General features: G+C 39.2%; 1 protein-coding gene and 2 pseudogenes across 5 annotated transcripts; 2 read left to right on the plus strand and 1 right to left on the minus strand.

Moving 5' to 3' along the window:
- The first annotated feature begins 634 nt into the window (after nt 1–634).
- ZNF280D (zinc finger protein 280D) lies at nt 635–110,722 on the plus strand. Of its 5 annotated transcripts, none has more exons than XM_056130764.1 (21): nt 635–659; nt 30,549–30,594; nt 33,911–34,057; nt 38,574–38,639; nt 38,733–38,872; nt 43,209–43,326; nt 47,577–47,747; nt 47,873–47,982; nt 58,923–59,146; nt 61,034–61,191; nt 61,829–61,929; nt 63,612–63,758; nt 71,694–71,828; nt 74,162–74,469; nt 74,942–75,082; nt 83,534–83,596; nt 85,734–85,852; nt 86,008–86,044; nt 100,978–101,023; nt 106,408–106,463; nt 108,886–110,722. In XM_056130764.1, exons 3-21 carry the CDS (start codon nt 33,922–33,924, stop codon nt 109,454–109,456), a joined length of 2,847 nt encoding a protein of 948 aa, XP_055986739.1. In that variant the 5' UTR covers nt 635–659; nt 30,549–30,594; nt 33,911–33,921; the 3' UTR covers nt 109,457–110,722. The 5 variants fall into 5 exon arrangements, with proteins under 5 accessions (XP_055986739.1, XP_055986737.1, XP_055986740.1 ...); XM_056130762.1 differs by lacking the exon at nt 635–659 and adding an exon at nt 30,708–30,776; XM_056130763.1 differs by lacking the exon at nt 635–659 and adding an exon at nt 30,715–30,776 and having other exon boundaries at nt 30,555–30,594.
- On the minus strand, nt 25,340–29,740 carry LOC130038898 (sorting nexin-7-like; annotated as a pseudogene).
- On the plus strand, nt 98,432–98,586 carry LOC130039005 (uncharacterized; annotated as a pseudogene).
- Nucleotides 110,723–144,179: the final 33,457 nt, after the last annotated feature.

Genomic DNA, 144,179 nt, shown 5'->3' on the forward strand with positions numbered 1-144,179 from the left:
GAGCAAAATCTGGCTGTGGGCGACCCCGAGCCTGGGGGGGGATCGCGGTCACCCGCAGCCCCGGGGGTCTCGGGAGCGGGTTGAAGCGGCCCGTGGGGCGAAGCCGAGCTGGGCCCTACAACCCCCTAGGCCCAAGCAAGAAGCGCCCGCGGGGCGCCGGGCGCGCGGGGACGGAGCGGCCCGCCGAGGGCCGCGGCTCGGACCCGCCGCCCCGCCCTCCCGCGGCCTGTCCGCGGCGGCCACGGCCCCTCCGTGGGTGCCCCTCGGGCCAGCGCGGCCGGCAGCGGCGGCGGCCCTCGTGCCTCGCGCGGGCGCTCTCGCGGCGCGCCCCCCTCGAGGCCTCTCCAGGCGGAGACGCCCGCGGGGCCGAGGGGGGCTTCGGGAGCCCACGGCCAGGCCGCACGCGGCGGACCCGGAAGACGGCGGCGGCGGCGGCGGCGCGGCGCTACCCATGAGGCCGCGCGCGGCCGCGGGCCCGCGCCCCGCCCGCCGAGAGCCGCCGCCGCCGCCGCTGCGCCGCGCCGCGCCGCGCCGCGCTCCTCCTTCTCCTCCTCCTCCTCCTCCTCCTCACCTCTCCTCCTCCTCCTCCACCTCCTCCTCCTCTCCGCCTCCGCCTCCTCCTCCTCGGGGCCCCAGTCAGGCCGCGCCGCTCCTTCACGGTAAGCGCCCCCGCCCCCGCGCGCGCCGCCGCAGGCCGAGGCCCTCCAGCGCGGCCGCGCCGCCTCGCCCCGGGGCGTCGGGCTGGGGGTGTCAGGGGGCGCGGGTCGCAGGGAGCGCCGGGCGCGGGGTGGGGGCGCGCGGCGGGGCGGCCGCCATGTTGCCGCCCGGCAGCCGGGCTCGGGCCGGCTCGGGCGGTGGGTCCGGCGGCCGCGCCCTTCGCGCCCGGGGCGGTTCGGGCTGGTCGGGCCCGAGTCTCCGCAGTCGTGGGCGCCGAGGTCCGGGGGGTTCGGGAGCCGGGGGTTCGGGAGCTAGGGGTTCGGGCCCGGCTGGGGAGCGCCGCGTCGGAGCCTGCTGCGGGCCGGCCCGACCGAAGGCGGCCCCGCTCCCAGCCTCCCTCAAGTTTGGTTTTTTTTTGGGGGGGGGGAGGGGGTTCTTTTTCTTCCTTTTAAAAAACAAAAACAAGCAAACAAACCGCTTTGCGGGGTGAATGTGCCTGGGCCGAAAGGCCCCCGTGAGCCGGCCTTTGTCCGTAGACCGTCGCCCCGCGCGGTCTGCTCACTTGGTGTTTTGTGCTCGGCTGGTTTGGACGGTTTTAAGGATTCGAAGTCATGCCACGCGAGCTTGAGTCCCCGGAGGATAGTGCCAGCACCGAAGCCTTCCGTGCGCGGGGCAGGTCCCCAATCCCCCTCTCCTCCGTCCCCATCCCATCCCCGGCTGGCTGCCCCCTAAGCACAGACCTGCTGCACATGCTGCAAGTACTGGTCAGCTTGTGACGGGCAAATGCTGTCCGGTTCCAGTTCCGTCCGAGGCCGTCAGGTTATTTTGCTGAGGACCCTCTCCTTAATCAGCCTTCGGCCACTGCTGATTCCGCCCTCGAAGGTGAGGAGGGAGCAGCCATGAGTGCACTTACTCTGCAGTGCTCTGCCTATCGGGTCTCATCACAATACCAGATTTCTTGTTTATCCCAACTCAGTCCATCAGATCGTGGTACGTCAGGTCTCAATTGCTCAAATCTAGGTTCACTTCTCAGTTCATCACGTCTCAAGATAGTCTGGTCTCAGTTCATCACATCTCTGATTCATCAAATCTTAGTCCATTAAACCTCAGTTCATGTAGTCTCATTCATCTGATCTCTCGTCACCTCTTGCTACCTTTTTTTGTGAGAACAAGATGAAAGTACACGCCTACAAATTTTAAGGAATACTTGAAAGGGTTAGTGATCCCTTTTACAAGTTAATTCTAGAAATTTTTTTTTAATTTTTTTTTTATTAGTGAAACACCATGAGGTACAGTTGTAGATTTATAATTTTTTTGTGCTTGGGTTTGATTATATAATGATCAGATACCCATCCTTCCACCAGTGCCCATTTTCCACCACCATGGATAATATGCCCCCCACCCCCATCCCCCCATCCCCCCTTGCCTCTGTGGCAGGGCAATCCCCTGTGTTCTCTCTCTCCTTTTGGGTGTTGTGGTCTGCAAAAGAGGCATTGAGTGGCAAACATATTCAGTCCATAGTCCACTTTCGTCATGCATCTCCCCTCCTGGGAGGGTCCTCCAAACACCCTTTATTTGGTGCTCCCTTCTCTATCTGAACTGCCCTTTCCTCAATTCTAGAAATTTATTTCTTTTTTTTAGGTTGGGTTTTTTAACGTGTTTGTCATTTACAGCAACTAGCTCCTCCTCCCATCTCCCCCCAGTATAAAGAAAAGTTGGGTAGTTCCTTTGAACACTAGTTTTAATAATGGTTTCCATTTTCTCTAATCTACATATCTTCCCAGCAAATTGCAACTAGCAAGACAGCTCACACCTGACTATTCTGTCAGTATCTGTCAGAAGATGAAGACCAATAGTCTATAAAGCCACAATACTGTAATCATAATAATGATCCCTACAATCTAATACCTAATATCTAGTATCTCATTTTCCCATTGCTCTCAGAATTCTCCCCTAATAGGATTCTTTTCCATTTGAAATAGGATCCAGCCATGTGTTCATTTGTAGTCCCCTCCATGTTTTCTTCCTGGCATTGAGTTTTTGAAGAGGCCAGGCCAGTAGACTTGTAAGACATATTTTATGGACATTTCCTTCCTCCAGGAGTTTATATTGTAGTCCCTATACCTTGTCAAAGTTTGAGTGGATCAGGTGCATACGTATGTGCACGTGTGTGTGTATAAATTTTAATTTTATTTTGTTTTCATTTGGTTTGTTTTTGGGTCATACCCAGTGATGCTCAGTGGTTAATCTACACTAAGGACTGGCAGTCTCAGGGGACCAGATGGGATGGCAGGGATTGAACCTGGGTTGGCCTATGCAAGGCAATCACCCTACTGCTCTGGCCCCTGGGTTAATATTTTCAACAAAAAAAAAAGTTGGTCATGTGGTGTTCCGCATACAGCATCAGATGGCGAGTAAAATAGGTTATTCTAATCAGTAGGGCTGGCCTAGCCTGGTTCGATTCCTCCGCCCCCTTGGAGAGCCCGACAAGTTACCAAGAGTATCTCGCCAGCACGGCAAAGCCTGGCAAGCTACCCGTGGAGTATTCAATTTGCCAAACACAGTAACAACAAATCTCACAATGGAGACATTACTGGGCCTGCTCAAGCAAATCGATGAACAATGGGAGGACAGTGCTACAGTGCTATTTAGTCTCCCTTAACTTGATCTCTTGGCTATGGAGTAACCATCTTTGCCTTATAACTATTTCCCTCTGTAATTCGCAAGTAATTTGTAGGTTAAGAGATTTTGGCCTGAGTATATGGTATGAGTATGATAACTGTGGGGTTTAAACAGTTGTCTAAAAATGGGTGCTTGGATTTTAAAAATTGAACCAGTGATCTGGCACACATGCCTTGCATATGTTGATTTTCAGGATCATAAAATTGAAAAGCGTTTTGTACTTGTATACTTTTAGATGTCTGGTTGGTTATTTAGGAGTTTGTATCTGTTCAATATAATGGGTTACATAGGATGTAGCTCAGTGGTAGAACCTTGGTTTCAATCCCATGCAAAATGTGTATACCGACACCAAATACCAACCAAATTTGATCCCTCTCAGCAACCAACAGGATTCCCCCCCCCCCAAACACACCTTTACACACACCTATACCCATCAGAAACTAACTGCAACTAAGTTCTATCCTGGCAAGACAACACAAACCTAATGTCTACTATGTACAAATCTCCTTGGGCAAGAAGGAAGAAACATTTTTTGGAGGATAAAATGGATCCAATTTAGGGAACTTGGAATTTTGAATACCAGTTGGTGTCAGAACCTAGAATAGCTGTTAAGGTTTGCTTTAGGGTTCAGTAGTGGAGGGGAACATACACAGAAAAGTGCTTGAGGTAGTTTTATGTTGGAGAGCTGCAGTCTTAGCCAGCATACTTCAACCCATTCTTTTCAGTTTAGGCTGTCTAGACCAGCCCAGTATTTACTTAAGTAGCATTGCTTCCCCCACTCCCCCAAGAGAAAGGGAGGGCAGAGAAAAGGAGTAATAGGGATCGTCCTCTCTCACTCTTGTTTATTTTTTCATTCAAAAGAACATTTAGAATCATATTAGGATTTTTTCTTCTAAATTGGATAGGGAATAACAATTTGTCTAAATCGAATGTAAACAGGTTAATAGAAAATGAGTTTACTGATGATGTAATGTCTAAAGTAATTTTTGGAAGATGAGAATTACTGACCACATTTACTAATTCTGTCACTGTCACTGTCACTATCCTCCCGTACATCGATTTGCTCAAGCGGGCAGCAGTAACGTCTCCATTGTGAGACTTGTTACTGTTTTTGGCATAGCAAATACGCCATGGGGAGCGTGCCAGGCTCTTCATTGGGGGCAGGATACTCTCGGTAGATTGCTGGACTCTGAAAGGGATGGAGGAATCAAACCTGGGTCAGCTACATGCAAGGCAAATGGCCACCTGCTGTGCTATCACTCCAGCCCTCACTAATTCTATAAACTTATATAGTATTCCTGCTTCAGAGACTATAAAAAATACTTGATTTTTCAAAAATACTTGATTTTTCTCTTAGGTTGTTTTAAAGGCTATACATAATGACTTGATAAGCTTGGTAGTTTATATCAAAATGGATTTTTAAATTTGTTGCTGCAAAGCAGTTTTAGTTCTTGAAGGGTTCTGGGGATTTGGGCCACAACTGGCTGTCCAAAGGGTGTATTCCTGGCTCTGCTCAGGGATCACTTGTGGTGGTGCTTAAGGGACCATATTTGATGTCAAGGATCAAACCCGGCTGGGTCAGTCATATGAAGGTAACCTTATCTGCTATACTGTCTTTGGCCCAAACGCATTTTTCAAATTTTAAATATTTTGCTGACTCAGTATATTCAGGAACAATAGTTATTGCTGCTTATCATCTAGATCATTTAAGTTTTAACTTCTCATAATTTTTTGTAATCATAAATTACATGATTTACAAAGAATTAAGGGGTAATGTAATGGAGATGGTGGGATTAATTTTCCATCTTTTACATATGAAGAAATTGAGTCTCAGAAAAAGTTTGTTTTGCTTTTTGGGTCATACCTGGCGGTGCTCAGGGATTACTACTGGCTCTGCACTCAGGGATTATTTCTGTCGGTGCCAGGGGGAACATATGGGATGTTGGGGCTCAAACCCGGGTTGGCTGTGTGCAACCAGCAAATGCCCTCCCCACTGTACTATCACTCCGGCCCCCAGAGAAAGTTTATTTCATTTTTTGTCATACTTTCTTGGTGCTGAAATTCATTTTCAAAGAAGTGGAGTCTTTGGTCTTAGTTTAGATCTATCTGTCTGAGGATTACCTGTCTTTTGCACCGAACAGAGTTTGAAACTAATCTCTCCACCTGGTAACACTAATCATGTATGGACTTGCTGGCTTATAGAACATTGAGTCTATTCTGTACTTGATTATAATCTTCAGTAGCACTAGCATACTTGAACTCTGACGTTCAGTGATTTGGTGAAGAGTCACTAAAAAGTTTGAAAGTGATCAGTGAAACTATTATTCTAGTAAATTGTTAATTTGGTTGTTCTGTATTGAATGGTAAAGGAGATACCTGGATTAAGAGACATAAGTGTAAAGTGAATCTTATAAAACAGATCTGTTACTAAGTAAAGTTGTGAGTTCCTGAGAACTTGAATGGAGAGAATGGAGAGACCAGGATAGTTGTGGGAACTATTTTAGCCATTGAGCAGCGGTACCTAATCCCTGAGTATTTTTATTTCTTCCAGAGGAAATTTACCCATTAATAAGCAGCCTTTTGCAACTTCCCCCCACCCCCTTCCTTGACAATCACTAGTTTACTTTCTGTTCCTCTGAATTGGCCTTGTTTTGAACATTTAGTATAAATAGAACCATGTAATATGTGACCGTTTTACTTAACATAGTATTTTCATATTTCATACTGTATTATGCTCTTTATTTTTAAATTAATTTTCTAAGGCTGCATCTACATTTTCTTTTCCTCTTTCATCAGTTGAATCTTCAGAACATTTCTAATTTTTGACTAGTAATAATGTTCTAGAATAATTTTTTATGGGACATTATTGCTGGATTTTGGCAGCATTGAATTTGAAGTGAGTTTGAATATTCAGACAGCTGTTTTCAGCAGTTAAAAAATTATGGACTGGGCTGGAGAGATATAGCACAGCGGGTAGGGCATTTGCCTTGCACGCGGCCGACACAGGTTCGATTCCCAGCATCCCATATGGTCCCCTGAGCATCGCCAGGAGTAACTCCTGAGTGTAGAGCCAGGAGTAACCCCTGTGCATCGCCAGGTGTGACCCAAAAAGAAAAAAAAGAAAAGAAAAAAAGATTATGGATTGCTAGTTGGTTGTGAAGTCAGGGTTGAAAGCAAATAATTGATGACTTAATAAGCTGCTTTGAAGGGAACAGTTTGCGGCTGAAGTATAAGCTTTATGAGAAATCTGATTATGCGTTTTAAGGAGATAGAGAATATGAAGAATCTGTGAGTTAAAAAAGATCGAGTTGTGTAGATAACTAGACTTTCAGTGTGCAGAAAATTACCCAGGAGAGGAGGTTTTGAGAAACTGGGTTAAAATAGACGCAAAATAAAATAAAAATGAAAGAAAGGCAGTTTGATCTGGTTACGGAAGGGTTTGGGGATCTCCAGATGGATATCCACAGCAGGATATAAATATAGTCATTGCCCTGCTGCAGTCAGCCCAAGTGCGCCCTAAGAAGTGGGTGGTGCTAAATAGAGCAAAAGGTCTACATCCTGGATCAGGATCAGCAGGGTGCTTTGCTTGGATTAAAAGGACGGCTGTGTGAAGAGAATCCCCATGTGCTCTTGTGAAAATTTCCTTTTCCATAGAAGCTTTTAATGACTTGCTGATTGAAATTGATTTGATTGAAGCAGTCAGCTGATTTATCTGCTTTCTGCTAAGTAGTAGTATATTAAAAATTGTGTTAACAAATGCTAAAATTCTAGAATGAATTTGACCTGGTAATTGGGATATTAGAGATGTTTGCTCTAAGTCATTATGAAGTAGATCTCTTGCTATGTGGAGTTCTGAGTTACTCTTCAAGTAGTTGTATTAGAATGTAGTCTATATTAACACAATCAGCTATTACTATCTTTTTTCAGGAATTTGCTTGCTTTTAAAAAACTCATGAATGTTAACCCAACACTTCCATTGCATTGTACTTGAAAGTTTCTAAAAAACAATTTGGGTATGATAGGTTGATGACTGGATGGTTTTATTCATAAATCTAAAACATTTGTTGGCCACGTAGGCGCAAATAACATATGGGCGCAGGCAGCATATGTGTGTGCTTCCTTTGTTCAGGGTGGCTTTTTTTTCTTTTTTATTGAATCATTGTGAGATAGACTCTTACAAAGCTGTTCATGATTAGATTTTAGTCATACAGTATTCCAATACCCATTCCTCCACCAGTGTATATTTCCCAGCACCAGTATCCTCAGGTATCCTCCCATTAGCCTCCACTCTCAGACACTTCTCTCTGTCTCTCTCTGTCTCTCCCTCTCTTTCCCTCTCTTTCCCCCTCCTCCCTTCCCCCTTTTGGGCATTGTGGTTTGCAATACTGATACTGAAAGGGTATCAAGAATATCTATTCTTCACCTACTTTTAACACTCAGTTCTTGTCCAGTGTAATTATTCCCTGCTATTATTGTCATGATCGCGCACTAACCGATTGCACTACTGGAGCTCTCATGGGCTGGAGTGATAGCACAATGGTAGGGCGTTTGCCTTGCACATTGGCTGGCCTGGCCGACCTGGGTTTGATTCCTCTGCCCCTCTCGGAGAGCCCGGCAAGCTACCGAAAGTATCTCGCCCACATGGCAGAGCCTGGCAAGCTACTCATGATGTAGTCGATATGCCAAACACAGTAACAAGTCTCACAATGGAGACGTTACTGGACCCACTCGAGCAAATTGATGAACAAAGGGAGGACAGTGCTACAGTGCTATTATTGGCATATCGGTCTCTTCTCAATCTTATCTACCCTCCACCCCCCCTCCCCCCCACACACACACTTGTGTTTAGTTTCAACCACTGACCAGTCCTCCTAGTCCCTGTTTTCCCTGGCCATGGATATTAGTCTTCTACTATATATTATTTTTATATACGACAAATGAATGCAGTCATTCTATATCTATCTCTCTTCCTTTTGACTCATTGCAGTCAGCATGATACTCTCCATGTCCATCCATTTATAGGAAAATTTCATGACTTCATTTTTCCTGGCAGCTGCATAGTATTCTGTTGTGTAGATGTGCTATAGATTTTTTTATCTAGTAGTCTGTTCTTGGGCACTCAGGTTGTTTCCAGATTCTGGCTATGGTGAATAATGCTGCAGTGAATATAGGAGTGCAGATGGTGTTTCTGCTCTGTGTTTTTGAGCCTTCAGGGTATATTCCCAGGAGTGGTATTGCTGGGGCAAATGAGATCTCAATTTCTAGGTTTTTGAGAAATGTCTTTCCCTCTGACATCAGAAACAAGACAACGATGCCCACGCTTGCCACTTCTATTCAATATAGTACTGGAAGTACTTACCATACCAGTTCGGGAAGAAAAAGATACGAAGGGCATCCAGATAGGAAAGGAAGAAATCAAGCTCTCACTATTTGCAGATGGCATGATACTGTACTTAGAGAACCCTAAAGCCTCTGCCAAGAATCTCCTAAAAACAATAGACTTGTATAGCAAAGTCACAGGCTGTGAAATCAATACCCAAAAGTCCATGACAAATAATGAGGGAGAAGAAAGTGATATGAAAAAAACAATCCTGTTCACAGTCATGCCTCAGAAAATCAGGTACCTTGGAATCAGCTTGACTAAGAAGGTAAAGGACCTGTACAAAGAAAATTACAAAATGCTACTTTAAGAAATAAAAGAGGACACAGGGTGGTGCTTTTATAGAGTCTTTCCCAAGCCACTCCCCAAGGGACTTCTAGAGTCTTGTTGCTAGTTGGTTGCCAAGGGGGATAGAGTTGGGATGGTCTTCTTTTAAGTTTATTTTCTTGACCTCTGTTCCTGATGGGACTTCTCTATCCTTCTCTGTTCTGGCTAGCTCCAGGTAAAGGTCTTGTCAGGTTTTAGTTGCTATAGCCACAGGTGGGTCCTGACAGTCTTAGGACTAGGTGGTTTTACTACTCCCCAGGAATTCTATTGCTAAGGAGCCCCTTCCCTGTCTACCTGCCTACATCATTATAATTTTATGACTGCCAGTAACTTGTATTTATATATATATATATATATATATATATATATCTGTCCCACAGGCTTATTTTTCTAGATTAAATATCTTTAGTCCTTTGACCTAGACAAAACTTTCTTCCTAAATTCCAAAAACATCATTTTTTTTGCTGTCCAGCATTTGTTCACTCTTGGTAATAAGTCTTCATTTTCCTTTGAATCTTTTCCTTCCTTAGTCTAACTCTTGTCTAGTAACTTGATTCTGGTTTCAACTGCATACAATCTAGGACTAAATCTTCCACATGGTGATGGACTCAAGAAAGTGCTTCTGATTTTTGCCAAGGCAGTCAGAGCTGTTCCTTTGTTGTCATGACTTAAATCTTTATTTATTTGGTTTTGGGCCACCCCAGGGAGTACTTAGAGGTGATTCTTGACTGCACAAGGCTTACTCCGGCAGGGATCAGGGGACCCTGTATCTGGAGTGCTGTGATTGAATCTGGTCCACTGCATGTAAGCTCTACTGGCTGTACTGTTGTTCTGGCCCCTAGAGTTAAATCCTTTAAAATATTAAGTTGGAGCCACAGTTCTTAATGGGAGACTTTCTGAGGATAAAATCAATAGAGAAATATTGAAATCCTGGCGAAAAATGGTCAACTTGAATTGTGTCTATTATGAGCCAATAAATCCCCTTTACCAACAAGTCATTTAGAATTGGGTTACCTGTTGCTTATGGTTGAAAAGTCAACCAATCTAAGTATTAAGTAGGGACTTAATAGGATTAAGTAGAATCAGGTCACAATCTTTGATTTTTAGATTCAAATTTGATTGTTTTGACATTATTACAAATCTAATCATGTTAATTCCTTCACATAGAATCTCGCTGGTGACTTTACATTACTCAGAATAAGCACAGCAGTCTCCAAGTTGCTGCATGGTTTGACTACTTTGTTACTTCTTACTATGGATCTACTTTAAGCCTTTATAATTTTTTTTTCAGTTTGTTACTTTTCTGTGCCAAAGATCTTTACATTCTTATATCTGGTACATAGTACATGATTAGGTAAGGTAAAGGTAAAGGCCCTCCCGTTGATCATCGATTTGCTCGAGCGGGCCCAGTAACGTCTCCATTGGAGACTTTGTTGTTACTGTGTCTGGCATATCGAATACTCTCGGTAGCTTGCCGGGCTCTCCGAGAGGGGCGGAGGAATCGAACTCGGGTCGGCCATGTTGGCTGCATGCAAGGCAGACGCCCTACCCACTGTGCTATCGTTAGTACATGATTAATATATGTTTTAAATAAACGACTTTTCTCAGAATTACTAAAATTGATAAGTAGTACATCTTCAAATTAGAGTTTTGCAATTCTTGGCAAGTGCAAAACTCTTGTGCTATATTTTGCTATTTTTTTCTAGCTTGGGGACTTTTATTTTTTATCTTAATGTAGGAGTATTGCTATTTATTCAGCCATTGATTAGGCTGATTGAATTGGTCATGAACTCCACCTTACTTTTTTTTCCTTTTTTAAAAATTTATTTATTGAATCAACATGAGAGCAGTTACAAAGCTTTCAGGTTTAAGTCTCAGTCATACAATGATGAAACACCTGTCCCTTCACCAGTGCCCATTTTCCACCACCAAAACCTCCAGTACACCCTCCATCCCACACCCTCCCCCTACCTGTGGGCCAGCTGATTTCCACATTACTCTCTCTACATCAATATGTAATATTGATTACATTCAATATTTTGACACCAGACCCACAATTATTATTTGGGATTTTACCCCAACAATCAGATCTGCCAAAAAGGCAACTGTAGAAAATTTGTTTTCTTTTTTTTTCTTTAAATTTTTTTTTTATTAGTGAAACACCATGAGGTACAGTTGTAGATTTACAATTTTTTGTGCTTGGGTTTGATTATACAATGATCAGATACCCATCCCTCCACCAGTGCCCATTTTCCACCACCATGGATAATATCCCCCCCACCCCCATACCCCCATTCCCCCCTGCCTCTGTGGCAGGGCAATCCCCTGTGTTCTCTCTTTCCTTTTGGGTGTTGTGGTCTGCAAAAGAGGCATTGAGTGGCAAACATGTTCAGTCCATAGTCCACTTTCGACATGCATCTCCCCTCCTGGGAGGATCCTCCAAACACCCTTTATTTGGTGTTCCCTTCTCTATCTGAGCTGCCCTTTCCTCTAGAATGCCCGACTGGCCACTAAGCTATGGAGTAATCCTCCTGGTGCTGATCTCAGCTATTCTTGGGTATTAATTTCATATTTTGTTACTTTATATCCCCTAGATGAATGCAATCTTTCTATGTCTATCCCTCTCTTTCTGACTCATTTCGCTTAGCATGATACTTTCCATGTTGTACCACTTGTATGTAAATTTCATGACTTCATCTTTTCTAAGAGCTACATAGTACTCCATTGAGTAGATGTACCAAAGTTTCTTTAACCAGTCATCTGTTCTTGGGCATTCAGGTTTCTTCCAGTTTCTGGCTATTGTAAAGAGTGCTGCAATGAACAAACAAGTGCAGATGTCACTTCTACTATACATTTTTGCCTCTCTGGGATATATTCCCAGGAGTGGTATTGCTGGGTCAAATAGGAGCTCAATTTCTAATTTTTTGAGACTCGTCCATACTGTTTTCCAGAAGGGCTGAACCAGTCGACATTCCCACCAACAGTGAAGGAGTGTCCCTTTCTCGCCACATCCGCGCCAGCATCGGTTGCTTTTGTTCTTTTGAATGTGGGCCAGTCTCTGAGGTGTGAGATGGTATCTCATTGTGGTTTTGATCTGCATCTCCCTGATGATTAATGATGTAGAGCATTTTCTCATGTGCTTTTTTGCCATTTGGATTTCTTCTTTGAGAAAGTTTCTGTTCATTTCATTGCCCCATTTTTGGATGGGATTGGATGTTTTCTTCTTGTGGAGTTTAACCAGTATTTTGTATATCCTGGATATCAACCCCTTGTCAGATGTGTATTCGGCGAATATCCTTTCCCATTCTGTAGACTGTCTTTGTATTTTGGTCATTGTTTCTTTGGAGGTGCAGAAGCTTCTTAGTTTAAGATAGTCCCATTTATCTATCTCTGTTTTCACTTGCTCAGACAGTGGCGTGGCATCTTTGAAGATACCATTAGCTTCAATGTCATGGAGGGAAAATTTGTTTTCTATTGCTGGTCATGGATATTATATGATGTCATTCGGCTGCAGTAGTGGCCACGCGATTTTGGATTTCCGAAATTTTAACAATTAAATCTGAAGGATTTCTGCCAAAACCTGCTGGGTTCCGAGATTTTTTTCATGAGTCTCTTGGATCATGGCAGCTTAATCAGGAGTCGGAGAGGCTGTTAGTGGGCAGCGACCTGGGGTCTCATTGGGGCAGGGAGGAAAGGGCCGCCTCCACCCCCATCCCGTGAGACCCCATGTGTCTCATCACTGTGGGCCCAAACCTGACTGTCCAATGGGCTCTGGAGGATGATGGCCACTGAGCCGCCCGGGGGAACAGGCCACAGCACGGGACCTATTCCCACTTGGGGTGGCCCAGCACCAGTAACCTACTGTGGGGACCGGACGCATTTCTGCCAGTAGCCTCTGGGTTCCAAGATTTGTTTCTGAGTCTCTGGGATCCTGGCCCTTAAGCGGCTTAATCAGGAGCTGGAGAGGCTATTCGTGGGCAGCGACCCGGGGTTCTGTTGGGGCAGGGAGGAAAGGGCCGGTTCCATCCCCATCCCATGAGGCCCCGCGTGTCTTGTCACTGCAGGCCCAAACCTGACTCTCCAGTGGCCCCTGTCCCCTGAGCAGGTTGAGGGAAAGCACCCTTTACTCCCTGGGGTGGCCGGCACCAGTAACCTACTGTGGGGACCGGACGCATTTCTGCCAGAAGCCGCTGGGTTTCGAGATTTGTTTATGAGTCTCTGGCATTAAGCAGTTTGATCTGGAGCCAGAGAGGTCTTGCCTCCAATAATATAGCTGGGCCGGAGGTGGTTTGTGGGTGTTTCTCCAACATACCTAACTTTTAGCCATTTACTTTCTTGGTAAACTTGACCCCAAGTTGTTGAGGTCTGGCCAAAGGCACAGCAGCAATTTTGGGGTATCTAGAAGCCTGAGGGCACCATCAGGCTGCTGATGCACTCGCCTCACAGGTACAGATTGACCTGCTGGCGGCACCATACCCCAGCTTGCGGATGTTTTTGAGGAAATCCCATTTGTTAACATGCATCCTACTTGTTAACTCATGTACAGATGTAATCTACCATAATAAGATCTTTAAACCATAGTTACAAATCTTGCCCTTTTAAAAGATGCTTATGTTACTGAAATGTCCTTTCCCTGAACTGAACTTTTTTTCCTATGGTTTTTGTCTATTATATTCCATGCAAAACTTTGGCTACCAGAATTGGGTGGGGGTATAGCAGGGAAGGATAAGAACTCTTTATGTTTTTTACTCCAGACTGTTGTACATTAGGATACTTTTCAGTGACGTGATTTGTTAAAAATATCAGTGTTGAAAACATTGTAAAGACCAGTGTATATGTTTCTTTTCTAGTGGAGCATTTTTTGTGTTTTGTTTTGTTTTTGAGCCACACCTAGTGATGCTCAGGAGTTACTTCTGCTCAGGAATTACTCCTGGGAATACTCAGGGGACCATATGGAATGCGGAGGTTGCACTCACGTTGGCCACACAGAAGGCAAGTGCCTTACCTGCGTAATACTCCTGCAGCCCCTGTGGTGGAGCATTTCTTAATCTTTCAGTAAAATGTGAGATTTTTTTTCCCATCTTCTGTTCTATAGATTCTTAGTCACTTTTAGTTTATGGCCCTTTAAAAATTAATTATTTTTAAAATTTAGGGGGATTTTCGGCCAAATTTGATGGTGGTCAGAACTTACTCCTGACTCTATATTTAAGGATTACTGTTAGCAGTGTTAGGGGTTCCATATGAGTCAGAATTGAACTGGGACCAGCTGCTTGCAAGGCAATGTCTTACTCCTTTACTATCTGGCTTTAGTTTTTGACCCTTAAGACAATTTGATGTCCCTAAATAATGTATGCTGTGCACAAAATTATGCAAATCATTTGTGTTTCTACCATACATTATTAAGAACCTCTGCTATAGCACTTTGACTTATAGCACAGCGGGTAGGGCGCTTGCCTTACACACAGCCAACCCAGGCCAACCCAGGTTTGATTCCTCTGTCCCTCTCAGAGAGCTTGGCAAGCTACCGAGAGTATCGCATCTGCATTGTCGAAGCCTGGCAAGCTAACTGTGATGTATTCGATATGCCAAAAACAGTAACAAGTCTCACAATGGAGTCATTACTGGTGCCTGCTTGAGCAAATTGATGAACAATGGGAGGACAGTGCTACAGTGCTTTTTCCATGGCAGAAGAGGTGGGAAAGTCAAGAAACTTGACAAATTGATAAGCCGGGGAATGAGGTGTTAAGAGGATTCCTGTGTTGAGTGTCAGTACAATTTGAAACAGGCTCAGTGTCAGAAATAAAATGAGCAAAAAGATAACCAAGTGAAGAGCTTTCTGCCTACCAGTCCCTGACACAGCCTTTCCCAGTTTCCTTGTATAAGTATATCTGCCATTACTTATTTCATCTACTCTACAGGGCTACCAATCAAGCCCAGATGTCATGTGTAGCAGGATGTACTTTATAGTTGAGACTCATCTCCAGAGGTCCTATCATCTTAGAAATATACAAATGAAATGAAAAAAAAAAGAAACATCTAGCAGTGAGATAGAGATCGTTTATGATTACAAATAAGCCTTACTATTTTTAATCTATTTCCTTAAAAAAGTCACTGGAATTTAATTGTGTATATTGCTTTTGGTGGCTGGAGCAATAGCACAGCAGGTAAAACATTTGCCTTGCACGTGGCTGACCTGGGTTTGATTCCTCTGTCCTTGGAGAGCCCGGCAAACTACCAAGAGTATTTCGCCCACATGGCAAAGCCTAGCAAGCTACCCGTGACGTATTCGATATGCCAAAAACAGTAACAAGTCTCACAATGGAGACATTTCTGGTGCCCGCTTGAGCAAATTGATGAACAACGGAAGGACAGTTCTGCAGTGCTATATTGCTTTTGGTAGAATTTTGACTATATTCTCCCTATTCATGTGTTTGGAATGCCTTCCCATCTGTGTAGATCCATTTTGTAATTTTCATTATACAGATCTTTTACCTCCAATTCATGATTTTTTTCTACTGCAATTATAAATAGGGTTGTATATAAAATATAATAGATTTTCATTTGTGGGGTTTGTAACCAGCCAGTTCAGTATGTTCATTTTGTATCTAATCGTGCTTTCTTAAAATTATTCCTTTTGCACATTTAGCTGCACTTCCTGCCTTGGCTCTCACATCAGACTGTGGTGCTTGCACACTTGTCCGTGGTACTCACTAAAATTTGCACTTCCTTGGTTGCAGGGCTTGCCTATGTTCCTAAGTATCACACTTTGTAGTTGAGACATGCAGGGGGTGGTGCTGATGGTGCTTGCTGGGGATTGCTGTGGTGCTCGCACAGGTTTTCTGTTACGGAGTTCAGTGAGGGTTTGTGGTACTCATGCGCATTTGACTATGTTGGAGCTTGGAAATAGTTTGTGGCACTGGGGATATCAGACATTACAGCTGCCAGGCTCAGACAGCGGAGCTGCCAGGATCGAACTTGGCAATTATGGTGACACTGGAAATTTAAACTCATGATCATATGCTTGCAAGGCAGGTGTTATAAGCCATTGTGGTATGCCTCCAGGCCCTGTAATAGCTTTTTAATGGAGTCTTTAGGGATTTTTCTATGTATTATCATATGTCTGCTGTTAATGCTAGTTTCATTTCTTCTTTTTCCTATCTGGAATCCTTTTCTTTCTTATTTTTTAAATTTTTATTAGTGAAACACCATGAGGTACAGTTGTAGACTCACAAATTTTTGTGCTTGGCTTTCAGTTATACAATGATCGAGTACCCATCCCTCCTAGTGCCCATTCTTCACCCCCACTGATCCCAATATCCCTTCCGCCCCCCTCCACCCCAACATCCCACCCCGCCTCTGTGGCAGGTCATTCCCTTTTGTTCTCTCCTTTTGGGTGCTGTGGTTTGCAAAAGAGGCATTGAATGACAGTCATGTTCTGTCTATAGTCTACTTTCAGCATGCATCTCCCATCTTGGGAGGATCCTCCCAACACCCTGTACTTGGTGCTCCCTTCTCTCTCTGAGCTGCCTTTTCCCCTAGCATGTTCTGCTGGCCTCCAAGCCATGGAGTAAACCTGGTACTTTTCTCGGCTATTCTTGGATGTTAGTCTCCTATTTTGTTACTTTATGTTCCCCAGATGAATGCAATCTTTCTATGTCTGTCCCTCTCGTTCTGACTCATTTCATTTAGCATGATACTTTCCATGCAGTACCACTTGTATGTAAATTTCATGACTTCATCTTTTCTAACAGCTACATAGTACTCCATTGTGTAGGTGTACCAAAGTTTCTTTAACCAGTTAGCTGTTCTCAGGGCACACAGGTGTTTTCCAGATTCTGGCTATTGTAAAGAGTGCTGGAATAACAAACAAGTGCAGATGTCACTTCGACTATACTTTTTTGCCTCTCTGGGATATATTCCCAGGAGTGGTATTGCTGGGTCAAATGGGAGCTCAATTTCTAATTTTTTGAGAATCGTCCATACTGTTTTCCAAAAGGGCTGAACCAGTCGGCATTCCAACCAGCAGTGAAGGAGTGTCCCTTTCTCACGACATCTGCGCCAACACCAGTTGCTTTTGTTATTTTGGATGTGGGCCAGTCTCTGTGGTGTGAGATGATATCTCATTGTTGTTTTGATCTGCATCTCCCTGATGATTAATGATGTAGAGCATTTTCTCATGTGCCTTTTTGCCATTCGGATTCTTCTTTGAGAGTTTTTGTTCATTTTGTTGCCCCATTTTTTGATGGGGTTGGATGTTTTCTTCTTGTGGAGTTCAACCTGTACTTTGTATATCCTTGATATCAACCCCTTGTTGGAAGAGTATTGGGAGAATATCCTTTCCCATTCTGTAGACTGTCTTTGCATTTTGGTCACTGTTTTGCAGAAACTTGTTAGTTTAACATAGTTCCAATTGTCTATCTCTGTTTTCACTTGCTTGGCCAGTGGCATGACATCTTTGAGGATACCGTTCACTTCAATGTCATGGAGGGTTTTGCCAACCTTGTCTTCAATGTGCCTTATGGATTCCAGTCTGATGTTGAGGTCTTTAATCCATTTTGATCTTACTTTTGTACATGGTGTTAGGCAGAGATCTGAGCCCATGTTTTTTGCATGTAGCTGTCTAGTTTTGCCAGCACAATTTGTTAAAGAAGCTTTTCTTGCTCCACTTCACATTTCTTGCTCCCTTATCGAAGATTAATCATATGTTTGGGGGGAGATGTCAGTATATTCAACCCTGTTCCATTGGTCTGTAGCTCTGCCTTTGTTCCAGTACCATGCTGTTTTAATTATTACTGCTTTGTAGTACAGTTTGAAGTTAGGGAGGTTGATTCCTCCCATTTTCTTTTTTCCAAGAATTTCTTTAGCTTTTCTTCGGGGCTTATTGTTCCATATGAATTTCAGGAGTGTTTGCTTCATTTCTTTGAAGAATGTCATGGGTATCCTTATAGGGATTGCATTGAGTTTGTACAATGCCTTGGGAAGTATTGCCTTTTTTACAATGTTAATTCTCCCAATCCTTGAGTAGGGGATATCTTTCCATTTTCCCATGTCCTCTTTTATTTCCTAAAGTAGCGTTTTGTAGTTTTCTTTGTAGGGGTCTCTTCCTTAGTTAAGCTGATTCCTAGGTACTTGATTTTCTGGGGCACAATTGTGAACGGGATTGTTTTTTTTCATGTCATTTTCTTCTCTCACTATTTGCATATAGGAAAGCTATGGACTTTCGGGTATTGATTTTATAGCCTGCAACTTTACTATATAAGTCTCTTGTTTCTAGGAGTTTCTTGGTAGAGTTTTTAGGGTTCTATAAATATAGTATCATCCTCTGCGAATAGTGAGAGCTTGAATTCTTCCTTTCCTACCTGAATGCTCTTAATATCTTTTTCTTGCCTGACCGCTATTGCAAATACTTCCTATACTATATTGAACAGCAGTGAAGAGAGTGGGCATCCTTGTCTCGTCCCTGATCTTACAGGGAAGGCTCTCAGTTTTTCCCCATTGAGGATGATGCTTGCAACAGGCTTGTGGTAGATAGCATTAACCATTCATTTAAGAGTGCGTATACATTTAAGAGTGTGATTTCTTCCTGTTGTACGTATCCCTTGATGAATAGGAAAGCAAAGTCCCTCTATCCCAATTTTGGCGAGGGTTTTCATCATAAATGGGTGCTGGATCTTGTCAAATGCTTTCTCTGCATCTATTGATATGATCATATGGTTTTTTATCTTTTCTTTTGTTGATATGATGGATTATATTGATTGATTTCTGAATGTTAAACCATCCTTGAATCCCTGGGATAAATCCCACTTGGTCATGGTGTATGATCTTTTTGATGAGTTGTTGAATTCTATTTGCTAGTATTTTGTTGAGAATCTTCGCATCTGTTTTTATCAGGGATATCGGCCTATAGTTATTTTTTCTTGTGGTGTCTTTGTTTCCTTTTGGAAAACAAATTTTAAATTACATAAATTTTCCCCTTAACATGGCTTAGCTGCATCCTATAGGTCTGGTAGCTCGTGTCTTCCTTCTCATTTGTTTCCAGGTATCTTTTGATTTCGTCCTTGACTTCCTTCCTGACCCACGAATTGTTCAACATTGAGTTGTTTAATTTCCAGGTGTTTGATTTGGTTCTTCGTGTCTGTGTGTGATTCACTTCTATCTTCAGTGCATCATGGTTCGAAAAGATTGTTTAAACTATTTCTATCTTCCTGATTCTATTGAGGTATGTTTTGTGGCCTAGCACATGGTCTATTTTGGAAAATGTTCTCTGTGCACTGGAGAAGAATCTGTATTCTTTCTTTTTGGGGTGTAAAGCCCTGTATAGGTCTATATGCCCTCTCCTATTTCTTCCTTCAAAGCCAATGTTTCCTTGCTGAGTTTTGTTCTTGTTGATCTATCCAGAGGTGATAAGGTGATGTTGAAGTCTCCTGCTACTATTGTGTTGCTAGCAATGTCCTCCTTAAAATCAGTTAGCAGTTGTTTTAAATATTTAGCTGTTTCCTCATTAGGTGCGTATACATTTAAGAGTGTGATTTCTTCCTGTTGTACATATCCCTTGATGAATAGAAAATGGCCTTCGCTGTTCCTTCTAATCTTTTTAACCTGAAATTTATGTTATCGGATACTAGTATCACCACCGCAGCATTTTTGAGGGAGCTGTTTGCTTGCAGGATTGTTTTTCATCCTTTAACTATGAGTCTCTGTTTGCTCTGACTGTTCAGATGAATTTCTTGTAGGCAGCAGAACGTTGGGTTCTGTCTCTGAATCCATTTTGCCACTCTGTGTCTCTTAATTGGTGAATTTAGGCCGTTGACGTTGAGAGAGATTATTTTTCTGGGGTTTTGTGTCATCTTTCTGTAGGGGTCTGTTGTGCTTGTAGGGTTTGTCTTGTCTTATTGTAGCCCCTTTAGCCCTTCTTTTAGGTTTGGTTTTGAGTCTATGAAGTTCCTGAGCTGCTGTTTATCCAGAAAATAGTGTACTGTTCTTTTGAGTTTGAGTGAGAGTTTAGCCGGATAGAGTATTCTTGGTGAAGCGTTCATTTCAGATAGTTTTTTCACTATATCCCACCATTTCCTTGGGGCTTGAAGGGTTTCCTCTGATAGGTCTGCTGTGAATCTAAGGGGTGCTCCTTTGTATGTAATTTCCTTCTTTGACCTTGCTGTTTGCAGTATTGTGTCTCTATCCGTGGCATCTATCATTCTAACTATGATGTGTCTTGGAGTGTTTTTGTTAGGGTCTCTTTTAGCTGGTACCCTTCAGGCTCCTTGAATCTGAATGGCTGCATTGTCTAGTTCTGGGAATTTTTCAGCAATGATTTGTTTAGCTGTGGCTTTTTCTTTGGGATTGTTTTCCTGACCTTCTGGTATCCAGTTATTCTAGTGTTGTTCCTCTTGGAATCATCTCCTAGGACTCTGATTCACTCTAGAGCTATTTTGAGGTCTCTTGCCATTGTTTGTTTTTGCCTGTTGGCTTGGTGCAGCTGATCTTCCAGCTCACTGATTCTGTCTTCAGCTGTGGCCATTCTACTGTTGAGGGCACAGACTGAGTTTTTTATTTCATCTACCGAATCTTTTATTTGTGACATTTCTGTGCGTAGCTTTCCAATTTCTGCTCTCATTTCTTCCTGGATTTTCTCAATTGTCCGAGCCATTGTTTCTTTCATGTCCTTCTTCAATTTACTGGATATCTATCTCACTGTTTCATTGAGTTCATTGAACATCTTCATTATGTCATATCTGAATTCTTTCTCAGAGAGGTCCCTTAGGTGAGTAGCACCTACTGAGGCTTCTGGACACTCTTCATCGTCATCCCTACGTGGTGGGGATTTGTGTTGTTTCTTCATGTTGGTGTGGAGGTATGGGGACGGAGATGTTACTTGAGATTCATGGGTATGTGTAGATCGCCTGCTGGCCCAAAATTGGGCCACGCCCACTTCTACAGAAGCCTCGCCCACTTCAGAAGAGGTCTAGCCCCCTATGGGTACCTGGTGTGTGTGTGGGGAGGGGGTACAACTTGGGGGAGGAAGTGGAGGAACAAGACCGACACAGTGTTGGGGATGAACAGGAAACGGCTCAGCAATGATGAGCATCTCAGGGTCCTAGAGGATGACTGGGCCGCGTATTTGGAGAAAGCCAAGTCCCAGGTTCAAATACCGATGGACAAACTGACCTGGGGGAGAAAGAAGATCGGCACAGTGTTGGAAGAGGCTCCAGGAATCCTTTTATTTCTTGTCTAATTACTGTGGCAAAGATAGCAAATACTGGATTAATTAGAAGTGGTGATCCTGAATAAGGTGATCCTGAATAGCCATGCCTTTTTTTTTTTTTTTAGAGCAAGCTTTTAGTTTTAGTTTTGGATGTATTAGCTGTAGTGTTATGGTAGTTAACCTTTATTATGCTGAGTTGTGTTTCTTCTCTCTCATTTTCACAGTTACGGTCCGGGTCCTCCCGTTGTTCATTGATTTGCTCGAGCTGACCCAGTGATGTCTCCATCGTGAGACTTGTTACTGTGTTTGGCATATTGAATACATCACGGGTATCTTGCCAGGCTCTGCCATGGGGGTGGGATACTCTCCATAGCTTGCCGGGCTCTCCCAGAGGGGCGGAGGAATTGAACCCGGATCGCCCGCGTCAGCTATGTGCAAGGCAGACACCCTACCCTCTGTGCTATCACTCCAGCCCCTATAAGACAATACCGTCTATATTATTTCTGATGCCTGTAGTTTGTGCGTGTGTGTGTGTGTGTGTGTGTGTGTGTTTTATTCATGTCAGCCTTATAAAATGTATTTGAAAGTATCCTTTCTGTGATAATGTTAGAAGAGTTAGTTTGAGTGTAAGTTCTTTAAAGATTAAGTAAAATTATTGGTAATGCATGGCAGAGTCAGATTTTTTGTTTCTTTTTGTTTTACTCTTGTCAGATTGTATTTATTTAAAATTTATAGCACAGCATGTAGGGTGTTTGCTTTGCATGCGACCGACTTGGGTTCATCCAGGTTCAATTCCTCCATCCCTCTCAGAGAGCCCAGCAAACTACTGAGAGTACCTCGCCTGCAAGGCAAGGCCTGGCAAGCTACTCGTGACATATTTGATAGGTCAAAAACAGTAACAGAAAGTCTCACAATGGAGACATTACTGGTGCCTGCTAGAGCAAATCGATGAATAACGGGAGGACAGTGCTACAGTGCTACTTCTATTTTTTTACTGATTATATTTACTTACAGATGTTCCTCTTATCATTTATATTGCTATGATATCTGTTGTAATTTCTCACCTTTTATTTCTGATCTGTTTCTTATAATACTCCTAGCTAAAGGTTTTTCAAATTTAAATTTTTGAAAACCAGCTTAGTTTCATTGTTCTTGTTACTGCTTTTTTGGTTTCACTTATTTCTGCTATGAATTTCATTATTTCCTTTCTTTGACCACAATACTTTTTTAATTGTTCTTTTTTATTTACTTTATTTGTCAAGTAAAATTAGTTGTGATTTTTCTTTTTTCTTTATAAAGGTCTATATCCCTTTTAAGTTACCTTTTAGTATTAAACTTCCGCTGCATCCTGTGGATTCTGATAACTGTTTTGGTTTCCGTTTTTGTTGAGGTGTCAGTTTTTGCTTTTATTTCCTTATTGACCCAGTGGTTTTTGATACATGTGTTGTTTAGTTTCTACATACTTGAGGTTTTTTTCACTTTCCGTGATTTAATTTGAATTTCAGTCAGATTATGATGAGAAAGGTTATCTGGTGAGTTTCACTTTTTTTTTTTTTTTTTTGCATTTTGAGTCAGACCCAGGGATGCTCAGGGGTTACTCCTGGCTCTGCATTCAGGATTCACTCCTGGCAGTGCTTGGGGAACCATATGGGATGCTGGGGATTGATCCCTGATCGCCCACGTGCAAGGCAGACGCCCTACCAGTTGTGCTATTGCTCTGGCCCCTGAGTTTCACTTTTTATTAACTTTATTGGTTTTTTTCTCCCTTAAAAAAATTCTGTGTGCTTCTGGAAAAAAATGTAAGTTATATTATTTGGGATCAAATAGTCTATAGATGCCTGTTAAACCTTTGTGTTCATCATTCAAGGTTATTATTTTTTATTTTTCATCTGTTTTGTTGGTACATCCATAGTTACAAGCTGGGTGTTAAAATTTCCTACCATTAGTTATTACTATTGATACTGCTCTCTCTGTTAATGTTTACCTACTGTAATTGGGTGTTGCTTTATTTGCATGTATTTATGTTGTTGTCGTTGTCCTCCCGTTGTTCATCGATTTGCTCGAGCAGGCTCAGTAACGTCTCCATTTTGAGATTTCTTGTTACTGTGTTTGGCATATTGAATACTCTCGGTAGCTTGCCAGGCTATCCGAGAGGGGTGGAGGAATCGAACCTGGCTCGGCCAGGCTGGCTGCACGCAAGGCAAACGCCCTACCACTGTGCTATCACTCCAGCCAAAATCTTGCATTAAGTCCTTTTATGTAATAAATGTTCTTTCTCCCATCTTTGTTAGCTAGAAATGATATTATCTAGTATATATGTAGGAGTGCCTGTCATTTAAAAAATGAAAGGTAATATATGCTTGTAGGGTTCCTTGTAAAGTGCTCAGAGATCACTCTTCACAGGATTTGGGATACCTTATGTGGTATCGGGGATTGAACCTGGATTGACCACATGCAAAGCTAGTGCCATCCCTCGGTACTGTTTTGCAGACTCCTCTTGTCAACTTAAAATTCTGTGTTTTATTTGTAGCTTGGCTCTTGTATCATAAAAGTTTCCTATTTTTGTTTGAAGCTTAAAAAATTTCTGTTCTGTATATCTCAATTTTTGTTATTAACTTTTTTTTTGCACTTCATATGAAGTTATAACTGTTTAATCTCTTTTTCAAGGAGACTGCTCTGTTCCATCACATTTGAACTTTATTTATTTGGTTTTTAGACCCTATCTGGCGGTACTTGGAGCTTATTCCTGCCTCTGCACTTAGAGATCACTCCTGGTGGTACTCGAGACCCTATGGGGTGCTGTGGATCAAACTCAGGTCAGCTTTGTGCAAGACACACACCCTACCTCCTGTACTCTGGCCCCACATTGAACTTTGGTCTGTTTTATTTGTTTGTTTTTGCTTTGTCCTTTGTGGTAGAATCCTATTGCTATTTTTAATATTGTATATTAACTGCTGTGTGTGGAGTTGAGCAACTATGTAGGCATTATTTCAGATTTGTAGGCTGAAGAATGTATTGTGTGGATCCCATCCCTTGGCGTCTGTTTGAGATCCTGGCACTCGGGCACCTGTTGAGATGAGTGACTGGAGGTCTGCTGCCAGTACAGGGCGGGTGCTGAGGCAAGGAGAGCAGAACAGTAGCTGCTGTGGGAGGGTGCCAGGGGCCAGGCCTCTGACAGGTTACTAGTGCCCAACTGAGGGGGTGGAATCTGCAGCCTCCATCTCTCTCTTCTAGCCCCTTCTTCCGTCTTTACGATACCAGCCACTCTTCTTTTCTTCAGTCATCATTTGTTAACTAGTTTTCCCATCTGCCATGTAGTCTGGACCTGTAGGTTCTGCTGCCTAACTTTCCCAGGGAGATTGAGAAAGAAGAAGCAGGTTTGACTTTGGTTGCACTGTGGTCTCAGTGGATGTTGCAGACAGAAGCAGTGAGGACGGGTCTCAGAGATCTCTCTGGTACTGAGGGACTCTGTGACCCCCCTCCCCCCCCCCACTACCGACCCTTATGGGGACACTGCTCCTCCAGCCATTTGCTGCTTTTTTAGGCCCTGTGTGTGTGTGTGACACCTGTCTGTGCTTTCTCCTAACTCTGTGCTCAGTGATCACTCCTCACAGTCTTCGGGTTCATATGGGGTGTTAGGGATCAAACCAAGATATGCATGCAAGACAAGGACTTACCTGCTGTATTATCACTCCGACTGCTGTGTCTGTTTTAATGATTTTATGGGCTTTTCATCATCTCTGTTAGGTAGTTTTTTGAGATAGCGACTCTCCACACCACCCCCCCATCGTATGCTGTGTTGATTATTCTGTGTATATGATAGAAAATGATTATGTACTCATAAGGCATCTGAATTGTTTATATCATGAAATACTTTATTTTAATTTTTTAATTTTTTTGCATATTAAACTTAGTAAAACTGAGTCTTTACAATATATTCAACATGACATGTTCTACAGACATTTGAAAATCTTCTATATGAAATTATTGGTACAAAACTTTAAGAACACAATTAAAACTAAAATAGATTTAGTTTATATATCTATCTCCATATATATATATATATATAGGTATATGGCAATAATCTGAAATATCTGAGTTTCAAGATGTTGGTTTTCCAGATAGTTGCAAAACATTTTATCTACATAATCAAGGACACAGTTCATTCAAAAAAGAATAACTTTGGTTACTAGATGCTTTTCTGCAAAGATCACATACAAGTCCTTAATAGGATTAAGGTTTATCTTCAGAGGCTTCTTCTATATGGAGGTTGATCTGCGATGAAAGAAAGGATTCCCACGTAGCAAGGCACTGTTCATAATAGTGGATATTATCCTCCGCCATGTCTGTAAATGCTGACTTGATATCATTTTGCATATTTTGTTTCCATTGTTCCCAATCTGCCTTCAGAGCATTATTAGCACATTCCACTTTATCTTCAAGTTTTCCAATCTCTTCTGTAAGCAGATCAATATCTGCCTTTTTATAGGCCAAATCTTCAACTTTGGAATCCAGTTCTGCTTGTATTTGGTCTCTTCTTTTCATAACAGCCATTAACATCTCACTGTGGAGCACGTACTCATGGATGACAGGAAGCAGGGCCTCCCGAGAGTTCACGCATTTGCTTTTTGCTGGCCTTACAGCATTTATCAAGAGAGCTGGCAACACCTTTGAGAGTATCAACCAGATCTTCTTCTGATGCTGACCACAGAATATGAATGGGGCCATACTCTTTCATTTCATCAAAATGTTTTCATTCTTCCTTGTAAATTCTCTGGGATATTTTATCAAGCAAATTGATTTTCTGGCTAAAGAGTTCAATAAAATGGTTCATTTCCATGAACTCCTCTGGGCGGCTCTTAACTCCTTTCATTGATGATGCAATAGCTCTGACAGTCGGCCCCATTCTGCTCAGGAACCCAGGCCCTTGCCTTCCCCCTACCTGTGGGGTAGATGATTTCCACAGTACTCTCTCTACCTTGATCACATTCAATATTTTGACACCAGACCCACCATTATTATTTGGGATTTTACCCCAACATTCAGATCTGCTGAAAAGGCAGCAGTAGACTATTTGTTTTCTATTGCTGGTTAAGAATAACATGATGTTGTGTGACTGCAGTAGTGGCTGCACGATTTTGAAATTCTGAAATTTTAACACTTAAATCTGGAGGGATTTCTGCCAAAACCTGCTGAGTTCCGAGGTTTGTTCCTCAATCTCTAGGATCGTGGCTATTAAGCAGCTTGATCAGGAGCCAGAAAGGCCGTTCGTGGGTGACGACTTGGGTCTCGTTGGGGTGGGGAGGAAAGAACCGTCTCCACCCCCATACCATGAGGCTCAGTGTGTCTTGTCACTGTGGGCCCAAACCTGAATGTCTAATGACCTCTGGTGGATGGCGGCCACCAAGCCGCCAGGGGGGAGCAGGCAGAGGGACAGCACCCTTTCCCCCCTGGGGTAGGCCAGCGACAGTAACATACTGCGGGGTCTGGACGCATTTCTGCCAAGAGCTGTTGGGTTTCGAGATTTCTTTCTGAGTCTCTGGGATCATGGCCGTTAAGCAGCTTGATCAGGAGCCAGAGAGGCCATTTGTGGGTGACGACTTGGGGTCTCTTTGGGGTGGGGAGGAAAGGGCCGGCTCCACCCCCATCCCGTGAGGCCCTGCCTGTCTTGTCACTGCGATCCCAAACCTGACTGTCCAGTGGCCTCTGGAGGATGGCGGCCACTGGGCTGCCAGGGCGAACAGGCCAAGGCATGAAACCTATTCCCATCTGGGTTGGCTCAGCGCTGGTAACCTACTGATGGGACCGGATGCATTTCTGCCATAAGCCACTGGTTTTGAGATTCGTTTCTGAGTCTCTGGGATCATGGCTGTTAAGCAGTTCAATCAGGAAGCAGAGAGGCCATGCTTCCAATTACATAGCTGAGCCCGAGGTGGTTTGTGGGTGTGTCTCCCATATACCTAACTTTTGGCCGTTTACTTTCTTGGTAAACTTGGCCCCAAGTTTTTGTGGTCTGGCCAAAGGCACAGCAGCAATTTTGGGGTATCTGGAAGTCTGAAGGCGCCATCAGGCTGCTGATGCACGCTCCTCATAGGTACAGATTGACCTGCTGGTGGCACCATACCCCCAAGGCCCTTGCTTCTTATGAGAAGAGAGCTTTCAAGCCTGTGTAGCAAGAAAAACTTTGAAGTTTCCATTAAGTGTTAAAGCTGGATATTCAGCAATTCCATTCAAAAATTTATGCAATGTCATCATTAAAACGTTCAACCATTCCTTTCACTATAAACTTCTCCGGTAATGGTGGAATAATCAGAGTAGGGTATGCTTCTTCAAGTTTTCCTTTCAACCAAATATAATCTTGATAGTGTCTCCTAACATCAAATTCTCTGGAGTCAAATTCTCCATGAGATGCCTTAGTTATGATCCTATAAGTAATGGAAGTTTGAATTGTAGTAATGTGGCTTTCAGGCTCATCAGCTGTAATGAGGAGACCTTTCAAATCTGGCTCATCTACAACTTTGACTTGGTTGATAATTGATAAAGGAGGGCTTAATAGAGAAAAATATACAAGACTGAAAAATGTAAATTGATACAGGAAATTATATTATCATTTAAGAAAGGGCAGTAAATTTATGGTTAAATGTCAAGACCCAGAGAAAGGGATTTGGGCTGTAACTATTCACTATATTCCTCCTCCTTAGCATACTTAACACCCGCTTATTTTCAACAGATTTTTTTGGGCAGGGTTGGGGGCTTTCAGTGCTCAGGAAACCCAGGGCCACTGCTGCTGTTATTTAAACAGTCGACTGGTGGTTCAGAGCCAGGGTCTGAGGATGGTGAGGTGCTACTTGGGTCCTTGGGCACCCTTTGGCCAACCTGACAGTGCTCAGGGGCCTCCAGGGCTACACACCTGCTGATGCCTGCGGGCCCTGGAGTGCTGGGCTTTCAGACTAGGTTGGACACTTGCATGAACCCTAACCCTTGTACTCTCTGCCCAGCTACTAAAAGCAATTTTTTAAAAAGGAAATTAACATAGAAATACATGTAGACAAATAATTTTTTTTTCTTAAAATGGTATGACACTATCCAAATCTTAATTTTCATGTCGGTATTTTTGAACTAGATACTTGTTTCTTGCGTATAATCTTGTGCTAGGAGCACAGATTTAAGCAGTGTTGACAAGCTGTATTCTGCATGTATATTATGTTTATCGGAGTTCAAGATAGTGTGTGTGTGTGTGTGTGTGTGTGTGTGTGTGTGTGTGTTTTAAAGTAACCCTGCGAAAAACATTTTACACACACAGCAGACAGTACATGGAAGTCTACGAACTACCCTCAGATCATACACCTAACAAGGTATTAAGTCAGAATTTGATCCTGATACTCATTGCCAAGTTAAAACATTTATGGCTAATACGTATTTTAAGTGTTTTTCTTTTTTGTTTTTTGTTTTTGCTTTTTTTTTTTACAGTATACAGTATAGTATAGAGCGAGTAAACCTTTTTGTTCAGTGGAACTAGGAAACCAGTCGTCTAGTAAGATGGATTGACTGAAAGGTCCAAGTTTCTGTCTTGTGTTTTCTAGCCCAGGGTTCTTTTTTTTTCTTAATGTGCCAGTTCTACAGTTGTGGTTTTGGAATCATTTGATCTTTTCCTTATCAGAGATTACATAGGACTGTATCTAGCACACGGCACACCTGTGCCCATGATGTGTGTTAGGAATTAGATCAAACTCAGTACACTTGCTATCTTAAATAACGACATTGTCCAGGTGATAGCTGTCATTGGATAAGAATGGGTTTTTCAAACAGTTAAAAATTCGGAACCACATTTCCATTAGCTCAAAAAAGTTCCAAAAAACTCCTTTTAGGTAGTTTATTTTTTTGGTATATAAAGACAAAAATGGTAAAATGGGAATTGCAATTTATGCGAAAGTGTATAAATTATATTCTAAAAGGCTTTTTTGTCAGTCGTTGAAGTTTATTTTTCCTTCAAGTTCATTTTTTTCCCCATAGAAACAAGTGATTAGATTTGAGCATGAATTCCTCTTTGTCATTTTCTGAAAGAGTGTTATCTTCTCCTCTTCTTCCACCTCCTCCACTCCTCCCCCCACCATCCTCTGTTTTTTTGTCTCCCCCCCCCATTTGTTTGTTTGTTTGTTTTATTGGGCTACACTGAGCAGTGCTTGGGCTTACTCCTGGTTCTGCACTCAGAGATCACTCCTGGCAGGACTCAGGAGACCGTATATGGTGCCTGGGATCAAATCCAGGTCAGCAAGACAAGCACCCTACACTGTATTATCTTGTCAAAGGCCCTTTGCATCAATTCTTAACCTTTTGTTTTGGTGGGGAGTGAATTGGAAGGGGAGTCTCACACAAGCAGTGCTTATGGTGCCTGGGGACCACTGCCAGTGATACTCAAGTAGTTCGGAGTGAAAATCTGAGGCTCTGATGATTCTTCTTGTGTCCCCTGTGCTAGGAACCATCAGGGCCATCCTGGTTGGTTCCTGGGGGCATGTTTTATCAGGGTTCATACACCTGTGACTACTATGTCCACACTAAAAATCCAATGTATTTAATAAAATAAATGCTGAGTGTCCCAAGAAACTATGCCTGTGTGTGTCCAGAAAACAAATTATTGCTTTGAGGATAGTAATTAAAATTTATTTTGATCATGTTCTAAAATCATTTTTTAGGCCCAAAGAATTGTAGACATATAAACAGTAAACTTCATAAGGTCTGTGACTCATTTATTTTTAACTTAGAACTTGTTGCATTATCTTACATACAGAAAACAATGAGTAATTATTTTGAATGAATTAATCTATTGTGAAATTGAAATGCTTTTTCGTTTTATTGGAAAATCTAGATACAAACTGAAATTTATTTTAGTTTCTTTAAAAAGTAAACAGTAAAAAAAAATTGTTTCCTCTCAAGATAATTGCATTTACTTCTGAAATGTGGAGAATAGGGAATAGTCTAAAAATATGTCACTTAATATCTGAAAATTCAGACTTAACTACAATAATACATTAAGAGGTGATTATTCATTTTTATGAAGTGATGACTTAAAATTGTTCATAATTTAATAATTCAGCCTTCTTCAGGTAATAAATGCTTAATACATATGCAGTTTTACTTAAAAGATAGGTTTATTTGCAAATGAGCCAGTTATATAAAGTATATTGAAATTTATGTATGATTCAAATATCAGACTTAAAAATGGGATTTTTTTTGTAGAAAAATTTAAGTGTGGGCGTAAATTGAAACCCATTCTAATAAGTAGGTGTCTCTGTTTTGCAGGAAGGAAACCTGAGATAAAACTTGCTGCTTTCTCTGGTGTCACCTGGTGAGTATGGAAAACAAAATTGGATTCAGGAATTTTTGAATCCCAAGTTCAATATTTCAGTGTTTGCCATTACTCATAGTGATTCAAAAATTTGACTGATAATCATATGTCAGTACTTAGGTGACAATTTAAAGAAAGTCAACTCTGCAGCTTGATGGGCGACAACTCTTTTCAGCCAAAAAGTAAGTGTTGCTGACACAGCTAATAGTATTGTGGCTTTTGTACTGATAACATTGTTCAGGAAAAAGGGAGAGGTTGGCATCAGATTTTATTCAAGGTGAAGCATGTCATATTGCTAAAGAAACAAATGATCATCTAAGAACAAGTAATGAAGATTGAAAAATGAGTAAGGTAGAAATAAGAGGTTCTGTGTATGCACAGTGATACCTATTATTAGTGGGTGTACATAATTCTATACTGTGTATAGACAAAACATCATTTCTTAAACATGAATATGTCTTCCAAATTCAATTTTTATGTGTATTTCTATTTTTTTACCCCTCAACAATATGTCCTGGATATACCAGCTTTGGTGATATGCTTTGGTATAAGACGACTAGGGGTCAGGGCGATGGCGCAGGTGATACCACCTATGCCTGGCCTGTGAGGGAGCCAGAGTTCTGTCCTGAGCCACACACAGGCAGGCACCCCACACCTGAGCATTACACTGGTGAGCCTGCACACTGACAAGTACTGTTACCAGAAACAAGGAGTAAGAATTTTATCTTCTCTGTCATGACTGGGACTGCCCAGTAGAAAATGGCTCATGTTGGATTCCTTATACAAAACTCTTCTCATGGTTATGGAGGATGGAAGTCCCAGGTGAAGGTGTTGGGAGGGCTGGTTCCTTTGAAGACCAAGAGGGAAGGACCTAATCCAGACCTCTTTCCTGGCATTCTGGATGACCATATGACCCCAGAGTCTTCAGGTGGCCTTCCCACTACATATGTCTGTATCATCCTTATATTAAGGACAGCAGTCAAATTGCATTAGGGTCCATCATTGTAAACGCATTTGTAGTCACCTTCTGAGGTACTGGCAATATGGATTTGAGCACTTAAAATTTGGGGAAACACAGTTCAGCCCAGACTCTGTATCAGCTGGAAAAAGTGAGATTTTCATTATCAATACATAATCAGTGAGCCTCCACAATTTCTAAAAATTAGGCATTATCTGGTTTTCATAGTTTTCTAGTCCATAGATTATTACGTGTATAGTTTCCTAGTCTATAGATTGTTGTGTCCCTTTTATGTATTTAGAGGGTAGAGGAAAATACACTTTAGAAGCCCAGTTTGTCCTTGGACATAAGATATTTGCCCTTTGTTTACTAAACGTTCTTAAACTCTGAAGTTAATTTTTCAATAGCCTCTCAATTCAGTTTTCTACACAGTAGAACTTATCAGTGAAAGATTACATTTTAGTTATCTTGGTTTCTTACAACTCATCCTGGTGTGTTAGGATTCTGGTTGAACTGATTGTTCTCTATGCCAGCTATTTCTTTTGCCATGGGAATTTGTATTACATTGAGTACCCTGATTTCTGAATCTTATTTCTTCTGTTTCTTGATTATCAGAAATGAGTAGATTCTATAGTAGCATTCTGAGAAAAGTGCATGAAGGTAAATTAGTGTGCTGCTGTTGCTCTTAGTTATACTTGATGAAACGCTTGTTATGGAATAATGAAAAAACCTCTATTCTGCTGTGTTCTAACATTTGCTTAATCTTCCATATCAGACCTGTTTCGAGCATCCCCATCCTGATCTGAAGATATTCTTGGGAGTTTCATATTGATATATCTTGGCTTAACTTCTTTCTTGATTATTGTTCTGAGTAGTTAGGCTTTTTAACCAAGATTTACATCCTCCGGTCTAGAAAATTTTCTTGTTTTATTTCTTTGCTAACCTTCCCACTGCCTTTTCTCTGTTTATATGATATAGATGTATTTTTTCGTTTTGTGTATTTTTCCTTTGTTCTACTTATGGAGCTATTTCAGTTTGTGAAAACAAAAATATTTGCCTTTTATATGTTTTTGTTTTGTCTTTGACTTGCTTTTTAAATAACATTCTTATATAGCTAAAGTTGCTATAGATATCTGTGGTAATATTTCACTTGCCCTCTTCATTGATGGCTTTGTTTGTTTTGGAGCCACCGAGTGGTATTCAGTGGCTCCTCTATGCTTGGTGCTCAGGGTTGCTGCTGTGGATGCTCTGAGGAGCACATGCAGTGCCAGGTCCACCGTGGGCCTCCCACACACAGAGCATGCAGTCAGTCCATTGCGCTCTCTCTCTCTCTCTCTCTCTCTGACCTCTTTATTTTCTAAGAATTAATCGTTACCTATTTTGTTGATTTTGGTTGGATGTATTTATTTGCTTAAAATTTTGATTATCCATCTACTTTTGTTCGTTTTGGTGATGCTCAGGGATTGCTCCTAGTTCTCCAACTCAGGAATAACTCCTGGCTGTGCTGGGGGGCCATATGGGATGCCAGGGATCAAACCTGGGTAGGCTGCATGCAAGACAAAATATCCTCCCTACTATACAATCGCTCGGCCCCCTCCCTCCTCCCCCTTTTTTAATAGTCACTAAATGTTTCTCAGAGCTCTGTACTTGGTCACAACTTCTAGATGGTGATATTTGCATATTCATATTACTTATGTGTTTTGGTTTAGTATCTCATCCCTGATTTGTTTTGTGCTAGGCATTTCTGAATCTAATATAGTTGCTCTGGAATATCTCCCTGTTATTTTCATGACCTTTATTCCTAGTTTATTTTATTTACCTATAGAAACATATGCACAAGAAATCTATCTATCTCTCTATCTATCTATCTACATATATATATTTCAGATAATGGTTAGGAGCAGTCCTTTTTGTGGATATAATCATGCTAAGATTATGGTTAAAATTTACTTTGACTGTTTCAAATTGTTGCTGTCTGTAGAGAGCTATTACTGACTATCAGTAAAAGATTACATTTTAGTCATCCTGTTTTCTTAAAACTCATCCTGTTAGGATTCTGGTTCAACTGATTGTGTTAGGATTCTGGTTCAACTGATTGTTCTCTATGCCGGCTATTTCTTTTGTCATGGGAATTTATATTACATTGAGTACCCTGATTTCTGAATCTTGTTTAGAAATAATTTATCTACATTGTAGATTATATCTTAGAACCCTGACTTTCTCACAGTTGCTACCATATACTCAGTACAAATATCAATTCAGAAATTATTTCTCAACTTATTAAATTGTAAACATATACTACAAAAATGTGTTTCTCTTTTTGAAAATCTGGTTTGCATCTCTCCTTTTGAAAATTAGGTAATTCAAAAATGGCAGAACTCTTTATGGAATGTGAAGAAGAAGAGCTAGAACCATGGCAAAAGAAAGTAAAAGAGGTTGAAGATGATGATGATGATGAGCCAATTTTTGTTGGAGAGATAACAAGTTCAAAACCAGCAATTTCAAGTAAGCATTTACTTTTGGTCAACCAAGTATATTAGATTTTTTTTTTCAGTATAGGATCACTGCTATTTATTCAGCCATTGATTAAGCTGATTGAATTGGACATCAACTCCACATTACTTTTTTAAAAATTTTGTTTAAAATTAGAGATCCATGAGATAGACGATTACAAACTGTTCATAATTGGGTTTCAGTCATACAATGATCCAACACCCATCCCTCCACCAGTGTACATTTCTTACTACCAATGTCCCCTATTTCTCTACCACCATCCCCCAACCCCCCAACCCCCATCCTTCTTGCTCTCGCTCCTTTTCCTTTTGTGCATTATGATTTGCAATACAGGTGCCAAGAGAGCATGATGTTTGTTGAGGGCATTTTCTATTTTTATCAGGACAGTAAGGCTGGAATAGCTTTTCAATTGGATGGCAGCTTTGGGCTGTGGATGTGACTGCTGAGGCTTCTGGAAGTATAAGAAGGTGGGGGGAGGTAGCCCATCCTGACCCCCTCCCCTCCCCAAAAAGCCTGGAGATTTCAGTCACAAAATCTGCATACCAGAATTTTAAGCAGATTATGTCTTAGTAAGATCTGTCCTGAGACCGTAGAGTCAGGCCAGGGGTATGGTGGTGATTTTGGATTATGGGAGCAAGCAGCTGCTGGGGGCTCTGATCTCTTTTGAAATTTATTAATGGGTCTGTGAAGCAAGGCCGGTAGTAGAGCTTACATGGTGGTTCTGGAGTTGGTTCATGGGCGTGACTGCCAGTGCTTCCAGGAGTACTGGGAAATGCGGGGGAGGGAGCTCATCCCAACTCGGAGAAAGCCCTGAGATTTTAGTCACAAAACCTGCATACCTGAATTTTCAGCAGATTATATGTTGGTGAGGTCTGTCCTGAGACGAGGGGGGCAGGTATGGTGGCGATTTTGGATTGTGGAAGCAAGCTGCTGCTGAGGGGGTCCGCTTTGGGCACAGGCCAACCCACCCCTCTCCAATTTACCCTGATCTGTTCAGACATGGTAGGTCCAAAATTAGCTGCAGCTTTTGATCTCTTTTGAGATTATCTTGGGGTCTCTGAAATAAGGCCAATAAATGAGCTTGTATAGCTGAGCTGAAGGTGGTTTGTGGTCATGGCTCCCACATACCTAACTTTTGGCCATTTAATTTCTTGGTAAACTTGGTCCCAAGTTGTTGGGGTCTGGCCAAAGGCACAGCGGCAATTTTGGGTTATCAGGAAGCCTAAAGGCACCATCAGGCTGCTGCTGATGCACTAGGCCTACAGGTACAGGTTGACCTCCTTGTGTCACCATACCCCCTAGATATTATTTCTAGTGGGAAAACTTAAAAAATGTTTTATAGGTACTTAATCTCCTTATTCCTCTGTTAAGAAAGTGGAAACGAGAGAATCAGTGGGAGATTAGTAAGAACTGAAAATAAGACAGGGGATGTAATTAGCAACTTGAAGAAATGGGTAAGAGATTGAAATATCCTGTTAAGAAAAGGAGTTAGACAAGATCTGCTGATGGTACTGAAGTCTTTTGATGTTAGAAATTATGATTTTTAGTGAATCCAAGTAGCAAATTTGTTTTTCTTTCCCTCCACTGTATCTGAAAGTAAGAAAAAAGAAGAACTTAGCACACTTGCTTAAAACTATAGAATATACAAAATAACATTTTAAAGCTCAGATTGGACCTTTAAAATATTTAAAATAATATCTTAAAGCTCATATTCAGGCTATTACTGCCTCATTGTAGCATTATTCATACATGTCTACAGGATGTATTGGCAATATATTACAAATTCCTACTTATGTACCAACTGGGGGGGGGATGCATGAAAAAAGGGCACTGGCTACAGCCTCTGTGCTTGAATGATACAGTAACACTGAATTCCTAACAGAACATCTTGTTACCTCTGTAGATTATTATTAGATTTCAATTAGAGTTATTGAATATGCCTTTGTTATATTTAAAAAATAGTTATGAAATACTTCTCATATGTGTATACGTGCGCTATAGAGCCCAGAGGAACACCGCATTCTTGGGCCTTTGCACTGCGCTACTGGACCCAGTTAGCTAAATATTGCCTGGATTGGTCCTGGCGCTCCCTAAGCACTCACTTGGGAGGACCTCCCCTCTACCTGTGGTAAAAAGACTCTGTATTACTTGTCAATGGCTAGTATTAAACTAGAACTAATGGTATTTTGAAATGATTCTCTCAGGATGTACTCAGCTCTGGAGCTACCACGTTCTAGCGCAGGGTATGATTTCTCTTTACTTTATGGGACTCTTTCTAGGTAGAGGGCTTGCCTTGCACATAATGGGCCTGGGTTTGATCCTGGCTCCACGTGGTCCCCTGGGTCCCACAAGGAATGACCCCATATGTGCAGACCTAGGAGTGAGCCCTGAGCATATCCAAATGTAGCTTAAAAATAAAAGAGACTGGCACTCTTCGAATTGTACAAGAACAACTAATGCTGGTACGATATGGGGAGAAAGGAAACATCATTCATTGCTGGTAGGAACACTGACTGGTCCAGCTTTTTTGGGAAAACAATATGGGTATAAAATAATATTCCTCAAAAGTGAGCTTCCCATGGTTCAGCAATACCATTTTGGGAATATACCCTGGGGGCCCAGAAGCACACAGCAGAAATACCACCTTCCTATGTTCATTGCAGCATTATTTACAAATAGCCAGAATCTGGAAACCTGAGTGCCCAAGAACAGATGAATGGATAAAGAAACTATGGTACATTTACACAATGGTATATTACACAGTTGTTAGGGAAAATGAGGTAATGAAATTTGTGTATGAACAAATGGACCTGGAGAGTATCATGCTGAGTGTAATGAGTCAGAAAGAGAGGGACAGATATAGAATGACTGCATTAATTTGTGGTATATAAAAATATATAGTAGAAGACTAATATTCAAGGCCAGGAGAATTGGTCAATGGTTGTAATCTACTACAACTATTTATGGAGCAGTAGGTAAGATAGAGGAGAGACCAGTATAACAACAATAGTTGGAAATGATCATGCTGGATAAGAACTGAGTGTTAAAAGTAGGTAAAGGGATATAACAACAGCCTGTCAGCATCTGTATTGCAAACCATAATGCTGAAAATGAGAGAGAGAGAGAAAGAGAGAGGAGGAAGGTGCCTGCCATAAAGGCAGGTGGAGATAGTGTGGTTCTGGGGGTGTAGAAGGGAAACTAGGGACATTGGTGCTGGGAAATTGCACTGGTGGAGAGATGGGTGTTGGAACATTGTATGACTGAAACCCAATCATGAACAACTTTGTAATGCCCTATGTCACGGTAATTCAATAAAATAAAATAGAAACACACACACACACACACACACACACACACACACACACACACTCAACCCCTAAACAACAAATTTATTATTAAAAGTTAAAAAATAAAAATTCTATCAAATTGGAGTGATCCAAGTAGAATTCTTTTCTGAATTAAGATATGTAATTCTATTATTCTTTTATGTATAAGTTATAAAATATTTTAAGGACTGTGAGTTAAATATATAGAACTCCCAGAAAAAAGGATGAAATTTGTATTTTGCGGATTACTACTACCAGAAATTAATCTAGCAATAGTTTCTTTGACGATACTGAATAATACTTAATCTTATGTTTTCAAGTGAAAATAGTGTATTTAAGCAAACTTTCCGTAAGACTTCAGTTGTTCTTTGGTATAAAGCATTACATTACCACTATCAGAAAACAACTCTACTTTTTGGTGATCCTTTAAAAAAGTTATATTATGAATTGTGGTTATTTACTGTCCCCAGGGAAAATGTGAAAAAAATTTGAGAGCTCCGGGTTCGATTCCTCTGCCCCTCTCGGAGAGCCCGGCAAGCTACTGAGAGTATCTCGTCCACGCGGCAAAGCCTGGCAAGCTACCTGTGATGTATTCAATATGCCAAACACAGTAACAAGTCTCAAAATGGAGCTGTTACTGGGCCCACTCGAGCATATCGATGAACAATGGGAAGACAGTGACAGTTATTTGTATTTTTATCTTTACTGATGAATATTTTTAGGGAAATCCCTACCATTCCAAATTTCAGTTTGATTTTTAAACTAATGTAGAACTTAAGGGAGTTCACATGTGTGCCAGAGTTATGAATTGGATTTTGAGTCACAATTAAGTGGTTGTTTTTCTATAAAGCAACTAAGGTTTAATATTGTTTCTTTTTTTTTCTTTAGAGATAAAGATATATATGTGGGTCTTTTTAATTAGTGATGACTTATATACTCATTTCTTGAATCTTAGCCCTATCCGCTGCCCACCTTCCACTCAAGAATAAAAAAAAAGTTGAAAAGGGCAGATAAAAAAAGCAGGAATCGGTTTAATAGTTTTTTTATTTCTGTTGTCATATAAAGTAAAGTAAGTAAAGGCATATATATTATTGTCATATATATTATTGTCATATATATTATTGTTGTCATATATATTATTCAATTAATTTAAAAATAAATTTAAATATGATTTTTTGTAGATATTTTGAACAGAGTAAATCCCAGCTCATATTCAAGGGGAATAAGGAATGGTGCACTTAGTCGAGGTATAGTATTATTATACTGTTTATTTTTAAATATTTTTATATAATTAATTATATAGAAGTACAGTCATTATATTATATGATTTTAAAATACAGGTATTGCTGCTGCATTCAAGCCTACAAGTCAACACTACATAACTCCAGCATCAAATCCAGTGACAGCCTCCCCAGTCAATTTTCATCCTGAATCTAGATCTTCAGATAGTTCTATTATTGTTCAACCTTTGTCTAAACCTGTAAGTAGTTTGAAACTACATAGCTCAAATATGTATTTTATAGTATCACTTTCATTAATATCCAGTTAAAATTCTGGAATATCAGGGGTAGTTACCTAGGAGGAGGATTATATCAGAATCAGAAAATATCACTATCTAATGATAATTTAATTGATATTCAAAGTAATAACTAGAACTATTTAGTCTGTTCATAAATCAAAAGGTAAAGGTAAAGGCCCTCCCGTTGATCATCGATTTGCTCGAGCGGGCCTAGTAACGTCTCCATTGGAGACTTTGTTGTTACTGTGTTTGGCATATCGAATACGTCACGGGGAGCTTGCCAGTCTCTGCCGTGCGGGCGAGATACTCTTGGTAGCTTGCCGGGCTCTCCGAGAGGGGCGGAGGAATCGAACTCGGGTCGTCCATGTTGGCTGCGTGCAAGGCAAACGCCCTACTGCTGTGCTATTGCTCCAGCCCTTCATAAATCAAGTACACCTAAATTAAATAGATCTAATATTAAATACTGCAGTCAATCAGGAGTTAAATAAATTTAATCAGTAATGAATGAAACATAATAGAAAACATTCCATATTTTAATCTGGAACAGGTATTCTTAGACTTTAATTGGGAAAATTAGTGAGAAGTTATAGTTTATTTTGAAAACCTACCTTTATGTTTTGAACACTGTTAAAAGTTAGTGTACTAGGGGCTGGAGAGATGATAGTACAGTGGATAGGACATTTGCCTTGCACATGGCCAACCTGGGTTTGAACCCTGGCACCCCATATGGTCCCCAGAGGCCTGTCAGGAGTGAGCCCTAAAGCACAGAGCCAGGAGTAATTGCCTTGGTCTGGACTTTCCTTCCAGGTGAGCAGAGTCCATTGTGCATATGGGCACTAGTCTGCACTTTGTTAATCGCAGCACTATTTGCAATAGCCAGAATCTACAAACAACTCAAATACCTGAGAAAAGAGACTTGATAAAGAAAGTATGGTACATCTAAACAGTGGAATTCTACGCAGCTGTTAGGAAAAATGAAGTCATGAAATCTGTCTATAAATGGATGGACATGGAGAATATCATGCTGAGTGAAATGGGTCAGAAAGAGGGACAGATATAGAATGACTACATTCATTTGTGGGATGTAAAAAGAAAATAGTATGAGACTAATATCCAAGGCCAGGGAAAATATGGGCCAGAATGACTGGTCATTGGTTGGAATCTGCCACAACAGAAGGGATCAATATTACAATAATATTTGGAAATGCTCATTTTGGACAGGAATTGAGTGTTGGAAGTAGGTAAAGGGATATACCTGATAACCTTTCAATATCTGTATTGCCGTAGCGATAGCACAGCGGTAGTGCGTTCGCCTTACATGCGGCCAACATGGCCGACCCGAGTTCGATTCCTCCGCCCCTCTCGGAGAGCCCGGCAAGCTACCGAGAGTATTCGATATGCCAGACACAGTAACAACAAAGTCTCCAATGGAGACGTTACTGGGCCCGCTTGAGCAAATCGACGATCAACGGGAGGGCCTTTACCTTTACCTTTATGTATTGCAGATTATAAGGCCCAAAAGTCAGGGAGAAAAGAGGTTGGGAAGGAGAGAGAGACAGAGAGCGAACAGAAAGTGGGTGGGGAGGGAGAGAAACTGGAGGCATTGGTTGTGGGATATGGGCACTGGTGAAGGGATGTTGGAACATTACATGACTGAAACCCAATCATGAACACCTTGGTAATTGTGTTTCTCTCTGATTCAATTAAAAAAAAAAGAATATCTGGGAATGGCCATAAAGATCTCTGAACACCACTTGGGAGTCCTCCCCTCCCCCAATAAAATACACAAATAGAATTAAGCGCACAGAAAAAAATGGTTGTATATATAATGGGCTGGAGTGATAGCACAGCGGGTAGGGTGTTTGCCTTGTATACGGCCAACCCGGGTTTGATTCCTCTGTCCCTCTTGGAGAGCCCAGCAAGTTACCGAGAGTATTCTGCCCACACGGCAGAGCCTGGCAAGTTCCCCATGGCGTATTTGATATGCCAAAAACAGTAACAAGAAGTCTCATAATGGAGACGTTACTGGTGCCCGCTCAAGCAAATCAATGAACAATGGGAGGACAGTGCTACAGTGCAGTGCTATATATAATGTAAATCATAGTAGGTTATATGATACAGCCCAGGTGAATAGCACTATCCCAAGCTTCTTAAACTCTGGGACACATCTCATATGTGATAACCAAATGGGGATGTTGCCAAAAATATTCTGATAACAGTAAAAAGTTTATGATGTACAGTGAGCAAAAATTAATTCAGAATTGAGCACGTAATGATTCTCAGGCTATTTCAGCAGCACTCATCCATTTTGCATTTCTTAATTGATAAGGGGTTGCCAATTGGAAAAATTTAAGAAGCCTTAACGTATGCATTCTAGGTATGTGTAATTGTACACAGTGAAGAATTCATTTGCTATTTATTTCTGAGAACCTGTTCCATCATTAAAAAGCACAAGTGTATTTGATCACTTAAAAAAGGCATTACAGTTTAGTATTGAAGTCATTGATTTTATAGTTGCAGTACTACTATACTCATCCTTTCATAGTTGTTTTACTGACATTTTAGGGAGGTTTTGGGCCACATCCAGCAGTGCTCAAGATTTGGTGTGCTGAGATTGGCCACACACATGCAAGGCAAACATCTTACAATCTCTCTAACCCTCACTTTGACTAACTGCTTTTCAAGTTGATCTTTCCAGTGTGTCTGCTTGTTTCCTCAAAGTCAACAAGGGAGAGAGAATTTTTAAGCGGGATGGTATTGTAGTCTTACGTAAGAAAATCAAATAAACACATAAATAAACATGTATGTCCTATCCTCTCAGAGAATCTGGCAGGCTACCGAGAGTATCCTGCCCACATATATGCCTGACGGAGAACACCTGTAAAAGTGATAAGTGGCTCCATCCCCCTCAGAGAACCCGGCAGAGCCTGGCAAGCTATCCGTGTCGTACTCAATATGTCAGAAGCAGTAACAATGATGGTCCTCATTCCATTGACCCTGAAAGAGCCCCCAATATGCCATCAGGCTACACTAGCATGTGACAGGGACTAATGGAGATGTTACTGGCGCCTGCTCGAGCAAATTGATGAACAACGGGATGACAGTGACAATTTACATTAAAATCAGACCTGTGTATCAATACATTTGATAGGTAATGATTTTGGTGTATAAATTGCTAAATTATATTTGCCATTACATTTTATATTTATATATAAATCTGTATACTTCCTGACATTTGACTCACTCCAAACTTTTCCTCCTCATGAGATCTTTCTGCTGACTTTGAACCACCCTTTTTTCTGTTAGAAAGTTTAAAATTTCCGATGAGCCCTAGGAATATAGACACAAAATAACTGATGGCAGATTGTTCCTGTAAACAAGCTCCAACTTAAACTTTCTTTCTAGCTTTCTAATTCTGTTCCAGGAAGCTTTCATATTTGCTTTCTAAAGATGGTTGCTTGAGCCATCATAGCTTTCTCTGGGTGGTTTGAGAGTGTGGGGGCACATTCTTTCTCTTCCTGACCTTTAAGTTTAGTCAACAATGATGATTCGAAAACTTAGGTCACATGATTTTGTTTGCTGTTGTTTTTTGCTTTGGGAGCCACACCTTATGGTGGTTAGGACCTACTCCTGGCTCTGTGCTCAGGAATTACTCCTGGCAGACACGGGACCAAATGGGATGCCGGGAATCAAACCACATGCAAAGCAAGCGCCCAGCCAGCTGCACTATAGCACTGGCCCATGATTTTGTTTTCCAGCCTTGGTCCACAATGCTGCAGATCAGTTTGAAGTTTGTTTCTCTCCAATAGTTCATATGTAGGACTTTCAGGTATAGGAATCGTCAGATTTGTAGTTGTTATTGGTATATTTCCTATTTTTCTCTTCCCAAAATTTTGTTATGCTCTGTTTGTTCTTTGATGTAAATGCTGTATTTTAAGTAACCCTCTACAATATATAAATTTTGTTGATTGAAAATGGATTAATACTTTTCTTTTACTTTGAAATGGTCAGACTGGAACTTGCCTCCCTATTTCATTTGTTCAGTCTGGAATAAGCTAACTCTATGTAGTAGTTTGCTTTTAGTTGTATTAGATGAAATTTTTCTAGGGACTTGTAGTTATCTTGTGTTTTATTACTTAATAGTACAGGAAACCTCAGGTTTTTTTTCAATATTGGCATATAGTTAAATTTACCATTACAAAAATTTATAATGGTAAAATTTATAATTTATTATTATAACTAATAAATATAGTTGTGTTGAATAAATGTGATATTGTTCTTTGGTATATTTTAACAGGGTTATCTAACAAACCCATCACGAACTATATCTAATAATTCTTCAGAGTTATTGTTTGACTTAACCCAAGACACAGGATTGTCTCATTACCCAGGTGCATCGACACTTCCTATAACAGGTTGGTTTTAGCATGTTTTAAAAATTTTACAATAGGAGCTAGATGAATATATCAAATTATATTTTGAATTCTGTGTCTGTTAAATTTTTCGTATATTGTGAGGTGAAATGTCAGTTACAATCTTGAAGATCTGAGTAAAATTTAGTAATAGAATGTTTTTCTGTTAAGTATGTTACTCAGCTTTGGATGTTTTAACTGGACTGCAGATTTAGATGGAAAATATCTCAAAAATGATTTATGTAAGCTAGAAAATTCTTCTGATACCATAAATATGCTATTAAGAGAAGTATTATTTAGTTTCTCTCGCCACCGTTCAGAATATATGATAACAATTGATTTCTTAATCAGGTCAGTCTTTTTATATTTATATATAATAGAAGATAGAATTATGGGATATTATTTCAAGTTGCTATAACACATTTTCATATAATAAGTACTTGGTACATGCTGATAAAAGGAATAATGATAAAATTTGCTGCTTTAGAGGTTTTTTAAAATTTTTGTGTATTGCAAAGTTTTTCACTAACAAAATAAGTCTTTATGCTGTCAAAGAATTTTGTCTAATTGAAAATAGCTGGTTATTGAAAATTTTGTTTTGGCGGGATTGGGGCCACACCCAGCAGTGCACAGTGACTGATTCTGATTTTGTGCTACTGAGTGACCCCTGTTGTCCCCTAGTGGTGCTCAGGGGGCCACATGCCGTGCCTGTGTTTGAACCAGAATCAGCTGCATACAAGGCAAGCACCTTACCTCCTGCACTGTTTTTCTGGCCCAAGACTTTTTACTTTATATTTTAGTAATTTTGATATATACCTGTGTGTTTGAATACACTAGAGAAGGATATGTATTCAACTTTTGGGGGTAAATTCCCAGGAGTAGAATTGATACATCTCATGGAAGCTCAATTCCTAGCTTTTTGAGGGCTCTCCCTATTGTCTTCCAAAAAGGGTGGAGCAGTTAACATTCCCACCAGCAGTGAATGACATCCCTTTCCCCTTTACATCCCTCCAACACTGGTGGTTATTGTTCTTTGTGAATGGTGCCAGTCTCTGTGGTGTGAGATGATATCTTGTTTTGATTTGCATCTCCCTGATGATTAGTAATGTAGAGCATTTTTTCATATGCCTTTTGACCATTTGTATTCTTTAAGGAAGTTTCTGTACATCTCTTCTCCCTATTTTTTGATAGAATTGGACTTCTTTTCTTTTGAAATTCTACCAATACCTTATATATCTTTGGTATTAAGCCTTTATCAGATGTATGGTAGGTTATTACCTGTTTCTCCCAGTCTGTGGGCTGTTTTTGTATTCTGATCCTCACTTCTTTTAAGGTGAAAAAGCTTCTTAATTTAACATAGTTCCATTTATTTATCTTTGCTTCCTTTTTCCTGATCAGTGGCATTTCACCCTTAATGATACCTACAGTGTCATGGATACCTACAGTGTCATTCTGCCCGTTTTCCCCTATGTACTTTATTTATACAGGTCTGATATTGATGTCTTTATCCATTTTTATTTGACTCATATGCATGACGTTAGAAAGAATTCTGAGTTCATTTTTTTGCATGTAGCTGACCTGTTTTCCAATACCACTTATTGAAGAGGCTTTTCTTGCTCCACTTAATAGATTTTTCTCATTTATCAAAAATTAACCATATACCTAAGATTTTAGGTATAAAATACTTACTTTCAATTCTATTCCATTGATCTAAGGGTCTGTCTATTCCAGTACCATGCTGATTTAATTACTACCACTTTGTAGCACAATCGGGAAAAGTGATGCCTCCCGTCTTTTTCCCAACTATTGTTTTGACTATTAGGCGGAGAGTCAGGGGGTTATTCTTGGCGAGTCATTCATTTCACTGGTTTTAAATTTCATCCCACCATTCCACAAATCTTGTTTGATAGTTCTGTTGTCTTAAGAATGCACCTTTGTATGTGATTTTCTTCGCTGATCTTGCTTTCAGTATTATATATATATGACTTATCATTCTGATTAAGAGATTTCTTGCAGGCTTTTTCAGGGGAAGGGTCCATTTAGCTAGTGCCCTTTGATCCTCTTGAATTTGGGCTCATGTGCTTTTCAACTCTGGAAATTTCTCAGTGATGTTTTCTTTGATAATGCTTTTTCATTGGATTTTCCTTCCTGTGTCTCCCAAGACCCCAGTGGTTTATTTTATACTGTTCCTCTTGAATTCATCCCAAAGTCCTGTTGTCAGCTGTATTTTGAGGCTTCTCCCCCCACCCCCCACCCCATCTTCTGCTGTTGTCTGGAGGCTTTCTGCATCTCATCTTGGAACTCTCTGATTTTGAGGCTGAGTAACAGTCCTCAACTGCTATTACTCTGCTGCTAAGGCCTTCCAGAGAGTTTTAGTTCACCTGTCAAATTCTTTAGTTCCATCATTTCTGCTTGTATTTTTCTCCTTTCCTTTCTTTTCATTCTTTGTTTTTGTTTTGGGGGTACAACAGTGGTGCTCAGGGCTTACTCCTGGATCTTTGTTCAAGGACCACCCCTGGCAGTGCTCAGGGCACCATATGGGATGCCAGGAGTTGAACCTAGGGTGACCATGTGTGAGGCAAGTGTCATACCCACTGTACTATTGTTCTGCCTCCGATTTTTGCTCTCATATTCTTTTGTGTTATATTCACAATTTGCTCCATTGTTTCTTTGAGCTTCTTAAACATTTTCAGTGTTTCTTCTCTAAAGTCCTTATCAAAGATTATATAGCTGGTCACTACTAGTGGGGTCTGTATGGCTGCTAGGCATTTTCACTCACTAAGGAAATGGATTCTGAACCGCATTCTCATTTCATCTGTTGGGGGTCTGTGGGTTTATCGCCAAGAGTCCAACTGCACTTTCTGTATGTGTGGAAGAGGGGAGTATTGTACAGCCACTTGTGTGTCTGTGTACTTCAGGGAGACTCAAAAGGTGCTCCTTTCACTCTAGGGAGAGATTCCCTCTATGGTTGTGACACTTATAGGCATCTGTTAGCTGATGGCGCAGAGAGAAGGAGCTGGGGGGTCATCACACACAACTGGAAGGAGTGTGGGATGATGGCAGGGACTGGCACCTTTTTTTTTCTTTGCAATTTCCATGCACTTTTTTTTTTAATTAGTGAGACACCATGAGGTACAGTTGTAGACTTAAAAATTTTTGTGCTTGGGTTTCAATTATACAATGATCAAATACCCATCCCTCCACCAGTGACTGGCACCATTTTTTGAAGTTACCACATAGCAGCAGCATAGCAGCAGGAGGTTCCCATGCCTGTCCCATGACGTTCACAGACCCAACCCCTCTACTCCCCTATGCCCCATACCATTTTAGACTAGTTATGCTTGAGTTGTTATATACTAGCAGAGGACCAGGAATTTCTTTTTTATATAGCTGAAGAGATAGCACAGCGGGCAGGGCATTTGCCTTGCACACAGCCAACCTGGGTTTGATTCTTCCGTTCCTCTCGGAGAGACCAGCAAGCTATGGAGAGTATCCCGCCCGCACGGCAGAGCTGGGCAAGCTCCTGTGGCATATTTGATATGCCAAAAACAGTAACAAGAAGTCTCACAATGGAGACATTGCTGGTGCCCACTCGAGCAAATCAGTGAACAAAGGAGGACAGTGCTACAGTGTTACAGTGCAGTGCTACTCTCAATTAGTTATTTCTACTTTGTACACAGGTTAAGATGCAAAAGATAACCTCAAGCTTTAAGTAGATCACATATTTGTTAAATGAAAAAAAAATCTGTTTCTTAGACATTTTAAATGGTTAAATTAAAAGCTTTTGAAGGGTTCATGTGAATTTTTATTTAAATACATATATATTTTAGTTTTTTTGGTCTGTGGGTTTTTTGGGTTTTTTTTTTTTTTTTTGGAGGACCTTCTCTCAAGCATTGCTTAGGGAGCTGTGGGACCATGTCCAGGGATATCTGGCTAATCTTCCTGCAGGTCACTGAAGGTGTGAGGACATGGTGCTGCTCAGCCTTGAGGTGCCTGGGACCACCAGCACCATACCCCAGTGATTGGGGACCTTCAAAGCTATATTATGAACAGTGGTGCTAGGAGTGCCATGTTGTCTGGGGATTGAACCCATGTACCCTAACGTGCCCCTGGGTTGCATCAGTTTTATAATATCATTTATATGATACAAATAAACTACATTATTATTAGTTTAGTTCCAATTTAATGTTTATATAATTATAAACACTCTTCTAATATGTTTAAGAAGTATTTTCCAATTTAAATAATTATAGGTATGAGTGAAAGTTCATTTTTGTCAAAACGTCCGTCTACAACTGAAGTCAACAATGGTAATCCAAAAAAATGTAAACCCAGTGAAGCTGTTTCTGAAACAGATTCCTCAGCTATGTTTCCTTCAGTTAAGTCTCCTTTAGTGACAACTCCCCAGGCCATGCCATCAAAAGGTAAGTAAGAAAGATGTTACATAAAAAAGAAGGTATGGTATTTATAAGAAATTATGGTAATTTACATACTATTATTTGTGGTTATAGTGATGAATTATGAGTCATCTATTTTGAATTTATTTTAGGTACAGATACTTCATCAAATCAGTCTAAGAATGGGACCCCTTTTCCAAGAGCTTGTCCAAAGTGTAATATTCATTTCAATCTCTCAGATCCTTTGAAAAATCACATGAAGGTAAAACTTTTACAGAATTTACTTAGCAATAACTTAAAAATCTTTAAATCTATTAATGATTAATTTGTAGAAAATGATTTACAGGTAGACAATAAATTTTGTCATACTGGTATTCTTTGTAAATTGGGTAAAAATTAATATTCTTAATGATTGTTTTTATGTAAGATTTAAGTATATCTTCTGAATAAAATTTAAAAAACTAATCTCATGTTATAATTTATAATTTTATATATATATATATTTTTTTTTTGGATCACATCCGGTGATGCACAGGGGTTATTCCTGGCTCACACACTCAGACTTACTCCTGGCGATGCTCAGGGGACCATATAGGATGCTGGGAATCAAACTTGGGTCAGCCGCATGCAAGGCAAACACCCTACCTGCTGTGCTATCGCTCCAATCCCTATAATTATATTTTAAATTAAGTGAAAATAACATGTTAATCAGTATATTTTACTTATTAGATTATGCCATCCATCACTTATGAAATAGACATTTCAGTGTGAGTTTAATCTTTGTTGTAATCGTTTCTTCGTTTTCGTTTATGTGACTTTTCTAACATATCTGTGTCATATTTCACAGTGAAGTCTGAATTTTATAATTGGGAGGGTTACAAACCTTACAAACAGTGCTTAAGGGTCACCAGCGCCATGCCTGCAATACTTACTCAGACCATTGTTGCTCAGTTTAAGAGTGTTGGGTACCACTTGGGGCCACCCTGGTGGTGTTCAGGTGACCACTGTGTGCTGAAAATTCAGCTAGGGCTTTCATATGCCAGCCATGCACTGAATGAATTACAGAGTTACTCATGATTGAATTTCAGGCATACGGTGTTTAAGTGCCAATCCTGTCACAGTGTCCACTTCCCTGCACCAATTCTCCTCACCCACTTTCTCACCCTTTCACTTCCCTCTCACCCACCTTTGACACTGTGGTCTATAGTATTAGTGTCAGTAGGGTTTCTTGGTCCATTTTAATTTTTAGTATTCAGACATAAATTCCAAATGGTAGAAAATTTTATATCAAATAATTATTTTTACTTAGTTCAGAGTCATAGCACAGTGGTAGGGTGTTTGCCTTGCGCGCAGCCAGCCCAGCCGAGCCGGGTTCGATTCCTCTGCCCCTCTCGGAGAGCCCAGCAAGCTACCAAGAGTATCTCGCCCACACGGCAATACCAGACACAATAACTGTGTCTCAAAATGGAGACGTTACTGGGCCCGCTCAAGCAAAATTGAACAATGGGAGGACAGTGACAGTATTTACTTAGTTCGAAATATAGTACATATACTTGTTTAATTAGGGCATTTAATTGACATAGAAGACTCCTGAAATTGAGTTACAAACAAGGTTTTAGGTTTTTTAGGTCTCCTTTTACAGAGGCAAAAGTACATAAGGATAAGGTATGCACTGTTTTGGAAATGACACATATATTTTGGAATTCAGAATTTTCAAAAATAAGAGAAAAACGTTTTAGAAATACTTTAGAATGCAAAATATATTCTTTTCATTCATGTACAAACTGTGCGTCTTGTCTTTCACTTCCAGCATTGAATGTAAATAAACTCTGATAAATGCACTGTGTTCTTAGATGAGAATTAGCCTGTACTTTTAATTTTCCCATTTATGTTATGTTTTGATGAGACAATCTGACAATGTTTGTATTACATAGTTGATGGTAAAGAAAGTGTCTGATTCTTTATAAACATTTATTATTTGAAAAATACAGTCATGTGATACATTTTTAAATGACTATAGAAGTAAAAACCCTTTCATTTACCCTGTGTCTATTATGATTCTTAATGAAAGTAATTTTATTAGTTACTAATTGTCTTATATTTTCCTTGATTTTTCTTTCTTCACAGAGAGGTAAATACATAGAAGTTCTTCTTTTCTATTTTGAATACAGTTTGTAGCTTATAATTTTTTTTTTCTTTTTGGGTCACACCTGGCGATGCACAGGGGTTATTCCTGGCTCATGCACTCAGGAATTACTCCTGGCGGTGCTCGGGGGACCATATGGGATGCTGGGAATCGAACCCGGGTCAGTCATGTGTAAGACAAATGCCCTACCTGTGCTATCACTCCAGCCCCGTGTAGCTTATAATTTATACTGTTCTAGTGAACAAAGTAGGAACCACCTTCCAAAATAAATCTTTGCTTTCAAAATATAGTACTTTTATATTTAACCAACCAAAACTTTATACAGTATGGAGAATAAATAAAAATATTATGGTATTTTTTATATTCATGTTAAACAATCAAAACGTCATACAAACTTCATACAATACACTTATATACAATTATATAATAGAGTATTATGCAGCATTTAAAAGATGCATTAAAGTATAGGAAGATATGTAAAACATTACTGATATGCTGAATATATGTGAACAACTTATTATCTGTGTTTGTATTATAAAGAAATCTTACATGAACACCAACTCTAGGAAAAGGAAGTGTTTTTTTTTTAATATTTTTATTTTGTGGAGGTCAGCTGCCCAGGATGGGTCCCTTGGGGCAGGTAGGGCTCTCACCCACCCCCCTCTAGGGCACCCCAAGTGAAAACAGCCTGGCACGGAGTCTGGTGGCATGGTTATGGGGGCCTCATTTTATTCTCCATTCTGAGAGAAGGAGGAGTGAGTTCTGGAGGGTGGCCGTAAGCGGAGATTATCTGCCCAGAGACTCAGGCAGGTGCATGTTTGTCAGCTTGCAGATTGTTACAACAAGCCAGCCAACCAAAAACCTGTAAAAGCGATTAGAGGTTGTCCCAAAAGCCTTCGTCCCTCTCCGAGAGCCCAACAAGCTACCTGCCCGCACGGCAGAGTCTGGCAAACTACCTGTGGCATATTCGATATGCCAAAAACAGTAATAATAACGGGTTTCATTCCCCTGAAAGAGCCTCCAATACGGCAGCCTTGGGAAGGACGAGTAAGGAAAGGCTGCTAAAATCTCAGGGGTGGGACGAATGGAGACATTTTTGGCTCCTGCTCAAGCAAATCAATGAACAACGGGATGATAGTGATGCAATGATCTTTATTTTAGTCAATGTGATTTACATTCTTAGAGTGGTGTCAGTGATAGTTCCGTGAGCACAGCATCCCAGCACCAGACCCCCACACCAGTGTCTATTTTCCCCCGTCATTGTCTTGTGCTCTGACCTACAGCCCTTTCCTCAAGATGCCCCACCCCAAGCCTAGCTTAGGAATTTTATGTATTAGTTAAATTTTTGATATAATAGGAACAGTTTCTTCTTTAAATATTTTTAGATTATTTTAAGTGATTTTTAACTGTCATATTGTTATATTGTTCTAATAATTTTTTCTTATTTTGGCTGTTCTTTATTATTAAAATTGATGAAAGTGGGGTCTGGGATATGGTTTAGTTGAAGGGTAAAGTGGTAATGTAGTGTTGGGGTATGACCTTTCACACAGACGTGGGGCTTTGAATTTAATTCTGGTGGAACTACCAGTCAGGGTTTTCCTGGATGTGGAACTGTACAGATAAGTGTTCATCCACAATCAAATGTGAAACCCAGTATTTGCACACATGCGTGCAAGCACCATAGCTAAGTTTGCAGCAAAGTGTGCAACTGTTTCATCACAATGGCAAAGGAAAGGAAAGGGAAATTTAAAAAAAAAAAGGATTGAACTAGCAGTAAGTTTTCAGTTTTTAACATTCATCTTAGTCTTTTTTCCTACCTGATTTTAGTCAGTATTATGTTTAAACAAGCTCCCCATGGCGTATTCAATATGCCAAAAATAGTAACAACAATTCTCACAAAGGAGACGTTACTGGAGCTTGCTTGAGCAGATTGATGAACAATGGGAGGACAGTGCTACAGTGCTACTATATTTGTCTTAAAATTACTTGTGTCTACATTATTTTATTTAGCAGCTTTGGAGAAGGAGGGTTTGGCTTCACTTGACGGTGTCAGTTTTGGCACTGCTGGGGCACAGACTGTATACATGGAGGGTCGGGGAATAGAACAGATGGGACTATCTTCAACTAAGAAAGCGTCTGCACCTCAAAAGAAACAGTGACCAGAATACAAAGACAGCCTATGGAAAGGAAAAGTATATGCACCCAATACCCTTCTGATAAGGGTTTTAGTATCAAAGATACAAGACACTGGTTGAACTCTACAGGAAAAAACCATTCAATCCCATCAGAAAATGGGGTGATGAAATGAACCGACACTTTCTCAAAGAAGAAATTCAAATGGCCAAAAGGTCCACGAAAAAAATGCTCTTCACTAATCATCAGAGAGACACAGATCAAAACAACAGTGAGATACCATCTCACACCACAGAGACTGGAACGCATCCAAAAAAAGAAAAGCAACCAGTGTTGGCGTGGACATGGGGAAAAAGGGACTCTCTCGTTCATTGTTGGTGGGAATGCCAACTGGTCCAGCCTTTTTGGAAAATAATATGGACATTTCTCAAAAAGCTAGAAATTGAGCTCCCATTTGACCAAGCAATACTACTACTGTGAATCTACCTTGGGGGTCCAAAAACACACAGCAGGAACACCACCTGCACTCCTATGTTTATTGCAGCACTATTCACCATGGCCAGAATCTGTAAACAACCTGAGTGTCCAAGAACAGATAAATGGATAAAGAAACTATGGCATATCTACACAGCGAAAATACTATGCAGTTGTTAGGAAAATGAAATCATGAAATTTGCCTATAAATAGATGGACATGGAGAGTATCATGCTAAGTGTAATGAGTCAAAAGGAGAGGGACGTATATAGAATGATTGCATTCATTTGTGGTATATAATAATATATAGCAGAAGACTAATATCCATGACCAGGGAAAACGGGCTAGGAGGTCTGGTCAATAGTTGGAACTAAACACAAGTGTGTGGGGGGGGACTGGGGGAGTAGATAACATAGTGAAGAGACCGGCATGACAATAACAACTGGAAATGGTCACATGCTTCAGGGATAGATTTACTTGTGGGTGAGGCTTGGCCCGAGCATGTGGAGAGCGGCCATGGGCATGGTGGTGTTTGAGTTCTGGAGGTTTAGGATGCTGGGGCTGGGTCTTTTGAGGTGGGGAGGGACCTCGCCCACCCGCCTTTGAGGCTTGTTCAAGGCAGAGTCATTTTATGCTCTCCTCCAAGAGAGAAGGAAAATGAGTTTCTGGATTGTGGCCATTGACAAGATTTCCACTGAGTTTTTAATTTCATCTACTGAGTTCTTTATTAGTGATACTGCTGTTTGTTGCTTTCTTATTTCTGCTCTCATTTCTTCCTGTATTTTGTTGGCTGTCTGTTCCACTGTTTCATGTCCTCCTTTAATTTACTAAATGCCTGTTCCACCGTTTCTTTGAGCTCATTGAACATCTACAACATTTCATCTCTAAATTCTTTATCAGCGAGATTGTATATGTGGGTATCCCTGTTGAGGCTTCTGAGCTCTTTTCTTCATCCATTCCTGGTGGTGGGCATTTACGCTGTTTCTTCATGTTGCTTTGGTAGTATGGAGGTGGGCCCCTCCAGTTCACTATCAATGCCCCCCTCTCACTGCAAAGGAAGATTCTGGATATGCTTGGTCGATGGTGGTCTCCTTTTTTCCCCTTCAAGAATACTAATTTCCTCTTTGGTGCTCTTGTGTGACTTACATGGGGCCTCTAGTGCAGCTTCAGGGGATGTGTTCTTTTGTATTTGGCCTCTTCAGTTTCTTATATTCACCGTTATGTTGGTCAGTTTCATCAGTATTTTGATTGGAGTAGGCTAGTGGACAATTAGCCTAATGTGTTTTGGATAGCCAGGCTGTCCTCGTAAGAATTAGGTAATGGAAGTTGAGATGTGAGTCCAAAGCGCTATGAAAGGGGAAATTAACTGTGGCTGCTCCAGAGACCATTTACCCAGCTGAAGGAAGCTGAAGATAGAGATAGAAAAATCTGTGCTCCTTATTAGTGGAATATAAAGTAACAATAAGAGACTAACACCCAAGGAAAGTAGAGATAAGTACCAGGAGGATTGCTCCACAGCTTTGGAAGCCGGCCTCACATCCTGGGGAAAAAGGCAGCTCAGATAGAGAAGGGACCACCAAGGAAAGGAAGCTTGGAGGGCCCGCTCTGGATTGGAGATAAGTGCTGAAAGTAGACTATAGACCAAACGTGATGTCCACTCAATACCTGCATTGCAGACCACAACATCCAAAGAGAAGGGGAGGGGGTAATGGGCACTGGTGGAGGAATGGGTACTTGATCATTGTGTGACTGAAACATAAGCACGAAAGTGTTTCAGGCTGTGACTGTATCTCACCAGTGATTCATTAAAATTTTTTTTTAAATTTAAAAAAAAGAAAATGTTCTCCCTGATCTAGAAAATTGTCGTTGTTAAATGGTCATTTTGCCTGAAACAGTAGATAGATTCACTGCACTATCTATTTAAACATAGCAGTCTTTCAAGAAATGTAAAGAAAAATTTTTTTTTGATTTATTGGAAACCACTAAAACTCAAATAGCCAAAGAAATCCCAAGAGAAGACAACAAAATTGGGAGATATCGTGCTTCCTGGCTTCAAATTATACTACAAATCTAGAGGTCTTAAAGCAATATGGTATTGGAATAAAATATAAGATTAGTTACACAGATCAAGGGTAGATAGAGAATTAAGAGATCAGAAACAAAACTGCACATATGTGGACAACTAGTTTATGACATAAGTCAAATACAAGGACCAAGGAAAGTCTGGGGGAGGGGGGAAGTATATGAGTCAGTTTGAAGGTAAACATAGGGGCAAGGGTTAGGATTTTTATACACATCACTGGCAAGTGATTAGCATCAACATAACTATAATGTGTAAACTTAGGGGTGGAGGGAAGTTGGCAATAATGGTACGACTGGTATCTGAACATTATGAACAACTTTGATCACACCAGGTGCCTTAATTTTAAAAAATTAAAAATTGTCTTATTAAACTGTATGAATTATTTATAGACTTTGTTGAATATTAGCATTTTGTTACTTTATGAACTGCAGTTATTCTGTCCAAACCTTTTGGTGTATTTTATTATTTTGTTAATTTTTAGTCCCTACAATTGTACTTAGCACAGCGGGTAGGGCGTTCACCTTACAAGCGGCCAACATGGCCGACCCGAGTTCGATTCTTCCGCCCCTCCCGGAGAGCCCGGCAAGCTACCGAGAGTATTCGATATGCCAAACACAGTAACAACAAAGTTTCCAATGGAGATGTTACTGGGCCCGCTCGAGCAAATCGACGATCAACGGGAGGGCCTTTACCTTTACCTTACCTTACCTTTACAATTGATTATTATTATTGTTGTGCTACCAGGGATTACCCCCAGGTCCTCACATATGCAAGGCAAGTGTTCTACCACTGAGCTATATCCATGGTTAATATTCACTTGATCTCTTGACATCCCGTTATTCCTCGATTTGCTTGAGTGGGTGCCAGTAATGTTTCCATTGGTCCCTGTCACGTGCTAGTGTAGCCCAGTGGCATCCGCTTGTTCTAGGAACACGAAGAGCCTCAAACCCATCATTCAGGGTCTTGACAAAAAAGTCTGACCATCTCGTAGGTGGGCAGCCACGCGATCTTTTGACGTCCTGTGGAATCCAGCCAGTAACAGCTCTAGTCCAGCAGTCGTGTCCAAATCTCATTACATGTCCAGCCCATCTGACTTTCGACGCCTTGGCAAATGAGACAGGGTCCCTGATTCTTGATTGTTGACGGAGATCGGAACTCTGGATTCTTTCACTTGAGTGGAGCATGATACTCCAAGCATAGCTCTTTTGATTCCTCTTCGGGAGACCCAAATAGCATTCTCATCCTGTTTTCGTAGGGCCCAGGTCTCTGAGGCATATGTTAATGCAGGAAGAACAGGGAATCAAAGAGATGTGCCTGGAGCCGGAGGTTCTTTGTCCTCTTAGCTATTTCTTCGATGCTCTTGAAGGCGTTCCAAGCTGCTCTCTTCCTCCTGCGTAACTCAGGTGCAAGAATTACTCCTGGCAGTGCTCAGGGAACCATATGGGATGCTGGGAATTGAACCTAGGTCGGCTGCGTGCAAGGCAAACGCCCTACCCGCTGTGCTATTGCTCCAGCCCCTCATGTTGACTTTTCGACATAGGTACACATAACTGTTGCATTTGGAGTTGTTTGTTCCGTTGAGAGCGAATGGAGCATCAGGAACAAGACTGTTTCTCATAAACATTGTCTTCGTAAGATTCAGCTATAGACCGACCTTTCCACACTCACGGTCGAAGTCACCCAGCATTTGTGCCGCTTGGCTAATGTTTGGTGTTATTAGAACGATGCCATCAGCGAAGTGGAGGGGGTGTAGTTGCCCACCGTCTATCTTCACTCCCATTCCTTCCCATTCCAGTTGTCACATGATGTTCTCGAGGGTGGCACTGAAGAGTTTCAGTGAAATGGTATCATTTTGCCGAACCACTGTCTTGACATGGATGATCACTACCTTGTAGAATGGTGAGATCCTGGTGGTGAATCTGTAATACAGTTCACAGAAGATCCTGATGTATTGAGTTTGAATGCCCTGTTTGGCTAGGGCTTCGATGACCGCTTCAGTCTCAACAGACTCAAACGCCTTCTTTAAATCAATGACAGAGCGGCATCTTGAACTCCCGAGAAACCTCAATGAGCCTGGTTATCGTGTGGATATGGTCAGTTATGCTGAGTCCTTTTTGGAACCTGGTTAATTAACCGGGTTAATTAACTTTTTTAAATTAATTAACTCTGAAAACATTTTTTAAACTGTAATATTAATCTTATTAATATTACAGTTTAAAAAATGTTTTTGAGATCATTTCTTAGGAAAAGTTGCAGATAAGATGAGGAATTTGCCAAAATCATGCTATTGGTATACACAATTTATTTTGAGTCTCTCTTTTTTTTAATAATGTTAGTGATTTATTGTGAACCATTCTTTTTTCCATTTATACTTAAAAGCAAGACCATAATTTATAAGAAATAACTTACCCATTTAAACCTCCTTAGAATTAGTCTGTTTTTTTTTTTCAAGTTTGAGCTCTTAATTTTATTTCTTGTAAGAAAACTTAGAAACATGTATAACTTTTAAAACATTACCACTTTTTGTTGTGGAATTCCTTTCAATTATATTTATTTCCCGTGGCAGACTATAGAAAATCCAGTTATATACATTAATTCCCTAAGATGGGAATTAATGTATTTATCCTGATTGATGGCTGTAACTTTGCTTCTAAACATATGTCTCTCTCTGTGAATCTGTTTGTTTGGTGGGGGCTCACACCCTCACACCTGGCTCTGCATTCAGTGGCCTCATGTGATGCTGAGGACGGAGTCTGGGTCAGCTGCATGCATGTGCCTTACCTGCTGTACTCTCTTGGCCCTTGTGAATCTATTCTATTCAGCATTTCTCTTCCCTTGATTTTGAATTTTTTGGGGGGAGTGGGGTTCTTTTTCTTTATAAATTTCAAAATGGACAAGTGAGCTAAATAATTTCAACTGAAAGAAATGTTAAAGGTCTATGTAGGCTCAGACATCTCTCCCCCCACCCCCAGCATCCAATGGGACACAAAATTTTACCAATGATGTAGCATTCCCTGTGGTAAAAGAGGCGAAGTGGAATGTAGCTGTATGTAGATTTTCCAACTTGTCATTTAATATCTACTAACTAGAGCTCATAACAGAAAGAATTTTAGTCAACTAGTTTATGTCAAAGAATTATCTTTCAGTACCTGTATTGCCAACCATAGTGTCTGAAAGGAGAGAAGAAGAGGGGAAAGGAGTTAAAGAGAAGGGGGAGAAGGGGAGAGGCGAGGGGAGGGGAGGGGGGAAGTATCTACCATTAGAGGCAGACTGGTGCGGATGGGGGCAAACTGGGGAGTCTTCAGATGGGAAATGTACACTGGTGAAGAGACCAGTGTTGGGACATTGTATGACTGAAACCCAATTATCGAACAACTTTCTCTGGGTGATTAACGTAAAAAAAATTATCTGGGTAACTTGTTAAAAAAAAATTCAGATTTCTAGAGTCAGCCTCCAGACATTGGGTTTTATTTGGTCTGAAGTTAACATTTTAATGAGCACTTCTGATTTTCCTAATACTGATTTTCTTTGGATGGACCTTCCCAAAAACTGCCCTAGAGAAGTATTACAATGAAAAGTTAGGTACGATAAGTGAATTAATTTTGTTGAAAGATAAGAAGTTCTATGTTGGGTGTATTCCATACTAGAACTAGTTCATGTCACATCTTTTCTCAGGGGGATCTAGATTTCCCTTCAAATATTTAAGAATTCTTTTTTTTTTCCTTTTTGGGTTACACCCAGTGATGCTCAGGGGTTACTCCCAGCTCTGCACTCAGAAATTACTCCTGGCGGTGCTCGGGGGACCCTATGGGATGCAGGGAATCAAACCCAGGTCGGCCGCGTGCAAGGCAAACGCCCTACTCTCTGTGCTATCGCTCCAGCCCCTATTTAAGCATTCTCGATTTAAAGTTGTAACTGTTGAAAATTTTGAAATATAGTTTATGCTTCTTTTTGCCTCACATATTTTCTAGTACAGGGAATGAAAATATTGCATTTTGATCAGATATTATGAAATTTAGACTAATCAGTTGAAAAACATTGCATGTAATCTGTACTTCTAAACTCTTTGATACAAATATAAAATTCCAAGTTTTTAAAATTTAAATATTTAAACGATTGTTATATTTTATATTTGACAAGGTAGACTTGCAAAGAGAAAGATCATTCTCCAACTTCTGCTTCTAAGATTTATTTTAGTTTAAAAAAGGTGTTTATTACTGAATTCTTCATAGTATATAGGTACCAAAAACTGTTGATGAATAATTTTCCAGCTATATTACCAAACATGGCTTTACATGGTTTGTCTAAAGTTGTTCAGAGAATATTTTGGGGGGAATATATAAGACTTATCTTTCTTATCTTTCAGTACTGTTGTCCAGACATGATAAATAACTTTTTTGGACTGGATAAAACAGAATTTCCAAGTACAGCAGATAAAAATAAGACTCTTGATTCAGAGAAAGGAAAATTGATCATGTTAGTTAATGACTTTTATTATGGAAAACATGAAGGAGATGTGTTGGAGGAACAGAAAACTCATACAACCTTCAAATGCTTCAGTTGCTTGAAAATTCTTAAAAATAATATTAGGTATGTAAATACTTATTTTTACTTTGATTTGAAAATAAAAATGCTGCTACAGATGTAAATAATGCTGTATTTTTATCTTGCACATTTTTTATGCCATTCTGGATAAATGGGTTTTAAACTTTCTACTAAGATTAACAAAGGGAAGACACATTCTTGTTGAAAACTTTTGGTTTTTTTCTGTTAGACTCTTGAGTCCACTTATATTTCCCTCAGATAACTTAAGAAATGACAAATTTATTGAGATAAGGAAAATTGGCTTCCCAACTGAGCAGTACGGCAAATTTTATGAGATAATTTTTGTTGTTAAGCTGCTTTTGAATTTTATTATTCTTTAACCACCTGAAGAGCTACTTCTGTACGTTTTGTCCATTTTAACCTCTCCATGCTAGTCTGACTTAATGCTCTAATCTTTCTTAGCTTGGAGAAAAAGTTACCATTTTTAGAGATGTGCCAGCTCTTCTAAACATGTCTGTATTCATTTTAAATTTCAACACCTTTAAAAATTAGATTTACTTACAGTCAGATTTTATGATCCTAGATGCATATTCTTTAAATTTTTGTAATGTACTTTGTAATCATTACATAGTTGAGGTAGTAGCTGCCAACTAAATGAGTTAGTTATAAGAAGAAAGTAACAATATTTTGGTTACTGTTTTCCATTGATTCTACAGCTTGATCTATATTAGGGTTTTTCCCCTGATTTGTTATAGTTTTAAATAGCATTTTTTCCCCTGGGCTTTGGGCCATACCCAGCAATGCTCAGGGGTTACTTCTGGTTCTGTGCTCAGGAATTACTCCAGGCAGTGCTTGAGGGATAATATGGAGTGCTGGGGACCAAACCTGGGTCACCTGCATGCAGAGTAAATACCCTACCTGCTGTATCAGGGCTCATTCCCCAATATTGAAAATATTTACAGTAGATACCTAAATACTGTTTGCAGAGCTGGTGTTAATACTAGAAGAATAGAGTTGTTTCAAGATGTGCCATAATCAGCTTTTAAAGGAAATAATGTAGAGATATGAGAAAGATAAATGTTACCATTTTATTCCAAATTGATGATATTATAACTTAGTTTCAAGATGATTTCTTTCAGGAACTTAGTATGGATAATTATTCATAGTTAACCTAGTTGAAAGATGGCTACTTTGAGTAACTTTGCTCTTAATTGCAAGAAAAAGCTCCATGGAGCTCTTTTATGTAGGTATTACCATTTGTGTCTGACATTAGAAGTCATAGTTCCTTATAATAAGAAACCTTATAGCAAGCTGAAATAGCAGACTATAAAATTGAAAAATGGACATTGCCAAGAAAGGACACAATCTCCAAGTTAAAATGAACAGTCTGTTTTAACAATGAACCAGTATTAGTAAATAAAACAAAAGGTTCTTTTACGTGTAGACACTAAATTGCTTTATGGATATAGAAACTAGGATGCAAGTGAAAATACTAGCAATTTGTCTTTTTAGCAGCTGGATTATATTATATATCTCCACAGCTTTAAACAATTTTTCTCATGGTTTTGTAACTGCTTTCGTTAGTCAAGTTTCCTTCCTTTGAGATTTTTATTTTTAAATATGAAAGTATTTTATGTATGGGAAAGTAGCTGACTGTTTTATCTTTTTAAAAAATGTAAAAATCAGAAATGATTTAAGAGAGCAATTTAGTGACCATTTGAATAACATTCTTAAATTACTTTGTATCAAAGATAAAAAGATGTTTACTTAGTTGCTTTATAGTAAATACGGAAAGTGCTCTGGTTGCTATGTAGGATTTTAAATATTGAGGTTTTTAGTATAATATTTAGTTTCGTGGTTCAGATTCAGGTGCTTATTTGTGAGATTCAGTTTTTGAATTGTATGTCTGCACCTGTTGACAACCATTTCTAGATTTATGAACCACATGAAACACCATTTGGAGCTTGAGAAGCAGAGCAGTGAGAGCTGGGAGAACCACACCACCTGCCAGCACTGCTACCGGCAGTTCCCCACGCCCTTCCAGCTGCAGTGCCACATCGAGAGCACGCACACGCCCCACGACTTCTCCAGTAAGCTACTTCCTTCCTGCTCTACTCAGGCATCGCATGCGGCTGCTTTTCATAATGCAAGCTCTGAGGAAGCCTTTAGAAGTCTCAGAGGCTGAGAATTGAAGGGCATAATTGCAGAAGTTTGAATTTATATAATAAACTGCTAAGAGAAATTATTTACACAAATTAAAGTTCCTCTTATAGAGAACTCATTAAGGTAAATATGTAGAGTATTTATTTATGTGGGAGTCTAAATGAGATGCCCCAGATAATAGTTTTCATGATAGAAGCAGTGCCCTTCATTTAAACTTTATGAGGATTACAGGTAGTTGAAAATCTCTTATCTTGGAATGAGGTGACCAAGGCTTACATCCCATCTCTGTCTCCTAAGCTGTATTGTAGCAGCTATTTTATCAAGTAAGCTAAGTTACTTACTGCTAAAAAAAGGAACGATGTTAGAAAATAGAAATACTTGCTTATATCATTAAAAGAATGGGGGTAATACCTAAGTATAAAATACTTAAAATGCATAATTAACTGAAAAGTTATTCTGCACCAGAATTACTGATATAGTACTATTGATACATATATAGATATGCAAAATGAATATGTATATATAGTATATGGTATAATGACTTTCCTCCCACTCCTCTTTTAGCCATTTGCAAAATCTGTGAATTATCATTTGAAACAGAACATATTCTTTTGCAACATATGAAGGACAATCATAAACCCGGTGAAATGCCATATGTTTGCCAGGTATACCTATATTTTATTATGTACTTTGTGTTTATTGTTTTGGTTGTTGGATTTAAAGGTAAAAGGTAAAGGCCCTCCCGTTGTTCATCGATTTGCTCGAGCGGGCCCAGTAACGTCTCCATTGGGGACTTTGTTGTTACTGTGTTTGGCATATCGAATACAGCACGGGGAGCTTGCCAGGCTCTGCCTTGCGAGCTAGATACCCTCGGTAGCTTGCCGGGCTCTCCGAGAGGGGCGGAGGAATCGAACTTGGGTCGACCATGTTGGCTGCGTGCAAGGCAAACGCCCTACCGCTGTGCTATCGCTCCAGCCCTAAAAGATGACGTAGTCGGCAGGGATTGGCAAGATGTGTTTTATTTGTTTTCTGTAAAGGACCAGGTAGTATATAAATTCAAGCTTTTAGGGTATTAAGTTCTCTTGCAACTAATTGAAACTGCCCAGTATAGCACAAAGGTAGCCATAGACAATAAGCAAAAAAAGAACTACTTAGTCTTATGCTGAGTTCTTCCCAATATGGGAAGTTCCTTTCTCTTGTACTTTCCAGTAAACTTTTCTAGTTTAAAAAAAAAAAGTAAAAGTGTGAATATGTGGGTATGTGATAGTATTTCAGTAAAGCTTTATGGGCCCTGAAGTTTGAGTTTTATATACTTTTCTGGTATTATAATATTAAAGTCCCTCTATAAATCACTTATTAGTAAACTGCCCTTTGGGATAACTCCTTCATTATTTTGGGGCCAGCCCAGCTTGGAATTGACCCTTAGGTTATTGTTTGCCTACTCTCCTTTGTTCAAAGAAAAGCACTGTGGGTGGAATGTTATGCATACTGACTGATTTGACAATCTAGTGAAGAGTGTAGGCATACAAGGAAGTACAAATTGCTTTTAGTTACAGAATATCCTACCAAATACTTTTGAACAGGTACTTCTCCAGAATTTGAAGAAATAGGAAAGCAAGATAAAAAATTACATAGGTTCAGAGAGATAATACTGGGGTTAAGGCTCTTGCCTTGCATTTACTTTGGCCCACATCAGCTTGAATCTTCAACTCCACATATGGTCCTCAGAAATCTTAGGAGTGATCCCTGAGCACAGAACCAGTAGTAAGCCCTGAGCACTGCTGGATGTGGTTGCCCAACCTCTCTGCCCCCACAATCAATTAATTGCCATTGCCATAGCCTGGTATCTAAACCCATTTATAATATAAAGAAGGGTGCTGTTTTGTTTGTTGGTTTTGGTTTGGTGGCAATGCCCAGCAGTATTCAGGGTTTACTCCTGACCCTGTGCACAAGGATCATTTCTGAAGATGCTTGGGCGACCATATGTGGTGTCAGTTACTGAACCAGGATTGGCTTGTCTTCTCTGGCCCTAGAAGAATGTTGTTTTATATAGCAGGGGACAAATAAAAACTATAGATCTGGAGGTATTAAAATTAGAAAATTCGGTCAAGGTAGGGGATTGAATGAAATAATTATCTGACAGAATTAGAGAAATCCATATAGATTTAAAGAAGTGTGTCTAAAATATTCAGAGAACTTTTTGTCTGTGGTTCTTGAATAATGGGATTGTATAATGGATTTTATAGGCCTCTGAGCTAAATTTATAGAACATAATTTTCCATACAAATGATCCATTATTGTTTTTTTATTAATTTTTAAGTAAACTAGACATTCTTTATATTTATAGGTTTGCAATTATAGATCATCATTATTTTCTGATGTGGAAATTCATTTCCGAACATCCCATGAAAACACTAAGAACCTGCTTTGCCCTTTTTGCCTGAAAGTTATTAAAATTGCAACACCTTATATGCATCATTACATGAAACATCAGGTGAGATTGAATAATTTGTATTTGTTCATTTGTTATTTTAATAAAAATATTATTACTCAGAACATGGTTAAGTTTTTCTTCAGAGTCTTGTTCCTTATATGATCAGTTTGCAGTTTAAGCTGAAATTACTCGTGAAACTTTTTCTTTACCTTTTTTTCTCATAACGTGGCATCACTGTATGCCATAACAGTGGTTATCCTGTTGTTCATCAGTTTCCTCGAGCAGGCACCAGTAACGTCTCCATTTGTCCTAGCCCTGAGATTTTAGCAAGTGCCACATTGGAGGCTCTTTCAGGGTAAGGGAAATGAGACCCATCATTGTTACTGGGTTTTGGCATATTAAATACACCACAGGAGCTTGCCAGATTCTGTCGTGCGGGCAGGATACTCTTGGTAGCCTGCCGGGTTCTCTAAAGAGTGAGAACTAGACAATTCGAGGTTGTGCAGCTGCAAATGCAGCCACGTGCTTCCAGGAGTTTGGTTTTGTAGTCTCTCGATCTTGGCCGTTGATGGGATTACATGGCGGTGGGGGCAGTTGGTGGAAGATGGGGAATCTGGGTGGAGGAGGCCCAGTCCCCATTCGAACAAATTTGGAGATCTCAGCCCCAGGTCCCACACACCTGGGTTCCTCTGGTGGTTCTTCATGCATTAGGCTCGTCTGAGCGTGTGGAGAGTGGTCTTAAGCATGGCTGTGGCTGGTTCCAGAGGTCTTCAGCTTCCGGGGCTCTGCTGGGGCAGGGAGGGAAACTCAACCCACCCACCTCCCAAGGAGCCCCACTGAGGACAGCCAGGCGTGGTGGGAGGAGACTCTGCACTCTGCATTGTTCTCTTCCTAGCTACTGGAAGATGGGGATCTGGGTGGAGGAGGCCCAGTCCCGATCTGAGCAGGCTTGAGATCTCAGCCCTGGGTCCTGCAAAACCTGGGTTGCTCTGCCGGTTCATTCATGTGTGAGGCTCGTCTGAGTGTGTGGAGAGTAGTCTTATAAATGAATATCCTGAATGAATATCCTGATAGATTAAAATAGGGATCTAGGGATCTGATGTAAGATACTTACCCTGGTTCAAATCCCAGTACTGGTTCAAATCCCAGTACTGGTTCAAATCCCAGCACCATGTATGATCCCCTGAACTGTGCCAGGAGTCACCCTTGAGCTCTACTGGGTGAGATCCCCAAACCAAAACCAAACAAAAAAATAAAATAGGAAACTTGTAGTAAAAGAAAAATGGAAAGATGCCTGGAGTATCTAAAACATTGACCATTCCAGAGTGATGAGATGGGCCTTACAAGCGGCCAACATGGCCGACCCGAGTTCGATTCCTCCGCCCCTCTCGGAGGGCCCGGCAAGCTACCAAGAGTATTCGATATGCCAGACACAGTAACAACAAAGTCTCCAATGGAGACGTTACTGGGCCCGCTCGAGCAAATCGACGATCAACGGGAGGGCCTTTACCTTTACCTTACCTTTGTTCTTTATTGAGAAACTTAAGTCTTGGTTACATCAAATAAAACCAATTTCTTAAGGGAGAAATCAAAACACAAAATAGAAAAGAAGAAAGTTAACACTATGGGTCAGAGCAGAACCCAGAAATTCTTTCAATTGAAAAATTCTAGATGTTTCATATTTGACCTATTGATACAGAATGGCCTATTAAATTTATGATTGTGGTTCTTAGTGTTGTGGTAGGAGAACTAGGAAGTCTTCAAACCTTAAGCTGAATTCTGTGATGAGTTATTTCAGTTTTGAATTAGTGTGTCCTGGTCTGGGAAATAATATGAAGGGATTATTTATCCAAAGAAGGTAAGTCGATTTAGAACTGAGAACATAAAGATTGAGGACTTACGATCTTGTTTTTCTCTTACGTTTTGAACTTTATTTCCACTTTTAGGTGCCCTAATGGAAAAATACGTTTCTTGTTAATCAGGAGTGACCTTTTGTAGCTGCCAATGACAAAAGGAAGTAGTGATACATGAGACACCATGTATAAACTCTGACAAAGAACTATATTTAGATACTCACTTGTTTTGTGGATGATCTCTGCCAGATCCATAGTTCAGTTTTGGGGACCCAGAATTATTGCTTATTACTTTCCTTAAATACTGATTCTATATTGCTGGTTATTTTCCTAAAGCAGTTAAATCATTATTTGTTTGGGTTGAAAAATATTTTGCCTAGGGTATGGTGCCACCAGCAGGTCAATCTGTACCTATGTGGCGAGTGCATCAGCAATCTGATGGTGCCTTCAGATTTCTAGATACCCCAAAATTGCTGCTGTGCTTTTGGCCAGACCCCAACCAATTGGGGCCAAGTTTACCAAGAAAGTAAACGGCCAAAAGTTAGGTATGTGAGAGACACACCCACAAACCACCTCTGGCTCAGCTATGTAATTGGAGGCAAGGCCTCTCTGGTTCCTGATTCAACTGTTTAATGGCCATGATCCCAGAGACTAAGAAACAAATCTCGGAACCCAGCGGCTTTTGGCAGAAATGCGTCCGGTCCCTGCAGTAGGTTACTGATGCCGGACCACCGCAGGGGGTAAAGGGTGCTGTCCCTCGACCCGCTCCCCTGTGGAGGCTTGGTGGCTGCCATCCACCAGTGGCCATTGGACAGTCAGGTTTGGGCCTGCAGTGATGAGACATGCAGGGACTTACGGGATGGGGGTGGAGCTGGCCCTCTCCTCCCCGCTCCAAGGAGACCCTAAGTCACCGCCCATGAATGATCTCTCTGGCTCCTGATCAAGCTGCTTAATGGCTATGATGCAAGAGACTCAGAATCAAATCTCAGAACCCAGTAGCTTTTGGCAGAAATGCATCTGGTCCCTGCAGTAGGTTACTGGCGCTGGGCCACCCCCAGTGGGAATAGGTTTCGTGCCTTGGCCTGTTCCCCTTGGCGGCTCTGTGGCCGCTATCCCCAAGAGGCCATTAGGCAGTCAGGTTTGGGCCCGCAGTGATAAGACATGTGGGGCCTCACAGGATGGGGGTGGAGCCGGCCCTTTCCTCCCCGCCCCAATGAGATCTCGAGTTGCTGCCCACGAATGGCCTCTCTGGCTCCTGATCAAGCTGCTTAATGACCATGATCCCAGAGACTCAGGAACCGATCTCAGAACCCAGCAGGTTTTGGCAGAAATCCCTCCAGATTTGATTGTTAAAATTTTGGAATTCCAAAATCGCGCAGCCACTACTGCAGCCACGCGACATCATATGCTATTCATAACCAGCAATAGAAAACAAATTTTCTACAGTTGCCTTTTCAGCAGGTCTGAGTGTTGGGGTAAAGGTAAAAAGGTAAAGACCCTCCCGTTGATCGTCGATTTGCTCGAGCGGGCCCAGTAACGTCTCCATTGGAGACTTTGTTGTTACTGTGTCTGGCATATCGAATACTCTCGGTAACTTGCCGGGCTCTCCGAGAGGGGCAGAGGAATCGAACTCGGGTCGGCCATGTTGGCTGCTTGTAAGGCGAATGCCCTACCCGCTGTGCTATCGCTCCAGCCCAGTGTTGGGGTAAAGTCCCAAATAATGGTGGGTCTGGTGTCAAAATATTGAATGTTACCACAGTAGAGAGAGAGTAATATGGAAGTCATCTGCCCCACAGGTAGGGGGAAGGTGTGGAATGGGGTGTATACTGGGGTTTTTGGTGGTGGAAAATGGGCACTGGCGAAGGGACAGGTGTTTCATCGCTGTATGACCGAGACTTAAACCTGAAAACTTTGTGACTGCTCTCATGGTGATTCAATAAATAAATTTATAAAAAGGGGGAAAAAAAGTAATGACCAATTAATCAGCCTTAATCAATGGCTGAATAAATAGCAGTACTCCTTCATTAAAATTAAAATATATATAAATAAATGTAAAAAAAAATTTTTTTTACAATACTAATGCTGTTTAAGAGTAGTAGTGCCTTTGCCAAAATCACATGTCAGTGTATTTACTGACATTATCTGATAATGAAATCAAGATTTGCCATCCTACTAATATGAATCATTTTATAGTCTTTCTGGTTAAATTGGCATGCCAGTTTATGTAAGAACTGAGGTAATATTGTTTTATGTTACTCTGTAAGTTTTAAGGGTAGGATTTCATTCCTCTTTAAAATACCAGAGCCACCAACCAGCAAAACAAATATTTCTCCAGCATAAACTATTCACCTCCTTTCCCACTTTGACCTTTTTTTTTTTTTCCCCTTTACCTCTCTGGTAACCTCACTTCTGTGATCTGACTCCAAGGTTTGTTTGCTTTTATATTTCCCCCTTGTTTTTCCTCTATGTATCCCACATATGAGTGATCACTAGGTATATTTTCCTCCTTCAGACTTATTTTCATTCCGGTTTCAATGTTGATGTACAAGTTAGATTTCTTTTTTTTTTTAATGACTGAGTTGTATTCTGTGGTTAAGTATATCACATTTTCTCTCTTGCATATTTGTAGCTGGACAACCCGAGTTCGATTCCTCCGCCCCTCTCGGAGAGCCCGGCAAGCTACCGAGAGTATTCGATATGCCAGACACAGTAACAACAAAGTCTCCAATGGAGACGTTACTGGGCCCGCTCGAGCAAATCGACGATCAACGGGAGGGCCTTTACCTTATATTTGTTGCTGGACAGTGGGTAGTTTTCATGTCTTGACTGTTACAAATGTTGCTTCAGTGAACATAGCTATTTAAATAACATGTCTTAGACAATTGAAACTTGTTTTATGACTTATTTTTTTGAGGTTGCAAGTACTCTAATCATACTCATGACTATCGGCTTTTGGTGCCGAAGTTTTACTTATACAATATAAGGTAAAAAAGGTAAAGGCCCTCCCGTTGATCGTCGATTTGCTCGAGCGGGCCCAGTAACATCTCCATTGGAGACTTTGTTGTTACTGTGTCTAGCATATCAAATACTCTCGGTAGCTTGCCGGGCTCTCCGAGAGGGGCGGAGGAATCGAACTCGGGTCGGCCATGTTGGCCGCTTGTAAGGCGAACGCCCTACCTGCTGTGCTATCGCTCCAGCCCTATTCTAGATTAATGAATCTTAATTCTCATCTCCTCTTTTTTCCATTCTGGTTAATTTGGAAGTAATGCAATGTAGAAATTATTTTTGCTGCTAGCAGATACTTGCAATCACTCCGAGTCATTTTAGTGTGTGTCTTTAGGTTCCTCAGGAGGGATAGGATTCCCTCCTGGTGATTGGTAGCCAGGATCTGGTGTTTCTAAGCGATGCAGTGTCGTGGATTCCCTCAGCCTCCCCAGTGGGGCTCCAGGCCTTCCAGGGATGCACATGGAGATGCTGGGCTCAGAGGGACCTTGTGGGCCAGGGATCACCCAAGCTTGTCTGCATGAAAAATGTGTCATTACCCCATGTTGTCTCTTTTGGAAGAGGCAAAAAAAATACCTTTTGAAAACAGGCACCACAGGTGACAGTGATACTATTAGTAATAGTTTTTGTGTACATTTTTCCCCCTTTTTCTTTTTCAAAAATTTGGCATTGTTTGGGGCCACGCCTACCATTGCTTGGACTCTGGTCTTGGCTCTCTGCTTTGGGGGCTGTGGTATGTGGATTAACCTTGGGTCTCCCACATGCCAAGCATGTGCTCAGCCCATTGAGCTAGCTCTCTGTCCCAAGACTTTTTTTTTCCTTAGGATGTACTGCACTGTCCTCCCATTGCTCATCGATTTGCTCGAGCGGGCACCAGTAACGTCTCCATCATGAAACTTGTTGTTACTGTGTTTGGCATATCGAATATGTCACGGGTAGCTTGCCAGGTGAGATACTCTCGGTAGCTTGCCGGGCTCTCTGAGGGGGCAGAGGAATTGAACTCTGGTCAGCCAGGCCAATCGCATGCAAGGCAAATGCCCTACCCCTGTGCTATGGCTCCAGCCCTCTCAGAGAGCCCGGCAAGCTACTGAGAGTATCTAACCCTCATGGCAAGGCCTGGCAAGCTCCCCGTGATGTATTCAATATGCCAAACACAGTAACAAGTTTCAAAATGGAGACATTACTGGGCCTGCTCAAGCAAAATCGATGAACAATGGGAGGATAGTGTTTTCTTAGGATAAGAAAGAAAGAAAAGAGAGAGAGAGAGAGAAAGAAAGAAAGAACAGTACTATACAGAGTCTTAGGGAAGAAATTAACCTCCAAACTGGGAAAATAACTTAGAAGGAACAGCAAAAAATAAATTTATTAGAGAACAGAACATTACTGTACCTTGAGGCAGGAAAAAAACTTGTTATCTCACCTGGAGTTGGAAGTCTTTGATATAAAGCATGTACAGAGTGAAAACAATTTTTTTAATTTAATATTTTTAGTTTGCTTTTTGCTGTCGCAGTGGGAACCACACCTGGTCGTTGTCAGGGACCCCAGGACATTCACCTGTGCTGGTGCTGGCAGTTGCTGAGCATCAATCACTTCCACTGCCTTGCAGCAGCTACGCATGTGCTCTGCCAATCAAGCAGCTTATTCATGCCCAGATTTTAATTTTTCTATAGACTGGATGCTGGGAGAGATTTTAAAAAGTTTAAGGGATTATTAATATTAGGACAAAATTTTCAGTCAAAAGATCCATACAGTACCTGAGAAGCTGACTTTAACAGTATTTCTTTCTACTTGTCAATGTTTGAGATTGGGGGAAATGTTTTACTACTTATCTTTTAATTAGATTTCTGCCAAGGGAGAAATCAAGACTTGATGTCATGAAACATCCTTCCTTTCTTTGTTGGCATTGTTAGTCTTTCATCTTGCCTTGTGCAGACTATTTGGGAAACAAGCAGTGACTCTCCTCCTAGTAGCTTTTTTGTCTGGCTTGTCCTGGTGTGCAGAGGACAGTTCCCCGCTCTGTATGGGTTCTGCTGAGAAAAGACCAAAGAACTGGGCAAAGGACAAGAACTTCTTTGTATGGCTTTATAGCCATAAAGACCTTTCTACTTTCAACTTAAAATAATCTGTAAATCTGTATTCCTAATTAATACTTTTTTCTCCCCAGGGTGTATTAGTAAATATTGAATTCAATAGTAGCAAGAACACTGCTCCAGCAGTTTTCTAGGGGGAGTGATTTAGATCTTCTCTGGCTTTGTTACTCATTCATAGAATAATAACAGGATTGGTTTTGAGGAGAAACTCAGCAAGTGGTGGCAACCAGTAAGTCGATTGTGATCAGCTGTTCAGATTTATGTGTCTATATCTGCACAATCCAGTATTGAAACCACTAACTGCCTGTGACTGTTTAAATTGAAGTTAATTGAAATTCACTTCCTCAATTGCACTTGATACATTTGAAACATTTCAGGGTTCAGCCCTTCCAATTGGCTAGTGGCTGCCACAGTAGAGAGTGCAGCTAGCAATAGCTACTTTCTTTGACATGTCTGGCATTTGCCTTGCCTGCATCTGGCCCTGCCAAGTCAGGTTTGATTCCTCCGCCCCTCTCGGAGAGCCTGGCAAGATACCAAGACTATCTCACCTGCATGGCAAAGCCTGGCAAGCTATCGGTGACGTATTTGAAATGCCAAACACAGTAACAATACTAACAAGTCTCACAATGGAGACGTTACTGGACCCACTTGAGCAACTCAATGAACAACGGGAGGACAGTGGACAGTCTGTTACAAACTGCATTTAAAGATTTTAATTTGAATTTATTTTACTAATTTGAAAACCAACTGAAACTAACAAAAATTAAAGATCGTTTCATTGTGTTTAAGTGCTTTACAATTAATTGAAAGAACTTTTACACCACAATTCAGAGACCTTTCATTGATGAATCTTCATATTTAAATGTCTACATAGAGACATATTTGAAACCCAAATACTTGCAGGGTACTTTAAAATAAAACAATACTTCTATGATGGGAAGTATAAAATTCTAGTTTTGAAATCATTATGTATCATAAAAATGAAGTTATAGTAGTTTCAGAACACAGAATCCGTGGTTGTGGAAATTATTTTTCTCTGTTTTCAACAGAAAAAAGGAGTACATCGTTGTACAAAATGTAGACTGCAGTTTTTGACATGCAAAGAAAAAATGGATCACAAGACCCAGCATCATCGAACATTTGTAAAACCTAAACAGCTGGAAGGATTACCTCCTGGAACAAAAGTGAGTTCAGATATGTTGTATTTAAAATGTTTATGAATTTAGAAAATTACTCCCTGATTGTATTTATTGAATATAATGCTTTAAAATGGATCTCTTAATTCTTATTGAGAGTTTAAATTTTAGGTCTAGCAGTATTCTAAAAACTTTGTTTTTCTTTTTATTTTGTTTTTGTTTTTGTTCAGTGGTTTGTGATGTGGTAAAGTAATATTCCTTTAAAAGTGCAACCAGATTAACTAACTCTTTTCCTGTGTTGTAACTATATCATCTGGGCTAGTTTTGAACTATTCTATTTTGCCATGATTATGTTGGCCTTATTTCCTAAACTAAATAAGATACTTGAGATGGTAATCATGTTTTATTATTAGTGCATTCTCAGAACCTGGCAGAGTCCCTTGAATGTTGTAGGTTCTCCTAAGTTGTTGTTACTAATTGCATCCAGAGAGACGATGATTTATGCTGCGGATAGCATTGTGTTTTTAGTGAGCAAATGCATGTCTGACTGCATACTGATGATTGTAATTTACTTTCCCTTTTTGCCTTATATACATCTGTTTTCTCTGACTTCTTTACATACAGTCAGCTCTTGAATATTTGCTCCAGTGGAGGGAAACAGAGGCATGGATAATCCAAAGTGAAATTATCCCCAAAACCAAAATATTTGGCTTTGGGTACTTACCTTTGAATGTGGGTATGTCTGTTATTTGAATTAACTAAAACAATATAATACTATGCTCTGAAGACCTAGAGCAAGAGAAGCTATCCTTCCCTGCAATCCATTCATTCCATGCTGGAACTAGACTTGCAGAGCATTAATGTAAGAAGTGCAGTCCTCTCTCATATTTTTCAATATTAATAATAATAGTAATATAGTGATGATACTAAATGATATTTTTATAGACCTAAATGTTAGGCATTTGGTATTTTTTTCTTCGTATATTTTGTTACTTAATCCATATGGCAGTCTAGTGAGATAGACAATAGAGGTAATACCCCCTTATTACTGATTAAAAAAAGTCTTAGGGAGATTATTCAAGTTCACATATTGTAAAGGAATAGTACATATTCTGAGGTCCTTTGATTCCAAGTCCAGTGCTTCTGTGGGATACCAAAGCACATATATTTCACAGGACATCCTCATCCTTCAATACATGGGGATTGAGTGTAGTTAATTAACAAGAATTTTGATGGGTAATTGTGGTTTTTTTGTTGTTATCCAACCAGTATAATTTCCAAATATTAAATACTAGTACTCTTTGAAAAAATTCCAGATACTATTAAATTCTCCATGCAGTAAAATGAATTGATGTAACTCTTCCCCAAATTTTTCTAAATATGAATTCTGCCCAGGAACCCTTGGGAAGCGGTAATACAGTCCATTCTAGAGTTATTTTTAAGACTTTAAAATTTAAATTTGATCTGCGAATTCTTTTAGTTATTTGGGGCATTGAAAAAGATATGGGTTGTCGAGTGCCCAGAACAGATGACTGGTTAAAGAAACTCTGGTACATCTACACAATGAAATACTATGCAGCTGTTAGAAAAGATGAAGTCATGAAATCTGCATATAAGTGGATCAATATGGAAGGTATCATGTTAAGTGAAATGAATCAGAGAGACAGACACAGAAAGATTGCATTCATCTGTGGAATATAAAGTAACAGAACGGGAGACTAACACCCAAGAATAGTAGAGATAACTACCAGGAGATTTGCTCCACGGCTTGAAAGCCGGCCGCAAATGCTGGGGGGAAAGGCAGCTCAGATAGAGGAAAAGGGTGCTTGGAGACCTGCTCGGGATGGGAGATGCGTGCCGAAAGTAGACTATAGACCAAACATGATGGCATGGCCACTCAGTACATCTATTGCAAACCACAACACCCAAAAGGAGAGAACAAAAGGGGATGAGTGCCCTGCCACAGAGGCGGGGAGGAGGGGGATACTGGGACCATTGGTGGTGGGAAATGGGTACTGGTGGAGGGATGGGTACTCCATCATTATATAACTGAAACACAAGCACGATAGTTTGTAAGTCCATAACTGTACCTCACAGTGATTCACTAATAATTTTTTTTTAAAGATTTGGGTTGTAATTTTAATACTTTATATAATTTTATTAACTCCTAATTATTAATAATACATAACTGATTTGAGTACAAAAATGCTATGTAAAAGTAAATGTCAAGTTTACTTTTCATTGGAATAAATATTTAAGTTACGTGGAAGAATTATACAAAACAGTTTGCTTTCTTTTTTAAAATTCTTGATACTTAGCTTTTTGTTATGCAGTGATAATTTTAGAATGATTTTCTAAAGAAAGTATTATCTTCATTGTAGGTTACTATTCGAGCTTCAGTTGGACCTGTTCAGTCAGGATCTTCAACTACACCTTCCATTAGTGCAAGCACTTCTACCCTTCAGCTCTCACCTCCAAGGACTAAAAATATAATTGCTAAAAATCCCGCAAAAAACAATACAAATAGACCTAATGCAGCTAAATCCAATGCAAGTAAACCCAATACAAGTAAGCCTAATGGAAGTAAATCTAAATGCAAATCAAAAATCTCTAATATGCAAAAGAAACAAAGCACATTGGCTGATAGCCATAACAAGAGTAAAGTCAATACATCATTGAGGAACTTAAGGTATTCTTTTACTCCTAATGTGTAATACTAGTTAAGTTTTATATACAATATTTAACATAAATTTACTATAAAATATTCTTCATTTCTATACTATCATTTATGGCATAAAAGTCAGGCAAATAATGGAAAGGTATTTTTTTAAAAAAACTTCTGGCACAATTCGTAAGTTACTGTTTTCCCTACAGTTTTATTATAGAGTATGTTTGAGCCGCATCTTATGATGTTTACCTTTTTTTACATCTAGTGATTTCTGAATTGATTAATTGAATCCCTTGTATTCAGTTCAGTGAGAACATTAACTGATAATAGATTGTTTAATTACCTCTAGCTGTTTCACAGCAGATTTTCAAACTTTGAAGTTTCTATTTAAAGGTGTTAACTTAAACAAATTGGCTTGTATTAACAGAACAATAGTAGTACTTATTATTTTTGTTGTGAAACATTATTATCATTTTCTTTATGTCTCCATAAGGTATCGTCCGGGAGTTCATAATTGCATTGAGTGTTGTTCGGAAGTAAAAGATTTTGCAAATCACTTTCCCACATATGTCCACTGTAGTTTTTGCAGATACAACACTAGCTGTAGTAAAGCCTATGTAAATCATATGATGAGGTAAGATGCGCTAGACTTTTATGATTATCAGTTAAAATTATAATCCCACAAGTATGTTTTCTGAAAATAGTTATCCTATTAGAATCCAGTTTTCTCTTTAAAATTGTCTAGCAATAGGGAATGTCTAGTATAATGTTTGGGGTACTGTTTCCCTGGATAGTAACTCATAGAATTGTTGAATCTAAATTGTTAAGAAGTTAGACTAACGTAATAAGACAGGTTTTATTGGAATCATTTTTCTATTGGAATCATTTCTCCTATAAACTTTCAAATACCTTTAAAAATAAAACCTTAAATGTTTTAAATATGTTTAATAAACTGGTATATACGATCTCATGAGTGTTAACCAACTCTTCCAAGCAGTTTGGGAAACAATTAGCAGTTTTGTTGGTTCTGTTTTATTGCTTCTCTCTTGCTTTCTCTTACACATTCTCTCTCTCTCTCTCTCTCTTGCTCTCTCCTCTCTTTCTCTCTCTCTCTCCCCTCAATTGTCCTTTCATCCATCAAACTATCTATCCTCTCATTCATTCAGTGAAATGAGAAACTATTTCAGTTATAGTGCCACTACTGAAATTTTTTCATTAATTCATGCAACTTAGATTATTTGTGTAGGAAAGCCTTGGTAGCCCATATTATTTGTATTTGTATACGATTAATAGGACTAATTTTGAAAAATAAAGAATATTGCATTATAAACCAGTTGTATAATATAAACCTCAAAGTGAGGTTTTTCCATTTTTTAAAACATTAGAATTAAAATGTAAGTAATAAAGGTGATTTTCTTTGTTTTGTTTTGCTTTTTGGTTTTTGGGCTACACTTGAATGTACTCAGGGTACTTCTGGCTCTGTGCTCAGGGATCACTCCTGGCACGCTTGGGGACCATATTGGGTGCCTGAAATTGAACCTAGGCTGGCTGTGTGTAAGGCAAGTGCCCTCCCTGCTATACTATCTCCTAGCCCAAGGTGATTTTCTTGTAGGTTGCAACATGACCTCTGTATTACTGTCAGCATTTCCATTTACTTTTTCGAGACTTCTGTCACCTTTCTTGATGACATTGACATTTCTCTCACAGTTCCACGTGCTTACTCTGCACTCACTTAATCAGCATTACCTCATGGTACCCTGACTGCCTTAAGGACAGCACTTAGAACAAACTCTGACTTATTCTGAGTACCGTTTTTATCCAGTCTTATTTTAATTTTATCATACACGCTGTTCATTTCTTTAGAGTTCCGTTTACCCTTGTTGTCGCAGATGGGACTCACTTTTCCAGTCCTTTGGCACAAGTCTAAATTAATAGTCAGCGTCACCCATTAGAGCTTCTCTTTTCTGGTGTAGCCTTGTTTTTATTCTAGAATCTTTTATAACTTTTGTCATCCTCACCTGGCATAAAGCACAAGATAACGACGAATGCAGACAACTTGACTTCATTAACTTCATCAACTTCATTCGTTAACTCTGATCACGTTCTATATTTTTAAATACCTAAAATGTCTATAAATGTTTTCAAGTATTTGAAAGTCTTAATTTTAGTCTCTTGCTAATCTGGCTGAAATTGGAGGTCCTCCTTCTAATCCATCTTTTTATTCTTAATATTTATTACTTTCATGTAGATATATTGACCTCAGAAAGACATATTCTACTCCTCAGAGTTAAGCCTGTCTCCTCTTCCCTTATCTCCTCCAGCACTTTCACAAGCCTATTTAAGTTTCGACTTCATCTTGTCTTTTAAAATAATTTTAAATTATTCCCCTCTTCTTTTCTCTTCATTGTTGTTGCAGCAAGCTGCTGCTTTCCTTGACAGCTGTCCACCTGTAGTTGTGGAACTTGCAGCAGCGTTTGCTGAGTGTCGCACTCTACAATTGTGTTCATTCACATTCCATTTTATGATCGTGGCTGTGTTGCTCACAGGTACAGTTGCGGTACTCACTGGGACTTCAGCCCTCACCCTTTGCTGTGGTGTTCCCAGATACCTGTCCTTGAAGGATCTGGGGCTCACAGGCAGCAGATCTCTCAGGCTCCTGCTTAGCACGCATGGCAATATTGGGAGTTGAACTCATGACTGGCCCCGTGAAACGCAGGCATTGGAGCCGCAGAGCCATTCAGCAAGTTTAGTGACATGTTACTCATCTAGGCCCTTCTCTTTTCTCTACCAGATTGTTTCTGTTCGCATTTTCAGGTTTTAAAAACATTCCTGTAAAAGCAGTTTTTTATACGATGTTATTAGCTTTTCAGTGATTTTTTAAAAAATTTTTTATAAATTTATTTATTGAATCACCGTGAGAGCTTTTGGGTTTAAGTCTCGATCATACAATGATGAAACACCCATTCCTTCACTAGTGCCCATTTTCCACCACCAAAAGCCCCAGTGTACCCCTCATCCCACCCTTTCCCCATACCTGTGTGGCAGATGATTTCCACATTACTCTCTCTCTACTTTGATTACATTCAGTCTTTCAACACCAGACCCACGATTATTATTTGGGATTTACCCCAACACTCAGATCTGCCGAAAACTCAACATTAGACAATTTGTTTTCTATTTATGGTTATGAATAGCATTTGATGTTTGAAATTCTGAAGTTTTCATAATTAAATTTGGAGGGATTTCTGCCAAAAGCTGCTGGGTTCCAAGATTTGTTTCTGAATCTCAGGGATCATGGCTGTTAAGCAGCAGCTTGATCAGGAGCCAGAGAGGCTATTCGTGGGCGGTGACTCGGTCTCATTGGGGCAGGGAAGGAATTTAGTAATTCATTTTCTAACGCTTTTTAAGTTTTATCTCCAGCTATTGGTACTGAACTTTTTAAATAGTATATGATTTATTTTATCTGAAAAACAGTTAATCTGTGTTGATCAGTATCAGAAAAGTATTAATCTACTTGACCAGAGAGGACCATCGGGAACTGTTTGGAGATGATCACATTTTTAAAATCTTGGTTGTGATGGTACATATATAAGTGCACCAAATTATCAAAGTCATCAAACTAACCACTTAAAATCTGTTCTTTTTATTGTCTGAGATCTGAACCTCAGTGAAGACAAAAGATAAATTAGCAGCATGCATCTTTAGCAATATTCTTGAGTATAATGTAATTACATATTTGATTTAAAATGAGCAAATCAAATGGGTGCCAGAACAATAGTACTAGCCTAGCATGCAGCCAACCTGGGTTTGATTCTCTGGCATCCCATATGGACCCCCAAGCCCTGCCAGGTGTGATGATCCCTGAGTTTAGAGCCGTTCAAAGGAAGTCATGTTTTGGGCCTTACCTGGTGATGCTCAGGGCTTACTCCTGGCACTGGACTCAGGGATCACTTTTGGTGGGTTCAGGTAACCATCTGGGGTGCTGTGGGTTGAATTCAGGTCTGTCACAAGCAAGCCAAGCACCCTACCCACTGTACTCTCTAGCCCCTTGGAAAAATTCTTGGCTTTGTTTCGAGGCCATACCTGATGGTGCTCAGGGATTATTCCAATACTGCTCTTCAAAAGATTAGTATGTACTATCACCTTATTTAATCACTTTCTCATTCTTAATACCCCAGAATCTTAAAGAGTATTTGACGTTATCATTGCTCATTTTTAAATTTATTCTCAGCTTTTGTTTACCTTATCTGTCTTCTTCCTTTTAGACTGTTCTGCTTCATTGTATTCCCTTCCTTGAACTCCTCTTGTCTCTTTATAATTCCTTTCTTCACAGAATATCCATTCTCACTTTACCTTTCAACCCAAAATCTTTTCCATTTCAATCTGTCACTCCCTCCAAGTTCAATTCTAAATATCTTTTAGATTTTTTGGCTTGGATCGCTGGCATTTAAAAAGAACACGTGTAAACCAAATATTTACCACTCAGATACTAGATTTCAACATCCCATTTGTGTGAATGTGGAACACTAGAAACAACTCTCTATTTCTCAAATCTTAAGCTCACAAAGTTACCTGCCATAGTCATGACTTTCTGAGACCCTTGGTTTTTCTTCCTCTTGCCCAACTTCAGTGGTGGTTTATACCTGCATTCTATTTCTTTAAACCAAGTGCCAGGCATTTTTTCCTCCAGGATATAGATGGATGCAGTGTCCTTTTATTTTGTGATGGATACATGCCTGACCAAGTGAAGTTTTAATTCTGACCTTTATTCCATTTAGTCTTTAGTCTATTTATCATGACATCTAGCTATCCAATAGGACCTCCAGAACCATCCTCTTCCAAAACTTCCTTGATTGGATCAGTTTCCTTCATAACCTTTCCCCGAGTACTGTATTCCAGAATCTCAATCTCAAACTTGTTAGTCACTACACATTCTGAGTTGACTTATTAGCTTTAGGGAACTGGAAGCTTTCACTGTCACTCTTAGGGTTTGCTATATTCCTTTTATTTTTTTCCTTTTGCTGGTATACTTATTTCACTGACTGCCCTGGATATCACCCATTGAATGGTTCACTGTTACCTCTGTCCAATGTCTTATTCTTACAGACTTGAGTCCTGTATATGTACAGAAACTTCATTTCTGAGAAGATGGATTCCTTTCATTCCTGTCCTGTGCCCCCTATATACTCTCAAATGGTTTTTTTCCTCTCTCTACTATACTATTGGCCTCAGTCCTTTCTTAAAGAACCCTTTTCCTGTAAATTGCATCTTCCCCAGACTAAAGTTTTCCCATACTCATTTTTGTTGTTCTTCTTGTTACCAGGGCTTAGGGAGGAGAAGTGGTCGGGGTGTGTGTGTGTGTGTGTGTGTGTGTGTGTGTGTGTGTGTGTGTGTGTGGTTTGTTTTGTTGTTGGGCTTTTGTTTTATGGCACTAGTCATGTGCTCTGCCACTGAGCTTCATCCCTACTGCCATACTCATTTGCTGCAATGGCTTTTCTTTATTCTTTCGTAGTACCCGGAATAATCCTGTGCTTCCTTTCACTTTGCTGCCTTTTTCAGTGTCTGGTTACCGTTTTCTGTTCATAATGATAATTGCTTAGTTTGAGTTGTGCTCTGCCTTTTACTGTGTCTGTTTGTGTTATTGTTCTGAAGAGATTCTGTGTAGTCACAGTATCACCTAGCACATTATAAACAGTAGTTATTAGTTATTATTTATTGTAATTGTGAAAGGCTCTAAGTAAAATAAAATACATTGGAGTATTAATCTGAAAAGTCTTTAAAAATCTTAAGTCTTAATAATATTTAAAATTCTTGACACTATTTCACAACAGCATACTAGAATAAGATTGTGGAAGATTGTATAATTTTTACATGTAAAAATCAGATGTGTAATTTCTAAGTGACTTTCTGGAAGTAGCATATTTGGGCTTGGTTAAATTCCCACATCTTATTACATCTCGTAGTAGTAGAAGTAAGAGTCATTTAAAAAATGAAAACCGATTTCTGTATAATATTGATACTAATTCCTCCTCCTCTACAGGATCAATAAGAAGTCTTTTTCTCTCTCTATATATAATATACTTGTTAAAAGATACAGTATTGATATCTTTCTAGCCAAGTTTACTATTTTTTGAATATGACAGATTGGTGGTGAAATGAAATCTGTATTTGAATTCAAACTTCACCATTTAACTGTGTGACTTTGGGCAAGTTATATAACTTCATTCTGTTTCCTTTTATGCAAATAAAGTTATTATAATAAATAGAAAAATGTATCCACTGTGTTTGATAAAATTATTTGATCTTAAGTGATGAAATTCAAGTAATTAGTGCTTATTATTTTTAAGTTGTCATTATTAAGTATTGTGGATAAAGTCCATAAATCATTTTAATGATTTATCTGGAGACACATGTTTACTTAGCCATCTAATGTGATAAACAAGATGACTTTGAGAGCGCAGAGAAGGTAAGGATTCTTCTTTAAGCTAAAAAGAAAGATTTTCTATTAAATGCATTTCACTTATGCTTTGAATTGTGATATCAATTCTCTTTAGGGAAAAAAGAAAGGAACAAATTGCTATAGTAATTTATACAGTGAAAAAGACAAAGTTTTGGATTAATTTTGTTATTTTTTAGTTCATTGGATTTTATTATAGATTTACTGGCTCTAGTATTCGTTAGGGGCCGGAGCAATAGCATAGCGGGTAGGGCATTTGCCTTGCACGCAGCCTACCTGGATTCGATTCTTCTGCCCCTCTCGGAGAGCCCGGCAAGCTACCGAGAGTATCTCGCCCGCACGGCAAAGTCTGGCAAGCTACCCGTGACGTATTCAATGTGCCAAAAACAGTAACAACAAGTCTCACAGTGGAGATTTTACTGGTGCCCGCTCAAGAAAATCAATGAACAGTGGGAGGACAGTGCTACAGTGCTACTGTATTTATTAGACGAGCAGTTGGATTATTGTTACAGTGCCATAGTAACCCTCTCACACTCTGTATTCCAGTCCTTCCTTTCTTTTGTTGCTAGAACAGGAACATATAATCAGATTATTTTTTTGGCCTAACATCCCTTGCTTTCCTAATGTTAATATGATGAAGTTCATATCTTATTATCATTTTTCTGGAGAATATAAACCTTATTATATAATATAAACTTCTAGTACATAAAACTCTAAGTATTGTCCATCTTCTAAAACTCTTACCAGTTTGATGATTGCTCTGCATCTTGCTTCTTGCTTTAACTGGAGCCAAAAAGTAAGGACGTTCTTAAATGAAATGAACCCCCTTAGCCAACTTGTGTCTATCTACAAGCAACTCTCTGTCATGTGACCACACAACTTCATATGTGTCACCTCTTATGTTTAGCTCTAGTAATTATGAATATGAATTCACTTATTTCAAAAGTATTTTTTAAGCTGTGCAGGCTACTGTTCTTTCCTTCCCCATTCTCTTGCCACACTGAACTGGAGTGATGGTTTTCCTGCCTTTTTACTTGTGAACTGCATAACCACTTTTTTTCATTTTTGTCATCTGTAGAACTTTACATATGGAATTTGTTCCAAAATATATATAAAGAGGCAATATAAATCTTTTTGTTTTGATAGTGAACTCTAAAATTAAAACTGGATTCAGACAACTGAAATCTGAAAAGATAAATTATATAATAAGTGTTCATATTATTGACAAGTAGAATCCATCAAAAAAGACAAGTGAAAAACTGTAATATTTTCTTTTCTGTTTAAAATAAGCCAAGAAAAGTCTGAGGAAGAATATGTAGCTTTTAAATAATTAAAAAAATTTTAAAGTGTAATGTGGGTTATATTTCTTAGAAATCAGATAAAATTACAGACTTGATTGATTCTTTGACAAAATAGTTTGTGTACAGATTTTCATGGATGATTTCAGCATTACCCACTCTTCTGATGTTCTCTTCCAGAATATCCATTTCGTTATTTTTGTGGTATTGTCTTAAATTTGTACACTTTTAAATTGTAGTTATCCCCCAAACTGAAGAAGTAACTTTTAGAGATCTTCTGAGGATTATAACTAGTGAGTTACAATTACACACAGCAGATGGTTACCTTGTTTGTAATAGTGAGCATTCATCTGGTATATTGACTACTTTAGATATATTAGTACAAATTAGGAGTACCACATTTTAGTTAGTATGAGAATCCGTGAAAAAAACTTGGTTTCTGCTGACAGAAGAACCCATAGAGTTGCGGGGCAGAAGACAATATTTCTCAATAAATTCCCAAGTGATAACTAATGTAGTTGGTTTGTGACTCCACTTTTACTAATACTGTGCTAAACTTGTCCTGACTTTTTCATATTGTCTAGCTTTCCTTACCATAGTTAAAAGAATTTGTAAATTCTTTACTCATAACTGCAAAGAATGTACCAATGTTTGATTTAGACAGCAGTATTAAGCTCGAGTACAGACTTTCTCCACTACCAGTTCGATTCTACATGCATTCCTTCATAAGCATGATAAGACTAGAAAAGTGATTTTAAAACTTAGTTTTATTGATAATCATTCAAGTATAGGAAAACATTACAAAAAGTTTCATTGCTTTAATCTTTTTTTCCCTTCTTCCCCTTCCCTTCTCTTTCCCCTCCCACCTCCCCTCCCGACCTCACTTCCTCCCTTCCTCTCTGTCTCTCTCTTTGTGTCTCTCTCCCCCACGCCTTTTCTTCCTTCCCTTCCCTTTTCTGTTCCTTTTCCTCTTCCCTTTTTTTTTTTTGTTTTTGTTGTTGAGACAGGACCTCATACATGCAAGGCATGTACTATACCACTGAACCACATTCCCAGGACTTGTTTTTAACTCTTAACATATGAAAAAACTAGTTTGAGGTGCTTTATTTTTTTCAGACTCTTGAATGTTTCCTTTATTATGTGAGGTACTGACATAAATATTCCAAACAATACAGGTCACTAGAAAACAGGTAAAATGAGATGTAAAATAAATTGTTTAATGGGAATAATATATATATTGTGATGTTTTATTCAAAAAGAAACAACTATAGCTACAAATTAAGATCTTAGTATGTAATTAAATTAATAAAAAACACTTTTGTTTCCCTAGCTTTCATAGTAACCGTCCAAGTAAAAGGTTTTGTATTTTTAAGAAGCATTCAGAAGATCTCAGGTAACTAGTTAATCTTATAAATTCTTTCTATTGAAGAGTTTCATGAAATTGAGATATAGTTCATATACTATGATATTTCATTTAATTTGTACAGGTAATAGCTTTTTGTATATGCTGTTGTGCATCATCATCAGTTTTGTGTTGGTACACTTTCATAACTTCTGCACTCAGTATTAGTCATCTCCTGTCCATTCAGTATCCCCTACTATAGGCAGCCTCCAATAGGCTTTTGGCATAGATTTTCCTATTCTCAACATTTTACATTTATAATTGAAATGTACTGCATATTTTGGTTACTGGCTTGTTCCAGTTAGCATCATGTTTTCAACATTCATCTGTGGTCCCAGTAAATACCATTATTTCATTCTTAAATTGCTGAGTAATATTCTAATTCCAACAAAGTTATAAATGATAGAAAATATGTTTTGTCATGGTTTATTTACTGACTTAATATATTTTGTACATACATATCTTTTTCTCTGTACTAGAATGTTTTAGATTTCTTTTATTTTTCTTGCGGAATCAAGAATCTAACCCAGGGCCTCCCTCACACACGAAAGGCCAGTGCTCTACTGCTCTATTGCTGAGTTATATCCCTGCCACCTATTTTGTTTATGTTAGGCATTGATTAATGCTTAGTCTTTAGTAAATAGGCGCTTGGTAAACATACATTGAATCAATTAACAGAAAGCATTGAATGAATAAATTAAAATTTTAAATGACCTGTGGAAAATCAGTTCTGCCCATCATGTTAGACCTTTAGCTCAGAGAAGAAACAATTTTATGCCATTTAAAATATATATTAATTTTAAATATTTGTTAAAATTTGAAAACTTGCTGAATTTAAGAAAATATCAGTTAAGGTATATTAGAAGATATATATCTTTTCTGACAGTTATTTTTGTTTGGCTTTTAGGCCACAACCCAGCAGTGCTCCTTAATAGAGTTCAATAGTTTATTTTGTTTATGCTTTTGGTATAGTGTCAGCACACCATACCCATGACCAATATCCCATTAACACACATGTCCTTGTGTTCCTTCATGTAGACTCTTATTGTCTTGGTAACCTCAGTCTTTTTGTCCTACCTATGAGTGAAATCACCGAATTATCTTTTCTTTCTGACTTAATTTGTTTAATTAACTCCATCAATGTTGTAGTAAAATGTAAGATTTTGTCTTTTCTTACAGTTGGGTAGTGTTCCATTGTGTATATGTACCACAATTTCTTTATCCATTCATACATTGTTGAGCCCTTGGGTTGTTTCCAAATTTTGGCTACATTGAACATGGGCATGCATATAACCTTTTGAATTATGCGTATGTCTTTGTATTCTTCAGGAATAACATTTTTTGATTGTATGGAATGTTTTTATTTTGAGAAATCTCCATATTGTTCAGAAACTGAACCAGTTAAACCACTGATAGTGAAAGAAAATTTTTTACTAACCTCATTCCCACCAGTTCTGATTGTTTTCAGCAATTTTGATATAGGTCATTCTCACTGGTGTGAGGTAACATCTCTTTGTTTAAATTTCCATTTCCCTCATAGTCGTGATAAATACTTTTTTTAACTATCCCTATTGGTCATCTTTATGTCTTCTTTGAGGAGATGTCTGTGAACAGCTCTTGTATTTTTTTATGGGATACAACATGATCCTTCATGTACATAATAAATGAATCCAATACCCTTTTTAAAAAAATTAGTGTTGATTTGGCTCTGTCAAATCACTCCTTGGGATCACTCCTGGCAGGGGTAGGGGAACCACACTGGGGTACTTGGGATTAAGCCTGGATTCAACAAGTTAATAAGGCTTACTGCTATGTGTTCTCTCCAGCCCTCCACCCTTGCTTTCTAATAGTTATAGGCACATAACAAATTATGACTTGTTGAGATGACACAAGTGTAAGTGGAGCCACGACTAAGCACATGGTACCATAGATAAAAATTTATGAAGCAAAATTACTGTTCTACATGATAGCATTCTTTGCATATGACTATTTTGTCTAGAGAGTTATTTCAGTTATATTTATTTAATGAAAGTGACAGTTAAACACACAGAGAAAATTGCGGAGAAGCAATTGAATTTATGTATGAATTTTTATGATGATCAAAGTAGTTTTTGTTTGTTTGTAACAGGGGCATTACTGTAGTGTGCCTTAATTGTGATTTCCTATCTGATGGATCTGACTTAGATAACATGGCGACACACTTAAGTCAACATGAAACTCACACTTGCCAAGTTGTACTTGAGAAAGGTAGGTATATATCATTAATTGTGATGCTCTGACATTTAGATAGTTTAATCATTTTGGAAAACCTCAGTATAGGGCATTTATTTACTAAATCATTAGTCTCACTCATCATATTTCTCATGCTCTTTTAAATATAAAACTTTTTCTTCTAATTTCAGTTTCTGTTTGTCTTCTAACTTCTGAGCATCTTTCTGAGTAAGTTTGATTTTTATTCAGTGCATTTTACTTTGATGAATTTTAGCACTGTTACATTTTTAAATGTGTCATTAGTAGAAATATGGGATATTAAAGGTTTTTTTGTTTTGTTTTGTTTTTTTTTTTTAAAGCTGCTTGTTGAAATAGGTTCCTGCTCTTTGGAGCGCATGACCTGGTGCAAGACAAGTTGGAATTTCCTAAGTTCAAAGTTCTGAGTTATTTTCTTACACAAAGGCAGTTACACAGCCAAAACCATGACACTAGCTCTCATTTTTCAGCTTCAGATGGGACTAGATTCTTATTCCACCTTATCTTTGTGTCAGGTTAACATATCTTAACATACTTTTTTTTCTCCAGTTGGCTCTCTCCAAAAATAACTTTCATTGCTATGATTGTTTTATACTTTGCTTAAAAAGAATTTTGTCTTTTTCTCTGTTGTTTTTTCCCTTCAAGTAATAATATTCCGAGTGATGTGGCTGTTTGTCTTTTTGTCTGTTTTGTCTGCTTTCTTAATTTCTTTATAAGTCTTAAGGTTTTAGGCCAGATGCCTTGTCCTTTTCCTCATTCGTTGTCTGTCATTGTGCTATTTTTCTTATTTTTCAGATGCAGAAGCAGCACAGAGATTTCAAAAAATGTCCAGGGTACATCTGGACAGTGTCCCCCTTCGATGGACACAACTGATGCCTGTTCTCTATTTCCAAGGAATATGAATGATTTGACTGTGGGCCCTGCTCTAGGTTGTGGTCTCAAGAAATCAGATCTTGGGGAGACTCCCTTCCTTCATGGCTGGCCTCCCATAAGGCTCATGCTGATCTAGCCAGAGGCTTCCCAAGGCCCACCAAATTGAGCACATCTTCCCACTGGGGGTTTTGACTCTTGACCTTAAATTGGGTCACTTTTGACCAAGAAACCCCCATCAAATCAATGCTTCAACATCCATGTTGAAGTTTAGTTATTTTGACTACTGTCTTTTAATTTTCCTATAATATGAATGCAATTCAAGGAATACAAAAACTCTGGTTGCATGGAAACCCTGGTTACTTTCATGTCCTTGGAACAACAGGTCTCTTCAATTATGTTCCAAACAGCAGTTTTTCAATACTGTCATTTAAAAATATATTGTTCTGTATAAACTCTAGTTTTCTAACAATAACAGTTCTAGGAATTTTTTTAGTTTAAAACATTTAAAAATTTTTGATTTTAAAAATCTTTAAATCTTTAAAAACTTCAGTTCTAGTAGTTTGGTTCTATTCTTCAAATTTATTGGTGTTTATTTTATGATGTTCATTTTTTATATTCTCTTCTTTAGAATTGTTAGTGTTTGTTTTGTTAAGGTCTCTAAGAGTTTCCCTAGAATTTTCTTTAGATTCCTATAGCTCTGTATTCAGAACTTTTTAATTTGGCTGTTGTTCAGACTATTAGACATTATTATATACTTTGCCTTAATTACTTGTGGGTTATTATTAATATTATCTTAATTGTGAGCTCTGAGGTGTAAAAAATTGACAATACCTTCTTTGAGATATTAAAACAAATCCTAATACTGGATATTGTATGTATATTACATAAGATTTACCTAGCTAATTTAGTTCCTTGGATAAAGATAGCGTTAAAAAAATGGGGACCAGTAATGCACTTGTTTCTTCATATATATATTTATACATATATGTATATTTTTAAAATGTAATACTTGTTTAATTACATTGAATATAGAACTCAGATGCTATTTTCTTTTAATAAAATATTATATTGTTTAAATGCCTCAGGAATTATTTACTAATTCATATAAATTCTGTAGATTTTATCATATAATTAGGATCATTGCTTGGTTTTATAGGTGCATTATTTGGCCCACAGCATGAAAGCTTTATCATAATGTATATTGATTTTGCCTCTATTACATTTGAAGAGTCACTCTTTAGTCTATACCATTCCCTTGAATTTAAAGAGAAGAAAATTGCCTTTTTGATCTTATTTGCCATAAGTACAGGCTGATTCTGAAAGCATGACCTAATGATATTTTTTTTGCTCTTAAAATTAGAACTACAATTTTACATTGAAGTACTAATAACCCATTAGGAAATAGTTATTACATAATATGTTCCTTCTTAATAATCATGAAAGTTGAATTTACTATTCCTTAACTCATTTCTACTGTAAGTCTATGATTTTACACAAAATTCTCAGAGTGGTTTCTTTCTTACTTGATTTGGTCATATGTGAAAATTTGTATTTCCTTTCCCATTTTAGGAAATTTTGACTTTTATTTTCTTTCTGCCTGATTAAAGAATAAATCTTTTTATATTTTGCTCAGATAAAAAATGATTTCTTTACATTTTTAAAAGTGGGCTGGGGGCTGGAGCAATAGCACAGTGGGTAGGGCATTTGCCTTGCATGCAGCCAACATGGCCGACACAGGTTCGATTCCCAGCATCCCATATGGTCCCCCGAGCACCGCCAGGAGTGATTTCTGAGTGCATGAGCCAGGAGTAACCCCTGAGCATCGTCGGGTGTGACCCAAAAAACAAACAAAAAAAAAGTGGGCTGGAGTGATAGCACAGCGGGTAGGGCGTTTGCCTTGCAAGCGGCCAACGTGGCCCACCCGAGTTCAAGTCCTCCGCCCCTCTCGGAGAGCCTGGCAAGCTACCGAGAGTATCTTACCCGCACGGCAAAGCCTGGCAAGGTACCCGTGATGTATTCCATATGCCAAACATTATAACAATTGTCACAATGGAGATGTTACTGGGCCTGCTCGAGCAAATCGAACAGCGGGAGGACAGTGACAGTGACATTTTTAAGTAAGGTCCTTTTTATGTCTGATCTTTGCTCCACCTTGGTCATAGTTCAAAAAATGAGAAATTAACATTTGTAATATAACAGTGTAAGAGTACTGCTTTGTGTTTTTAAGACTAGTACTTTTGATCAAATTTTATTATATATTTAAATCCCTAAAGTTCTGCAACTTATAATTTCCTTTAAAAATTGTTTTATCAAAATACTTAAAACTGTTAGTATAAAACGATTCTTTTTGGCAGGTGGCTGAATTTTAATTTGGTGATAAAGAGTTTTTTAGCTTCACTCATACTGATAAACTTCTTACCATCAAGTTATTCAGAATTTATTCGCCTGATCAGAATTAGTTTTTCATGCTTGTGTGACTTTTGGTTGCTGCAAAGTAAAAAGTGAAATTGGTTCAATTTGAGATTGTCACCATTCTTAAATAGAGCCTATCTTGGATTCTTGGCCTATTCTGTCCATATTTTGGCAAAATGATATTCTTGCCTCTTTGTGCCTTGCTTATTCAGTTGGCTTTCTTTGGAGCATCTGCATTGTTCTTGGCATTGTTCTAAATCAAAGTTCTCCAAAGTGGGTGATTCACCCTAGACTCTGGAACAAACAGAGTTGTGACCTTAGTGCATTTAGTTGGGGGTGCTGGGCACTTTATCATTGTTTGCTTAAAGAAAGTAGATTTTCCAGAGGAGCACTAAGGAATTTTTTTCTGAAAAAGATGTGGTGAGTTCAAGTAAGTTTGACTACCTCTGTTCTAGATGCTGGAAAAGTAGCTGGAAATCTCTGCCCTTTTAGCGCTTATATTTTAGTGACAAAATTATATAGCATGTTAAATGATGGATAAAAATTAAGTAGGGAAGGGGATAAGAAATATGGATTGGTAATCAGGAAACTGCTGTTTGAGAAAATTATGTCAGGAAAAGACTCATTGAGAGATAGATGACATTTAAATGAAGACCCAAAGTAGGTCATCTATTAAAGATTGAAAACGCATCTCCTCACAGATGATCTCAAGTGATAAGGAGCAGCTAATGAGAAGGAACAGCTATTGATTTGAGATCATTTTTGATTTAAGGAACTATCAGGAAATTGGATGGCAGGAATGCAGGAGAGAGTGAGAATAAAGAACAGAAGACAGAACTTGAGAGATAACGTGGCTCATGTTTCATGTGACTGAAGAGACCATTGTAAAGAATTGGCTCTTAATCAGATAATAATGGTCACTAGAGGATTTTGAACAGTGAACTGTTAACATACTTCAGTGAAAGTAACAGTAAACAAAAACGCTGACCAGAGACAGCACAGCGGATAGGGTGCTTCTCTTGCGCTTGCCTGCAGGGGGGGTGGGGGAGGGGGAGAGAAGAGAAGGAGAGAGAAATACCCTTCCTTACATTCAGAAGTTTTGATTAAGAGACTCCTAGACATTTTGTTCATTAAACGGAATCATATATAAGGGGAAATTTATAACTTGATTCTAGCAGTATACATATTCATATTTTTGTAAAATACACCAAGAACAATTACTTTCTCATGTTTGTGAAGTTGAAGATCACAGTAACAGATTGGTTATTCCGTAGTCCATTTTATTTCTTTGTTTTGTATTTGGGACCACATCTGGCAGTGCTTGGTAGCACTCCTAGTGGTGCTCAAAGTGGTACTACAAATTCCCGTGACGTATTCGATATGCCAAACACAGTAACAACAAAATCTCCAATGGAGACGTTACTGGGCCCGCTCGAGCAAATCCATGATCAACGGGAGGGCCTTTACCTTTACCTTTTACTAGGGAATAAACTCAGACCTCCACGTGCAAAATGTGCTCTAGCCCTTTGAATTATCTTCCTGGCCCTTATTCTGTTTGTGAATATAGCAGCAAGGAATGTTTGTATGGTTACTTTACATGATTTCACACCAAGACTCAAAAGTTGTGACTCTTCTCATATCTAATTCTAGCTTCTCTTCATAAAATGTGTGAGCATATTGATTAACTCACATAACTGTTTTTCTTCAGACTGTTACTATAGTACTTAGAAAGTAGCATGTAGGAAGCACCATACCAATATGGCATGGTACCACTTTCATTACAGTATTTTGTTACAAATGAACTCTTGAGTTTATGTATGTCTCTTATTCAGATAGAATTAAGCTAATCTTCTGCCTAATTGTCACCTGACCTCCCCATGCCACTTTCACAGATTATTTTGTTAACTTCTTTTTCTAACTCCACTTTCCTTGAAGTTATTACTGAAACACTTTAGTCAGTTTTAAAACATTTACAATGGTTAAAATCATTTTAAAAATGGTTTTATTGTGCCATTTTTTATGTCTGTAGTTCACTGAGCACATTTTTAGGGAATTTCTGTGAATGCATTTAGGTTTGGTTTAGACATAATTCTTTTTAGAAAAAGTATAAATACAGGCTGGAAAGATAATATAATGGATAAGACACCTGCCTTTCATGTAGCTGACCCAGGTTCCATCTCTGGCAGAAGTGAGCCCTGAGCACTGAGCCAAGAGTAAATCTTGATTATTACCAGATATGACCCCAAAACCAAGGGGGATATATAAATACTATAGGACTATAAGTGTTTTAATCCTACACAGGAAAAAAATAATAGTGTGACCCAAAACACTGTAGTATATATAATTTTGAAAGGAGTGTGACTTTGAAAAATAGTAATCCTAGGTATAAATTCTGGTTTCCTATCTAACCAGTTCTGTAGCTGTGAGACAGTGAATTCACCTTACCAAGCCAAGCCTTCCTCCTTAGTTAAAATGATCTAGTAACTCCTTGAAGAGTAACTAGGAAATCGAGATACTGTATGAAAATTAAACTTTCATTTAGACAATTTAGTCAAATAAGGTCATTTAGGACAGGCTGGATTAGAAAGCTCTCAGTAGACACATGCTGTTGATGCTGCTGCTCCAGCTGTTATGCTGATGCTTTTATTGATCATTCCTTCTTCCTTCTAGTGCTGATGACAGCAGGCCCATGTGTAGTGCAGTCTCCTTGGAGAGTTTTGGTGTCATTCTTTCTGCACAGGGTGTGCTCTTTGTCATTTTGGCTTATAGTTCACAGGTTCTGCAGTCCATTCCTCCAAATTGTTCAGTGAATCTCATCTCATTGGAGTGCTTCTATTACTGTAGCACTGCCCTCCTGTCATCGATTTGCTTGAGCGGGCACCAGTAACATCTCCATTGTGAGTCTTGTTGTTACTGTTTTTGGCATATCAAATATATCACGGGGAGCTTGCCAGGCTATGGCGTGCAGGCAGGATACTCTCGGTAGCTTGCCGGGCTCTCCGAGAGGGACAGAGGAATTGAACCTGGGTCGGCCGCCTGCAAAGCAAACGCCCTACCTGCTGTGCTATCGCTCCAGCCTGCTTCTATTACAATATCTCATATAATTCTCTGATGTCATAATTGAATACTGTTCTGACGTGTCCTGCTAAAAACCAAAATGACACTGTTAAAAAGTACATAGACCTCTAGGAAGAAAACATTCATTGTGAGCTGACAGAATCCCTTTAAAAAAGAGTCTATTAGACGTTTATTTCCAGGGATCTTGGGCACTTAGCCAATACTACTTCTTTGTGAAGATGTTTCACTGTGCTGATCAGCAGTAGTGAAGTTGATGTTTCTTTTATAGACCATTATTACACCCAAACCTGCTTTTCTTACCTATGAGAAAAATTGTGACTCACTCACTAAATTGCTCTTTCCATTTCTCCCTTCTCTCCATTTCCCCTTCCTCTGTCTGCTCTAGTCTATGTATCTGATTAGATAATTAACTTAAAATGGAAATGAAAGTTTAGGTTTAGCAAAATTCTTTTTTTTGACAAAAAGTTGAGAATAGACTATTTTTCTCTTCTCACATCTCCACAACATAGTAATGCATAGGAAACCCATAGTATTAACTCATGTTTGGAAAAGAAGGCTAGAGAGTTCTCTTTGATGAATCAAAGCAAATGTCCAAAGAACCACATTTTGAAGTCGATTTAATTATTTCAGTTACTTCCAAGCTTGTTCTATGTGAAATGCATTGGGAGGCCGTTGGCAGGGGTCATAAGTGGAGATCCAGGTCTTTCCCAGCATTAGAACCTCACTTTCTGCTTTCACTTGGGAAACAAGATTGAAAATAAATTTTACATAATTTGAAGACTTAAAAGAGATGAGAGGGGCTGGAGCTGGAGCAATAGTACACCGCCTTGCACGCGGCCAACCTGGGTTTGATTCCCAGTATCCCATATGGTCCCCCTGAGCACCGCCAGGACTAATTCCTGAGTGCAGAGCCAGGAGTAACTGGGTGTGACCCAAAAAGCAAAAAAAAAAAAAAAAAAAGAGGAGAGATGAGAAATACTAAGGACAGATGAAAACAGGAAACTGACTTCATTATTGAAACTGAGTTCCTCATGTTTCATAATTACTGCAAGAGATACTGTTGTTATATGCTTAGCCTCCTTGGTCCTGACATGACTCTTCTGTGGTATAATGTAGTTCTTTTATGTATACACACTAGCATTTATTGTGTACTATGGGGGCGGGGGGGGGGCGGGGAGGAGGAGAAGGGGAATGGAAGAGAGGCAGTGCTCAAGGGACTATATGGAGTGTCAGGGATTGAATTTAATCAGCTACATGCAAGACAAGTGCACTACCCGCTGTCCTATCACTCCAATGCCTCTACCATATATGTTTAAGTCTGTGTCATTGCTAAAAAATAGATAAATGACTAAGACAAATTCCATGTCACCAGGGAAATTACAGAATAAAACAGAAATGTAGACAGAGTCTACATCTTCAAAGGCTACACTGTCAGCTGATTTTATAATCAGTTGAATCTATAAATTATTTTATAATCAGTTAAATTTTCATGTATATATTACATAAAGTTATCTTTATAAACTACTATATTGGAGGAGTCTGTTCACAAGGAAAAATACAACTTGATATCTCTTCTAATTCAGTAAGTCATTATTTGTCTTTAAGAAAGTCAGCTCTTACAAGAGCAGAATACTAATCATTTTTAAAATTTTGTAAGAATGTTATTAATATACTTAGTTCTGTTGAATCTATGACTTGTAAAATATGTAAGGCAGCATTTAATTTTTCTGTAAACTTCTGAATTTGAACCGTTTCCTTAGAATCTACCACAGACATTAATATATCAAATAAAATCTTTAGCAGCCGTAAAATGCTCTTTTTCTCTCGGAGTACCTGCAGTATATTTTCCTGTTATGTAATTGCAAGTGATTAGGTAGAAATTACATCAAAATATGGTGGTTTCTGGCAAATTGGATTCTGCCTTTGATATCTGATTATTAGGGAACTACAAGAGAACTGGTGAAATGGAAAGAGTAATGAAACCGTTGTTGTCCTTTAGGGACATATCTATATATATCACAATTTTTTTACCCACTCAGACTGACAGCTCCCTAGTGATTGAGGTTATTTCCTTTTTTTTTTTCTCAATTTCCTGGTCTTGAGAATTAATCTCATGATTAATAGCTAAATATCCATGACTTAAGTCAATCTTGCCAACAAAATAGAGCTCTAAGGTTTCCAGTTTAAATCATTTGCCTTTATTGATCTTATTTTTAATTTTTTTTTCACATTTTTGTGGGGACCAGAAAGACAATAAGACGGGAGATAATTTACTTGCCTTGCATATAGTCAGCCCCATTTGGATCCTAGGAACCACATGTGATTCCCTGAACACTACCAAGAGTTATCTCTGAGCACAGAACCAGGAGTAAGCCCTGAGCTCCCCCATGTGTGGTCTCAAACCTTTTTATTTTTTTAACTTTACATTTTTACATGTAGTTTTTTTCTTTTGAGTCCTCGTCTCTATCCTTGTCTCTATTTTACTATCTAGAATGGCATTTTTGTTCTTTATTCCTGACTGGAAGTGGCTAAATAATACCCAGTTTTCAGAAATGGATGGACCAGTTCATACCAGAACATATAGGGTTGGTCCTAACAGTAACAAAAGATCAGTAAAAATTAATAGTCTGATAATAAGATAATGTGCTTGAGTGTGTGGCAGAACAAATATATTCAGCCACTGAAGATCATTTAAGTGGTGAAAGGGTTTATGATCCTATGTGGCATATGCTAAGTCACTGACAGTAAGATTGATCCCCAGCTCAGCAATAACAGAAGTAGTCAAATTGCATCCCATTGTGTATCTATATATATCACAATTTTTTTACCCACTCTTTTGTAGGGTACTTGGGTTGGTTCCAGAGCTTGGCTATTGTAGCTAGCATTGCATTAAGAATAGGTGTGCATATATCTTTTTCAATTAATATTTTTGTGTTCTTCAAATAGATACTGAGGTCTGGGATTTCTGGATCACGTGGCAGTGCTATTTTTACTTGTTTTAGAAAAGTCTCCATACTGTTTTCCATAGGGACTGAACCAGTTCTATCACACCAGTGCTGAATAAGTATCCCCTTTGCACTTCAGACCTACAGCATGGCTATTTTCAGCCATTTTCTATCGGCCTTTATCAGTGATATGTCATGGAATCTCATTGTGGTTTTGATTTGTGTTTCCCTGTAACTCAGTTTATGAGAAAAGAAGATGGAACTTTGGATTTGTTACAATAGAACTAAACGGTAATCATGACAAGCAAAATAAGTTAGAAGGGGAAAAAAGTATCAGTTGATCTCACACATGTATATCTGCAAGGAAACAAATAGGGGAATTGACAATGTCCAATAAAAGCAAATTCTTAGAATAGAATTGAGGTTAAGAAGTATGTGGGGAATGAGAGGAAGAAGCAGGGGATAAAGGGAAGTAGTGCAGGAGAAGTGCCCTGTGGGCAGTGGTGAGGGACATTAACACTTTGGTGATAGGTGAGGTACAATAACATGATGCCTAATTCATCAATAATAACCCTGTAACAAACCAGGTTACCTCATCAATAATATACAATAGCATCTGAGCCACATACCATATACTTGACATACTTCTAATTTGCATTTATTTACTTAATTCTCACAAACTAAGAGGAAACGTACCATTATTTTGATTTTTATGGATCAGGTACCTGAGCTATGACATGATTTGCCCAAGCTCACACAGCTGCTGTTATTTCTCTGGATATGTCTCTGGTCCCAAATGTAATTCTGCTTTATTACGAATTGTCCCAGGAACTGGATAGGACTGAACTTTTAGTGAAGGCCCTCTAATTCTAAAGAATAGTAGGCTCTAACTCACAGGCTGTAATATTGGGGCCAGGATCTAGCTTCCAGATTTACGAACAGCGTTTCTTCTGTTTGTGAGTATTAGAAAATGTTGACAAATGATAACATAAAGTGCTCCATTAGTAAAATTTACTTGGCATTATGCTTTAAAGTGGAAAATATGTTGAAATACATCAGTTTTGCTATTTCCCATTTTTCTGGCATGATTATCAGGGAGTCTGCTTCCTGCGAGGAAAGTTGGCTGTGCAGTAGAAACTTGAAGTACTTTAGCCCTTGTGCTGCTTAATTTCTGTAGTCTTTCATAGACACTAGATTTTCTCATCTATTGTATGGAAACAATATTAACAATGTTAAAATGAAGATGGTAATATCATAGGACTCAAGCCTATTCCAATATGCTCATTTTTCATTTGAGTTTTTGATTACTAAACAGTAGTAGTAAGAATGAAGGAATCATGCTCTGGGTAATAATTAAATTAAAATTAAAAGGCCCTCCCGTTGATCGTCAATTTGCTCGAGCGGGCCCAGTAACGTCTCCATTGGAGACTTTGTTGTTACTGTGTCTGGCATATCGAATACTCTCGGTAGCTTACCGGGCTCTCCGAGAGGGGCGGAGGAATCGAACTCGGGTCGGCCATGTTGGCCGCTTGTAAGGCGAACGCCCTACCCGCTGTGCTATCGCTCTGGGTAATAATTTTGAGTTTATCTGAGTAGAAATTAGGGTTCAGATGTCTGGGTGCTGAGATACACAAGACTGAGCTGACCTGAGTATAACTTGCTGTGTGAATGTTCTTGGTGCCGCAGACTTGTTTATCTACCTCTGGATTTTGTCTTCATTAATGTCACTGTCATTCTTTTCCAGTCAGAAAGGATATTTTATTTTTGGCCAGGGTGGAGGGGAGACAGGGAGCAGGGCTTCATATGTGTTCCTCTTAGTAATTTTACCCAGGTCGTATTTATAGTCAGTTGGTTTCACCTTATCTCCCTAAACCTTCCTCTTTTCCATCTAAGCTACTGCTACTTTACCTGCTAACTTGAAGCCCCACATGCAGCCCAGATTCTTGTAATCCTGCTCTTTGTCACAAATCTGACATTTCCCTCCTAATTTTAGAATAGTGTAAGTATTCAGTAACACATGTTTCAACACGGCCATCAAGACCTTCCCTGGCTGTGCCATGTCTCTTTACTGCATCTCTGACTACTGCCTCTGGTCCCCACCTCTAGTCATAGGGGCTACTCAGACTTTTATCATTGCTGTCTTATTTTATACTTGTTTTATACTTCTTTGTTTTTATCATGCCTGGAATTGCTTCACTGCTTCCTTGCCTCCTCCTCTTATTGACTTGATTCTTTGCACAGCTATGTATATTTTATATATATATATGTATGTATGTATGTATGTATGTGTGTATGTTTGTATATATATACATATATATATATAGTTTCACAGTTCTATAAACATTTGCTTTTAATACATTTCTTTGATAGGGATCTTGAAAAAGAGGAACTGCCTTTACTATGGGCTGGAGCTCTTAGCAGAGTAAATGTTGTCTGTGCAACCTTCTAAATATTTACCTCACTCACCCTTTCTACTTGCTCACAGCTCAGAACAAATGATCAGAAATCGTGCAGTAGATGTTTACTGTTATTTCCTCATCCGGTGGCTACTAGCGTGAATTTAATCCTCAATATCTAGGTGGAGTTCTTAACAACCAGTTAACTTTACTGCTAGCTTGTTATAAATCTCTTTTCAACTTTTGATATAATGAGATGATTACAAATATTCATAAATTGCTACATTTAAAAATTCAGCATTCAAAATTTGATTGGAAAGAATGTAATCGGCCAGGAGGACTCTGAGCATTCCCCCGCAGAGTCCTCTCCCCTTTTGCACAGTATGTTTAAAGTATGAATGAAACCTCAAAAGAACACACTGATATTACTGAACCAAAATACTCATTTTATATGTAGACGTGGATTGTATATATGACCTAAAGAAGTGCCAGTAAGGTCTTTATTTCAGTTTAATCTTCAGGATTAAAGGGTTGTTGGTCAAAAATACATCAGAGAGATCTATTTCAGTAGTTTTATCTACAGGAGAAAAGTTACTTATTTATAATCTTGAATATAATGTTTTGTTGTTAAGATTGATCACCACTCAATTATTCTATTCTTATACATTACAACCTTACATGGTATTTGTTTTAAATATTACACTGTATTTTTTCTATAAAAAATATTGCAACATAGGTGAAAAGTGAAAAACTTAAAATGACAGGTTATTCGCTCAGAACTTTGAGCTTAGCAAATTTCACTCTTTCTTAAACCAGACAATTGAATATCTCAAATGATGATTATTTCAGCAGGTATCTTTAACGAATAAGAATTTACAGGTAAGATGATAGGGAGATGCCATGATCATGAAGGTGGTTTTCCCAGGGCAAGGCTTATTCATTGTACTCCGGATATGCTGACCCCTGAGATTTCCCCAAATGTGGGAAACTTGACAGCGTAATTTATGGTAGTGGGGAACTGCTGTCCCTGGGCAGGGGTGGGGCGGGGGCGGAGGGAGGGGTGACAGAGGAAGAATTACAGGTAAGAGCCTTTTTCTTTTTCAAATCTATTAATAATAGTCATTTTAACTGTATGACTGAAATCCAATCATGAACAGCTTTGTAAGGGTCTGTCACAGTAATTCAGTAAAAAAAGTTAAGAAAATAAAATATATTACTAAAAAGTCATTCTAAATTTTGTTTCTTAAAATATGTTTCTGTAGTCTTAAAAATGTATTATTTTCTAGATGAATTTGTAACTAAGTAAAACTTTATGTAGTGTTTTTCTAATATTTCAGGGTATTTTAAAATTTTTTTTCTCCTAAATGTTTTTAATGATTATTACAATTCTAAGTTTCTTACAGACAATACTATAGTGTGGTTAAGACTACACACACACACACACACACACACACACACACACACACACACACACACAGCTCGCTCATGCACACACATAGAAAAGACTGGTATAATAGACATTAATGCTTGTTATTTCAATAACTTATTTTGTTCTTATCTACCAGTTTCTTAACCAGTAAAAAGAAGAGAATCATTAATCTGTCGTCAGACTCCCTTGCAGAGATACTAAAACATCTCAGTTTCCCAGTGGGAATATCAATAGTAGCACATTTAATAGCTTTTATTTTAATTGCTGCGTAAAAATCAACTCATTAGAATAGCCTTTGTGAAAATGATCAGCATACTGTTATTATTTTTGCAAGAACATATGTTCTTGATTTGATAACATTTTAAAAGGCAAACTGAAAAATTTTTCTTTTATGTTTTTATGCTAAGACCAATTTCTTGCATTTTTTGATCATTATTTTTGGAGGACCACATGTGCTCCAGAGCAGCTAGGTGCTCTTGGGAGAGGCAGCGTGGGTGCTGGGAATGGAACTGGGTTCCTGGGTGCAGGACATACTCCAGCCATTTGCACTTCTCTCCCCAGCCCTGTTTCAGTTTTCAAACTGAGTTTAAAATTGTTAAATATTTAGAAATAAAAATAAGTTGTAATGTATAAATTTCAAAATTTTATTAATCACTTGTTTTGCTCTAATTTTTTACACATTTTCTTAACTACTTTATATACGTATTGCTGAAACTATTATCCCTCAATATTAAAGCACTGTAACTGCACTTTATACTTGGTGTTATTTTATCTTTATATTGTTGTTCACAGTTAACTACTTGCATTATAAAACCTTTAACATAAAAAAATAGACACCATATGGCATTTTGTCAACTTTTAATTTTTTTCATTTAGTTTTTTGGATTTTAAATTTTTTTATTTGTAAGTTTGCATTAGTAGACTTCCAAAATAGTGCTTCTTTGACAAAAGGACATTCTGCATTTCAAGTTTTTGCAACTTTATGCTAAATTACATATAAGTAATTTTACTGTTAAATTACTAATCCATTTAATAAAGCTTTAACATTTATGGACTTAATTTTTAATATGTAACCTCAGAGAATGAATAATAAGAGATAAGAGAAGTGTTTTCAAACTGCTGATTCCATCAGCCAATCATAGATAAGCTTCTGGAATAGCTGCCATTTATATTCGAGATACCAAAACTTTTAAAGTATGATTTACCTTACAAGGGATATCTCTTACTAGGGATATTTCAATAAGTTGGACATATTGTTTCTGTAAATTAAAATTGATTTTAATATCAGCAAATATTAGGCATTAGCATTTTCTGAAACATGAAAAACTGAGTAAATATTTTAAAATATTTTATATATGAACTACATGTGCCATTGTTAATGTTTAATAAATTACACTTTCTATTTGAAAGTTAATAAGTTTAAAATTTTATTATTTGAACTATCTTATAAAAGTTTTTAAAAGGATATGTCCTTTAAAATTCAAAAATTTTTCCTGTGATTTTGCTGCATCCAGGAGTAAGATGATTAGAATACATATTGATACGGAATTATTATATTGAATTTCACAATACATAGAATATCTCTTTCTGTGCTATAATGGAATACATTTCTATGTGTTTTTTAATAAGCATAAATGTGGTTTTTTCCTTTTTTATGCGGTTTTTAATTGTAAAGAATAACTTTATAAAACATTACTAATATGTAACATTGTAAATTTTAAATTGTAGTTAATGTTGAGAATGTGCCTTCAGTGCTCTTGTTTTTAGGAAAGAAAATGCACATTTTTATTCATTTTTTAGCACATTTATTGAATCTTCTATTTAATCACGTGCACTTTATTTTTACCTTAAAATATTTACTTTGGTCATTTACTAAATAGACAGTGTACATTAGTTCAGACTAATATTTTAATTTTTTTAGCATGCAAAAACTTTTATAGTTTTTCATTGTAAATATAAAATAAAATATTCAATATTTATTTTGTCTTCAAGATTAAAAAATGAAACTCCCGGTAAGGAACAAGAACCTATATGTGAGGTAAATTTTGCTTCATTCATACTTTTATTGTTTATACATTTTTGTGAGGTTTTAAATATTTCAGATTAGTGTATATACAGCAGTAATTATTACCATGTTTCCAGAAGGAAGAAGTTGTGTTTGGTCTTTGTTTTCTTCAGATGAGTTAGATTATGTGTTTATTTTGTTAAAGATAGCATTTGTTTCACTTGTTCTTTATTTACCTTAATAAATAAATAACGGAGATACATTTATGATGCAGGTGACCTGTAATCAGAAAAACCTCAACATTTGGCGCATTGGAAAAATTAATCTCTCTAGATGATTCAATTTTCTGGAGCAGTTAGACTACCAAACCTTTATTTTTAAAATAGAGATTTCTTGGCTATCTATTAAATGTCTTTGTTATCTTAGACAGACTCAAATAGAATACTCAGAATTACCAAAAAAGTGCTATTTATGGGCTTTCTAATACATGAATATAGAAATAGTTTTGCCAAGTACCTGCTTACTTGATTTTTTTTAATTTTTTAATACATTAAAATTGTTCTATTGAGTCACCGTGAGACATTTCCTTACAAGCTGTTCATGATTAAATTTCAGTCATACGTTATTCCATCTCTCCACCAGTGTTTGATGTCGATTTTTAAAGCATTAACATTATTTGTATATTTCTGAATATATGAATTTAGGAGGTTGAATGTAATTTTTTAATAACTTTTCTGTTTTGTACAATGGAATAAGTGAATCGCTTTTCCCAGGTGAGTTTTTTTTTATACCACAGAAAATTTTTTTTTTGTTTGAAAGGTTTAAATTACAAATTTCTTCAGTAGACACAATTTTTTGGTTATTTGCTTATTTTTTTGTGTGTGTGTACATATTTTTTAATTATTTATTTTTTAATTTCAAATACCCATCCCTCCGCCAGTGCCCATTTCCCACCACCACGGATCCCAGTATCCCTCCCTCTCCCCATGCCCCCATCCCACCCTGCCTCTGTGGCAAGGCATTCCCCTCTGTTCTCTCTCTCCTTTTGAGTGTTGTGGTTTGCAAAAGAGTTAAGCCTGATTTTCAGGGAGAAACGTTGGATGATTTACTTTCCATTGATCACTTTGTGTATATAAGGAGGTGTTATGCGGCCGCACAGTTTGGAAAAAATGTCCTGGTTCCCGCATGCCCGAGCTATGCTTGTAGAGACTCCTGGTCACCAGGGTTTCATCTGGAGAAGGCGGGATGCTGCACCTACCCCATCTGGGACCTCCTGGTGAGATCAGCTCTGTTTGGAACCTGGAGCATTCTCCGGGAGCTGTGGAGCCCTCCAGCAGTGTTCTTTGTTGCTGTGTGCCGTTTATTTGCTTATTCTTAAGTTTGGGTTAGTGTTTTGGCTGTATTGGTGAATTTTATTAAAAATGTTGAATTGGTGTGCATAGAGTTATTAGTATTTCCTTATTCATTTAATGTCTGTGGTGTCTTGAATGACAATCCACTCTTCCTGCTACTGGTAATTTTTTCCTAGTTTCATATTTTATATCTCTTCCCCCCAATTTTGAATGGGATATTTTTTGGGGGGTAAAGCTATACAAGTGCTTTATATAACTTAGATGTTAACCCTTTTTTATGTGAGTAGTGGGCAAATATTTTCTCCCCAGGTTGCGTAGTCTTTTTATTGTAGTCCTCTTTCTTTTGCCATGTTGAAGGGTTGAAATATGATGCAGTCCCATTTGTTTATCTTTGCTTCAGTTTGCTTGGCCAGTGGCATTGAATTATTGCAGAGCCTCTAGATTCAGTGTCATAAAGTGTTCCACCTGTTTTCTTCAGTGTGATTCATGTGTTAGGGTCAGTTTGGGTTTTTTGGTTGTTGCAGTTACACTGCTCTGCTAGGCCCATTTCTACCGTTTGCTCTGCTTCGTGCAGGAGCTAGTGTGTGTTGAGTTTTCCTTCAACATCCTTACACCCTACTCAGGAGACTTACCTCTCAGGTTCTCTCCCCTTCTCTCCCCGCTCCTTTTCTCCCTATCTCCAACCCCCATTACTGCTGTTGCTTGGTATTTGATGTTTACTAGCCCAAGATTGAGTGGGAAGGAGGAAGGTGATGCTCTCAGTTGTTCTGGGTTGATCTCATTTTAAGCTGCTTTGTTCCGCTGGGTCTTGAGAATAGGAATCTTATCCACACCGTCATTTTTTATGAACTTGGCATGATAGGGCTTGCAACCCTTCTTTTTGGGAGGCCACACCCATCTGTACTCCGGGCTTACTCCTGGCTCTGAACACTGGGAATCACTCCTGGCTGAACTCAGGAGACTTTGTTTTAATTTTGTTTCCCTTGCAAAGTTTTTAGCAGCAATGTGATGCAATTTTAAAAACTTTTTAAATACTTGCGGTTTTAAAAATGGTTTCAAATATTGAAAACTTTTTAATAGAATTTGTGGTCACAGAATTTCCCTATTTCATCATGTGCTTTTTTTAAATTTTATTTTTATAAAGTAATTCAAAATATTTGATTACATTTAATATTCGAACACTTTTCCACTACTATATTTCTAACATTTCCATCTTGAACCTCAACCCCTGCCTCAAAGCAGAACTGAAATAACTTATTTTGTATTGTTTGTTATGGAAAACCGCTGAAAATGCTACCAAATGCTGCCTCTTTTCTTAGAGGAAAGAGTATGAAGATTGTTGTATTTCATCCCGGGAGCTTTAAGCCCTTCTATAAGAGATCACTAGCATGTTGTTAAGGTTAAGTCTTGTGTGCTTACATATATATATGTATATACATATATATATATATATATATATATATATATACACACACACACACACACACATCTGTTAAAAAATAATTATTCTAAAATTGTTTGCCTCTTACTTTAAACTCCATCAAATATGGAGTGTTATTCTTGGCGTATGGGTGGTGTAAGGTATGAGTTGTCCAGGAATAAGTTCACTCATGGGTGTGGCTCTGCCTGAGCATGTGGAGAGCAGCTGTGAGCATGGAGTTCTGGAGGTTTTCGGCTGCCGGGGCTGGGTCCCTGGGGCAGGGAGGGATCTCACCTGCCCTCCTCGGGGGTGCCCTAAATGAAACAGCCTGGCATGGAGTCCGGTGGCATGATTATGACATGTGTTGTGTTTGTCATGCTCCCTTCCAGAAGAGTAGAACCATCATGTGCTTTTTTAAAGTGTATTCCCCCCCCCCCCCCCCACACACACACACACTTTTTTTTGGTGAAGGTGAGAGGCATATGAAACGACACCTAAGTGCTCAGGGACTTCTTATGATTCTTTGCTGGAACTGTTCCCTGCTGTGTTCAGGAGACCATGTGGTGCCAGGGATCAAGCCCAGGCCACCTATATGCAGAGCATGTGCTTCAGCCCTTTGAATGCTCCATTCTTCCAAAGATTGAAGGGTTTTAATGCATATTAAAACATGTATTTAAAGATTTAAGAAAGTATACTTTTTGTGATTGTGGTAAAATAATGTGCTTAGTCTTAGATATAAGTTTTACGTGAATAATTTGTCTTTTAGAGATCACAAAATATTAATCCAAATGCTAGAGTATTTCTAAATTCATTTGGACTTATCAGATATTATAATCATATAGATAACCATTAAAAGAAATCACTTTTTGTCTAGTAAAATTCAAAATTAAATTATGTGTTAACAATGTTGTTATATTTTAAATAGTATTGAGAATAAAAGAAGCATACCTTTCCTTACCTTTAAATATTGATTACTATAGTTCTTCACAAATTAATATACTTGATAGCCAGGTATGTTTACATTAAGAATAATTTTGGGCTGGAGCAATAGCACAGCCGTTAGGGGGTTTGCCTTGCATGAGGCCAACACGGCTTCGATTCCCAGCATTCCATATGGTCCCCCCGAGCACCACCAGGACTAATTCCTGAGTGCATAAACCAGGAGTAACCCCAGTGCATCACCAGGTGTGACCCAAAAAGAAAAAAAAAATTTTATTCCAGTGTTTTCTCTCAAATATGTATTCCCAACCCCCCACCTCCGCACACCTCTTTAAATTTATTTCAATAAAAAGTTGTTTCACCCAAAAAGAGAGAATAATTTTATTCCAGAAAAGAAAGTTTTAAGAACCTAATTAGCATAAAAATTTTAAATAAGCTGGGAAAATATCTCAGAAAAATATATTTTAGAAGCTATACCCTAATATATGCATACCAATTAGTTTTATTTACATAAAAATATTCTTGACCAAGAATATGGGCAGATATGAGCAGTTGTGTACTAGGGTACATAAGCCAGTATTTCACCCAAAATTATTCCAGATTTGTGCCTTCAGCTTATAATTTTATGCTAAAAATGCCACATGTGTAATTTCAGATGTATAGTATTTAAGGAGAAATAAGTATTGTAGAGACAGGGTAATTCAGAAGTTAAAATTACGTACAAATTATTCATGGTCATCAAGAGCAAATTCAATCAAGAGTCTGTCCACAGCTTGGTTGGAATCTCTTTGATGATCTGTATAGCTCTTTATTTTCTGTGGTCTTTACAGTGGAACTATTTTATTTCTTTGCCCTCAGTTTAGTGGTATGTGGGGAAGTTGGGGAAATAAATGTATGCAATTAAAGTGTCAGTATCCATTTCACAGCTTGAGTCAGTCACAGTAGTTATAAAAAAACTAGACCTAGGTTGGAATCTTTGTCAGTTGTTGTGGTATTACTTTGGATTCTGTCACTGAAACCAGGTAGTTTTATTTCTAATGTGCTAAGATGGGGTTTATAATATCTATATATAATATAGAATTATATAATATATAATCATGGATTAAATGAGATAATAAATATAGTTATTAATATACTCTCTCAGACATTGTATAACTCAACAATCAATAGTTATTACTCTTAGTTTGGCCTCTGATTTACTGTGCTTAGTATATGCTTTCCTCCATAAAACATTTAAGATAAGAAAAATGCATAATTTATATAATAAGTGTATGGTTTTCTTTGGATTTGACCGTTGCAAAGGCTATCACGGTTTCGATATGAGATGATGATTTCATAAATGTTTTATCTAGGATTCTGTTCTCAGTATGTTTGCATAAAACCATACGGATGCAACTTATATTTAAATCAGTCATGTTTTCTTAGATTTCCATTCAAGTAAATTTTAATTGTTCATATTTGAAAGAGGATATGTTTCTTCATGACTCAAAAACTTGATACACTGAAATTCTTTTTAATTTTAAATCCTGATTTTAGTTATGAAAGTTAACAGAAATGGATTAAGAACTTTTCTATTTTATTTTATGTTAGGTTTTATACTTAAATTCTTTTTTATCCAGAATCTCTAGTATAATAAAATTAGTCTGCATTAAGAACAGTTAATTTAGCCATGAATATAAAATAAAAATTGTTATTAATCATTTTAGGAAATTGCAAGATTTGATATACCTGAAAGAGAAACAGAAACATCAAATTTTAAAAGGTAAGGGAAAAACGAATTTTTTGAAACTCAGCTATATAAAATAACATTTGAGCTGCATTATTTCAATTCATTAGTAAAGGAATATTTCAATTTATTGCTGCTTTTACCAATAACTTTTAACTGAAATAGTTTTTGAGATTTTACTACACCAAATACCTACCACAGAGCCCTATTTGTAAAATCTTTGAAAGATGTAAAGTACGTATTATATTACTGTTTTTCAAAGTACTTACTAGTAAGTAAAATGTTAATAACTTTGATTACTCCAATTATAGAAACAGTTTGAAGCAGTGCAAGTTATAGGAATGGGACAGTTTTGCAAATGGATCATCTTTAAGTTTCCTTTAAAATTACTTTCCTCCTTTGGTGGGAGGGAGTGTGCATCTCCAGCCGTACTTGGAGCTTGGGGCCCTTCACGCCAGAGTGAGTGCTTGGCCCAGTGAGGCAGTGTTGCTACAGTTTCTAAATGAAGAAAAACTCGATATAAAAAATAATATATGAGTAACTTGTATTATAGGCCACTTCCCAAATTTGTGGATTTAGTGAAAAATGTTAGTAGGATTTAATTTAGAAATTGACTGTATAAAGTAAGATTTGTAACATTCTTTTTATTAAAATTATTTAATCAATGCTCTGTTGGATATTAGTTTTTCTGTATTCATTGTTTTGAATTTTGTCTTAACAAGCAATTGTCAGTTAAAATATAATTGATTTACTCTATTTTATAATAATGTACATTGTTAGTCAGCAGTTAAGATTCGAATCTTGATCCAAGATTAATCTATAGATACATTAGAACAAAATGTATAGTATAGAAATATATAGTAGAGAAATACATATAAAAATTTAATAAATAATTACTCTTTGATAATGTTGCTTAGATAATTGAGTGATTCATTTTGGGAAAAAAATTTTCCATTCCCAGGAGATTACTGTAAGAAATTATATATGTAATCCCCCTGGCAGCTCAGTGGCCGCTATCCTTCAGAGGCCACTGGATAGTCACATTTGGGCCCTCAGTGACGAGACACACAGGGCCTCATGGGATGGGGGTGGAGCCGGGCTTGGACTCCCCATCCCAATGAGACCCCAAGTCATTGCCCACGAACGGCCTCTCTGGCTCCTGATCAAGCTGCTTAACGGCCATGATTCCAGAGACTCAGAAACAAATCTCAAAACCCAGTGGCTTTTGGCAGAAATGCGTCTGGACCCCACAGTACGTTACTGTCGCCTGGCCACACCAGGGAGGAAAGGGTGTTGTCCCTCCGCCTGCTCCCTCTTGGAGGCTTGGTGGCCATCATCCTCCAGAGGCCATTGGACAGTCAGGCTTGGGCCCACAGTGATGAAACTTGTTGGGCCTCACGGGATGGAGGGGGAGCTGGGCCTGTCCTCCCACCCCAACAAGACCCCAAGTCATCGCCCACGAACGGCCTCTCTGGCTCCTGATCAAGCTGCTTAACGGCCTTGATCCCAGAGACTCAGAAAAAAATCTCGAAACCCAGCAGCTTTTGGCAGAAATGTGTCCGGACCCCGCAGTAGGTTACTGTTGCCAGGCCACCCTAGGGGGGAAAGGGTGCTGTCCCTCTGCCTGTTTCCTTCTGGCGGCTCTGTGGCCGTCATCCTCCAGAGGCCACTGGACAGTCAAGGCTTGGGCCCGCAGTGACGAATCTTGTTGGACTTCACGAGGTGGGGTGGAGCCGGGCCTGTCCTCCCCACCCCAACGAGACCCCAAGTCATCGCCCACGAACAGCCTCTCTGGCTCCTCATCAAGTTGTTCAACAGCCATGATCCCAGAGACTCAGGAGCAGATCTCGAAACCCAGTGGCTTTTGGCAGAAATCCCTCCAGATTTAAGTGTTAAAATTTCGGAATTTCAAAATCCCGTGGCCACTACTGCAGCCACATGACATCATATGTTATTCATAACCAGCAATAGAAAACAAATCGTCTACTGTTGCCTTTTCAGCAGATCTGAGTGTTGGGGTAAAATCACAAATAATAATGGTGGGTCTGGTGTCAAAATATTGAATGTAATCAAAGTAGAGAGAGAGTAATGTGGAAATCATCTGCCCCGCAGGTAGGGGGAGGGTGTGGGATGGGGGTATACTGGGGTTTTTGGTGGTGTAGAATGGGCACTGGTGAAGGTACGGGTGTTTCATTGTATGACTGAGACTTAGACCCAAAAGCTTTGTAACTGCTCTCACGGTGATTCAATAAATAAAATCATAAAAAATGAAAAAAAAAAGTAATGTGGAGTTCATGCACAATTCAATCAGCTAATCAGTGGCTGGATAAATACCAGTACTCCTACAAACAAAAAAAAAGTTGCTTTGTTTTGTTTTTGGTGGTGTTTAAATATGTTAGAGGGAATCTCTAGTAAAAGATATGCATATATATATATATATATTGTTTTTTTCTTTTAGTAAACCAAAACCTTTAAAGGAAGAGAAAAGTGAATGTGAAGCCGATTCATTTGAAGGCTCATCAGCAAATACAAGTAAAGAAAGCATAATGGAACCGGGCTCAGAAACTAAGTTAGGTACTGACTCAAGCTTGGGCACGGAGGAGGTGCTTGAGGAGGAACAAACAGAGCCCGTTTGTCAGGACCTGGGACAGGAAGGAGGCCCGCACGCAGGAAGCGCGGTTCCATGTGCCCAGGGGAAAGCACAGAAGTCCCGTGAAGCAACGTTATCTTCAGAGAATATTCAAGATCCACGATTAACACAGGCTGAGCTTACAGTTAATGAGCTTTTGAGCAGCAGAGACAAGCCTGGCGTGAGTGAGCCGTGGCGTGTTCGCTTGGAGCCTTGTGCTGCAGCCGAGATGCTTGAGAGTGCGGCCTCCAGGGTTCTGCAGAAAGGGAGTGGTGGTCCCTTGGCCAGGACTGAGGACACAGAGCCCGCCCCCGTGGGTGATGCCCCCGAAGAAAACATCCCTGGCACTGCGGAGCCTGCAGCAGAGCGGGCAGGTGAAAGGGGGCAGGGTCGGAGCTAACCAGCACTCTCAGCCTTGGCACCATCAGCAAGAACATTTCAGCGTTGCTACCAGATTAGCTCTGGGATGTGTTGTAGAGTTCAGAAATAGGAAAAAAAAAATGGAGAGTGATCATTCACATTTTATCAATACATTCAGGCTACGGCATTTTTAAAAAATAGGTCATCTTACTTATTTTTTAATTTCCAATAAGTTTTTAAAACACCAATAGGATCTTCATGAAGGTTAAATTATATTCATGGAAAAGTCTCACTTAAGTTTCCAAGATAGCAGGTCCAATCTTGCTTATTAGGAATTAGTTACATTGAAAACTTTTGAAACTCTTGTCAACCGTAAGCTAAAAGTCCATATTTCTTACCTATTCTTTTTAAGTAATTCATAGAGACTTGGAAGCCACATACCTTCAGGGAATATTTGATGTGAAATTAGAGCTCCTGGGCATTGTTAGCTTTCTTTTTAGCCTGATGCTGGTAAATGGAAATTGTTGAGAGTGATAAACTAGTTTATCTTTCAAATTTGGCTGAACATGAACTTAATTTTGGATTCAGTGTAACATTCCTGAATGTCAGAAGCATGTAAACAGAATATTTGAATCTGTGTAACTCCATAGGTTAGCCTTCCAGGCTATACGCTTACCTAATTAAACTTTCAGTGAAAGTGAAATATTAAAATATGAATTTATATTTGTGCTTTATGTCCATGGATAAGCTGTGTAGAAATTCCTTGATACATAAAGTAAAAACCCACTGTTGAAATCGCTGTAGCTATTATGCTTTTAAAATTGTTTTAATAATTACCTTTAGAAATAGACCCATTAATATGGTCTGGGAACCAAACCAAAGTATGGTATAATGTAGATATTGTAAAATTTATTGCCCTGAATTCAGCCTTGTTTAAGTGATTTTTTTTTTTAAATTTTGTTGTAAAATAGGAATTTTAAATGGGCTTAAAGCAATGATGTTAACATAGGTTTGGAATGTTTAGCCTAATTTATCAGTAAGGTATCTGCTAAATTGATTTTTTTTTTCAGTTTTTTATCATCTAGAAAATAATAGCTATAGAAATGAATAATTGCTTTGAAGTACTAAGAAATTTTATTTGAAATGCTGCATTTTTACTTATAATGTATTTCAATTCTTAAATTTTGTTTCACTGAATGTTACATGTCTTAAATGGCTCTAAAAATTCTGCTGTATATAGTAGTTTTTGAGTAAATATTTGCAATAAAAACCTGTCCCTGAACAATTATATTTTTCAGAAAACTGACTTGAGTTTTGTTATCTTTAGCACATTTAGAAATTGTATACTTGTATAGTTCAAGGAAATTTTATAAGACTAAGGTTAGAATTTGATTCTCTTTTAATTATATATTTTTAATTAAGCATGAAATTGAACTTCATTTAGTATGATAATTTAGTTTATACCACATCTGTAGTTCCCAGAATTTGTATTGAATGACGCCTTTAAAAATAAATCATTTTTTGGAAGCTAGTCTGGGAAGAGTCTAGAGCTAGTGGAGAGGCTAAAGTGCTAGCCTGGCATGCAGCAGACCCTGGCTCAGTCCCCAGTACCTCTGGGAGTTACCTGCATAGGTGGGAGTAGCCCCTAATGTGACCCAAAACCCAAGAAAGGAAAAAGAAAGGAACTCAATAGAACTCTTTTTTCTTTTTCTTTTTGGGTCACACACACCCAGCGTTGCACAGGGGTTCCTCCTGGCTCTGCACTCAGGAATTACCCCTGGCGATGCTGGGGGACCATATGGGATGCTGGGAATCGAACCCAGGTTGGCCATGTGCAAGGCCCTTCCAGCTGTGCAATTGCTACAGCCCTCAACTAAACTTTCAATTTAAAAATAAATCATTTTTTCAAGTAACTGTTCTATTAATGGTAACAATTACAATTATATTATTCCTACAGTGATCACGTGCATATGGAATAGAGGATTTCTTAACCTAAGAAAAACCTTGTAATGATGAGGCTAGAGAGATGCTACAGCAGGTAGGGCACTCACCTTGCACATACCCAACCCAGGTTTGAGCATCATTGGATGTGACCCCAAAACAAAACAAAAGCCCCTTAATTAATGTGATCTCTTTAATAGGAATTGAGAATTTTTTGTTCAAGATGAGAGGTTAGTGAATCTAGGAAAACTGATTACTAAATACATTGAATATAGTAATTATAGAAATTTTTTAACATTACATTTTTGTAGACTTGTAATCATGGTCGTCATGATTATTTTTCGTCCCCCAAAATTTTTACTTCAGGACCACTCACTTCTACTTACTTCAGTGAAATAGGATATTAGAATGTATGTAGGCACTAAAATTGACTACAATTCTATAATACTAAGATTATTTTTTTTTTTTTTTAAGAAAAAAGTCCATTTTGGAGGGGTTATTTTTGGTTCACTCCTGGCTCTGCACTCAGGAATCATTCCTGACAGAGCTCAGGGGATCTTACGATTGAACCCAGATCAGCTATGTGCAAAGCAAACGCCTCTGGAAGGCTACCAGCTTACCTATCTCTCTAACCCCATTTTGTATATTTTTAATGACTACAAGTTAACTACAAGAAAAGTAACTTGTAGCAAAGATATGTTATCGAGGGCTAGAACAGTGAATAGGACGTTTGCCTTGCATGCTGCCAACCCGGGTTTGATCCCCAGCATCCCATATGGTCCCCCAAGCACCGCCAGGAGTGATTCTTGAGTGCACACCCAGGAGTAACCCCTGTGCAATGCCGGGTGTGACTAAAAATAAATAAATTATCAAATCATCTTCATTATTACTCTTGGTGCTGCTCGGGGGGCTATATGAGATGCTGGGAATCGAACCCCAGTCAGCACGTGCAAAGAAAACTCCCTATCCGTTGTGCTATCGCGCCAGCCCCTCATCTTCATTATTTAAATGATAAATTTAGCAAAATTTTGTCTTTTTAAATGGCTGAGAATGTTGTTATGGAGAATATTAGTAATAAAGATAAAGTAAAAAATGGGTTCATGGTTGCAGATATAAATGGCCTGAAAAATTGCTGAACACAGAAGTTGTTACTTTAAATTTTTGTTTTCAGGGGGCCGGAGTAATAGAATAGAAGGCAGGGTGTTTGCCTTGCCTATGGCTAACCTGGGTTCGATCCTGACATCCATATGGTCCACCAAGCACCGCAAGGAGTAACTCCTGAGCATCGCCTGGTGTGACTTAAAAAGCCAAAATTGAATTCAATAAAAATTTTATCTGTAGAACTGCCTTTTAAATAAATACATTTTCATTTTCAGGAAATGTATCAGGTACACTTGGAGTCATTTGGTTTTTCCAAAAAGAACAAAAATGACATTTTCCAACCAACCTGTTTTATAAAATGACCGATAATGCTATGGCTTATAAAATTTTTGTAAAATTTAGAACTATAAACTTATAAATTGTTACATGCTCTTTATTGCTTTGTTTCAGTGTGCTCATAGACTACAACCCACAGCTTCCATACACTAAATCTTATTAACAGCCTTGCTTTTTGTTCGTGAAGCATCCTTGTTGAAGATACCACATTACAAAAGCATGGTTCCTGCACAACAGGGAACATGACAAAACCTAAAGAATGTTCAGTCTGGCACTCTAAAGGAAAAGTTTACCTACCTCTGCTGTGTATCTGCATGTGGATATGCTGGCTTATTTTCACTATTCCTACGCTATAGTGAAACTCTAAATTATCTAAAGTAACTCATAAATTATCGTCCACATTTTTTATTACCTATACTAAAATTCTAAGTGTATTTAGTCTTAGGGTAGAAAAATAAATACCCATAATTCAGTTCTCTTTCCTTAATACTTATAGAGCACTGCTTATCCCAGAATGTATTCCTAAGAGCATTCATCTAGAATTCTTTGTTTGAACAAATTAAACTTAAAAACAAACAACAAGAAAAACTGGTGTGATTTTCATTCCTGCTATTTACCAGATCCTTCTAGTGTGTGGTCCATATTTTCCTGGCCAGAGAGTTATGAATGAAAATGATTTCTGATTGGAGCATTTAACAATTTATGTGAGATCCTTTAGAACCTTCATACTGTCTGGCATACTGTTGTTATATTTGCATGGTGATTGCTCCATCAGCAGAGGTTCCTGAGGGACTATGAACTGAGCCCCTCTGTTGATTCAGATCAATGTGTGGTAGCATGAGGAAGAAATAAGCCTTCGATTCTAAACTCTTGCACTTAGAATTATATTTCTACAGCATAACCTCATCTGAGCAGACTGTTCAGGGATTAGTCCTGAAAGTGCTGCCATTTAAGTTGAGAGAGAGAGAGAGAGAGAGACAGAGAGAGAGAAAAGACTTGTTCTTAAACAACTGTGTTGGATTGAATGGCAAATGAAGCTGAAACATTTTGCTTCAGCAAAAGATTTGGTAAACTTGGCTGCAATACTTGGAAGACAACTTAATAAAGTTGTATTAGAAGAGTTAAGATTAAAAGTGCATATTTTCGCTACTATATGAAATGCATTAGACAAACCTTTTGTTTGGTTGGTTTGTGGGGGCCATGCCCAGCAGTGCCCAAGGCTTACTCCTGGCTGTAAACTCAGGAATCACTTCTGCTGGTTCTCAGGGTGAACCAGCAGTGCCAGGTTTGAACCAGGTTTCACTGTGTACAAAGCAAGTGCATTGATCTCTGTATGGTCTCTCTGGCCACAAAGTTTTGTGGGTTTTTTGTTTATTTGCAGGGGGTGAGGGGGTCTGTTTTTATTAAGGCATGGGATATACCAAGTTGTTCATAAAGGAGTTTCAGGCATACGGTGGTCCAACATCCATCCATCAACTGTCAACTTTCCTCCACCAATGTTCCCAGATTCCTTCCCACCCTTCAGCCTGCCTTCTTGATTGACACATTTGATTTAGGGGTGCTTTCTTTCAAGTTTTTAGTTAAAGCACTATGATTTACAAAATTAGTCGTAGTTGAGTTTTAGACATACAATATTGCAGCACCCATCCTATCTCCAGTGTTAATTTCCCTCCACCAATGTTCCCAGATTCCCTCCCATATTCCACCACCACATCCTTCCACCCCCACAGCTTGCCATCTCGACAGGTACCTTTCTATGTTTGATTGTTAAAGTTGGGGTCCCTTTATTTCAGTGTTGTTGACTCTGATTTGGGTAATGGACTCTCATTCCTTAACACCACCTTTGTACCTTAATCCCCTGACCTGGCACCCATTGCTTCTCATCTGTCTCTTCTCCCCCACTCCTCTCTTTTCTCCTTCCCACACTCAGGGGCCAAGATTGATCTGGGCATTCCCCCCTTTAATATATGTCATCCCCTCATCCAGCTATTCTAAATACCACAAGAGATACTATGCGATACTGTCCTATGTTTATCCTTACTTCATTTAACACAATGTCTTCCAGTTCCATCCACATTGCAGCGAATTGCATGATTTCATTATTCCTTATGGCTGAGTAGTGTTCTATTGTGTGATGTATGTGTGTGTATATACACACCACATCTTTATGATTCATTTATTTGTTGGATCTCTAGGTTGATTCCAAATCTTTGCTATTGTACTGAGTGCCGCAATGGGTAATGGTGTGCCAGGCACATTTGTAAAGTTTTGGTTATTGTAGTTCGGCTCTCATGCTTTACAGTGTTGTTTGCACTGTGGTTTAGATGTATGCATAGTCAAAGTTTCTTTAAAGAAAAAAATCAGAAATTTAGTTACTTGCAGAGTTGGCAGAGGCAACTTCTCATCCTCAACCAATAAAAGGGAAAGCTTTAAGCAGCAAAGCTTAATTAAACTGAATATATGGTCATTATACTAAGTGTGAAAACTTCTAATTAGGCCAAGGAGAGACCCTGTAGTGTTTCTATCTGGGAATTCCTTCACATTTTTTATTTAGGAGGCCACATCTGGCTGTGCTCAGGGCTTGCTCCTGGTTCTGCACTCAGGCATCACTCCAGAAGGGACTCCAGGGACTGTATGAGGTGTTAAGGATCAAATCCAGGTTTAATACATCCAGTGCATTACCTGCTGTACTATTTCTCCATCCTTCACAGAATTTAAGAAACATCTAAATTTCCAAATACTGTAACACATCAATCAAGAAATGGTGAATCAGGGAAAAGTATTGTGTCTCTCCTGTGAAAGAAGAGGCCCAAAGAAATTGCACGGAGAGCCAGGGCTGTGGTTCAAAGAGTGGAGCCGATGACTAGAAATTGTGAAATCCTGGCTTTAAAAATTGTCAGAGACTTCCCGCGGTAATGAGAGTCCCCTAGTGTGTTCACAGTTCCTAGAGACATTCCCTAGAGACAAGGGAAGACTGGGTCAGACATTAATCAACAACCTTTATTCCCAGTTTCACAGACTAGCTATCAGGGAGAGGAACCTCTAGAGTGTGTGGCTGTGTGTGTGTGTGTGTGTGTGTGGTGGGGGGAGGGGGGTTGCAGGGGAGGGGAAGCAATGCAGGGGAAGTGTAACACAAAGGAAAAGTTAACAGGCAGGCACAGGGAATTGTGGGTATCCCTGTGGAGTCAATGTAGCACTGCAATGGGTGAAACAAAAGGGTGGCAGTTAACATACCCTGGCAAAGAAGAGGAATAGACCTGAGCCGCACCAAACCGCTCATAATAGAGAAGCAATAATTGTAAATTATGGGGGGACTGTGGTGTCCCCTTCAGCACTGTGTTTTGCTTCTAAGGCAATGTCTCCTAAGTGATCTCGCTCCTGGGTGTAGTCCAAAAAAAAAAAAAACACAAAAAAGCACTCTTGTCAGGTGTGAGAAGGGGTTGCAGGAAGCAAGTCTTTAAAATACTGCATGTCTGTTACAAGGGCTCATTGCTCACTAGAACCGAAAGAAGAAGCAAAATTTTTGTTTGTATTTTATCAACATGAGTGAGTAGGGAGAATGATAGCAACATTAGGATTTAAAAGATAATATGTATTAACAGGTAGGTGCTTGCTGTGCATGTGGCCAGCTCAAGTTTGATCCCCAGAATCCCAGATGCCCACCCTCCAAACACCTCCAGGAGTTATTCCTGAGCAGAGCCAGGAGTAACCCCAGATCATCATGGAGTATGGCCCCAAAACAAAGCAACAATAACAAAAACCCAATTAATCCATCAGTAAAACATACTCTAAGTACTACTGATAGTGAATAAAAGTTTATTAAGATTAGAGTCAACAAATATTTATTTGGAGGGGTAAGCTCTAGACAAATTGTAATATGTACACAATAGAAAAACCTTAACTTGGTAATACCTTTTCCAAAGTTTCAAATTATTGGGGCTGGAGAGATACTACAGCAGACTTACGTGTGCCCAGCTAGATTTTATCAATGAAACCCCATGCAGTCCCTGCCAGTAATGATTCCTGTGTGCAAAGCCAGGAGTATGTCCTGAGCATTGCTGCGTGTGGCCCCCGAACCAAATAAAAAGAAAAAATCCCACCAAGGGCCAGAGCAATAGCACAGCGGGTAGAGTGTTTGCCTTGCACACGGCCAACCCAGGTTCGATCCCCGACATCCCATATGGTCCCCTGAGCACCACCAGGAGTAATTTCTGAGTGCAGAGCCAGGAGTAACCTCTGAGCATTGCTGGGTGTGACACCCCCCCCCCAAAAAAGAGAAAAAGCCTACCAAGCTTTGAATTATCAAAGGGGAAGTGTCAAGGAATTAATACTGTATAACATCTATTAACATTTTCCTTCATCCTTAAAACAACAGATGAACTTGATTCAAGAAAAATCAAGAGACAAAAGATAATAAACTTGTCACCTTGTAATTTTATTTTCATCTTATTTTATGTCCTTCCCAGTAGTGCAGTAGTGCTCATGGGACTAAATATGGTACTGAGGATTGAACCAGGGTTGGCCATGTGCAAGGCACAAGCTTTAACCTCTATACACTCTCTCTCACCCTTGAATTATTTTTCCAAAAGAGAAGAATTCAGGGGCTAGAGCAATTGTGTAGCGGGTAGGGTGCTTGCAAGTGGTTGAGTGTTTGATCCCCAGCACCCCAACTGGTTCCCCTGAGTACTGCCTGGAGTGAGCCGTATGGCAGAGCCAGGAGTAAGCCCTGAGCACCACAGGGTGTGGCTCAAAACCAAACCAAAACAAAATTTATAAATAAAAAGAATTTGAAAGAGATGGAAAGTGCCTTGCATGTAGCTGACCCTAGTTTATTCCCAGAAGTGGGCATAACCAACACCAAATAATCTTTCCATCCTGCTCCCTAAAAAGGGAAAAAAACTTGAAAGTTTATATTCCTTTTAATTCTTCTGTTACCTTACACAAAATTATTTACCTACCCCTCCATCAATGCTGATACCTGGAACACAACTTTTACATAATTCCTAAATTAAAATCCAGTAAGTTTTTGAAGTTGGATTAGAGTAAATTTTCTCATTACTGTTATGCTGTGGGCTCGTTGTTCTTAGTTTACAGCTTGAAAAATACATATATATATATATATATATATATATATATACACACACACGTTTTTATTGAGTCACTGTGAGAGAGACCCTTACAAAGATATTCATGATTAGATTTCAGTCATGTAGTATTCCAACACCCATCCCTTCACCAGTGTACATTTCCCAGCACCAGTGTCTCCCCACCCTGGAAGGTGCTCGCTCTCTCTCTCTCTCTCTCTCTCTCTCTCTCTCTCTCTCTCTCTCTCTCTCTCTCTCTCCCCTCTCTTTCTCCCTCTTCCTCCCCCTCTCCCCTCTCTCTTCCTCTCCCTGTGCCCTCCTCCCTCTCTCCATCCCCTTCTTTTGGGCATTGTGGTTTCAATATTGGTAACTTTACAGCTTTTCTTGGGGTCTTGATTTTATCTTAAGATTTTATACTAGATCAAGAAAGGTTTAAGTTTATACAGTAAGATAAAACTATAGAGTTGGCCATTAATTTGTTTTTTCATGTTTGGTTCTTGACAGCCAATAAAAACTGTCCTTTTCATTTTTCTGGTTTCTTTTTTTTGGGGGGAGGGGGGACATACCTTGTGGTGCTGCTCAGGAATCACTTGCTGGCGTTCCAGTGATTGTATTTGGGAATTGAGTCCTGGTCAGTGATATGCAATGAAAGTGATTTACTTGCTGTAATATCTCTCTGCCCTCCTCCCCCTTTAAAAAAAATTTTTTATATAACCTTTCGATATGCCAAACACAGTAACAAGCCTCACAATGTTACTGGGCCCGCTCAAGCAAATCAATGAACAACAGGAGGACAGTGACAGTTATATAACCTTTTATTAATTTGGGGGGGACACATTCTGTTGTATTTAGGGGTCATTCCAAGTGGTGCTCCAAAGATCATGAGGTTGCTGGGAACCAGATCTAGAACTCCCACATACTAAACATGGATTAAACTCCAACCACGAGCTTTTTTCCTCCCTCTCCCATTCTCAGTGTTTTTGCAGAAACTCGGTGTTTTACACATCCTGGTCTGGAGCGATATTGGGCTGGAACCATAGCACACTGGGTAAGGCGGTTTGTCTTGCATGTGGCTGAACTGGGTTCGATTCCTTCGTCCCTCTCGGAGAGCCTGGCAAGCTACTGAGAGTATCCCGCCACACAGCAGAGCCTGGCAAGCTCCCCATGGTGTATTCAATATGCCAAAAACAGTAACAAGTCTCACAATGGAGGCATTACTGGTGCCCGCTCGAGCAAATTGATGAACAACAGGAGGACAGTGCTACAATGCTACAGTTTATTATTATTATTATTGTTGTTGTTGTTGTTATTGTTATTGTTGTTTTGGAGCCACAACTGATGGCTCTTAAGACTTATTCCTGGCTCTGAGCTCAGGGGTCACTCCTGGCGGAACTGGGGTTTCAGGAATTAAACCTGGGTTGGCCACACGAAAAGTAAGTCTTACCTTCTGTACTATCACCTCCATCCCAAAAAGTAAAAATGTAAGAGAATTGTACTGTCAACGAAACCAGGCTAAAATTTTACATTTAAGACTTAAAATCACCCTGGATCTCCTCACTTTCTACCTAAGCTAGCAGATGGAGAAAGTTACTTGGTCCTATAGAAAACACGTCTCATGATTCACCTCCCATGCGTCATAAAGGATAATGGAAAAAGGAAGGAACAATCCCTTAGAAAATCTTAGACTCCTAAAGAGCAAGATCAATTCAGGACCAGCTTCAAATCACGAAGCATTTGCACCATTAAAAGTTCAGAAAAGAGTTGTTTTGGATGAGTGACTCACATTTTTTCCTTTATGGATAGGCACACTTATCACAATTTTTCTACCTTGGTTTCAACGTTGTGTATAGCAGCCAGAGAGTGTTTGAGTTCAAAGATCAATATATAAATTGATTCCCTGGTCCAGAGACTAACTGAGAGATACTTTAACTTTGAAACTGGGCTCCACTGATTTAATGGAGCTTTTTTGTTTATTTATTTATTTTTCCCTTTATTTTATTTATTTTTTTACAGTTGTAGATTTACAATTTTTTGTGCTTTGGTTTCAATTATACAATGATCAGATACCCATCCCTCCACCAGTGCCCATTTTCCACCACCATGGATAATATCCCTCCCACCCCCATCCCCCCATCCCCCCTGTCTCTGTGGCAGGGCAATCCCCTGTGTTCTCTCTCTCCTTTTGGGTGTTGTGGTCTGCAAAAGAGGCCTTGAGTGGCAAACATGTTCAGTCCATAGTCTACTTTCCACATGCATCTCCCCTCCTGGGAGGATCCTCCAAACATCCTTTATTTGGTGCTCCCTTCTCTATCTGAACAGCCCTTTCCTCTAGGATACCCGGCTGGCCTCTAAGTTATGGAGTAATCCTCCTGGTGCTGATCTCAGCTATTCTTGGGTATTAATCTCATACTTTGTTACTTTATATCCCCCAGATGAATGCAATTTTTCTATGTCTATCCCTCTCTTTCTGACTCATTTCGCTTAGCATGATACTTTCCATATTGTACCACTTGTATGTAAATTTCATGACTTCATCTTTTCTAAGAGCTACATAGTACTCCATTGTGTAGATGTACCAAAGTTTCTTTAACCAGTCATCTGTTCTTGGGCATTCAGGTTTCTTCCAGTTTCTGGCTATTGTAAAGAGTGCTGCAATGAACAAACAAGTGCAGATGTCACTTCGACTATACATTTTTGACTCTCTGGGATATATTCCCAGGAGTGGTATTGCTGGGTCAAATGGGAGCTCAATATCTAATTTTTTGAGAATCGTCCATACTGTTTTCCAGAAGGGCTGAACCAGTGGACATTCCCACCAACAGTGAAGGAGTGTCCCTTTCTCGCCACATCCGCGCCAGCATCGGTTGCTTTTGTTCTTTTTTTTTTTTTCTTTTTAATGATCAGATACCCATCCCTCCACCAGTGCCCATTTTCCACCACCATGGATAATATCCCTCCCACCCCCATCCCCCCATCACCCCTGTCTCTGTGGCAGGGCAATCCCCTGTGTTCTCTCTCTCCTTTTGGGTGTTGTGGTCTGCAAAAGAGGCATTGAGTGGCAAACATGTTCAGTCCATAGTCTACTTTCCACATGCATCTCCCCTCCTGGGAGGATCCTCCAAACATCCTTTATTTGGTGCTCCCTTCTCTATCTGAACAGCCCTTTCCTCTAGGATACCCGGCTGGCCTCTAAGTTATGGAGTAATCCTCCTGGTGCTGATCTCAGCTATTCTTGGGTATTAATCTCATACTTTGTTACTTTATATCCCCCAGATGAATGCAATTTTTCTATGTCTATCCCTCTCTTTCTGACTCATTTCGCTTAGCATGATACTTTCCATATTGTACCACTTGTATGTAAATTTCATGACTTCATCTTTTCTAAGAGCTACATAGTACTCCATTGTGTAGATGTACCAAAGTTTCTTTAACCAGTCATCTGTTCTTGGGCATTCAGGTTTCTTCCAGTTTCTGGCTATTGTAAAGAGTGCTGCAATGAACAAACAAGTGCAGATGTCACTTCGACTATACATTTTTGACTCTCTGGGATATATTCCCAGGAGTGGTATTGCTGGGTCAAATGGGAGCTCAGTTTCTAATTTTTTGAGACTCGTCCATACTGTTTTCCAGAAGGGCTGAACCAGTGGACATTCCCACCAACAGTGAAGGAGTGTCCCTTTCTCGCCACATCCGCGCCAGCATCGGTTGCTTTTGTTCTTTTGAATGTGGGCCAGTCTCTGAGGTGTGAGATGGTATCTCATTGTGGTTTTGATCTGCATCTCCCTGATGATTAATGATGTAGAGCATTTTCTCATGTGCTTTTTTGCCATTCGGATTTCTTCTTTGAGAAAGTTTCTGTTCATTTCATTGCCCCATTTTTCGATGGGGTTGGATGTTTTCTTCTTGTGGAGTTTAACCAGTATTTTGTATATCCTGGATATCAACCCCTTGTCAGATGTGTATTCGGTGAATATCCTTTCCCATTCTGTAGACTGTCTTTGTATTTTGGTCACTGTTTCTTTGGAGGTGCAGAAGCTTCTTAGTTTAAGATAGTCCCATTTATCTATCTCTGTTTTCACTTGCTTGGCCAGTGGCGTGGCATCTTTGAAGATACCATTAGCTTCAATGTCATGGAGGGTTTTGCCAACTTTGTCTTCAATGTACCTTATGGTTTCTGGTCTGATGTTGAGGTCTTTAATCCATTTTGATCTTACTTTTGTACATGGTGTTAGGCAGAGTTCTGAGCCTATTTTTTTGCATGTAGCCATCCAGTGATGCCAACACAATTTATTAAAGAGGCTTTCCTTACTCCACTTCACATTACTTGCACCTTTATCAAAGATTAGATGAGCATATGATTGAGGGGAGATGTCAGTGTATTCAACCCTGTTCCATTGGTCTGCAGTTCTGCCTTTGTTCCAGTACCATGCTGTTTTAATTATTACTGCTTTGTAGTACAGTTTGAAGTTCGGGAGGTTGATTCCTCCCATTTTCTTTTTCCCAAGAATTGCTTTAGCTATTCGTGGGGGCTTATTGTTCCATATAAATTTCAGGAGTGTTTGCTCTAATGGAGCTTTTGAATTCCATTGATTTAATGGAGCTTTCTCCAAAGAAAAAGTGTATGCTTTTGTATGTAAAACAGAGCATGCTGCAAATAAGTATTTTCCAGAAGGGTGATCTATGGGTTTGATTAGTATTATTCACCATAGAGTTATGGTTCTCTCTCTAACAACAAGAAAAAAAGCAAATTACACTTCCCTTCCAAGGCCTGGTTTCATCTGTTTGGGTCTACTCTGAAACCTGGACAAATAGGATACATATCCCTTCTGAACGGGGAGCTTGCCAGGCTCTGCCTTTGCGGGTGGGAAACTCTCAGTAGCTTGCCACGCTCTCCGAGAGGCATATATTTATATATTTATATGGTTTTCTCTATGATTTGTTGCCTACTGTCTGAACCCCATCAGATATGGTGTAGTAATTGTGGAATATGGGTAGGAAGCCACACCCTGCCGGCACCAGATAATCTCTTCATCATTCACCCTCCAGAACACAGGATGCTTCTCCCAGACAAGAGTATAAAATGAGGCCCCCAGAACCATGCCACTGGATTCTGCACCAGGCTGTGGGGTGGGTGAGAGTCCACCCCACCCCAAGAGACCCAGCCCTGGCAGCCAATCTCCACTGCCCAACCACCACCACGCTCCACATCGCTTTCCAGACCACGCAGCCACAACACAGCCGCGCAACACATTATAACACACATTATAAGTCTTTAAGTAAAAAGAAAAAAATAAAATGTTAAGATAATCTCTGAATGAATATGTGATCAATTTTGCTTAATGTTAGGTTGTTGATAATAGTTTTTGAGATTTGTCCACAAGGTCAATTTTCTTAATTATATAATTCAAATCTTGTATATTCTGATTTTGTCTGCTTTTGCTGTCAATCACTGGATAATATGAACTCAAAATATTTCTATCATTTACCTGGTTCTCTCTCCAGTTCTTCAGTTTTTGCCATTGTGCAGCCACTAATATGATCTCCATGTTATGGTCTTTCTGAGACTGTTGCATAAATAGAATTAAACCTTACAGAGCTTATTAAGACTGACTTTTAAACATAACACTTAGGGATCGCACATTCTTTCTTATTGCTACATAGGAATCCATTAATGGATAAACCAAATTTGTTTATTCATTTGCCCCTTAAATATATATAGAGGACTTGTTTCTTGTTTAGTGATTATGCATCAGTACCCATGCATACTTTTTAAAAATTTTTATCACTTAATCACTTAAGTGATTAAGTGATAATCACTTAATCACTTAACTTCCCGTTAGTTGTCGATTTGCTCGAGCGGGCGCCAGTAACGTCTCCATTTGTCCCTGTCGCATGCTAGAGTAGCCCAATGGCATCTGTTCGCTCCGGGAACATGAAGGGCCTCAAACCGATCGTTCATGATATTGAGGAAGAAGTCTGACCATCTGGTAGGTGGGTGGCCACGCGGTCTTTTGACATCCTGTGGAATCCAGTCGGTAACAGCTCTAGTCCAGCGGTCGTCTTTAAATCTCATTACGTGACCAGCCCATCTGATTTTCGACACCTTGGCAAATGAGACAGCGTCCCTGATTCTTGATCGTCAACCAATGTCAGAACTCTGGATTCTTTCTCTCATTTGAGTGAAACGTGATATTCCAAGCATAGCTCTTTCTATTCTTCTTTGGGAGACCTGAATGGCGTTCTCATCTTGTTTGCATAGGGCCCAGGTCTCTGAGGCATATGTTAATGCAGGAAGAACAGTGGAATCAAAGAGATGTGCCCGGAGCCGGAGGTTCTTCGTCCTCTTAGCTATTTCTTCAACGTTCTTGAAAGCGTTCCAAGCCGCTCTCTTCCTCCTGCGCAGCTCGGGTGCCAGGTCATTTGTCATGTTGACCTCTCGACCTAGGTACACATAGCTGTTGCATTTGGAGATGGTCGTTCCGTTGAGAGCGAATGGGGCGTCAGGAACGAGGCTGTTTCTCATAAACATTGTCTTCGTAAGATTCAGGTGTAGTCCGACCTTTCCACACTCACGTTGAAGTCGGCCAGCATTTGTGCTGCTTGGCTGATGTTTGGTGTTATTAAAACAATGTCATCAGCAAAGCGGAGGTGGTGGAGTTGCCGACCATCTATCTTCACTCCCATTCCTTCCCATTCCAGTCATCGCATGATGTTCTCGAGGGTGGCACTGAAGAGTTTCGGTGAAATGGTATCACCCTGCCGCACCCCTCTCTTGACATCAACGATCACTTCTTTGTAGAATGGTGAGATCCTGGTAGTGAATCCGCAATACAGCTCACGGAGGATCCTGATGTATTGGGCTTGAATGCCCTGATTGGCTAGGGCTTCAATGACCGCTTCCGTCTCAACAGAATCAAAGGCCTTCTTTAAATCAATGAACGTTAAACAGAGCGGCATCTTGAACTCCCGAGAAACCTCAATGAGCTTGGTTATCGTGTGGATATGGTCGATGGTGCTGAATCCTTTGCGGAACCCGGCTTGCTCGCATGGTTGTCCTTCATCTAGTGTTCTGCCAATCCTATTTAGGATGACTCGAGTGAACAACTTGTAGATGAGAGACAATAGGCAGATCAGGCGATAGTTGCCAATGTCATGGATGTCTCCCTTCTTGAACAGTAGTACGGTCCTGCTGGTTTTCCATTGGGACGGAACCTTGCATTTCAGTACTCTGAAAATTTTTATAATTTTATTAAATCATCAGTTTAGTTACAGACATTCAATATTCCAACGCCAATCCACCACCATTGCACCTTCCCACCACCAATATTTCCAAATTCCCCAACCACCCCATAAGACATGCCCCCTTCAATAATTTATTTATATTTCTTGCTACCCGTGACGTATTGGATATGGCAAACACAGTAACAACAAATCTCACGATGGAGACGTTACTGGGCCTGCTCGAGCAAATCGATGAACAACGGGAGGACCGTGACCGTGACCATTATCAATAATAGAATGATGAAAAATGTTTTAGAAAAAAGTGAAAATTGCATTGTTTGTTCATTGCAGCACTCTTTACAATAGCCAGAATCTGGAAAAAACCTGAGTGCCCAAGAACAGATGACTGGTTAAAGAAACTTTGGTACATTTACACAATGGAGTACTATGTAGCTGTTAGAAAAGATGAAGTTATGAAATTTACATACAAGTGGTACTACATGGAAGGTAAAGGTAAAGGTAAAGGCCCTCCCGTTGATCGTCGATTTGCTCCAGCGGGCCCAGTAACGTCTCCATTGGAGACTTTGTTGTTACTGTGTCTGGCATATCGAATACTCTCGGTAGCTTGCCGGGCTCTCCGAGAGGGGACTACATGGAAGTATCATGTTAAGTGAAATGAGTCAGAAAGAGCGGGATAGACACAGAAAGATTGCATTCATTTGGGGAACATAAAGCAACAAAAAAGGAGAGTAACACCCAGGAATGGCTGAGATTAGTACCAGGAATTTTGCTCCATGAATGGAAGGCCAGCCACAGGCTCTAGGTGAAAAGAAAGCTGAGATAGAGAAGAGAGCACCAAATAAAGGGTGTTGTGAGGACCCTCCCAGGGTGGGAGAATCACGCTGAAAGTAGTCTATAGACCAAACATGATTGCCACTCAATGCCTCTCTTGCAAAACACAGTACCCAAAAGAAGAGAGAGAGAACAAGGGGGAATACCCTGCCACAGAGGCAGGATGGGACGGGGGGGGGGGTTAAGGGGGGGGTGCTGGGACCCGTGGGGATGGACGACGGGCACCGGTGGAGGGATGGGCACTTGATCATTGTATAACTGAAACCCAAGCACAAAATTTGTGGGCCTATAACTGTGCCTCATGGTTTTTCACTAATAAAAACAGAAAAAAAAAAGAAGAAATAAAAAAAATAAGTGAAAATTGCAGGGCTGGAGAGATAGCACAGCGGGTAGGGCATTTGCCTTGCACTCGGCTGACACGGGTCGATTCCCACCATCCCATATGGTCCCCTGACCACCACCAGGAGTAACTCCTGAGTGCAGAGCCAGGAGTAACCCCTGTGCATCGCCAGGTGTGACCCAAAAAGCAAAAAGAAAAAAAAAGAGAAAAGTGAAAATTGCTCACCATGGAGCCATTAAGCCCTTGAATATGAGATTACTAAAATGTTACAGGTTAAACCTTCTGTGTATATATTTTGTTAATCAAGATTGGTTGCCTTCTATATTACATCCCATCAAATCTGGTATACTACTCCTGGTTTATCAGTGTTGTAGAATTTGAGATGTTGCACATTCGTGCATTCCTACGAAGTCCAATGTCTTTAATGGGGTGATACAACTGGAGTTAAATTTTAACTGGGTGGCAACTTTGGGGCATGTGCATGACTGCTGGGGCTTCCAGGAGGATAGAAAGATGTGGGAAGGTAGCCGATCCCTGACTCCATGGACGCCTGGAGATTTCAGTCAGAAAACCCACACATCTGAGTTTTCCAGACACACTCATTTCTGGATGAGGCTTGTCCAGGCAATGTGATGACTCAGCCTTGCATGGAGTCCAGGAGAAATTCTGACACTTGTTAATCTCTTCTGAAATTTATTTATGAGTCTCTGGATCATGGCTGGTGAATCCCATGCATACTTTTTAACTTTATAAGAATCTAATAATTATTTTATTTTATTCATTTTTTTGCTTTTTTGGGTCACACCTGGCGAAGCACAGAGGTTACTCCTGGCTCTGCACTCAGGAGTTACTCCTGGTGGTGGTCAGGGGACCATATGGGATGCTGGGAATTGAACCCGGGTTGGCCACGTGCAAGGCAAACGCCCTACCCACTGTGGTATCTCTCCAGCCCCATGAATCTAATAATTATTTTAGAGTAGCTGTACTATTTACATAGTAACTTCACATTTTAGAATATTTTACTACTTACAGTGAAAGAAAGACGCTTAACATATGTCCCTTTCCCCCTTTTTAGGTTATTCTTTTCATATACATTATAGCTACATTTATTTAAAACTTCATTAGATAGTACCACAGTTTTTACTTTCAACCATGAAACATATTTTAAATAACTCAAAAGAGAATAGTCTATTCTATTTTGACAAATATTCACCTTTTCTCTTGTTCATTTTCACAATGTGCTGTTTCTTTTTCAGATGTCATTTCCCTTTTGTCTAAAAAATTTCTTGTGAAATCTTCTTGGAATAAATCTGACAAGAATAAGTTCTCTTAGTTGTCCTTTATCTAAAAAGTACCCATGTTAACTTAATTCCTAAATACTATTTCAACTGAATTATAATTTTAAGTATACATACTTTTTTCTGCACTTGAAAACTGTTCTGCTAGTTATATTCTAATTAGTCATTATAATTTTTGTTTTGTTTTAAATTGTTTTCTTTGTCTGACTTTTCAGTGATTTCGTTATAATATTTTTGGATGTGGATTGTTTGGAATTCACTGAGCTTAGTTAATCTGTAAATTTCTGGGTTGGGAGGCCCAAATTTGGGAAGTTTTTAGCCAGGTGAACTACCCTTTTATTCTGGTAAAATATGTGTGACATGGGCTGGAGCGATAGCACAGCGATAGGGCATTTGCCTTGCGCGCAGCAGGCCAGACCGATCCGGGTTCGATTCCTCTGCCCTCTTGGAGAGCCTGGCAAGCTACCAAGAGTACCTCGCCCGCACAGCCAAGCCTGGCAAGCTACTTGTGATGTATTCGATATGCCAAACACAGTAACAAGTGTCACAATGGAGACGTTACTGGGCCCGCTAGAGCAAATCTATGAACAACGGGAGGACAGTGACAGTGATGTGTGATTAGATACCTTTTGTCATGTTTAAGCCAGACATATTAAGTACATTCACAATGGCGTACAACAGTAAACGCTAATTCCTAGAATATTTTATTGTTTTTGTAGATATCTCTGAATATGTGTAATTAAATCAGGTGAGTGAATTGATGTCAGTATTTGGTGGTAGTTACTTTGTGAAAAGTTTTTGAACATGTGCACTTAAAATATTACAAGTCAACATTACAAAAATAGAATGTTTGCAATTGATCTTAATGAGATAAAACATACAACACTCGGAGAACTCTCCGGGCCCCGTAACCGAGCCAATATGGCTGGGAGGTCCCAAATGGGGCAGGTGCCATACTCCCCGCCTACTCCAGATGGAATCCCGGTGACCATGAGCTTCTACAGCATGGCTCTGGTATGTGGACACCAGGACTATTCTTCCAAACCTTTCCTGATATGCAAAGTGAGCAATGGAAAGTAAGTAATCTAGCATCTGTCCCTGGAAGGCAAGGCTTGAATGATGGTAAGAAAATTTGAGCAAAATATAATGCCCAGCAGAAATGCATCTGGACTGTGTATTAAACTATGGCATCATGCTGCCCCCGGAGGGGAAGAGTGTTTGTCCCTCTGCCATTTCCCCCTGGTGGCAGTGGCATGGTAGCTGCCATCTTTCAGAGCCTAAAGGACAGCCAGGTGTGAGACTGCAATGACGAGGCACGCAGGGCCTCGTAGGGTGGGAGGTGGAACCAGCCCTACTCCCCGCCCTGACAAGGCCCTGAGTTGCCGCTCACGAATGCCTCCTCCGGTTCCTGAATGACCATGATACCAGAGGCACACAAACCAACCTCAGAACCCAGTGGTTTTTGGCAGTAATCCCTCCAGATCTATTACTAAAATATCAGAAATTCAAAATCGCACGACCGCTATTTGGCCGCACAACATCATAAACTTTTCATAATCAGCAATAGAAAACAAATTATCTAATGATGTATTTTTGGCAGGTTTGATTGTTGGGGAAAATTCCAAACAATAATGACGGGTCTTTTGTCGTAATATTGAATTCGATCAACAATATAGAGAGATTAAGTCGGAAATCTGCTGCACAGGCAGGGGACCTCTATTGCAAACTACAACACCTAAAAGGAGAGAGGGAGCAAAAGGGAATGCCCTGCCACAGAGGTGGGGGGGGGGGGGTCATTGGGATGGGGATGGTAAGAGGGATATTGGGATCATTGGTGGAGGGATGGATACTCGATCATTGTGTAACTGGAACACAAGCACGAAAGTTTGTACCTCATAGTGTTTCACTAATAAAAAATTTTAAAAAAATAAATAAGAGAAAACATTAACTTTTAATCCCAATTTTAAAAAATGTTATTATGCAAGAAAAATTTCTTTTCTTTTTGACTAGTATTAGAAAAATTGTGTTCAATTCTTGTGATTTTTAATTTGAACCCCATAAATTAAAAATCAATTGAAACTTGTTTTATCTTGCATAATAGGCTTTAAAACATATTTACTTTTGCAGCTAAAATATTTTATTTAATTAAAACAAAATTTTAGATAAAAATTTATTTAATTCAAAAAACATAATTACAAAGTTATTGATATTTGAGTCTTAAGCATATAATATTTCAACACCAATCCCACCATATCTAAGGCATTTACTATCGTACTATTTACAAAAATAGTAAGTATTTACAAAGCATGGCAGAGCCTGGTAAGCTCCCCATGGTGTATTTGATACGCCAAAAACAGTAACAATAACGGGTCTCATTCTCCTGACTGAGCCTCCACCGTTGGGAAGAACAAGTAAGGAGAGGCTGCTAAAATCTCAGGGCTGGGGAAAATGGAGATGTTACTGGCGCCCACTCAAGCAAATCAATGAGATGACAGTGATACAGTGGTACTATTTACAAAAATGGCCTGATCCCACTAACATCTCTTTCTTATTTAATCGCTATAGCAAGGAATTCCAATTCAATATTGAGTAATAGTGGTAAGAGTGGATAACTTTGTCTTATGCCTAATCTTAGAGGGAAGGTTTCAGATTTTGTCATTAAGCATGATGATTGCTTTGGATTTAATGACCGAGAAATCTATTCTCATTTGATTAAGAGGTTTTTTTTTTTTTAAATCATGAATGGATCTTTGATCTTGTCAAATGCTTTCTCTGTGTCACTGATATTATCATATGATCTTTATGTTTTCTTGCATTTATATATAACATATTACACAGGAACCAAAAGCAAACAAACAACCTCATATCCTACCTCCTCTGCCCAGGAGCCAGAGAGATAGATGGCACAGCAGGTAAGACCTTGTATGCAGATGACCTGGATTCTACTCACAGCACCACATATGTTTCCCCAAGCCTTTCCAGGAGTGATCAGAGAGCACCGAGCCAGGAGTAAGCCAAAGCACAGCCAGGTATGACCCCCCAAATAAACAAAGCCGCTCCCCTGCAAACAAACAAGCAAAAAAAATCAATCCTCTTCCAAACTCCAGTCAAAAGTCAATCTTTAATTTTCTATGTAAGAATAAGAAGTGATGAGAAGAAAGGAAATACTAAGCAGAATAAGAACTATTGTTTAGAAATCCTCTTACCAGCTCTCCAAAGTGCTTACCAGACCACCAAAGTGCAGATACAGATTTCTGATGCCTTTCAGACATCTTCAGCCTTTCAAAGGGGTAGCAGTATAGCATGATGCTGGGATCTCCATTTTCTTTTTTTTTTTTTCCCTTTATTTTATTTTATTTTTTTTACAGTTGTAGATTTACAATTTTTTGTGCTTTGGTTTCAATTATACAATGATCAGATACCCATCCCTCCACCAGTGCCCATTTTCCACCACCATGGATAATATCCCTCCCACCCCCATCCCCCCATCCCCCCTATCTCTGTGGCAGGGCAATCCCCTGTGTTCTCTCTCTCCTTTTGGGTGTTGTGGTCTGCAAAAGAGGCATTGAGTGGCAAACATGTTCAGTCCATAATCCACTTTCGACATGCATCTCCCCTCCTGGGAGGATCCTCCAAACATCCTTTATTTGGTGCTCCCTTCTCTGGGATCTCCATTTTCCCTGGAGATACCAAATCCATTTTCATAGTGGACAGTGAGCTTACCTCTTGGCCATTTAATGTGCATCCTAAGGAATCTCTCTTAGGGCTTACTCCTGACTGTGCTCAGAAGTCACTCATGGCTGTGCTTGGGAGACCATTTGTGGTGCCAGGGAAAGGACTGGGGTCATTTACATGCAAGGAAAGTGCCTTAATCTCTGTACTATCTTTCCTTAAGGAGCATTTTTTCCTCCCCTTTTTCCATACAGTAGAAAATCATTCTCTATTTTATTTTATTATTGTTTTATCTTTAGGGGCTGGAGCAATAGCACAGCAGATAGACCTTGCATGAGGCCGACCCGGGTTCGATTCCTCTGTCCCTCTTGGAGAGCCTGGCAAGCTCCTGAGAGTATCCTGCCCGCACAGCAGAGCCTGACAAGCTACCCGTGGCATATTCAATATGCCAAAAACAGTAACAACAAGTCTCACAATGGAGATGTTATTGGTGCCTGCTCGAGCAAATCGATGAACAACAGAAAGACAGTGCTACAGTGCTATATATAATATATTGATTGAATCATCCTCGAATCCGCAGGATAAATCCTACTTAATCATGGCATGAGATCTTAAAAATGTATTATTGTATTTGATTCTAAAACTTTAAAAAAACTTTTGTACCTACATTCATTAGTGGAATTGCTCTAATAGAAAAAAAAAAGAAGTCAAACTACCACTATTTATGAACAACATGATTCAGAACCCTAAAGACTCTATAGAAAAACGTCTAGGAACAAATGTATACAGTAAAGTGACTAGCTACAAAATCAGTAGACATCCATTTTATTTCTATATACAGACAATGAAGCAGGAAAAGGAGGAAACAAACATTCACAACTATGCCCCATAAAAACCAAGCACTTGAGAATAAGAGGTGGCAAGCTTCACTGTCACTGTCCTCCCGTTATTCATCAATTTTCTCGAGCAGGCCCAGTAACGTCTCCATTGTGAGACTTTGTTGTTACTGTGCTTGGCATATTGAATACGTCACGGGGAGCTTGCCAGGCTTTGCCGTACAGGTGAGATACTCTTGGTAGCTTGCCGGGCTCTCCGAGAGGGGTGGAGGAATCAAACTGCGTGTAAGGCAAACGCCCTACCTGCTGTGCTATCGCTCCAGCCCAAAACACTGTCCTCCCGTTGTTCATTGATTTGCTCGAGCTGGCCCCGTAAAATCTCCATTTTGAGACTTGTTGTTACGTGTTTTGGCATATTGAATGTGTCATGGGTAGCTTGCCAGGCTTTGCTGTGCAGGTGAGATACTCTCTCGGTAGCTTGCCGGGCTCTCTGAAAGGGGCAGAGGAATCGAACCCAGCTTGGCCAGGCTGGCTGAGCACAAGGCAAATGCCCTACCGCTGTGCTATTGCTCCAGCCCAAGAGGTGGCAAGCTTATACAAAGAAAACTATAAGTCACTACTAAAAGAAATAAAGGTAAAGGCCCTCCCGTTGATCGTCGATTTGCTCGAGCGGGCCCAGTAACGTCTCCATTGGAGACTTTGTTGTTACTGTGTCTGGCATATCGAATACTCTCGGTAGCTTGCCGGGCTCTCCGAGAGGGGCAGAGGAATCGAACTCGGGTCGGCCATGTTGGCCGCTTGTAAGGCGAATGCCCTACCCGCTGTGCTATCGCTCCAGCAGAAAAGAAATAAAAGAAACAAGAAAATTGAAACACATGCCCTGTTTAACATTGCTTCATTGGCCGAAGTTATTACAGACTCAATACAGTTCCTGTAAGAATACCCAAGATATTTTTCAAAGAAATAGAATAAAATTTGTTAAAAATTATATGGAATAACGAAACTCCCTGAATAACCAAAACAATCCCAGAAATAATAAGATGGAAGACTTCCCTCCAACTTTCCCCCCAACTTTAAAGTATACTATACAGATAGAATAATCAAGACAATATGGTACTCAAATAAAGACAGAATCACAGACTAATGGACAGAACTGAGAGCTTGGGACAGAGTGCAAAATGAAGCAAGAAAATCTTCAACAAATGGTGCTGTGAAAGCTTCTCAATTACATGTAAAAAGGTAAAGGTAAAGGCCCTCCCGTTGATCGTCGATTTGCTCCAGCGGGCCCAGTAACGTCTCCATTGGAGACTTTGTTGTTACTGTGTCTGGCATATCGAATACTCTCGGTAGCTTGCCGGGCTCTCCGAGAGGGGCGGAGGAATCGAACTCGGGTCAGCCATGTTGGCCGCTTGTAAGGCGAACGCCCTACCCGCTGTGCTATCGCTCCAGCAGTAAAACAACAAAAACCAAAACTCAGATCCCAAACTCACTATGTCCAAAATGGATAAGGACTTTGATATTAGACTTCAAAGCAGCAATTATATTAAGGAGGAAAGCATATATTGAACCCTTCAAGAAATTTCTTTTTTTCTTTTGCTTTTTGGGTCACACCTGATGATGCTCAGGGTTTACTCCTGGTCCTATACTCAGGAATTACTCCTGGGTGGTGGTGGAGAATGGGACCATATATGGGATGCAGAGATAGATCCTGGGTCAGCCTCATACCAGCAGCAAGGCAAATACTCTACCTGCTGTACTATCACTGGCTTCTCTTCATAAAATTTAATCCAATGATATTTTCAATGACTCAATGCCATGGGTGAAGCAAACTGAAGCAAAGATATATGGGATATATGTAGAAAATGTCCTATTGTACATATATATCCCATTCTATACATACATCTATAATGGAATATATGGGACTATATCAAATTAAGAAGCTTCTAGACTGCAAGAGAAACAATGACTGGAATAAAAGGACAGCCCATAGACCGGGAGAAAATATTTGCTGACTACTAATCTGATGCAGTTATAATATCCAAGATATATAGAACACTACTAAAACTTAGTAACAAACAACAACAAAAATTCAGCCCCATTAAAGAATGACAATAAAAGATGAACAGTCACCTTCTTAAAGATTATATACAGGCCACTAGGTTTGTAAAATGATCTGCATTTCTTATCATCCTGGAACTGAAAATTTTTTTAAATAAGATATCACCTCACACCTGTGAAACTACATACAACAAAAAGAATAAAAAATAATCAGTGTTGGTGTGGATGTGGGGAAACGGGACATACGGCTGGTGAGAATATTGACTGGAAAACAATATAAGACCCAAAAAAATCGACGAAAATTGGGCTTCCATATGACTCAGCAATTCCACTTCTTGGCATCTAACCAAGGACCTAAAAACACTATATCAAAAAGACATCTGTGCCCCTATGTTCGTTGCACCCCTATTCACAATAGCCAAGATCTAGGAAACTACCCCAAGTGCCCACAAAGAGATGGCTTGATAAAGAAATTGTGGTATAATGTACTAATTAGCTCTAAGAAGCAATAAAATTATGCAATTTGCTGCCACACAAATGGAACTCGAGAATATCAGGTTGAATGAAATCAATAGGAGGAGGGGGCAGATATAGAATGATGTCTCTCGTTGGTGGGGTAGATAGAAACATAATAAGGGAACAACACATGGCCAAAGGCAATGGAACTTGAAATTCATTCTACAGACTTGGAGGTGGAGGTAGGGGCAGATGAGGAGGGTCCCTGGGACATTGGTAGAAGGAAATGACACTGGTAGTAAATATGATGTCAGCATAAAGCTTTCATTGACAGTATTGTAAATCATGGTACATCAATAAAAGTGTGACTGGGCATAGGGACAACCTGATGACTATAACGAGACCAATGAAATAGAATAAGAACCCAGAACCACACCCTGCACATGGTGTACCCTTAATTCATAACAAAGATTATTCTGCAGATCAGATAGAAATGAAAGCTCCATCTATATGAAAAAAGAAAGAAAAGAAGAAGGTGCACTTCACCTCATTTCACATCGTACATGAAATTTATTCAAGGAGGATTAGAACTTTAAGTGTGAAAGACAATTAAAAAATCTTTGAGAGATCATCTAAAAGAATCGTTATGACTTTGCATATAGACATTTTTCTTTTTTTGTGTGTTTTGTTTTTGTTTTTTTGCTTTTTGGATCACACCTGGTGATGCACAGGGGTTACTCCTGACTCTGCACTCAGAAATTACCCCTGGCGGTGCTCAGGGGACCATATGGGATGCTGGGAATCAAACCTGGGTTGGCCGCGTGCAAGGCAAATGCCCTACCTGCTGTGCTATCTCTCCAGCCCCACATATAGACATTTTTCTTATACACAATACAAAAAGTACTATAATAGAAGACTGATAAACTTGACTACATTGTGAATTTGCTTTAATATAAGTACATATCACGATCACGATCATCCTGTTGTTCATCGATTTCCTCGAGCAGGCACCAGTAACATCTCCTTCTTCCTAGCCCTGAGATTTTATAAGAGCCATTTCAATGCTCTTTCAGGATTAGGAGAATGAGACCCATGATTGTTACTGGTATTTGGCATATTGAGTGTGACACGGGAAGTTTGCCAGACTCTGCCGTGCGGGCAGGATATTTTTGGTAGCCTGCCAGGTTCTCCAAAGGAAAAATAAGATAATAAGATGTCGCGCAGCCACGAATGCAGCCACGTGCTTCAGGGAGCTGGATTTTATAGTCTCTGCGTCTTGGCCGTTGATGGGACCAACCTGGCGCTGGCAGCAGCTGGTGGGTGTGATGCCTGCCTACTGGAAGATGGGGGGTCTGCTTGGAGAAGGCCCAGTCCCAATCCAAGTAGGCTTGGAGACCTCAGCCCCAGGACCTGCATGCCTGGGTTCCTCTGCCAGTTCTTTCATGCATGAGGCCCGTCTGGACGTGTGGAGAGTGGTCCCAGCATGACCATGGCTCACTCCGGAGGTCCTCAGCTGCTGGGGCTCTGCTCAGGGTGGTGGGGGGAGAGAAACTCAACCCTCCCCCCTCCAAGGGGCCTCGGTGAGGACAGCCAGGCGCGGGGGCAGGAGGTATATATGTTAGGTATACATTATGTGTGAGGCATACCACAGTGCTGTAGAATGGAAAGAGCCAAGTCCATAACAATTGAGTTCAATTTAAATAGTTTTTGTAACTATCAAATCTCATTTCAAAAGTGTAGCAACTAGACTTACAACGATGAAGAAAAGAAAGGAAGTTTTCTTTGACTTGTAGGGGCAAAAATGTAGATAGCCATTGTCAGATATTAAAGTTTTCAAATGATCAATAAGTAACTTTATACTTATATATTTGGGGGACTTCACAAACAATCCCAGGAGACCTGGGGGCACTCTCCCTGGGAAGGGAGTCAGTTGCACACAAAGCTGTAAGGCTGTGAAATAATACACTCATAACCCCTGTACTAGAAGATATTAGAATTAAATATGTTCAAATATTTTACAAATAGATGGAGTGCTCTTCACTCATTCTATACCACCACATTTGTAAGGCACTAGTTCTGCTAGATACAAAATTAAACCTGACTAAATTGAAAAGAAAGCACATTACAATGCAATTATCCATGTGGTTGTCATTTAGAGTGAAGCCTTACCGAAATGATCATTAGACTAGTAAATAAACCTCAACAAAAGTAGTGCACTATTTTATGTTGCAGATGCATTAGTGTTATTGTTGCTGGTGGGCAAAGACAGTTTGATAAAACTCCTAGAGGATGACACATTTCTCAGTGAAATGTTTTCTTTTCCTTTGCTTCATCTGGTAAATATAGGACCCATTAACATCTAAATGTGGCCAGTTTAGGTCAATAAAAACTATGAATACAAAAATTTCAAGTTATTGTTTTAAAATCAGTAATAGAACCTAATAGACAAATGTTAATATGGTACGATCACATAATGCTGCTAAGGCTTTCATGTATAACTGCTTAAACTTACCTCTTCAGGGGGGAGATATCAGTAATCAAAATTCATCTTAGTGGGGAAAAAACCTTTTAAAAAAGTTCTTCGTCAAGAAGTAAATGGTGGGACTGGAGCAGTAGTGGGCAGGGCATTTGCCTTGCACGAGGCCTATCTAGGTTTGATTCCCAGCATCCCATATGGTTCTCTGATCACTGCCAGTAGTAATTCCTGAGTGCATGAGCCAGGAATAATTCCCGTGCATCACCGGGCATGACCACCAAAAAAAAAGTAAATGGTAAATATCTGTATCATCCCCTAAATTTTGTGGTAAACCAAAGACTTCTCTGAAAAAAATGATTTTTGCTGTTGTTTTAAAGAGGCTAAGAAATGAAACTCCTTTGAAAGGACTTTTAACTCTTCTATAGTTCACAGCTTTCGGCGTGGTCACATGGCCCTAGAGAGCTTCAAACAGGAAATGTAAGCTTGAAGCTTCCTGCCAGAGATATTACTGTGAACAATGGTCTCTGTTAAGCCAGACCACAAAGTGATTTGAGTAGCTTTCTGTATTAACCACATACCAGAAAGAGCCTACATAGAACAGAAGTGCTAAGAAAACATTTATGAAAAACAAAAGTTCTTCACACAGTGTAATGTTGGAACCTATACCACAAATTAACCTCATGTGTATATTATTTTCTTATGCCAATCAATTTATCTTGTCACATTAATAATAAGCATTATTTGGGTGGAGGATGTGAGATTAAAACATTTTTATCGGAAATTGGAAAACAGAAGGCAGCATTTTTAACTGTGCCAAGCCTCTATTATTTAATGTTCAGTATCTCTCAAAATTTTATTTTGAAGTACAATGACTGCAATCATTTAGAAATGAGGAAAGTAAAACTTAAAATTATGTAAATATTCCATACCAGCTAAAGCAGAGGCGCAGAGAAATGTTCTCTAATAGACAGTTGAAACCAGTCTAAATTGAGGAACCTTTGGTGACCTACTAAGGAAGAATTGTTTTCAATATTAATACTTCTCTGGCAAAGAAAATAAATGGTGGCTAATAATATAATTCATTTGTTATGTTAGGAAATCTAAAAACAACTATGTATATTATATTTATATGTGTAAAATGAGCTAAAACTATTGAATGTTGGAAAAAATCATATACTAGTTTGATGAAAGGAAATTATAATGGACAAATAAAGGTTTTAATGGGGATAATAGAATTTTAAGTTTAAAAAAATTGTTTTCAATTGTATTTTGGGCACCATGGCTTACTATACTGTTGATGAGAGGGCTTATGAACAAAACAATCCAAGTCCTACCCTCTGCCTGAGGATCCATTTCCCTCCACCACTCTTCCTCCCTGAGCTCTCCAACCTCACCTACCCGCTTGCCCCCATCACCACACCCTTAGCCAGCACAGTCTTGTAGATCACTTCTCTGGTTTTGGTCTTTGTCTTTGGACATTTGTTTATTCTCTCTCTCTTTATTTATATTCTATAAGTGAGAGAGATCTTTCTGTATCTGTACATCTCTTTCCGACTAAATTCACTGACATAATATTCTCCAGACCCATCTATTTTCATTCATTTCATTTCATCATCCTGTTATTCGTTGATTGCCTCGAGCAGGCCCCAGTAACGTCTCTTTCATCCTAGCCCTGAGATTATATTCAAGGCTACTTAGGAGAATGAGACCCATCTATGTAGTGGCAAATTGCATGATTTTGTCTTTTTTTTTATAACCAAGTGGTATCCTACTGTGTACATTTGCTTATTGAATTATATAGTATGTGGCTTTTCCCCCCTGGCTTCCTTCCCTTAGAATAATAAAAAAAAATTTCAGATTTTATCTACAATGTAACATGCAATCTATTTCGTTTTATGACTAATAATATTTATATTTATAAACATTTTATTTATGTGTATGAGTACAGTTATCAAATTATTCTATATGCTTACATATCTAAGCATATTTGTATATGCATACTTATAGAGACATATAATTATTATCTGGTTTTTACTCTTGGAGAACCTGGCAGGCTACCAAGAGTATCCTGCCATCACGGCAGAGTCTAGCAAACTCTCCGTGGTGTTTTCGATATGCCAAAACCCAGTAACAATGATGGGTCTCATTCCTCTGACCCTGAAAGAGCCTCAAATGTGGCACTTCCTAAAATCTCAGGGCTAGGTCGAAGGAGACGTTACTGGTGCCTGCTCAAGGAAATCGATGAACAACAGGATGACAGTGATAGAGAAATAATATTAATTAGGATTTGGCTCATGTAATTATGGATCTGTAACTGGTAAGCTGGAGGCCCAAGAGAACTCACAGTCCTATTCCTGCTAGATTCTGAAGGCCAAAGCCTGAGTTTCAGTTTTAGTCCAAAACTGAATTACAACACAGCAGTTCTGAAAAGCCAGGCCAAGAGAGATATTTGTATCCTACTCAGCATTTTATCTTTTAAATTTTATTTTAGGCACCATGATTTACAATACTGTCAATGGTAGAGTTTCATGCATAAAGCATTCCAGTACTGCACCTTTCAAAGAGTATTTGCTTCCCTCCACAAGTGTCTCAGAGGCTCCACCTACTGTAACCCCCCATCCTCTTTTCTATTCCCCCCATCACTCCTGCCACAGTAAGTTTCTAGTTATTGGTTTCTGTTGTCTTTGGGCTTTTGTTATTCCCCTACAATGTTTCTTTCTATTCTTTTTAAAAAATTTTTATTAAGACACTGATTAACAAAGTTGTTCATAATGGAGTAGTTTTAGGCATACAATGTTCTAACACCAATCCCATTACCAGTCTCCCTCTACCAATGTAGCCATATTTCCTGCCCCCCTCAGCCTGCCTCTTTGGCAAGCGTCTAACAATTTATTTCGTATTATTTACTCTAATAAAACTTAGAGGAATGGCAAATAGAACTATCAGAAAATAAATCAGTAATAGGCAATTTATGATGATTGTTGCTATATGTTTTTAATCTTTCTTAACCTATCCCCTACTATGTTTCTTTGAACTCTATATATAAGAGAGATGATTCTGTGTCTCTCTCCTGATTAACTTCACTCAGCATGGTACTCTCCAGATTCATCCATGCAGTAGCAAATTGCATGATTTTTTTCTTTTCTTATAACTGAATAGTATTCCATTGTGTAACAGTGTTCCATAGTTATTTATCCAATCATCTGTTCTAGGACACACATAATTTCCAGATTTTGATTATTGTGCTGTCATGAACATAGAAATGCAAATGTCTTTTCAAAATAGCATCGTGGGGCTCTTGGTGTAGATGCCAAGAAGTAAAATTGTTGGGTCAGATGAAAATTAAAATTGTTGGGTCAGATGGAAGCTCAATTTCTAGTTTTTTTGAGAATTGTCCATATTGTTTTCCCACAAAAAATTAAACCAATTGACATTCCCACCAGTAGTGACTGAGAGTCCCCTTTTCCCCACATTCATGCCCCTAGGGCTATTTTGTGTGTGTGTGTTGGGTATCAGTCACACTGGTGTGCGGTGGTATCTTATTGCTTTGATTTGCATTTCCCTGATGATAAGTGATACAGAGCAATTTTTCAATACTTTTAACCATCTGTATGTCTTCTTTGAGAAAGTTTCTGTTCTTCTCTTTCCCCGTTGATAGGACTGGTTGTCTTTTTCTTGCAATGTTCTACTAGTGCTTTGTATATTTAGATATTAACCCTGTGCCACGTAAGTGGTGAGAAAATATTTTCTACTTGTCCGTGGGGTGTCATTTTATTCTGATCATCATTTCTTTTGTTGTGCAGAAGCTTCTTAGTTTCATTTAATTGAGCAAGTATCCTGAATTAAATATTAACAAACTGATTCCAAAATACATCAAAAGATCATACATCATAACCATATAGGATTTTCTCAGAGATGCAAGGATGGTTTAATATATACAAGTCAAGCAACATAATTTATTGTACTACTATAAGGAAAAACAAAAATATGATCATATGCAGAGATACAGAGAAAGCATCTGACAAGATCTAATACCAATTAGTGATAAAATCTCTCATTAAAATGGGGGCTGAAGAAACTTTCCTCAATATAGTTTAAATCATTTACCAGAACTCGCAGTAAACTTCATAGTCAATGGTGAAAAACTGAAAGTCTTCCTTCTAAGATCAAGCATAACACGAGGTGCCCACACCCACCACTATTGCTTAATATTTCATTGGATGTCCTTGCCATAGCAATTATGTAAGAAAGAGATATTAAGGGAATACAGAGAGAAAAAGAAGTAAAACCCTCACCTGCAGATGAAATGGTCCTATACTGAGAAAACCCTAAGGACTCCACCCAAAAAATCTGCTAGAAAAAATTGACTTGTGCAGGAAAGTGGCAAGCTAAAGGATCAATGCACAGAACAATGCTTTTATATATACAAATAATAAAATTATAAAGGAGAAACTAGAAGACAATCATTACTAAAAGAAATACAACTGAATATGAGGAAATGGAAACCCAAGCCCTATTCATGAACTGGAAGGATTAATTTTGTCAAAGTGTCAGTCTTCCCAAAGCATTATACAGATTTAATGAAGTCCTTATAAAATTACACATGACAGTTTTTAAAGACATAAATCAAACACTTAAAATTTATATGATATGTCACTGTCACTATCACTGTCCTCCGTTGTTCATCAGTTTGCTCAAGCAAGCCCAGTAACGTCTCCTTTGTGAAACTTGTTACTGTGTTTGGCATATCGAATACGTCATGGGGAGCTTTCCAGGCTTTGCTGTGCAGGTGAGATACTCTCGGTAGCTTGCTGGGCTCTCTGATAGAGGCGGAGGAATTGAACCCGGGTTTTCCTGGGCGGCCGCACTCAAGGCAAATGTTCTACCACTGGTGCTATCACTCCAACCCTTATATGATATAACCAAAGCAATCCTAGGAAAAACCAAGAATGAGGCTTATCTCTATCCAATTTTAAACTATATTATAAAGCTGTAGTAATCAAAACTTCTGGTACTGGAATAAGGACAGACCAAAGGATTGTAATTGAGAGTTCAGATATAGATCCTCAGGTATATGGACAGTTAATCTTTTTTTTATTTTTTGAAAAATTTTTTTGAAATTTGTATTAGTGAAACACCATGAGGTATAGTTGTAAACATACAAATTTTTCTGCTTGGGTTTCAGTTATACAATGATTGGGTACCCATCCCTCCACCCATGCCCATTGTCCACCTCCAATACTCCCAGTATCCCTCCCAAACCCATCCCCCTATCCCAACCCACCCCAGTAGCAGGGAATTCCCTTTTGTTTTCTCTCTCCTTTTGGGTGCTGTGGTTTGAAAAAGAGGCATTGAATGGCAATCGTGTTCAGTCTATAGTTCACTTTCAGAATGCATCTCCCATCCTGGAAGGATTCTCCCAACACCCTTTACTTGGTGCTCCCTTCTCTATCTGAGTTGCCTTTTCCCCCAGCATGTGTGGCTGGCCTCCAAGCCATGGAGTGAACCTCCTGGTACTTAACTCGGCTATTCTTGGGTGTTTGTTACTTTATATATCCCAGATGAATGCGGTCTTTCTATGTCTGTCCCTCTCTTTCTGACTAATTTCACTTAGCATGATACTTTCCATGTAGTACCACTTGTATGTAAATTTCATGACTTCATTTTTTTCTAACAGCTGCATGGTACTCCATTGTGTGGATGTACCAAAGTTTCTTTAACTAGTCATCTGTTTTCAGGCACTCAGATTTTTTTCCAGATTTTGGCTATTGTAAAGGGTGCAGCACTGAACATAGAAGTGCAGATGTGATTTCGACTGTACTTTTTGCCTCTCTGAGATATATTCCCAGGAGTGGTATTGCTGGGTCAAATGAGAGCTCAATTTCTAATTTTTTGAGAATTAACCATACTGTTTTCCAAAAGGGCTGAACCAGTCGGTATTCCCACCAGCAGTGAAGGAGGGTCCCTTTCTCGCCACATCCAACACTGGTTGCTTTTGTTCTTTTGGATGTAGGCCAGTCTCCATGGTGTGAGATATCTCATTGTTGTTTTGATCTACATCTCCCTGATGATTAGTGATGCAGAGCATTTTCTCATGTGCCTTTTAGCCATTCGGATTTCTTCTTTGAGAAAGTTTCTGTTTATTCCATCATCCCATTTTTTGATGGGGTTAGATGTTTTCTTCTTGTAGAGTTCAACCAGTGCTTTGTATATCCTTGATATCAACCCCTTGTCAGATGGGTATTGGGTAAATATCCTTTCCTATTCTGTAGATTGTCTTTGTATTCTGGTCACTGTATCTTTTGAGGTGCAGAAACCTCTTAGTTTAAGATAGTCCCAGCAGAAAGCTCTTAGTTTAAGATAGTCCCATTTGTTTATCTCTGTTTCCACTTGGTTGGTCAGTGGAGTGTCGTCTTTGAAGCTATCATTAGCCTCAATATCGTGGAGGGTTTTGCCGACCTTATCTTCAATGTACTTTATGGATTTTGGCCTGATGTTGAGATCTTTAAATCAATTTTGATCTGACTTTTGTGCATGGTGTTAGATCGAGGTCTAAGCCCATTTTTTGCATGTGGCTGTCCAGTGATGCCAGCACCATTTGTTGAAAAGGCTTTCCTTGCTCCACTTCACATTACTTGCTCCCTTATCAAAGATAAGATGATCATACATTTGGGGTTGTGTGTACGGATATTCCACCCTGTTCCATTGGTCTGCGGTCCTGCCTTTGTTCCAGTACCATGCAGTTTTAATTATTACCACTTGTAGAGTTTGAAGTTGGGGAGGGTAATACCTCCCTATGTCTTTTTCCCAAGAATTGCTTTAGCTATTTGTGGGCGTTTGTTTTTCCATATGAATTTCAGGAGTGCTTGATCCATTTCTTTGAAGAATTTCATGGGTATCCTTATGGGGATCACGTTGAATCTGTATAATGCTTTCAGGAGTATTGCCATTTTGACAATGTTAATTTTTCCTATCCATGAGCAGGGGATATTTTTTCATTTCCTCGTGTCCTCTTTTATTTCATGGAGTAGCGTTTTGAAGTTTTCATTGTAGAGGTCTTTTACCTCTTTAGTTAACCTGATTCCACCTGAT

This window comes from Sorex fumeus, unplaced genomic scaffold, assembly GCF_029834395.1.
Source record: "Sorex fumeus unplaced genomic scaffold, SorFum_2.1 ptg000081l, whole genome shotgun sequence".
NCBI classification, from domain to species: Eukaryota; Metazoa; Chordata; class Mammalia; order Eulipotyphla; family Soricidae; genus Sorex; species Sorex fumeus.

What these genes read in the sequence shown, in the direction of transcription:
- ZNF280D (XM_056130762.1), top strand. Translation starts at nt 30,749, where the DNA reads ATGGGCGACAACTCTTTTCAGCCAAAAA. An exon ending in ACTTCTGAGCATCTTTCTGA is followed by an intron (nt 86,045 to 100,977) that starts GTAAGTTTGATT and finishes TTTGTCTTCAAG; the next exon opens with ATTAAAAAATGAAACTCCCG. An exon ending in AACAAGAACCTATATGTGAG is followed by an intron (nt 101,024 to 106,407) that starts GTAAATTTTGCT and finishes TAATCATTTTAG; the next exon opens with GAAATTGCAAGATTTGATAT.